General features: G+C 39.7%; 1 protein-coding gene and 1 non-coding gene across 2 annotated transcripts; both read right to left on the minus strand.

Annotated features, from left to right (window-relative positions):
• Nucleotides 1-479: 479 nt before the first annotated feature.
• On the minus strand, nt 480-79,433 carry LOC100437970 (putative uncharacterized protein encoded by LINC01387). The gene is made up of 6 exons (XM_002828053.5): nt 79,239-79,433; nt 77,046-77,133; nt 15,071-15,185; nt 2,267-2,323; nt 1,657-1,685; nt 480-598 (listed from the first exon to the last, which is right to left on the minus strand). Exons 1-6 carry the CDS (start codon nt 79,345-79,347, stop codon nt 589-591), a joined length of 408 nt encoding a protein of 135 aa, XP_002828099.4. The 5' UTR covers nt 79,348-79,433; the 3' UTR covers nt 480-588.
• A 56,269-nt stretch (nt 79,434-135,702) lies between these two features.
• Nucleotides 135,703-135,807, minus strand: LOC112130049 (U6 spliceosomal RNA). The gene has a single exon (XR_002912361.1). It is a non-coding gene; the product is annotated as a U6 spliceosomal RNA (small nuclear RNA).
• Between the last annotated feature and the right edge of the window lie 8,372 nt (nt 135,808-144,179).

Genomic DNA, 144,179 nt, shown 5'->3' on the forward strand with positions numbered 1-144,179 from the left:
TGCAGGGGGAAAAAGAACTAGCACAGCAGGCCCTTGACTGGAGGGTCAGGCAAATATGAGCAGTTGGAACTCATGACTGGGTTCCTCAAAAAAGCTCAAACCAAGGTGGGCGGATCATGAGGTCAGGAGATCGAGACCATCCTGGCTAACATGGTGAAACTCTGTCTCTACCAAAAATACAAAAAATTAGCAGGGCATGGTGGTACATGCCTGTAGCTACTTGGGAGGCTGTGGCAGGAGAATCGCTTGAACCCGGGAGGTGGAGGTTGCAGTGAGCCAAGATCGCGCCATTGCCCTCCAGCCTGGGCTACAGAGCCAGACTCCATCTGAAAAAACAAAACAAAACAAAACAAAACCCTGAAACCCTAGGAGGTCATCAAAGACTGATTAAAATAATTAAAATGTCAATGCCTCAGGCTGTGTGTATGGCTTAATGTATGTAAAAGAAAAAACTTAATTATTTAGAAAATCACTCTGCTCTCCACCACTGTTTTAGCTGAGGTTAAGTTCCATTCTGTTTCCACAGCAGAGCCTCTCCATTTGCAGGATCCACACGGACATCCAGCTGCCCCGTGCCTTGACCTTTACTTAGCGGCAGCTGCAAAGAAACAAGAATATTGCTAATAGTTGTATTCTGTTCCTCTCCAATAATAGAAATGGACTTTCCCCACCTCTTACTGGTTACATTTTTCATTAGGCAATTTCTGAGTTTTGAAATTAAGCATGTTTTACATAGCACAAGAACATCTTAAGTTCAGTCTACCTAACGTCTACTGTGGCTAATACTCTTATTGTATCTTCAACTCAATTATGGATAAGATACAGACCTTTGATGTCTACTGATGAGAACATGGTTTAAATTTCTTTTTACTTTCTATTCACCATTCCTTCACCACTTACTCACTCATTGTATCATTAATAAGCTGCTTGATGATTCTAACTGTAACAAAATGGTAGAGAACAAACTCTAAGTGGAAAATATCATAATAGAAGATTTTAGCGTTACATCAGATTGCAGTTAATTGAATCCATATGATGTTAAGCGTATTTCAGAACGGAATTATTTTACCACAGTTATAAATAGGGGCTGAATAGAGCTCAGACGAAGGAAGTGCAGGCTGCAGAGGCAAGTATACCAAGGTTCTGATCTCATTTTAAACATTTCAACTTCTCACAAGCTGTGTGGCCTATTGCAAATTACTTAACATCTGTATGCCTCAGTGTCTTCAAGTATATGTTGAGAATAGTCATACCTACCTAGAGATTAAATGAGATAGCATAGAAACTCTAAAGATTAGAGTTGATAAAAATGGAAAATGATGATAATTACTGAGAATGATTTTTTTTTCAGAAAAAAATGATCAGCTGTATATTTTTGATAAAATGTTTAGAGTACTCTTCCAAATCAAGGGATTTGGGCAGTGATGAGACTAGCCAAGTGAATGAAAGTCAAAAAGTAAGAAAACATATATAACAAAAGTATGTTGTAAAAATTGGTGCAACAAATCAGCACCCAGAGATCCACAGAAGGTAGAGATGAAGAATGAGACAAAAGGGATCTCAGGATCAGTCTGATAAACAGTAACAGGCAGCATGGAGAGATCAAAAGGAACAAGCCAGGAAGCTACAAATGACACTAACACCAAAACTCAGTACCTTAATTCCAAGGAAACGTTCCTCTTCACCTGCATGTGAACCGAGGAATATTATTATTAGCATCATCATCATCAACAGATAATATTTGCTAAACACTCAGTAAGTGCCAGGTACTAGTAAAACCCTTTGCATGTGTTATGTGTTTCTCTAACAACCTTATAAGGTTGCCACTAGACTTACCAGTCTTATCTGCAGATGAGGAGGCCCAGGTATAGAGCGTTTAAACAACTTACCCAGCATCAAACCTCTATGGCAGAGCCAGTGTTCTTGCCAGATTGGTCTGACATTAAACTCCAACCTCTTAACCAAAACAAACAAATAATGACAATGACAACACACAGAAAGACAGGATTTTTGGAGCTTCCAATGAGTGCACAGCAGACTGTAGCAATACTGGCCATTGCAGTACTAGGCCTGATATGCTGGAGTTGACTGGATCCAGTTCCCAACTCCATGTTCAGTGACTTTGCATTGGTAGCATAGCAGGAGTATTTACACTTTGGAAATTGGCAAATACCACAAATTGGGCTTTTTTGTTTTATCCTGGAGAGCTGGTTATTAAACACTCCCCAACACACACTGCCCGCAGATCTTTGGTGGTGATACTCACCAACAGTTTGAGGGTCTGGCCAATGAAATCACTTGGGTCCTGTTCATTGTCTCGCTTCTATTTTGGGGAAAGTAAACATCTCAAGCAATTAAATTCCACATGTTCATTTAGCCATTCTTTCTTTCCAACAGCTTGTTATTGATTAAAGATAAACTTATCTGAGCCAAAACTGAAGTGATATTTACAGTCTAGGAGCTAGGATGAATAATTCTGTTTTCAGGAAATACACCATTGATTTTCTGTACTATATGATACCACACTTCCTATGAGTTATTATGAATACTAAAAGAAATGTTTTTAAAACATGTGTACATGTTTTAAAATATGTACATGTGTAGGGTACATGTGTAGGATTGCTACATGAGTATGTTGGACCCAGGTTCTGAGCATAGTACCCAATAGGCAGTTTTTCAATCCATGCCTTCTTCCCTCCCCCTACTTTTGGGAGTTACAGTGTCTATTGTTCCCTTGTTTATGTCCACATGTGCTCAGTGTTTAGCTCCCTCTTATAAGTAAGAGCATTTGGTATTTGGTTTTCCATTTCTGCATTAATTCACTTAGGATTATGGCCTCCAGACCCATCCAGGTTGCTGCGAAGGACATGATTTCATTCTTTTTAATGGCTGCATAGTATTCCATGATGTATATGTACCACATTTTCTTTATCCAATCCACCATTAATGAGCACTTGGGTTGATTTCATGTTTTTGCTGTTGTGAGTATCACAGCGATTAACATACAAGTACATGCGTCTTTTTGGTGTAATGATCTACATGTACTCCTTTGAGTATATAACCAGTAATGGGATTGCTGGGTCAAATGGTAACTCCGTTTTAAGTTCTTTGGGAAATCTCCACACTACTTTCCATAGTGGCTGAACTAACTTACATTCTCACCAATAGTGTATAAGCCTTCCCTTTTCTCTGCAGTCTTGCCAGCATCTGTTGTTTTTTGTCTTTTTAATAATAGCCATTCTAACTGGTATGAGATGAAATCTCACTGTGGTTTTTATTTGCACTTCTCTGATTACTAGTGATGATGAGCATGTTTCATATATTTGTTGTTCACTAGCATGTCTTCTTTTGAGAAGTGTCTTTTCTTGTCTTTTGCCCACTTTTTAATGGAGTTATTTGTCTTTTGCTTGTTGATTTGTTTAAAGTTCTTATAGATTCTGGATATTAACCTTTGTCAGATGCATAGTTTGTGAATATTTTATCCCGTTCTATAGGTTGTCTGTTTACTCTGTTGATGGTTTATTTTGCTGTGCAGAAGCTCTTTAGTTTAATTAGGTCCCACTTGTCAAGTTTTGTTTTTGTAACAATCTTGTTTGGGCACTTGGCCATACATTCGTAACCAAGGCCAATGTTAACAAGGGTATTTCCTAGCTTTTCCTCTAGAATTTTTATAGTTTGAGGTCTTACATTTAATTTGAATCTTTGATCTATCTTTTTTTTTTTTTTTTTTGAGATGGAGTCTGTCTCTGTCGCCGAGGCTGGAGTGTAGTGGCGCAATCTTGGCTCACTGCAACCTCCTCTTCTCCTGGATTCAAGTGATTCTCCTGCCTCAGACTCCCGAGTAGCTGGGACTACAGGAGTGTGCCACCACACCAGGCTAATCTTTGTATTTTTAGTAGAGATGGGGTTTCACCATGTTGGCCAGGGTGGTCTCAATCTCTTGACCTTGTGATCCACCCACCTCGCCTCCCAAAGTGCTAGGATTACAGGTATGAGCCACCATGCTCAGCCTGATTAATCTTAGTTAATTTTTGTATATGGTAAAAAGTAAGGGTTTTGTTTCATTCTTCTGCATATGGCTGGCCAGTTATCACAGCACCATTTATTGAATAGGGTGTCCTTTTCCCATTGCTTGTTTTTGCTGGCCTTGTCAAAGGTCTGATGGTTGTAGGTGTGTGGCTTTATTTATGAGTTGCTTACTTTGTTCCATTGGTCCGTGTGTCTGTTTTTGTGCCAATACCATGATATTTTGGTCACTGAAGCCTTGAGTAAACTCAGGTAGTGTGATGCCTCCAGCTTTGGTCCTTTTGGTTAGGAGTGTTTTGGCTATTCAGGCTCTTCTTTGGTTCCATATGAATTTTAGAATAGATTTTTCTAATTCTGTGAAGAATAATGTTAGTAGTTTGATAGGAATAGCATTGAATCTGTACATTGCTGTGAGCAGTATGCCATTTTAAAGATATTGATTCTTCTAATCCATGAGCATGGGATATTTTTTCATATTTTTGTGTCATCTCTGATTTCTTTCTGCTGTGTTTTGTAGTTCTCCTTGTATAGATCTTTCACCTCCTTTGTTAGTTATATTCCTAGATATTTCATTTTCTCTGTGGCTATTATAAATGGGATCATGTTCTTCATTTGACTCAGCCTGGACATTTTGGTGTATAGAAATGCTACTGATATTTGTACATTGACTTTGTATCCTGAAACCTTGCTAATATCACTTATTGGTTCTAGTAGTCTTTTGATAGAGTCTTTAGGGTTTTCTAAGTATGGAACCATATCAGATAGTTTGATTTCTTTTGCTATTTGGACGCCTTTTCTTTCTTTCTCTTACCTGATTGCTCTGGCTGGGACTTCCAGTACAATGTTGAATAAGAGTGGGGAGAGTGGGCTCCTTGCCTTGCTCCATTTCTCAAGGGGAATGGTTCCAGCTTCTGCCTGTTCAGTATGATGTTGGCTGTGTGTTTGGCATAGATGACTGTTATTATTTTGAGGTACGTTCCTTCTCTAGCCAGTCTGTTGAGGGTTTTTATGATGAAGGGATATTGGATTTTATTGCAAGCTTTTTGTGCATCTATTGAGATGATCACATAGTTTTTGCTTTTAATTCTGTTATGTGGTGAATCATATTTATTGATTTGTGTATGTTGAACAAACCTTGCATCCCAGTAATAAAGCTACTTGATCATGGTGAATTAACTTTTTGATGTGCTACTGGATTCAATTTGCTAGCATTTTGTTGAGGACTTTTGCATCTATGTTCATCAGGGATGTTGGCCTGAAGTTTTTTTTCTTTGTCATGTCAGCCATATTTTGGCAGTAGGCTGATGCTGGCTCCATAAAAGAGTTAGAGAGGAGTCCCTCCTCCTTGATTTTTTGGAATAGTTTCAGGAGGATTGATACTAGTTCTTCTTTATATATTTGGTACTATTAGGCTGTGAATCTGACTGGTTCAGGGGTTTTTTTGGTTGGTAGGTTTTTTTAAGTTACTGACTCAATTTCAGAGCTCAATATTGATCTATTCAGTATTTCAGTCTCTTCCTGATTCAATCTTGGGAGATTGTGTGTTTCCAGGAATGTATCTATTTCCTCTAAATGTTCTAATGTGTGTGTATAGAGTTCATAGTATTCTCTGAGGATCTTTTGTATATCTGTAGAATCAGTTGTAATGTCATGTTTGTCATTTCTGATTGTACTTATTTGTATCTTATCTTTTTTCTTTGTTAACCTAGCTAACAGTCTATCAACCTTTTTTTTGTATAATCAACTTTGGCTTCATTGATCTTTTGTAGAAATTTTTGCATCTCAATTTTATTAAGTTCTCTAATTTTAGTTATTTATTTTCTTCTGCTAGCTTAGATGTTGGTTTATTCTTTTTGTTTCAATTCCTTCAGTTGCACAATTAGATTGTTACTTTGAGATCTTTCTAACCCTTTGATAAAGGTATTTGGGGCTATAAACTTTCCTCTTAACTCTTCTTTGGCTGCATCCTGGAGATTTTGGTAAGTTGTGTATCTATTTTCATTAATTTCAAATAACTTTTTGTTTCTGCCTTAATTTCAGTGTTCATCCAGGAATTATTCAGGAGCATGTTGTTTAATTTCCATGTATTTTTATAGTTTTGATAGATCTGCTTGATATCAACTTCTATTTTTATTGCACTGTGGTCTGAGAGTGTGCTTGGTATGATTTCAACTATTTTGAATGTATTGAAACTTGCTTTATGACTTAGCATGTGGTCAATCTTAGAATATGTTCTGTGTGCAGATAAGAAGAATGTATGTGGTTGTTGGGTGGAATGTTCTGTAGATCTCTATTAGGTCAAATTGTTCAAGTGTCAAGTTCAAGTCCCATTTTTTTTTGTTAGTTTTCTGCCTTGATGATCTGTCTAATGCTGCCAGTGGGGTGTTGAGGTCTCCCACTATTGTGTGGTTGTCTAAATCTTTTTGTAGGCTAAGAAGAATTTGTTTTATGAATCTGGGTGTTCCAATATTGGGTACATCTATATTTAGGATAGTTAAGGCTTCTTGTTGAATTGTGCCGTTTATCATTATGGAATGCCTTTCCTTGTCCTTCTTAATTTTTATTGTTTTAAAGTCTGTTTTATCTAATACAGGAATAGCAATGTCTGCTCTTTTTTTGTTTTCTGCTTGCATGACGAGTCTTTCCTCTTCCTTTTACTTTGAGCCTGTGGGTGCCATTACATGTGAGATGGATCTCTTAAAGACAACAGATGGTTGAGTCTTGTTTTCTTATCCAACCTGTCATACTTTGTCTTTTAAGTGAGGAATTTTGCCCATTTAGATTCAAGGTTAGTATTTATATCTGTGATTTTGGTCCTGTTGTTGTGTTGTTAGCTTGTTGTTATGTAGACTTGATCACATAGTTGCTTTGTAGTGCCTGTGGGCTGTGAGCTTAGGTGTGTTTTTGTGGTAGCAGGTATCATTTTTTTGGATTCCATGTTTAGTGCTTCCTTAAGGACCTCTTATAAGGCTGGTCTGGTTAAGATATGTTCCCTCAGCATTTGCTTGTCTGAGAAGAATTTTATTTCTCTTTCACTTATGAAGCTTAGTTTGGCAGAATATGGACTTCTTGGTTGAAATTTCTTTTCTTTAAGGATGCTGAAAATAGGCCCCCAATCTCTTCTTGCTTGTAAGGTTTCTGCTGAGAGGTCTGCTGCTAGCTTGATGAAATTCCCTCTGTATGTGACCCGACCCTTCTCTATAGCTTCCTTGAAGATTTTTTTCTTTTGCATTAGCCTTGGTGAATCTGATGACTATGTGCCTTGGGGATGGTCATCTTTTATTGTATCTAGCTGGGGTTCTCTGTATTTCTTGGATTTGCATATCAACCTCTCTAGTAAGACTAAGGAAATTTTCATGGACTATATCATAAGATATATTTTTCAAGTTGCCTATTGTCTTTCCTCTTTCAGCTATGCCAGTGAATCATAGGTTTGATCTTTTTACACAATCCCATATTTCTCAGGGGTTTTGTTCATTTTTCTTAATTCTTTTTTCTTTATTTTTGTCTGATTGAATTGATTCGAATAACTGGTTTTTGAGCTCTGAGATTCTTTCCTCTGCTTGTATATTCTTATATTAATACTTCTGATTGTGTTATAAAATTCTTATAGTGAGTTTTTCAGCTTTAGAAATTCAGATTGGTTCTTTCTCACAATGGCTATTTCATCTTTCAGCTTTTGGATTGTTTTAATGGGTTCTTTGGATTCCTTGAATTGGGTTTCAACTGTCTCCCGAATCTCAGTGAGTTTGCTTGCCATCCAGATTCTGACTTCTACATCTGTCATTTCAATCATTTCAGACTGGTTAAGAACCATTGCTGGGGAGCTAGTGGACTCACTTGAAGGCAAGGGGACTCTCTGGCTATTTGGGTTGCCAGAGTTCTTGTGCCAATTCTTTCTTATCTGGGGTGGGGGGTATTGGTGTTCCTTTAATTGTGGTGTAAGTTGAGTATAGTCTGTTGGCTTCATTTCTGGATGCTTTCAGAGGGTCATGGCTCTGTACAGGATCTTCATGTATGTGTGAATTCTTGCACTTGGTTTCATGGCTGTATATATTAGCAAGATAAATTTTTCATGTTGTAGTTTGGCCTGTGATCTAGTCGATGGAGCTTAAGAATAGTGGCCAGTAGCTAGGTTAATACCCAGCCATGCAGCTCTTTTGTCCTTTTCACGTTCACAGGTGTGCTCACCAGGTCCACTCCTGAGCCTTTAGGGAGCCCCTCTGATCCCTGACACTGTGCCTCTGTTTCTTTTGTTAGGTGTTCTGGGCCACAGGCCCCTCTTGGGCAGAGGCTGCAGCAGGGAGATATGCCACATTCTTTCTAGACCACCATGTGGAGACAGGCATGCCCTGCTCCTGCCCTGGCCCAGGAACCAATGCATCTCGCCCATCTCAGTGCTCTGAAGGTGGGGAGCTCCTCTCTCACTCAAGTGCCAGCCACAGATCTCCGCTTTGTACTCCCACGTTGCGTGTTGCAGCCCTGGAGGCACCAGGATGTCCTGTAGCTTGGGTTTGGGTTCTGGCTGCACTAGGGAATCTGATGTGCTCCTGGGCCACCAGGAAAATACTCCAGTGCAGCAACACAGGCAGAGCTGCAGGAGCTGCACTGTGCATCTGCTTCTGCAAGGTGGCTAGGTATGAACCTTGGGAGGGGCTGGCAGGCAGGTGGCCTTTCAGAGCAGATGTACCCCAGTCCCACAGGGAAGCTGGCCCCACTCTCTCCTGGCTCTGAGGTCAGCTGGGGTCCATGCCTCCCTGATGGGAGTGGGGAGCCCTGGGGGATAAGCATTTATGGCCACTTTCCCCTGGAGTTGCCCAATGTGCAAGAGCTTCTAGGCTCCATGCCACCCAAAGGGCTGTCTCTGCCTGCTTCCTGGGAGAAACCCCTGCCAGCTCACACATCCATGGGGGGTGCAGGGTCACCTGTAGCTAAGATCCCAAAGGTCTGTGATGAGAGTGAGTCATCCTTCAGTTCCCTCACTCCCCCCTTTCCCAGGATACATTTGGGGTAGGGAACTGGCCCTGGCATCCAGGTACCTTGTACAGAGATCCCAGCTTCCTTCCTTTTTAGCCTCACCTTCAGTGTTGCCTTCTCATCCACTCTCAACATCTTTCTCCAAAGATCTGCTCAAATTATGGTGGTTTACTCAATAATTTGGTCTCTCTCAGTGGGAGCAGCACTTCCTGGCTGCATCTAGTTGGCCATCTTGTCCCCAGTCCTCAGAAACGGTATTTTTTAAAACACCCATTGTTACAAAAACAATGCTGTTTTGAGTGAGTTCTGACTCCTCAGTTAGTATTGGGGGATTTCTTCACATACACTGAATGCCGCTCTAAACCAGGGACTCTGTCATTGGCTGGTAATAGAAAGTTCTTATTCTTAAAAATCTGATATTGCATTAGTAGGGAGACAGAAACATGAGCAACATTTATAATTCCTTGTGCTAAGTGCTGTAAGAGAGGTCTGTATGAGGGATTCTGGGAGACCAGAAGCCATGCACTAACTTGGGTGGGCAAGTCACTGGAAGATAGGAATCCAATGAAGAAAGGCACAGAGAAGGGAAAAAAGACAATGTGATTAAAGATAAACTAAGCATTGTGTTGCCTGTTAGAGGGCAGTCAGAGTTTCTACTGGAATGATAAATTAGGCCACATCAAGGAGAATCTGGACAACCAGAAAAGAAATGCCTCCTCCATCGCTGCCAATGGGAGATTGCTGTGGTGGTCATGTGCAAGGCCGACTAAAGGAGACAGAGCAGATGGAACGGGAGATACTCGGTCTCCAGAATCAATAATAAACGAAACTCAAGACTGGCAGGGAAGAGAGAATGGATTGGAGGGAGACTTAAGGGGTGTGAATAGGCAACCTTTGATGCCTGACTTGATGGGACGAGGGGATAAAGTAGGAGGTGTGGGTAGTAAAAGCCCAGGCTTCAGAACGCTTTCCTATTCCATAACTTCAGCAATACACCTGGAACTATGTCCTTCCACGTGAACAAGGACCAACATACCTATCCCACCAGTGATGTGGAGCATCAGATGGCAATAAGGATGACCTGTAATATGCTCCCATTCACTTGGCATTAGAGCATATGAACTTTCTCGCCCCTGGCACATTGCTTGGGACATAATATGCCCTCAATAAATCTTTGTTCAGAGAGGAAGAAAGGGGGAATGAGGATAGCTTGGAAGACAGAGTTTAAGTAAAAACATGCAGCTAAGTTCCTTAGCTTGTCAGAGGGCAAGCTGCATTTCTGAAAATATGGAGAGAATATTGACGTACTCCTGACATGTGGTTCTAAGTGGTGCTTTCTTCTATTTCAGCTGCTTTAGTTCTACACCAGGGAAGTTCAGAGAGGGTCATTCTATCACAGTGCTTTCCCCTGTAAAGGCTAACCTGTTTATAGTTGAGGGACAACAAAACACCTATTTTTAGAAGCAGCCAAATAATGGATCTTCTAACTACTAATGTGGAGATAAGCTTAGAAGTTTTAAACACAGTCTGTGGCTATAAAATTGCCCATGCATGATGGAACAGGGTAAGTGAAAGCCTCTATTCCCTCTAGACTCATCCTGCCATGAATTGTAGCCTTCTTATTCATGTGTTAAATGTTGATCTCAGAAAGCATAGAGCCATTTTGGCTGGGAGCTGCTATCATCTCTCTGCCACTCAGCCAGTCCATTTTTGTACCTGCATGCTCCTCGATACATATTAAATGATTTTTAGGAGGGGTAGAGGACAGATCAAAGCCTTAGGAAATGGAGGAAGGTAAAATAAAATTTATAATTCAGGGAAAGTATGTGTGGATGGTCTCTTCTTAAGATTGAAAAGCATACACATCTGGTTTAATCATTTCTAGCCAATTCTCCTTGTAGCCCCTGTGTTTGGAAGACCATCAAATACTCCTACTCTCTTAAAGGCAGAATGTTTAGCTTGAAAGTTTCAACAGACTCTGTTTGTTTCCTTCTCATCCTATCATAGCAGGCTTTTGTTTTTTAACTATATTGTTTAAGTATGAGAAAACAGACAAATAAAATAGTGGTTTTCCCAGTGCATTTCGAATGCATTTATCAGAACCCAGCAATAAGTCTTATTTTATTTGAAGTTATATCAACCAGTCATCAATCTTCCAAAGAAAAGTGTCTTGATGAGCAGAATGCTAAGTGGGCCCAAAGGTGAATGTTTGGCCATGGCCTTTTCTGTATTAACATCTTCCTCTTTGTCCATTCATAAAATGTAGATTTAATTGTCTTGAAAGGCTGTCGGGGTTTTAAAATTTTTCTTTGCATGGTGTTATACCAAGACTCGTTTATTCATGTCTTAAACCATGATGCAAGCTTCCTAGCAGTGAATAGCTCTAATTATGATCAGGTCCCTAGCCATTTCATGTTAAATAGCTTTGATAGTCCAACAGATTGGGAGGAAATTGTTCTTACAGTTGATTCGACCCCCTGTTTCTCTCCTCTTTCCCTGAGATTTATTCCCTGACAATTGAGGTGTTTCTGTCATTTATAATATATATTATTTTAGCCCTGATTTCAATTCAAACCTCTGAGGCTGCATAACTTGAGGTTAAACTGCAGATTTCCTTCCTGCTTAATACGGGAAACCAGGTTCAAAATATCTGGCCTTGGGACACTGAACCATCCTTTAAAAATAAACCACACAATTTTAAAATAAAAAACATACCTAGTTTCATATACCTAGAAAATTTCCACTTCAAACAGAAATCCTAAATGAAAACAATGGTCTTTATTTTATTTGAAAAGTAAAGTTCGAGTAAGTAATTATTATTCAATAATTTTGCCTTAGGTAATAGAATTTCAGGCAAGGTAAGTGATTGCATAAGTGGAAGGAAATACCTAAGTGGCTGAGAGTCTGAGTCTTGAGGGAAAATATTTGATACATCAACTAACTAGCTTTCCAAATGATTATTTCTAAAGAAAATGGGAAGCCAATCTATCCAGTGACATTCTGATCCAGTTCACTTCATCCCATTCACTGCAGCACACCTCCCTCTCCGACCCCCACACAGGCAGGATTAGAGAGCTATGTCTTCATGTTCGGTCAGCAGAAATGAACCTGAAAACAACCTGTGAGTTCTCATCTCCCTAGGGCTCCTGGGAAGCAGTCACCCCCTCTCTCCTTGGCATCAAATAGAGATAAAGAGTTTCAAGACTATTATTACAAAAGAATTTGTTTTTTAAGTTTATTTCTTCCCCTTACAGACACATTCTGCAGTGTGAGGACAATACAGGAGATTTTCTTGAAAGATTAAGCTTGGGAATTTAAACCATTTCAGAATTTACTTAAAGAGATAGGACTCAAGATAGAGATTTACTAATTCCATAGATAATCTGCAATGATTTTCCAAGAAAACCTTTCTTCTTCTTTCAAAGGAAATTAAATTGAAGCAGAATTATCTTTCACAAAGACTAGCTTGGGTAGATTCCCAGTTGCCTTGCCTAGGTAGTCTCCTTACTTGTCAAAATGCCCAGTCCCCTGCTCTCCTAGTCACTTGAGCCCCACCATCTCCTGCTCTTCCACTTGCAAATGTCTCACACTCTGCCTCAGTCTGTGGCGAAAAAATTACACACATCACGCCTGGCCAATAAAATGCATCGAGTTCTCTGGTTGACCTATAGCTTTTCATACATTCTTCATTGCTTGAAATCTGCTTTTTTTTCTTCTATCAGGGATGCAACCTACTCATAGAAATGTTTTGATAATCTCTAATGCATGTATATTTATGTATAAGCTATAAATATATATTACTCTCTGAATATATTGTGTGTATTTAAAAATATACACAAAAATGGAACTTTAAAAGTTGTTAGGCCTGGCGTGGTGGCTCACGCCTGTAATCCCAGCACTTTGGGAGGCCAAGGTGGGTGGATCACTTGAGGTCAGGAGTTCGAGACCAGCCTGGCCAACATGGTGAAACCCCGTCTCTACTAAAAATACAAAAATTAGCCAGGTGTGGTGTCAGGCACCTGTAATCCCAGCTACTTGGGAGGCTGAGTCAGGAGAATCGCTTGAACCTGGGAGGCAGGGGTTGCAGTGAGCCGAGATCATGCCACTGCACTCCATCCTGGGAGACAGAACAAGATCCATCTCAAAAAAAAAAAAGTTGTTAAATAAAATTTATGAAAGGTCATTGCTATGGTTTGAATGTGTCCCCTCTATTTCATGTGTAGGAAACTTATTCCCCAATGTGGTTGTATTGAAACATGGGGTCAGTTGCAGTGGTTCATGCCTATAATCCCAGCACTTTGGGAAGCTGAGGCAGGAGGATTGCTTGAGTCCAGGAGTTTGAGACCAGCCTGGGCAATGTGGCAAGACCTTATCTCTATGAAAAAAAAAGAAAAAAAAAGAAAAAAGAAAGAAACATGGGGCATGTAAGTGGTGATTGTATCATGAGAGCTCTTCCTTCAAGAAGGGATTAATTTATTCATGGATTAATGGGTTATCACAGGAAGAGAAGTGGTGGCTTTATAAGAAGGGGAAGGGAGACCTGAGCCAGCACATCACCATGCTCAGCTCCATGTCATGTGATACCCTGCACCACCTGGGGACTTTGCAAAGAGACCTTACCAGCAAGAAGACTGTCACTAGATGCAGCCTCTTGACCTTGAACTTCTCAGCCTCCATAACTGTAGGAAGTAAGTTCCTTTTTTTACATAAATTATCCAGTTTTCAGTATTGTGTTATAAGCAACAGAAAACAGCCTAATACAGCCATCGATCTGGACTGAGCTCCTGCATTAGAGCCCAACAAACTAGTCCAAAATGGACTCACTCATTTTATGATGGAGTCCCCTTTGCTTTAACTTATTCAAGAAAGGTAACCTGATGTTAACCATTCCGCTTTTTGTGCTTGCTGTTTCCTTGTTTCTGTTCAAACTACCTTACAAAAAATGACTGCTGTGCCACATGCAGCAAAGTGCCTGCCTATTCTGTAGACCAAATCCTGCCCAGTTCATGAATCACTGATAAAAGCCAATTTGATCTTTAAAACTCAGTTTGCTGAAATTTTTTTCTTTGATAAAGTATTAAAGTAACCGTAAATAGAAGTTCTAACATTTTCTTTCTTGCATTCCTGCTGGGATCTGGGCAGCTGACTTTGCAGGCCACTGAGTAGGACAGTGATCCCAGAGTTGTGGGATGACTGAGGTGATGCCGTTCAGGCTGGCAGACTGAGAGCAGGCAACAGTGCTCTTGAGACCTGGTTTGTGATTGGCTGCCTCCAAATTCATTCTGAGTCATTTTTGGCCATCTCAACTCCCACTAAGCTCAATAGTGTCATGCATCCAAATGACTAACAGTTGAGCTAATAATAAATCTATCTAATGGTGCGTGCCTCAGAATTGTTTCAACAAAATGAAAAAATTTTAGGGAATATGACAGTATTCAACTCTGTCTGCTAGAAACATACAGTTCTCCCTCTTTTTCTAAGATACATTGTAAAAATAGACCACTAGAACATGGGAGGGCTATTACCAGAAACTGCAAAACACACAATAAAACAAATATCCTGATGACATTGTAGCATGGATAAAGATTGTGGACTTGCAGAAATTTATTCACTTTAGATAAAACATTTAAAGAGACCTACTTTGTTTTCCTTAACATTATTTTAAAAATCATTAAAATGGTTTGGTTCTTTAACAACAACAAAAAACATGCAGAGCTTTGCTAGTAAAATGTTGAGTTTGTTTGTAGTTGGTTAGAAAAAAATACTATCCCAGATCTCTATTATCTTTATTATCTCTAAAATCATCATTGATCTCTAGGAGATGACAGCAGGCCAATGCTCGGAGAGAAGCCTCGCTTCAGGGAGAAATGTGGGGAAAACTGCTTGCTCCAGGGGAATGATCAAAGGAGAAGGACATTCATATGTCCTCTCGTTTGTTCGCCAGGTTTCTGTGGAATCCCTAAAATGTGTTAGGCATTTAGGGCGCAGAGCTGAGAGAGATGCCGTTCTTAATAAGTTCTCAGTGGACTTACAGGCTAGTGGGAGAGACAAGTAAACTAGCAATTACCTGGGAGAAGACCTCACCCGCAGGAACGCACAGGGGGCAGTGACATCCCAGCAGAGCAGCAAGGAGCAGATCACAGCATTTGGGAGGCCCTCCGTCTTGCTGGCTGGGTTGAATTCTAAGGAATATGATAAAGTTATGAAAAAGATAAATTAATAAACATTGACTTAGCAAGTACTGTGCATCACATACTCTGCTACAAATATAATGAATATAGTTTCATGATAGGAATATACTGATATTAGGGCAGACCTGAGATGCAGACTTCCAGAGTTCATACCCAGCTGCTCATTTAATTTTTTTTTTTTGCGACAGAATCTCACTCTGTTGCCCAACCTGGAGTGCAGTGGCATGATCTTGGCTCACTGTAACCTCTGTCTCCTGGGTTCAAGCAATTCTCCTGCCTCAGCCTCCCAATTAGCTGGGATTACAGGCACCCGCCACCACACCTGGCTAATTTTGTATTTTTAGTAGAGACAGGGTTTCACCATGTTGGTCAGGCTGGTCTCGAACTCCTGACCTCAGGTGATCCACCCGCCTCACCTTCCCAAAGTGTTGGGATTACAGGCATGAGCCACCACACCCGGCCCACATTTACTACTAATAGCTGAGTGTAGTTGGGTAAGTTAGCTCACTTCTCTAAATGTCAATTTTGCCACGTGTTGAATGGGATAATAACAGTATCCCATTTAGAGGTAAATAAGATAGCTATGAGGAAGGAACTAGACAACCTATGAGCAGCACTTGGGACTATGCCTAACATGGTAGATATTAGACATTATATATCTGTCAATCTAGTAACTCATGAGGTAGCTATTACTCTTATTGTTATTATTCTCTCATTTCAAAGACCAGGAAACTGAGGCCTAGGGAGCATTAGTAACTTGCAATGCTACTACTATGGAGTGGAATCCAGGCTGCCTGGGAACTTCCAGTCAGAGGCACTGGCCTAGGAAAGGGAACATAAACACACATTGATTTAGGGATGAAGGGAATAGGGGATGCTTCAAAATGAATGATTACCTTGATTATTTGAGGAACAGAAGGCTGAGTGTCAAAAAGTAGTAAATCAGAAATATTTTTCACTACGTGCATGTTAATAATAAGTTGTGTGAATAGATGATCTGCATGAATAGATGAGAAGCAATTATCCTGGAATTTTAGAACTATAGATGGGTTTCAGTATTTTCCACAATTCAACAATCAGAAGGAGAGAGAGAGAGTGAGAGAGGAGAGAGACTTAAGAATCAGATCACAAAACAAAACAAATCAACAGCTGTGCAGCGGAGAGAGGCCCAAATAAATTTGCAATATGTCAGCATAAAAAGCTAGCACACAGTATATGCTGAGGTATATCCATTTGTTTTTACCATTGGTTCCATATTTTGTTGACATTTGACATTCAGTTGTAAAGAGTGTACTACCTATTACTTTGCTTTGTCATACCAAAACATTTTTCTTTTCGATTTATACAATTTTGGTTCCCAGAATGTCTTCCTGTCCGATCCTAAAGCTCAAGTTTCTACACTTGTATGCCACACCCTAAGTTACAGTTCCAGCTCAGGACTGGTGATGGTGACCAGGAAGGTTACATGATCCAATAGCACTAGGGACCCATTTTCCTAGCTACCACCAACTAGGGTGAGCCGATCCACCCAGGTGCCTCTGAATGGAGCCTCGCTGTCTCTGCAAGGCTGCTCCCATTCTGCTGGGTGACTTCGCGCTGTGGACAGCCTCTTGCTTACTCTTTCAAGCTTACTCCTAGGTAATTTATTAAAGGAAAAAAAAGAGAAAAGTATCTGAAACACTAATATTAGTAGTTTTCTGTTTGAATCATAGAAACAACAACAAGGAATCATTACTTCGTTTCATGTATTTACTAACTCACATTTCCTACTAAGATTTAAGAGTGAGAAACATCAAGGTTTGACTAACAATGCTGAAGTTCGATGTCATCTGTGTGGCTCATGACTGTCTTTTTTTTTTTTTCTAACAAAGCAGACTTTGGGCATTGTTTTGATCCCATTAATGACCACCCAAGATAAGGAACTTTTCCATACAACTGGGATGCATTCCTTCTTCACTCAAGAGATTTTTAAACCCCAGAGAGGCTTTGAAAACAAATGCGTAGCTTCTAGGGATCCCAAGGTATAGTCACTAATGAATTATAAATAAATAGAAATTCTCTTTATAATTTTTACTATACAGATAAAATAGAATGGGTCTTTCTTGGACCTGTAATTGTAACAGCTCAGGTTTTGCCAGTGGTGTCTGTTAGATTTTGAAGGCCTTCAGCTAAAGTTTACTACATCATAAGAAATGCATGCATCATTTATTTCTATGAATGTTGTAAACGCAATCACTAAACACGACAATTAGTTGAGCAGAAAGTGCATGCAAGCTGACTGAAAGATAAGCTAATGAATAACTTTTCTCTTCAAATCGAGAACACATTTATGTGGCTTCAGATCTGAAAAAAATAAGTAAAATGTAAGATTATCTAAAATACTTTTGGTCAAACTGGAGCTCAAATGACCCTCAGTAGAAACAAATGTTTGCAAAAAATACCTCTGGATACCCAGTGTCTCACTGTGGTTTTTCTATGTTTGCCTTTCAGGGAGAAAGCATTGCTTAGTATGTAGTGTTCTCGTATTCCCTGGTGTGTAGTATACCCTTGAAGTCATGAGTTAAAACCTTTGGGAAAGTCACAAGACTAGAGAGACTGTCAATGACTTTGAACATTGCCTCTATAGCGTCTATAGCAACCAGAACAAATCTCCCGGTTGCAGGTAGTGCTGCTTCCGCTCCTTGCTCCTTCCCTCTCTTTCCCCTCCACCATCAAGCACACAGGCAGTGCTGTGTGCTCAGGAGCAACTAAGCATTTGCTCAGTGGCTTGTACTTTCCTTAAATTTTCTTAGATAAAGGAAGTAAAAATTACCTTGCTGCACCTAGAGCTCCAGCTGAGGTTCTGATCACTGTAGGTATTTGTCCAGCTTCACATGCAATAATATCAACATGGAGTGTAAGATTGCTGAGAGATTCTAAAGGAGAGATGCTTTAAACTCTTTGGGGAGCAAGAGAGACCTAAGTAAGAAAACAACCAAATATAGGCTAGGCGCGGTGGCTCACACCTGTAATCCCGGGACTTTGGGAGGCCGAGGTGGGCAAATCACCTGAGGTCAGGAGTTCAAGACCAGCCTGGCCAACATGGGGAAACTCTGTCTCTACTAAAATTACAAAATTAGCCAGGCATGGTGGCACAAGCCTGTAGTCCCAGCTACTTGGGAGGCTGAGGCAGGAGAATCAGTTAAACCCGGGAAGCGGAGGTTGTAGTGAGCCGAGATCACACCATTGCACTCCAGCCTGGGAAACAAGAGCAAAACTCTTGTCTCAAAAAAACTATTTATACAGTGTCTGCTCAATAAGCACTTTAAATGCGTTATTTTATATGATTCCCATAGCCTCCCTTCAGGTGATATTACCACCTATCTTGGGCAGCAGGCCAGTGATGAAAGCTAAATCTGCACAGGACTGAGTCTGGGGTATAACAATGTGAGCTTTCCAGCTGTCGTCTCTTTTCACATGGGTCATCCCTGGCGTGAGCTTGTCTCTCCAATTCCTTCACTTTGTTTGTTCCTCCAGTGTAGCTTCATCTCTACCTTCACTTTATTTATTTATTTATTTATTTATTGAGATGAGTTTTGCTCTTGTTACCCAGGCTGGAGTGCAATGGTGCAATCTTGGCTCACTGCAACATCTGTCTTCCGGGTTCAAGCGATTCTCCTGTCTCAGCCTCCCAAGTAGCTGGGATTACAGGCACCTGCCACCATGCCCAGCTAATTTTTGTATTTTTAGTAGAGATGGGGTTTCACCATGTTGACCAGGCTGGTCTCAAACTCCTGACCTCAAGTGACCTGCCCGCCTCGGCTTCCCGGAGTGCCAGGATTACAGACATGAGCCACTGTATCCGGCCTCTACCTTCATTTTAACCCTCTTTTGAGCCACTTTAACTCTCTGAGAATGCACATACATAGGTAACTCGTGGGCCAGACATGATAAAAATGACGAGACAGCTACTGTCTAGGGAGAAAGATGATGGGATGTGGAGAGAGAAGGGTGTTACATAAGACACTCTAATGAATAGGGAATCTGGCTTTTTGCACAGAATTCAAGACTTGTATTTGCTTTAGTCTTCAGAAGTTTGGGGGCTAATGTATGTGTCTGCAAGGTAACATTTACATTCTCCATAGACGTATGCTACACAACTGTCACCTAAGAGTTAATGCTGTCCAGAGCATCCCTGAAAGCACAGACTGATTCCAACCCTGAAGGAAGGCATTTATTTGGTAAAGGAGGGATTGGCATGAGGGGCAGAGGGAGTGGAAGAAGAAAGGAAGGGAAGTTGATACAAGATGCCTCTGGGGCTCGACCCTTGCACTTTCTGAGGAGCTTCTTGAGATGTGCTGAAGGACATGGGGGTGCATGGTCCTGTAGGTGTGAACTTCCCTACACTGCCTGGCAGGTTTCCTTAGGCATCCACAGTGAACCCTACGGCAGGGAGCCAGAAGCACAGGGAGCGGCCTGAAGCAAGGGGCTGGCAGGTGCCACCTGCTCAAAGCTGGTCAGTGCCTGTAGGAAGCCAGTCACTTCAACAGTGGCCACAGTGGGAATGACAGAGGGCCCAGAGGACTAGCAGGGGCACAGGGAGTGGCCAATAGGGGAGGAGGGTCTGCTGTCACAGCATAAGAATAAAAGTGTAATGCAGGGGAGCAGAGAGAGTTTAAGCCTAAAAGCCTAAACTCATTGATCTTTTTGTTCTCCCTACAATAAATTCCTCTGAAAAACCTTCACATCTATAAAATAGTCACAATGTTCTTAAGAGTTTATTGTGAAACACAAAAGACCAAGATTTCATGAATATCAGCGGGCATGTGGTAGTCTCCAGCATTCCTTCCATCCCTCACCCCTTGTGTAGGATGTGGGTTGTAGGAAACTGATCTCATCCTCCACTCCACAGGTGAAGCCCTGACTATTTTAACTCAATCAAGGTCATCCCAGCCTCCTTTTCACAAAGATTAATTTAAGGAATTCAGGTTGAAGCCTATCAGTACCTGTCATTCCCATGGTATATGGATTAGTACCAGAGGTTCCAGAAACCTCTTCCCCAGAATGTTGTATAGATGGATATAAGGCCTGGGACGACCATACTTACTTTTATCCCCTTGAGTGAAGCCAGCCTAGGACAACACCCACTAAACAGAAAATTGAGAGACAGTCCCTGGATAGAGCCAAACTTGAAGCCATCCCATCCTGGACTTCCAGCTGTGCAGATACTATTTCTTATCGTTTAAGCAACGGTGAATCAGATTTGCAGCCTAAAGTATCTTAACTGACATTTTGACAGTCTTTGCCTCCCCAACTTTTAATCAATGATTTAATTTCATGGAACATTTTGATTCCAGAGAAGGAAAAGTTGTCCCTTTCTTAGGCTGGGGCAGAATTCTTCCTTTGGGTTCACATATTGACTTGTTTGCAGATTGCGTTGGTTTGAGGTCAAGATGGAACTGTTTGGTGTTAGCCCTTCCAGAACTCTTTCAAATTGTCATTTTTTTCCTACTGAAACAGTTTGACCAACTAAGCTGCAATTTGCCTTGAAACTATATGTCACCCATAACCTGTACTGTTAGACTGTATTGATGGAAAAGATTTCAAGGCATTTTCCAAGGAGGAAAAAAAAGGCTCGGAACTCAATGTTATTTTTTTTTTAAGCCTCACTTATGTAATACAGTGTATACTCAATTGTTTCCTATTAAGGTAATTCCCATCACATTAATATTTCATATCCCAAGGATTTAGTTTGTTGGCCTTATTTTTTAGTAGTTACCTAGAGAAGTTGTCCTTAATTTATGGGGGGCTCTCAGGAATGCCTCCTTAGTGGAAAGAAGACCAACTGTATAGGCAGGTCCCTGGGGAGAGGCACAGCTTTCTCTATTGCAGAGGATTGTGTTGTAGAAGCTGTTCCTGTGTCATCGTGTCCCTGAGTGTGACTCATTCCTCACAGCCTTTGCAGCAAATCCATTAGAAGCCGAGCAAGGGACCATTTCTGTGTGACAGATACTAGGACAATGAAGCTGGTTCATGCTAAATGTCTATGGCAAGAGACATTCCAAATCTGTCAAATGTTTAGGCAAGATTGTCCACCTTCCTGCAACTGCAGATTAGGCTTTAATGGAACACGACATTTGACTTCACATCTCTGTATGATTATCTGTCAGGTAATTCAAGGTACCTTTAGTTCTTGACTCAGAAATCTCCTGCGTCAGGAGCTAACGAATGTCAGCTTACTGAAATTCACAAAAGGGGGTTCTAAATATTCACTTTCCATCAATTCATATTCAGTACTATTCAAATTTAAATCAATTTGTTCTAAGAGTTTAGAACTCTTTCAAGTTACAGTTTCTGGATCTAATTCTCTTATGGACTGCTGCATGTATAAATTTTTACTCTCACAAATACATATTCTATTATTTTAAAGGATACTGCATTTAATGCAAGTGTATGAGGCACCAAAGCTCTCCCATGTAGTCAAAAATTATAATTTCACTTTTTCCAGGGACTTGGAAAAAAAGGTGTAGTTTAGTATTGATCTAGCCATATAACAGAGATTCTAAAAGTTTAATTTTCAATGGACTTAGCGATATTATTATGCCAAAATAACTTAAGCAAGAATTCATAAGGGTTTTTTGAGGTGCCCAGCAAGCATGAAGTTTTAAAGAACATCTTATCTTGCCCATCTCTGGGACACAGGGAGCCAGTGGGTTTGAGTCAGAATTCTGGGTCCCAGCATGGGACCCCTGGTCATAGGTCACAGGGCAAGTCAGTCCTTTTCTCTGAGCCTTGGTTTCTTTTTGGAGACAATAATACCCTTAAGATTGTTGAAGGAATTAAATGAGGTAACAGTAGATGCTAATTTCATTTCTCATTTTTCATCCCTTAGAAACACTTCAAGAGAAAGAAATTGAGGTTTCCGATTTCAAGATTTCTTAAGTGTTCATACCATGCCTTACATGATGTTCTCCTGACAACTTGTGACTACAAACAGAGGATTACTGCGAATCATAAGCAAGCACGGGGACAGATTGATTTTGAGATATTTTCTAAGACAGTCAGTTGACTGCAGAAACATGCAGACTGGAGCTTGTGTTTTGCAAACAAGCATGCTAGAGACTAAACAAGACATGAAAGGTTTGCCTTTCTTGGTCTAGAACACATTTCTTTGAAAGATTTACCATCATAAAGACTTCTTTTTGAAAAGCTTTGTTGCAAACCAGCTTGTAAATTTAAAAATGCTCTGGAAAAAGTTGTTTGTCAATGCAAAAGTTCAACCAGGTTGCTTGGAATGATGACCAGATATGTCGCTAGAATTCTCTCTTCTATTTTCTTTCCTCTGTTTAGGCTCTGGCTCACGCCTTGGTTTTGGTTGACATGAGGTTCACCTTGAGGGGTTTTGAAGGGTTTTATCTGGAAAATACATGACATGAGCATGTCAGGAGAAGAATTCAAATCTTTCTTCTTAGGTAAAAGGGGTTAAAATACTCTTAATTAGTCATCTATCAGGGCATTGGGCTGTCAGTACAGACGAAAATTTTTTTTTTTTTTTTTTTTTGAGATGGAGTCTCGTTCTGTCACCCAGCCTGGAGTGCAGTGGCACGATCTTGGCTCACTGCAACCTCTGCCTCCTGGGTTCAAGCAATTGTCCCACCTCAGTCTCCTGAGCAGCTGGGATTACAGGTGTGCACCACCACGCCCAGCTAATTTTTGTCTTTTTAGTAGAAATGGGGTTTCACCCTGTTGGCCAGGCTGGTCTCGAACTCCTGACCTCAGGTGATCCACCCACCTCAGCCTCCCAAAATGCTGGGATTACAGGCGTGAGCCACCATGTCTGACCAACAATGTTTTAAGTAGTTAAGACTGCAGCATTTGGAACCAGGGGCAAATGTTTGAGTGGTCTTGAGCAAGTTACCTAAACTCTCAACAAAGTGGAGACTATACTATTATTACCTGATTCACCAAGCTGTTATGAAGACTAAGCAAAGAAAGGTACATGAAGTTCCTAACCCACATTGTCCAGAATATGCAAAGGCCTCAACACATGGATGAAAATATTGCCTGTCTGTCTGGGTGCCTTGGATGGATTTATTACAGCCAGGCTTGTATTACAGCTATAGAAAACTCCAAGCAGAGTTATTGATTGCTCTTGTAGTCAATACCTCATACCAACAAATACTTTGGAAACTTGTTGGAGAAATACTCTTTCTGGTAGTTCTGGGCTATGCTCAGGGATCATTTGGGAGTTCTAGAAGCTGGGAAGAATCTCTCAAAGCTAAAAGATTGAAAACAATATAGGAAAACACAGAGACGAATGGATGTGAGCTTTTTCCACGTGGGCGAAACAAGACAGTCATGACTAATGCTAGATTTACTCTTCCTTGGCTGAGAGCACGGTGTTTATTCAAAGTTGAATCTAGAGTGAAAGAGAATATACATGTATGCAAAACATCATAAGGGAGAGTTTTCTTAAACACATTGGCTCCTCATCTCAAATTCATTAGCACATATATGCCCACACAAGAACACACAAGAACTTTCTCCCCCAACCAATTACAAATATCAAAAAGGAGAAATGAAAACAGATTTTCTGTCTTACCAAAATATTTTTCTTATTACTTTCATTTCCTAGGTTATGGGTGTTAATAAATGCTAAAAGCATTTCTAAATCTAGAAATCCATCCCACAAGATGTTTTTCTAGAGTTCACAAAAATCACACAGTTCTAGAGACCAATGTATTCTAATGTTAATTTGTGAGTAAGGAAACTATGAACAACAGAGGTAGAGTTAATATGAGTAGAGAAAGGGTCTAACGCCAAGTGGCACAAATGCAATTAAATACTGGTTCACGTGACCCTCCCAATTCATAGCTTTACTTTTATCAACATCCCACCATTCATGAAACGTTTAGCGCACTAAATTCCTTTATTTTGTGAAAAAAATTATCATGGGAAATGACTGCTATATAGGGCAGTCAATTAAATTTGAGTGTCAAAAACTGACTTTCTTTAAACATAGCAAAACCCTCCAAAGGTAAGCAATCTAAAAGTATTTTTTTCTTGATCAGTAAGTCTAAACTCTGCTATTAACACCATCTATCAGGTTCTCATGATGACATTGCAAGCAATGCCAGAACTAGAGCCCAGGTGGCTATGACTCACCAACTGGGTATCACTGATAGAAAGAAAGAAATCTGAGGTTTCAAAATGGAATGAGAAAGGAAATGAAGGCCACTTTCCCCTTAATCCACAATGAATGAAGTATTGATACTGGGACTCACCTGGTGCAAGAGTGAAGAAACAGCTGGATTTTATTTGTTCCTTTTGCCTGCTCCTTAGAACAATGGAACCTGCACTAACCGGCTTCACAAAGAGGTTTGATTGATGGCAGCTTTTCAGATATCTCTGTGGCTTAGTCTTATCTTGTTTGGTATCTCTATTGTTTCTGAACTGTAAACACCAAAGGAAGGACCCATTCAAAATGCAAGTACTAGGCTTATTCACATGACTCAAGATACTCTTTTCCAAAGTTGAGTAATAGAATGTGTCATAAAGACATCAAAATCTGGTAGACCTGATTTTAAAATTTGATTCATGACTGTCTTGACTGTCTTGTTTCGCCCACGTGGAAGAAGCCCATACCCATTCTCCTCCATGTTTTCCTACATTGTTTTCAATTGTTTAGCTTTGGGGTGATTCTGCCCAGCTTTTAAGACCCCCAAGTGATCCCAGAGCATAGCCCAGAACTGCCAGAAAGAGTGGCTTCTGAAGTATTTGTCAGTAAGGGGTGTTGACTAGAAAAGCAATCAGGTAGGTATCAAAAAACTGCTTGGAATTTGCAATGCAAGCCTGACTTGAGTAAATCTATCTGAGATATCAAGACAGACAGGCAATATTTCCATCCATGCAGAGTCATAGACTGACATACATTGAGGCCTTTTCATATTCCAGCCATTGCATTAGGTACTTCATGTACATTTGCTTGCTTAGGAGAACTTTGAAATCTTAGGTCTCATTAAGAGTCTTTGATCATTTACCCACATGCATGCATACTCACACACAAACACACACAAAAGGCACTGGACTGGACTGCCTTTGAGTTGAATGCTGATCTCGAGATAACCCCTTGTCTGCATTTTTACCACCCAAATTTCAACTGGTTAAACTTTGTGTCTGTTTCACCTGCTAGAAAATTATTGAGCAATAATGATTTTAGATAACAATTTTAAAATAACCTGTATATCTCTAATTCCAAAAATTTAAAACTATTCATACCCATGGGGAAGATGTTTCCCTTACAATTATGTATTCTTTGTAACGTCACCGTTGTAGAACAAAATTCCTTTCTTTTCTTTTTTTTTGAGACAGAGTCTTGCTCTGTCACCCAGGATGGAGTGCAGTGGAGTGATCTCAGCTCACTGCAACCTTTGTCTCCTGGGTTCAAGTGATTCTCATGCCTCAGCCTCCCAAGTAGCTGGGATTACAGGATCGTGCCACCACACATGGCTAATTTTTGTATTTTTAGTAGAGAGAGGTTTTCACCATGTTGGCCAGGCTGATCTCAAACTCCTGGCCCCAAGCGACATCCCGCCTCGGCTTCCCAAAGTGTGGGGATTGCATGTGTGAGCCACCATGCCCAGCCCAAAATTTCTTTGTAGTGTCACCTTAAGTATCTCTATGGATGAAACAGAAACTTGCTCAATCTGTTACCTCATTTTTTGTCTGAAGTCTAGAATAATAAGATACCAGGTTTATGAAGCAATATATGAGTTGTTTGGAACACAATGAAACTCTGTTTATTGTATGCAACTTCAGATAAGCTAAACAAGGATTTAAGCTAATACTCCTTTTTGTTTGTATATTTGTTATCGCTAGGACTTCCTTTTTCAATTTAAAGATTGTGCTTATGTGGGAGATCCATTCTAACCAAGCAAAATGTCTAGCAGACTACAAAGCATTAAGCTTGCCTTGTCTGTTTACATAACTGAGTTGAGTATTGGTCTATTAAATCTTGCATAACATTATTTCGATTAAAAGTAACTGGTTCAACTTGTTGCATGACAAGAATGAAACTTGTAAATATAATGCATTTATTCATGAGAAATGTTCATGTTTCATGTAAAACTTTCTTTTAAAAAATAAAACTTTAAAATAGCTTAGTGCTGCTTTTACCTTAATATAATGAAGGAATAGTCTCCCCTGCAGCAGAGTTTGAAAATTAAACTACTCCCAGCATAAAAAAAGTCTGATTTGTTTATCAAACGGGACAAAGCTTATAACTGCAGGAGCTGGGGAGGTCTTATTTCCACACTTAGTTTTCGAATCACAAACAACCAGTAACTATGCTATCCCAGCACTTAGGGAGGCCAAGGCCGGTAGATCACTTGAAGTCAGGAGTTTGAGACCACCCTGGCCAACATGGTGAAACCCCATCTCTAGTAAAAATGCAAAAATTAGTCGGGCGTGGTGGCGCACGCCTGTAATCACAGCTACTTGGGAGGCTGAGGCATGAGAATCCCTTGAACCTGGGAGGTGGAATTTGCAGTGATCCCAGATCGTAACACTGCACTCCAGCCTGGGCAACTCTGTCTCAAAAAAAAAAAAAAAAGCTGATGACATCATTTAACAAAAGGTTGGGTTCCTTAATGTTACTGACATCACATCAGCCTGGTACTGACCTACTCTACCTGTATCTTATCTTTGCTCTTACTGTATATTATCCTTGCCCTTACTGGTCTATTCTTGTCAATTCCAAAGCGAGGAAGTTGTTTCGGTGTATTCATTACCACTTTCCCCCTCCAAATCTATACTTCAGAGGTTGTGCAAAGCTCCAAATTTTCCATTCCAACAAAGCTTATGGTCTTTTTGCCTCCCTCTGTAGGAAAGGAGGTTATTTTATTTTTCCTGGACACATTAAATGGTGTAACTTGCTTCCCACTGTTCCATTTACATAATCTATGAAACATTCAAAGTACCTGTATCTCAAGTGAAAACAGAAATTCAATTATACCAAAATTTCCATCAGGGCATTTTATAATAAGTTAAAGATTTTTCTATTACTTTTTACTTATTAGTATAATAGTGTGTTAGAAAAAGCAATTCGGTGAATATACTACAAAATTATCAAAATTTTAATGTTTAAAAAATATAATTTCTTTAATGTAACTATCAGAATTTGAGGTAACTATATTATTTTGTCAAGCTTATAGGTAATATTTGAATGGCTTATTTAAGCCTATGGATACCAAAAAATGGTGACTAAAAGCACACAAAATCTTGGGAAGCACTTTTTTCATATGACCTTTTGTTGCATATCATGATTTATAAGAGAACTGTCTTTGGTCACTTCCCTGGGAAACATTCTCTAAGATTTGTGCACTGAGATTGCACACTGGAAATTTCTTTCAGAGGCCCCTCTAAGTCAGTGCTGTGAGTGAAGGGAGTACATTTTAGCAGAGGAAGGAGCTGAACTGTGATGTCTGCACACACGCACACAAAACAAGGCAGAAAACTGAACCTCTCCCAAAGGAAGCTCTGGAGCTAACATCAGAACTGTCCTGCTTTGAAGCAAGGGCAGAAAATTCTGCACTCCCTCACTTCCCCCAACCCGCCCACAGCCGCAGACTCGTAGAAGGAGGCCATCCTTGGGCAAGGTAGCTTAAGATAATTCACGGAGAAGGACTCAGATGAGAATCTTTGACTGCCAATGCTTCCAGCAGCTGGGAAATGAGTGCCCCAGCTCTGAAGGTAACATCTGGATGGAGCATCCGAGTATCCACTCTAACATTCAAAGGATAACAAACTGGGTAGACAAGTGGTTTGGTTCATAAGCCCAGGGGATTCACTGCTCTGCATTAAATCCTTCTCTGCCTTCCTTCTGGGAACGATGAGATTGTCTCCATAGAGTCCATCAGCTATTTTAGCCACTTTTTTTTTTTTTTGAGACAGAGTCTCACTCTGTTGCCCAGGCTGGCGTGCAGTGGTGCCATCTTGGCTCCCTGCAGCCTCTGCCTTCTGGGTTCAGGTGATACTCCTGCCTCAGCCTCCCAAATAGCCGGGATTCCAAGTGCGCACCACCATGCTGGGCTAATATTTGTATTTTTCAATAGAGACAGGGTTTCACCACGTTGGCCAGGCTGGTCTCAAACTGCTGACCTCAAGTGATCTACCCACCTTAGCCTCCCAAAGTGCTGGTATTACAGGTGTGAGCAACCGCACTTGGCCTATTTTAGCTCCTTTTCTAATCTAGCCCCTCCTACTGTCATGAAATAGAACAAATGCAAACTAAGTTAGCAGGCTACATCCCGGGGAAGCTGGTAGAAGACATGAGACTACTGGGAGAGAGACAAAAGGATGGTTTAGTTTTCACAGCAATACAGTAGCTGGGACTTCTGCACTTCTGTTGGTTCCCTACTCCCCAGTTCCCACAGGACAATGCAAAGAGGGCCAGAAGACACAGCAGTCACAGCAGTCATGATGTGCAGACACAGCAGTCATGATGTGGTAGAGGAAACTTGAATGTAGCGAACTCGGACTTTTTAAACTAGGCACTAAGCATGCCTGCCCTTTGCTTCAGAGACAGTGCCATCTGTGTCTTCCAAGACTATTTGCTATATAGGCATTCTTGAAGATATAGCCCGGAACATAGTCGGCTAGTGCCTCTTTTAGCAAAATGGAGATATTTAGAAACACAAGAGACCCATGAAGAATTTCCACCAGCAGCTCCCGCCTCATCAGCTGCCACAGAGAGAGAGAGCTATACACAGTAGTGAGTTTAGTGAGCGCATGCGCTAAGGCCAGCTGCTCGAATTTCAGTACTGGTTCTATTACTCCAAAGAATGTGACTTGAGGCAAGTTCCTTAACCTCTGTAAGCCTTAGCTTACTCGTCTGTGAAATGGAAATAGTAATAGTACCTATGGCCTATGGGTAGTGTAAGCATACACCGAGATAAGCCACATGAAATGGCTGGCATGTGGTAATCAGTAATCAGGTGCCGAGTAAATGGTAATCCTGTTATTACAGTAGCCTGGACACAGACCAACTGCCTGGTTATTTTCCCCAAGCAGTATCAGAAACAGGAAAAAAGGTGTTTGAAGGCTTTAGTTAACAGAGAAGTGGCTGACCGCTCATAAGACTGTCTGCAGGCCCTCCTTCACCTTGTGTGTGTGTTTAAGTTCCTGCCCCTACACTCCACAGCCATGCGTTTTCACTCAGGTTTGGCCTCAGTAAGGCAGACAGCTGTTTGCGTTTCACATACTGTGACTCGAGTAGTTCCATAAGCCTCGGTGACCTGAAGTGTTCCTCTGGCAGCCAGCCGTAAATCTCTTGCTCAATCTCCTTTTAACTCCTCAAACTTAGAAGCCAAGCTGACATAATCCTTATCTGTGGGCTCAGCCCCACCGCAGCGGCCTGAGCTGATCCTACTCTTGCAAAGAAGAAACACAAAGATCTCTGGGTTTTATTTATTTATTTTTTTTGACAGGGTCTCACTCTGTTGCCCAGGCTAGAATGCAGTTGCACAGTCATGGCTTACTGCAGCCTCAAACTCCTGGGCTCAAGCAGTCCTCCCACCTCAGCCTCCTGAGTAGCTGGGACTACAGGTGTGTGCCAACACACCCAGCTAATTTTAAAAATTTTTGTAGAGACAGAGTCTGGCTATATTTCTCAGGCTCATCTTGAACTCCTGGCCTCAGGTAATCCTCCAGCCTCGGTCTCCCAAAATGCTAGGATTTACAAGCGTAAGTCACCACACCCGGCCTACTCATCAGTTTAAAGTGCCAAGTTTTTTCTCACTGAGGGAGCGTATCATCCTGTGGTAGCTGCCAGGGCCTGGAATTACATTTTAAGCCCAATTTGAATTGAATGGAAATGAGACCTAATCTACCACTCCAAGGCAGTCTCTTAAGGAACATATTTTAAAGAGGAGACACTTTTCTTTCAACATCATCACTTTCTCCAAACATGACAAAATCACATACCAAAACCAAATCTCGAGTTCAAGTTGTCTGTAGAGCTTTGTTGTGTTGTAGCAGGGATTTAGTAAATCTCACAGGCTTTGACAGGTGGTTAGGTAGTAAGATATCTTTCAGAAGGGATTTAGTTATTCCTTTTCTGTGAAGTCTGGTCTCTAAAATTTTTGCTACAAATACTCTGTCTCTCAGTTTTATAATGACATAAACGTATATCAGAAAATATCTAAAGCAGGCTGGGCACGGTGGCTTATGCCTGTAATCCCAGCACTTTGGGAGGTCAAGGCAGGTGGATCACCTGAGGTCAGGAGTTCGAGACCAGCCTGGTCAACATGGTGAAACCCCGTCTCTACTAAAAAAAAAAAAATTAGCTGGGCATGGTGGCGAGTGCCTGTAATCCCAGCTACTTGGGAGGCTGAGGCAGGAGAATTGCCTGAACCTGGGAGGCAGAGGTTGCAGTGAGCCAAGATCGCACCCTGCACTCCAGCCTGGGCAACAAGAGCGAAACTCTGTCTCAAAAAAAAAAAAGAGTTAATAGATAAATAGATGATAGAGATTTTGCTTTTTAAAACCTCTTCATCCACTGTAATAGCCTACATGGTTTGTTAAAGGGGTAAGTATTATCTTTTCATCTCAACCCACATTTCATTCTGAATATTAATGGTTATTCCTAGAATCCTCTTTTTCCCATCCCTGAAAAGCAAACATACTCATATTCTTTGTTTTGGCGAAGGTCTTTATTATAGCCATAAAGGATAATGGAGTTATCTAATTGCATCGTTTTTACTAACCAAAGTTATAAAGTTTTAATTCTACCTAGACATCGCCAGTCAGAGTATAATGTGTCTTCAACCTAAATTATCACAAAGTAGGTAAAAACTTGGCTTCATAATTCTCACGAAAATTTAGGTTATTGGTTTAATCCACCAAAAATAGCCTCTGAACTTACAAATTGAAGTATACTATACCTGTTTCCTTTCATGTTTTAGGTACTATGATAAGTTACCAGTAATTTAGAAAAGAATGAACAGAAAAGCCACAATCTCTTTCAAGTGCTTTTAATTATTTTCAAAATACAAATGTTAAATATTTTTTATTTTTAAGGTACTATTTAGTTTCGTTTTGTTACTTTTCCAAATTTTTTAAAAATTATTTTTTTATTTTGAGATAATTGTAGATTCACAGGCAATTATAATAAATAATACAGAGGTATCTCATGTACTTTTTAACCTAGTTTCTCCCAGTGATAATGTCTGGTAAAACTGTAGTACAATATCAGAGCCAGGAAATTGACACTAATGTAATCCACTGATCTTAGTCAGATTTCCCAGTTTTTCCTGTATTCCTTTGTGAGTATGTGTTTATTTCTATGCATAAATGTTCTATTTTTTTCTTCCATTAAGTTTTCAACCAAAAGAAAATCAGACCTCATTTGTGTTTCTGCTTCTGGAAATAGGAGATAGAGATTTTAGCCACAGAAATCAGAATCCACCCTGGAGTGTGCTGTTTTCCTGTGATAGCAAGAAAATGTTCCATTTGAAAACTGCTCCACAAAGAATCATCAGAAACCACAGAAAACAAATGATGGTGTTGGCGGCTTTTCTGTACAACTCGGTCTTTTATTTCAGAACTCTATATGCTAAAAGGGCAGGATTCTCTCTCGTCTCCTCCTTCCCTTTTTTTCTATTTGTTTTTAACAGACAAAGCAAAAACAGCCTTTGGAAAAATCACAACAAAAGTAGATCTATTCTTTGGAGAGTTATATGTGGATGATTAACTGAAGAGAAAACTGGTTAATGGCAAGTACTAAAAGATCTGATCTTTCTAATGAACACATCTAAAAAAAAACTTACAAAATAGAAGGTTGTTTATTCTTTAATGCAAACTTGAAAAACACAAAATTATAAAACCTCTTGGGGAATAAAAATAAAGAACTCATTCCCCATAAACAGTTGTAGTGCTTTCTTACATCTCCGAGAGTGTCCTTACCTCAACACGAATACACAGACAGCACACACATACACACAGACATGCACCCACATTCATATACACACATACATATCCACACACATACACACCCACATACACATACACGCACACACCAAGAGCTCAAATACAAAAGGCAAAATCAAACACCCCAGAGAGGGTAGTGATTTTGCCAAATTGCAGATACTGTAGCTCTTACAGTAAATGGGGGGAAAAAGGATTGTTGTTGGCAAAACATGGAGGACAGTGATTATTTTCTCAGGAAAAAAAGGTTAGATGTCATATTTTCCTCTGTTTTAACACAAATGACCGAACATTTAGAAAAACAAGATGCTTAAATCTTGTTAGGATAGAGTAATCTCATCTCATGTTAGCTTAAGAGTAAAACCCAAGTTCTGCTTACCCCAGAATTTTTTCCATAAGGGCACGTCATTATCACTTGATAGACTTTTCCCACCAGGCTCTTTTCTTTCCACGCTTTCTGAAGCAGATATGCTTGAGAGGAAAAAAATAAGCAGACATACTGAAAAAAGGAAAGGGTTGAGAGTGAAACACTCACATAAACCTGCCCATTTGAACTGTTTGTTCATCTTTGAATAATCTGAGAATTTATGCAGCATAGTCTACGAGTATTATCTACAGAAAGCAGACCACATGGGCTATCACAGACCTGCTCAATGATGGAGTTTCACCAGGGATCCAGGCGGAATACCCTCTCAAAGGGCCACCTCCTGATCTTTAGCTCTGTGAGCCTTTGCTGTTTCATGCTAGAGCTTTTAGTTGAAAGTAAAATGAAAGAAGTCCTCAGACTTCATGAATTCCAGGTGTCTGTGAAGTGGGACTGGCAACACTTTTTCCTCCCACCATAAAAAAGTTCTCTAGTCGGAGAAAGTATTCTGAAGCTTCTCTGCTCAGACCCTGGTGTTCTGAAACCCACTGAGAGGTTCACAGGATGGAAGCAAATGAGGTCAGTGGATTCTCTCTTTGCACTCAGAAAAGAACACCCTGCTGGGCGCTGGGTCACAAAAGGCGTGCTCTGAAGTGGCTCCACGCTGCCCTAGAGCATGGGTGGCAGAGATACTGCATCAGCAAAGAAATTGTGTGAAAATTGAAATTTGTCAGCAGGAAGTCATTCTGCATTAATAATGAAACAGATAAACCTTTAAAAACCATCCGTTCCTTTTAATTCAGAAGCACATGATACAGGCAGCAATTTATAAGCCAACCAAATCGTTTTGCAGTTAGGCAGACGTGAGGTCTTTCCTGATCGTTGCAAAGCCAAGCATAACCTGATGGTTGGTTGCCACATGGGAGGTGGGAGCCAGAGGCCCCGGCTTTCCTCTGGCCCTGGTGCAAACTCGCTGGCGGGTGAGATGGGTCTGTTTCTGATTAGCCCAGTTTACCTAGTTCCGAAGAGGACTCTGGCTCCTCCTAGATCTGGCAGCATAATTCATGAGACGTATGGATTTTGAACAGCACCCCAGAGCAGCACTCAGAAGAAAGGTCTCCAACATTGAAGTCTTCCTAAGGAGAAAATGGTGGAGACAAGCACCCCTTTCTCCACATACTGCACCTCCTTTGGATGATTCAGCTTCTGGTCTGAAAGACGTGGATTAGTGGCTCGTGTTTGAGTTAGAAAGTTCCTTAAGTCATTTGCATTCATTTACTGGGGCACTTAAGCCAAATTGATCTGACCAACACATCAAAGCTAGGGCCTCCTCAGTTCCGGAGACATACCAGCTGAAAATCATCAATCTTGTCAACTGTCGGGAGCCTTAGCTAGTGTTCAGAATCAGAGGCTAGGTTTACGCTTATCTCCGTCCCGCAGGCTGGACACACGCTCCCAGGATGCCAGGCCAGGAGCGGCATTCCAGGGCGGGGGCTGTTTAATGTCAGCAAGGGGTCAGGAGGGCAGGCCACTGCATTCTGACAGCTAAACCGCTGGTCTCTTCTGTCTTAGGATTTTCATTCATGTTCCTGAGCAATCGCGCCTCTAGGAAACTGGCAATCTCTCTTTGAAGCTGCGGCGGGCAAATGCCTGCGCACCTGCGTGTACACACACACACACACACACACACACTCCTACATGTATACATATGCGTTCAGAAAACTCTCTGCTAGTCTACAGTCTTCAAAGCTGATATCTGATCATTCATTGCAGGGGCTTGCTGATCACATTGTTGTTTCCTTGAAAATGTATTAAAAATGTACATTTTTTTCCACTGATTATTCTCAAATAAGCGTGTAATCTGCAAAAGTACTTAATGCTACAGGAAGCTTTATAAATGCTCAAACACGCTAATAAAAAATTCTGATTTCAGTGTTAAATAGAAAGTGTAGTATAGTGGTTAACTATTTAGGAACAAGAATTGGACACTGGGTTCAAAGCTAATTCTGCCATTTATTAGAGATAGAGATGTAATTTTGGCCAGCCTGCTTGTTATCAAGTTACCTTGTGCCTTGATTTTCTCATTTTTAGGAAGGGGCTAATATTAACAGTACTTACCTTATATGGCTATTATAATAAGAAGATTAAATGAGTTAATATAGACAAACAGCTTAGAACAGTGCCTGGCACATAGTAAGTAGCTAATGAATGCTGCTGTCCAGGCTATTACTATTATTATTATTGACTAATGTGCTCTACAAGCAGGCTCCTGCAGACACACTTAAGTAACAATTCACTGTTTTTTATTTATTTATTTATTGAGGTGGAGTTTAGCTCTTGTTGCCCAGGCTGGAGTGCAATGGTGCCATCTCAACTCACTGCAACTTTGTCCTCCCGAGTTCGAATGATTCTCCTGTCTCAGCCTCCTGAGTAGCTGGAATTATAGGTGCGTGCCACCGCGCCCAGCTAATTTTTTTGTATTTGTAGTAGAGACAGGATTTTGCCATGTTGGCCAGGCAGGTTTTGAACTCCTGACCTCAAATGATCCACTTACCTCGGCCTCCCAAAGTGCTGGGATTACAGGCGTGAGCCAGCGTGCCGGGGTCACAATTCACTGTTTATGTCATTACACTATTTTCAAACTATAATCGCATCCATTATCCTATTCAAATCCTTATCACAGCCCTCCAACGAGTGTGCTGATCATGGGATCTGCATCTACTCACTGCAGAAAATTAATCTCAGAGAGGGTAACTTATTTGTTCATGGACAGAAAGCAATTTTCTGAGTCATAACCTTTGGGCCAGCCCTCTTCCAATAACACTGAATTCTTCAACACCTGAATACTCTGCTGTTAAAGTAAATTATAATTTTAAATTTTATTTACTTTATAGTCTTCTGGGATGTCTTCTTGGTTCACAAAGGCAAATTATTACTATTTTTCATGTAAACCCGAAAAAGCTCCTAGAAGAATTTGTGCATCCACGTAGAGCCATGAGTTTCAAACAGTGGGCCACCATCCTTTAGTGGATAATGAAATCAATTTAGCATATTATAACCAGAATTTTTTTTAAAGAAAAATGAAATAAGATAGAAAAGAAAATATCAGAGTGTAATATTATTTTGTGAAGCTCCTATCTGAGTTAATTTTTCTTTGCATGTATGTATACTAGGTTGTAATTTAAAATGTGAATCATTTTTTAAAATGTATTCTTCCACACCCACTAGAATGGCTATAATTTTTTTAAAAAACAGAAAATAAGTGTTGGTGAGGTTGTGAAGAAACTGGAAATCCTTGTACATAGGTGGTGGGGATGTAAAATGGTGTGGCTGCTGTTGAAAACAGTCTGGCAGTTCCTCAAAAAGTTAAACATAGAATTATCACATGACCCTTCTGGGTATACACCCAAAAGAATTAAAAACAGGCATTCAAACAAATACTTGTACATAAAAGTTCACAATAGCCAAAAGTTGGAAACAAATCAAATGTTATCAACAGGGTAATGAATACACGAATATGGTGTATCCATTCAATGGAATAGCATTCAGCCATAATGTGGATGAACCTTGAAAACATTTTGCTGAGTGAAAGAAGCCAGACACAAAAACTCACATATCGTATGATTCCATTTATGTGAAACGTTTGGAATAGGGACATCAATAGAGACAGAAGGCAGATGAGTGGTTGTCAGGAGCTGGGGGGCTCAGGAAATGGGCAGTAATAGCTTACTAGGAATGAGGTGTCCTTCAAGGGTGATGAGAATGTTTTGTTAATAGAACTAGAGAGTTGGTGGTTGCACAACATTGTGAATGCACTAAATGCCACTGAATTATACACTTTACAATGGTTAATTTTATCTTACATGATCTTCACCTCAAATTTTAAAAATGAAAAAAATACCCACGAAATTTCCTCTTTTAGGTCATAGTCAAAAGAATTTGAAATCCATTGAAATGGAGGGTCATGTTCGGTCAGGTGGCCTGTCTTCTCAGCACAGAACTATGATGGTCTCCCTCAGTTTCCACCATGCAGGAGAGAGGAGAGCACCTTCCTTCTTCAGCTCCCATGCCTGCCCTGACTCTGCTTAAGGAAGGGGAGCTGGATTTTGATAAGAGCTGCCGCCTATCTTGGATTTTCTCCAGAGCTGCGAGGAATCATAGATTCCTCCCATCTTGAAAGAAACATGCAATGAGAGACAGCAGATGATCTAGAGACAGGGGTCTGGAACATAAAGTCAGACCTAGACTCAAACCCCAGTTCTACAACAGACTTAATCCATGACTTTGGGCAAATAATGTATCCCTCAGTTTCTTCGTGTGCTAACTTTGCATTGTTGTAACAAGAATTAAATGAAATACTGCATGTGAAGCTCACAGAGCATAATAGGTGCTCAACAAACAGCAGCTGCTACTATTATAATTAATATTATGCCAATATTTCAACAATTCTAAGCCTCAAATCTTTATATGTTTCAACATCTCCAAAGTCAGGATACATCATGTAACTGGAAACAATTCATAGTTCAATTGGTCTCATTTAAAAATCTTTCTTAGTGGTACATCTTACAATCAATAGCATTTTGGATTTGATTAAATACAGTATTTGGATAAAAGTGCTCTAGAATAGTGGGTCTCAACCCTATAAAACCAAAAGCTTCCTTTTAACTACAATTATTTTGCAATGCCTCTTTAGCAACCTGAAGTAAGATTTATAGTTAACATAACCAACCTAAACATATAGGTTAAAACCATCAATATACTACTCTGACGGTCATATACATGAAGAACAAAAAGTAATTTACACTAAAGAATTACACATGTCAATGTGTAAAAGCTTAGGCATAATCACACCAGAGGGTATAGTGAAGTAAGCAGATATTTTATGCATATGTAAAATCACTCCCAAAGTAAAAACTACAAAAATCAGGCTGAATCTGAGTATTGTATTGATGACTCATGAACTTAAACATGTGATTAACATTGATGATGTCATTTTCTGGAATAGCAAATAACTCCTGGTAAGTTCTGAATGAAACAATTTTCTCTGAAAAATTTTAGTGTATATTACACTATACAAAAAATACCTTGTGACTACACATAAAATAAAGTTCCAGGTTCAGATAATTAAATACAGATTTTTCACTTGCACATGAAGTTTTGGATCATATTCAAGAATTATGAGTACAGGCCAGGAGTGATTGTTTACATCTGTAATTTCAGCACTTTTGGAGGGAAAGGTGGGAGGATCGCTTGAGCCCAAGACATTGAGGCTGCAGTGAACAATGATTGCACCACTGCACTCCAGGCTGAGTGACAGAATGAAACCTTGTCTCTCAAAAAAAAAAAAAAAAATTCCTTGGTATGAGGGACTTTTCCATACATGGCCAAATGCCTACCATTCTGTCCCACAAATGCCAATTTACCCCCTAATTGTGGCAACTAAAAATGACCCCACCCATATTTCCAAAGCAGCTCCTAGGGTCAATATAGCTTCTGTTGAGAGCCACTGTTCTCAGACTGGTGCCCTGCCTAAATGGGACTCTGCAAGTCACAATGCAGAAAGCCAGATCCTTTAAATATGACAGGGCTTCTTCTGTGCTGCCTAGTGAATAAAAACTAAATTAAATTTGCTATGTATGAAATTGCGAGACCTTTCTAACCCTTCAACTTAACTCCCACGCACCCCATACATGCCTGAAGAGCAGAAAAATGAAGCTGTGAGTGGGGGAATTCAAAAGCTCCTGCCACTGTCCTACCCTCTTGGGGACTCCACAACCATACAGGTCACACTGGATAACAAAGCCTTCTTCATTTACTCCGTCACCTCATAAGGTTAAGGCATTGTGAAGATAAAATATGGTAGCCGTTGTTGAAACCATTAGAAAACTCTATCACAATCTATAAATGTTATCTAGTGTTTTTATCACTAGCCAAAAATGTGAGTGTGGAAAAAATTTTAAATAAAACAAAAGGTAGTATATGATACACCAAACTGATGTGATGGTCAGTGAACTCCTGTTAATATTGTTCTCACACCATTGCTGTGGTTCTTTAGGCAATATTTCCTTGGTTTGCTGAAAACCTTACAAAGTGGTGTGACCAACTTTGCCAATTAAGAAAATAACTCTGGCTTGTAAATTATCAAAGTGAAAGCTACGAAGATAAGTTGGGGACTAAGAAAACACTATCTCACAGAATCCTGGAAATAGCATATTTTTCACTCAATAAGGAAGAACATATGCCAGTGACTAGGATGCTAGAGAAAAGAATTTAGTAGTGTTTTTTTCAAATCCAGTAGTTCTTACTTTAAGTCTGCTAACTCTTCCTTAATCCTCAATAATATGGAGATCCAAGTAACCAGATGGCTTTTCTGTTTCTGTTGGTTTCATTCCTGCTGTTAATAAACATTTGTCTCATTAGAAAGAAAAGGTACGCTGCTTACAGGTGGCTACATGGATGGTCTTAAAAGGATTGATAGATTATTTTGCAAAAATCTGCACTAATCCTAAAATAATTAGTAACTACTAATACAACTGCCACAAAAATTAAGGGAAATTTTTTTGTTCAGAATTTGCCAACAGTGAAAATAAAGACTAAAGTAAGAGATAACTAAATTTTTTAATTCACACCTTTCTAAATATCAAAAGATACACCAGAGAGAGAGAGAGAGAGAGCAAATAAAATGTCAAGGACATATATTTATATTTGACATAAAAATAAAGCTGTGTAAACAGTGTTTTCTTATATTTAAAAAACAATGATAGAACAAACCAATACAAATAAAACAAAACAGTTGAAATGGTTACCTATAGGAGGAGAGAAGAAACGGTTGGAGGAGACAGAGATGAATACTAAATTTCTTTAATATGCTTTGGAATCATGCAGGTATTTTATATAGTATTATACTAAATTTAGCTCAATCAAAGGAAAAATGTAAATCCTCAAAGTAAATGATATAGTTTGGATGGTTTGTCCCCTCCAAATCTCATGTTGAAATGTGATCACTAATGTTGGAGCTGGGGCCTAGTGGGAGGTGTATTGGGTCATGGGGGTGGATCTCTCATGAATGGCTTCGTGCCATCCCCTTGGTGATAAGTGGGTTCTCCTGTTCTCACTCAGTTAGTTCACACAAGATCTGGTCATTTAAAAGTCTAGGACCTCTTCCTTTTCTCTCTCTTGCTTCCTCTTTTGCCATGTGATAAGTCAGCTCCCTCTTCACCGTCTGCCATGATTATAAGCTTGCTGAGGCCTCACCACAAGCAGATGCCAGCACCATACTTCCTGTGAAGCCTGCAGAACTGTGAGCCAAAACAAATCTCTTTTCTTTATAAAAGTATCCAGCCTCAGGTATTCCTTTATAACAATGCAAACATACTGACACAGAAAATTGGTACCAAGGAGTGGGGTGTTGCTATAAGATACCTGAAAATGTGGAGGCAGCTTGGAACTGGGTAACAGGCAGAGGTTGGAAGAGTTTGGAGGGCTCAGAAGAAGACAGGAAGATGAAAGAATGTTATCTTTTTAGAGACATGTTAAGTGGTGGTGACCAAAATGATGATAGTGATATGGACCGTGGAGGCCAGGCTGACAGGTCTCAGGTGAAAACAAGAAACTTATTGGGAACTGGAGCAAAGGTCACCCATGTTATGCCTTAGCAAATAATTTGGCTGCATTGTGTCCATGCCCTAGGGATCTGTGAAGTTCCAACTTACAAGTGATGACTTGGGGTACCTGACAGAAGAAATGTCTAAGCAGCAAAGCATTCAAGAGGTGATCTGGCTGCATCTAACAGCCTACCATCAAATATGGGGGCAAGGAATTGACTTAAATTTGGAACTTATATTTAAAAGGGAAGCAAAGTGTAAAAATTTAGAAAAGTCACAATCTGGCCACATGATAGAGAAGGAAACAGCATTTTCAGGGAAGGAATTCAAGCAGTCTGTGGAATAACCACTTGCTAGAGAGATCAGCATAACGAAAAGGGAGCCAAGTGCTAATATCCAAGACAATGGGGGAAAGCCTGGAAGGCATTTCAGAGACCTTAGAGACAGCCCTTCTCATCACAGGCCCAGAGACCTAAGAGGAAAGAATGGTTTCAGGGGCCAGGCCTGGTCCCGGCTGCTCTGCTCAGCCTGGAGACACTGTTCTCTGCATCCCAGCAGCTCTGCTTCCAGCCTTCGCTCAAGGACCCCAGATATAGCTTAAGCTGCTGCTTCAGAGGGCCTGAGCCATAAGAGTTGGCAGCTTCCATGTGGTGTCAAGTCTGCAGGCACACAGAATGCAAGCCTGAAGGAGGCTCGACAGCTTCCTTGTAGATTTCAGAGGATGCATCAGAAAGCCCAGGCAGAAGCCTGCACAAGGGCAGAAAGACTCTACTAGGGCAGTGCTGAGGGGAAATGTGAGGTTGGAGCTCCCACACAGAGTCCTCACCAGGCCACTGCCTAGTGGAGCTTTGCAGGGTGCCACTGCCTGCCAGTCCCAAGAATGGTAGAGCCACTGGTAGCTGGCACCCTGTACCTGAAAGGCTGTTGGCACTCAACCCCAGTCCACAAGAGCAGCCACAGGGGCACACTGCCCAAGGCCTTGAGAGCCCACTCCTTGAGCCAGTGTGCCCTGGATGAGGGACATGGAGTCACAGATTATTTTGTTTTTGGGTTTTTTTTTTCATATACATTTTCTTTTCTTTCTTTTTTTTTTTTCATAAAATCTTTCAGGGAAAAAGGATTATTTTGGAGCTTTAAAGTTTAATGTCTGCCCTGCTGGGTTTTGGACTTGTGTGGGTTTTGAACTTGCTCTTTTCTTTTGGCTGATTTCTCCCTTTTTGAATGGGAATGTTTACCCAGTGCCTTTACCACAACTGTATCTTGGAAATAACATGTTTTGATTTTACAGACTCATAGGTGAAAGGAACTTACCTTGAGTCTCAGGTAAGATTTTGGATTTTGGACTTTTAAGTTGATACTTGGAATGAGTTAAGACTTTGGGAGACTATTGGAAAGGGAATATTGTATTTTGTGATGTGAGGACATGAGACGTGGGGCGGGAGGCAGGAATGGAATTATATGGTTTGGGTGTGTGTCCTCTACAAATTTCATGTTGAAATGTGAACCCCAATGATGGAGGTGGAGCGTAGTGGATGGTATTGGATCACAGGGGCAGATCTGTCATGAATGCCTTAGTGCCATCCCCTTAGTGATGAATGATTTCATGCTCAGTTAGTTCATGCAAAAACTGCTGATTTAAAGAGCCTGGGACCTTCCCTTTCTCTCCCTTCCTCCCTGTCTTGCCATGTGATATGCTTGCTCTCCCTTTTCCTTTTGTCATGATTGGAAGTTTCCACCAGGATCAGATGCTGATGCTATGCTTCGGCCTGCAGAACCACAAGCCAAAATAAACGTCTTTTCTTTATCAATTACCCAGTTTCAGGGATTCTTTTACAGCAATGCAAATGGACTAATACAGTTATATATAATATTAAACAATGATCTAAGAATCTGGTTCATGGCATAACCAGACAGAAAACAATACTTAGTGATTTTTCTTTGAATAATTCTAGTATGCCATACTTTAAGTAAAATAAGAATAACTAATAATAATATAATAATTTAAAAACTTTTTCTAGTAATCATATTGTTGGTGGGATTGTTGGTGGTGTTGTTCTCTTATTGTATGTATAATGTGAGACAGGGTAAATTAGTAATTATATTTCTATTTTTGAATACTGAGATTTTTGGTGTGGGAGACAGCAGGTAAAAATATAGGATTGATTAATTGCTAAATTTAAAGTGGAAGTGTCAGTATGAACCCCTGATATATTGTATCTGTAAAAAAAATCATATTTCCCAGTTCTGCTTGCTGAAAGACTTAGAAACAATGATCAATCCAATAACAATGCACACTCATAGATCCCAGATTGTGTTCTCTAGGTATCACATCTAACTGAAAGGAGTCAGGACTTGGAACATCTTTTCTTTCCTTTCTTCTTCTTCTTTTTTTTTTTTTTTTGGTATGGAGTCTCGCTCTGTTGCCCAGGCTGGAGTGCAGTGGCACAATCTTGGCTCACTGCAACCTCTGCCTCCCAGGTTCAAGCGATTCTCCTGCCTCAGCCTCCCGAGTAGCTGGGACTACAGGCATGTGCCACTGTGCCTGGCTAATTTTTTGTATTTTTAGTAGAGACGGGGTTTCACTTATTAGCCAGGATGGTCTCAATCTCTTGACCTCATGATCTGCCCGCCTCAGCCTCCCAAAGTGTTGGGATTACAGGCGTGAGCCACTGTGCCTGGCCAGAACATTTTTTCAAACCAGATATCAAACAATCTATTGAATATTACTAGGATCATATTAAAAGGACTCAGTTTATAAATTAAATAAACTTTATGGGCTAACTATAGGACACTTTGAGCGTCAATAATTATAATGCACTGGATTAAAACATATCAAGTATGCTAAGTGTTTGGTTGTGTTTAAAGACATCAGGGAACCTGCTTATTTTGAAAACTAATAAAGGGAAAGAATCAAGAATTTATCCTGTCATTCCAATATCAGCTTTATCTCAAAGAATCAAATAGTTGTTGAGAGAAGTGTCTCTTTGTAGAACTATTCCACCTGACAAATAATGATGGAATGATAAAATATCATCATTTTGCAAACTCTAGTAGATTAATAAATCCAGGCAATAATCACCAATGTAGCTAACATCATATAGAGAGTCAACCAGATATTATTTATCTCCAGATGGATATATACAGTACTATCTATGAAGAATTCTTGGGGAGAAAACAAACTGAAATCTAATCAAGCTTTTAGATATTAAATACCATTTTACAGGAAGTACAAGACAGGGAGGAGCAGATCTGTTCAATGACACCATGGGTTGCAATTAGCAAATCCACATTGTGGGAAACTCTGCAGGACAAACAACCCAGTTTATGAGAGAAGGGGTGGAGTGTGAGAGCCTGTAAATAAAAGGAGACTTCAATGACTCATTCATCAGAGGCTATGTATGAACAATCAAACTATACAAGACATATATGTACAATGAGGGAGGTCTGAATACTGACAAGATGTTTGACAATATTGTGAAATTGCTCTTTGAGGGGTAGTTATTGATATTGTGCTTATGTTAAAAAGGGAAGTACTTGTTTTTTTTTTAAAACACACATAAGCACACATATGATGCACAAATATTTCTCTGATATTCACAGATGATATAATGTGATAGGATATCTGAAATTTGCTTCAAAATAATTCAGAGATGAGGCAAGTGGTGTGTTGGAGTATAGAGGAAACAAGACTGGCCATGAGTTGATAATTATTGAAGCTAGGGGATGAATACATATTGGTTTATTGTTTCAACTTTTGAACACATTTGGAATTTACCATAGTAAAATTTTTTTAATCGAAACCAAAATATTATACATAAAGCATTCCAAAAATAAGCTACCAATAATTGTTAACTAAATGATAACAGAGCCTAGAATAGTCATAGGATAATATGATGGATTTTCAGGATGGGAGTCTTGAAGTGATAAACCATATGGTGCACAAAATTTATGCTTCTAAGGAAGACAGTGAAATCTTTGTTTATGTTAACTGTGTGCCTTTTTGAAAAAGTCATTTAGAAAAATCCTCAGAAAGCAACTAGAGAATTGAATACGCCAAAATTTGTGACAAACTATGAAGCTGGACTTTTACCAAGTTACACATGCCTAAAGAAGATATACAATCTTCACTGTAGCCAAACTGACACTGGAAAATTAAGCTAGTCACTCAAATAGATAAAAAAAGTGACATCTCGTGTTACATCTGCACCATCAAACATTTTAAAAAATAGATACATTTATTTGTACAGTTTCCTTTTAAATTAATAGAGAAAACACAATGGAACTTAAATATGAACCCCTGACATAAATGTGTTCTAAGTCAAGAGAAGCTATTGCATTTCTGCAGATAAAAGGGAGTCATTGATTCACCCGGCCTCGGTCAGCCAGCCAATCTCTTGAAAAGTGGCCATTAGAAGTGCATGAAGCTTATAAAGCAAAATCTCTGAAACAGTCCTCTGCATCACTATTGAGATTTGGCAAACTAAACTTCTTTTAATAGTTCTTGCACATGCCTAAATAATTCCCCCAGGATATTAACTTACCTAGTTATGAGAAAGAAGAAAGAAGAGGATACCACAATTTACATTTATCCACAGAGTAACTTGGAAAACCATTAAGTGGTACCACGTGGGGATGATGACATGTCCACATGAAGTGGCCTTTATGCCTTTTCATTTGTAAGAGACAGAACCATGGAAAGCACACTGAATTGGCATTTGGATACTTGAGATAAGGCCAAGATTCTACTACTTATTAGCTGTGCAACCTTGAGCTGTTCTGACTTGCCTCATTTATAAACTTAGGACTCCAGTAGTGGAAGAACAGAGTAATAAAGAAGTCTTGTTATTTCTCTTTTAATGTTTGCCACAGGTTCTATGCCAGTGAGTTCAACCATGCTTGACTCAATTTTTCAGCAATAATAGGAAACACTTATTAAATGCCCATTAATTTCCAACTACTGTATATGCAAAGTACTAGGATGCAAAGATGAGTAAGAAGTACTTCTGGCCGGGCATGATGGCTCATGCCTGTAATCCCAACACTTTGGGAGGTTGAGGCAGGGGGATTGCTTGAGGACAGGAGTTCAAGGCCAGCCTGGGCAACATGGCCAGGCTCTGTCTGTACAAAAAATAAAAAAATAAGAAAAGGGATAATAATCCTTTCCTGAAACCCATTAGAGTTCACTAATGAGAATGGTAAAAATACAGAATGATTAAAGTGGTCTGATGTAGAAAGTGTTAGGACAGCACAGAAAGTCTCCTTGGAGTAGTGTTTATTTATATTGGGCCTTTGAGAATGAGTAGACTGTTAACCAGCAAAGAAGGCCAGAGAAGGATGAGGTGGGGAGAAAGGATATTCAAGGCAAAGGAAAGACTGAGAGACAGAGTTCAAGAAAATCTGAAGATGTTGAACGGATATCCCAAAGTGGCTTACAGATAGGGAGATAAGACTGAAAATAGGTAGGTTGAGAAGAAACTGCACAGAGCCAGGACCACCCTGCTGTGGAATTGGGCTTTGTCCTGTGGGCTCTTAGAGACCATCAGAAATTTTTCCACAAGAGAAGCCCATGATCAGTTTGTTGTTCCATTCAATTGACTGATTGATCAATTGATTGACCTTCATTGACTGATCATCTGCTCTTGCCAGCCGCTATACCAACATGACCCTATTTTTCCCATTCAGAAACAACATAGGCAGCTTTTCACAGAGCACTATGGGCATGGTTCCCCCATGCTACTAATTTTGATGAAATATAGCTGAAGGTGCTCTTAGTTTATGCAATTACTTTTTAGGATGGGTTTTTATTTTAGACCTTATGTGCACAAAATGCTAAGAAATCCTCCACCAGATTATACGTAGAAAGATTTGTTCATTGTATAATCCCTGCCTCCAGTTCTTTCAAACCATTAAGATTAATTTCATTTCTTGGGTAATATCCAATGTATTTGTTTTCTGAAAGAGTTCATGCAACTCCCAAATGTGTCTAACCTATTCCCTGAGAATACCTGGACTACCATCAAAGAATCTTTCTTATTTAGAGCTAAGAAAGCCTGCATGTTTCTAACATCTTTAAACACAGCACTTACTATGCAAGTCATCAGCTTCACAAAGATTACAAAGAAAAACAGGAGAAAGGTTGATTTCTGTCCCTGAGGGCTGACAGTCTAGGAGGAGAGGCTGCACAATCACAAATAAAATGATTGAAAACACTTTGCTAAAGATATTTTAAGAAGAAATTTGAAGGTGACATACTTGGAACAAACAAGTTCCCCGAAACAAGGTTTCAACATCGTTTTGGTGTTGTCTTTCTTAGAACATTGTGCCTCTGTCAATGCTTTTAAGATAAAACTTGCCTGGGAGAAAAATTTTAACTATGATTTTACTTGGTAAACGCTATTATTCTAAATTTGAGCTCATCATGCCTGCTCTAAGCCTTTTTCTTCATCAAGAGTTATGCTTGGGTACAGAAAATTACCTATTTTCCCCTGCTTTTTATGCAGTCATTTTGTCAGATGCAAGTTCTGAAAACAAAATCGTCTAGAGGGAGTAGTCAGCATAGCAGTTTACCCAGGATGATGAGAACGATGTGGAAATAAAAGGGGCAGCTCAATGTTCTCCCCACCCCTACTTGGGGCATTCATGCTCATAGGCATATAGGACCATGCATATGGGGCCATGGAGACATGGTTTATAAACAGATAGCTCCGGCCCACAATCCCTTACCTACAATCCCCAAATCTCCAAAATTCTAAGCACCAAGAATTTTTCTAACTCATTTGGTGACATTTGACCTGAACTGATATTTGGATATATTATGTATTCTATTTAGGATGAATATATTTTGCTACAGAAATATAAATGTGTCTTATAGAGTGCTGCCCCACACTCACTCAGCCCAAGTATATGATTTATGTTTTATTTTATTATTTGAAAATTTGAAAAATTCTGGATGATCTGGAAAATTCTGTACTAGCAGTCATTTGAAGCACCTTTTATATGCAAGGTGCTCTACACACAGCATCTCATTCCAAGGTACTCTACGCACAGCATCTCATTCCATTCTGACCCACAAAGGAGCTATTATTACTATTGCTGCATTAATGATAGGGAAACTGAGGCCTGGCAAAGTTAAGCAATTCATCCAAGATCCCATACCTAGCTAGTGAGGGAGCAAAGACCCAAACTCAGGCTGCTTGATTCCAAAGCTCAAGTTCATTTCACTCTATCTAGGGCTTGCTAGCTGCCTCCTGCTCATCATTTTCCTATCCACTGGCCCTGTCAAGCCACGGCCTCGATGGTGAGCAATGGTTTCTAGTAATCTTCAGGGCTACGTGGATGCTGAGGGGAAGAAAGGTGTTGAGCATCTATGAACAGACTATTTTGTTGCCCCTTTGAACTATTAGTGGGCATCTTCGTGCCAGACCTACATTTTTATGCCAATTCACTGCCATCTAGTGGTTATTTCAATAGCAGTTTTACGTAAAATGTTAGGATGACATAGCATCATTTCTAACAGGCTGGAGATTTGGTCCTTAGAGGTCGTAAAATAATAATAATAATAAAATAAATAAAAAGATGTGCAGGAAAAAGGAAACTAATCTAAGTAAACATTTATAAAATAAAGTACATTTTATTTTTCTATTCTTCTGGTAAGGGACTAGCAAGATGAATGGGTTTTGCTAAGGCTTTGTAAAAGCTCATCTTTACGAACTTAACTAAATAATCAGATTAAATCTCTACATAGGCTGCTTAGGAAAATAAAAGCTTTCTCTGAAAAGACTTCACCAGCCTTTCTTCAAAGATTGCCAGGGATTGTCTCTGCTCTAATTATAATATTTACAATGCAAATTGTTGGTTGCAATGTACGTTTTCTTCATGAAATTAAAAGTAGTCATTCATATCCTCATTTACATATGTTCCTCTCCAAGACAGATAAACTCTCATTCATCTTTGGTAACCATAATATGATTTATAAATTTGAAGTTCTGATAAAAGAAATCAAAATACGCACATCAAAAGAAAAGGTTTTTGGCATTGTAAGTACTTATTTAGTGTATTTCAGTTTAATAATATTTATTGAGCTTCTGGAAAGTCCCAAAAAAGATTCAAATATAGACTCAGCAGTTTCTTGGCCTAGTTGCTTAGAACCTAGAGGAGAAAGATTGGCAACACTACAGTTCAGGTGACACGCAGACTGCAATGCAAGGGAGTGTGTCCAGTATGTTTAGTCCAGTATAAAACAGGACTAAAATCCTGAAGACGCTCCCCAGCTTGCTGGTCTCAGATGTCAGAGACTGGGAGCTTCTTAACACCAAAACATCCTCTCAGATAAATTGGGATCAACTTTTAGTACCTATTAAGGGGCCAGTAAGAACATCCAAGTTGCTTTGAGATTTAAATGTTTTGGTGAGCAATGCATAGCCTTGTACTTGCAGCCCAATCCTGTTGGGAGGAATAGCATGTGAATAACACGTGAATGTCAGGATCCTGTGAGTCTTCTATTACACACTGCCTACAATTTAAACAGCAAGTCTTGTGAGGATGGAATACTAAAACACTAAATTGAAGCAGATCCTTAAAAAATTACTTTATTTTAACACTATGTAACTTAGGAAAAATAATGAAGCCAGTTATTTGCCTTAATTATAAGGATGTGATGAGGGGCCGCCATCAGCCAGGGGAGCCTAAGGTTTGGGGTTTTTTTTTTTTTTCTTTTGAGATGGAGTCTCGCTCTGTCTCCCAGACTGGAGTGCAGTGGAGTGACCTTGGCTCATGGCAACCTCTGCCTCCCGGGTTCAAGTGATTCTCCTGCCTCAGCCTCCTGAGTAGCTGGGATTACAGGCACCCGCCACCATGCCTGGCTAATTTTTATATTTTTAGTAGAGACGGAGTTTCACCATTTGGCCCGGCTTCCTCCAACTCCTGATCTTAAGTGATCCGCCCACCTCTGCCTCCCAAAGTGCTGAGATTGTGGGCGTGAGCCACTGCACCCAGCTTTTTTTTTCTTTTTCTTTCTTTTTTTGTTTTAATTAGAGCCCCTAAACTATTTTCTTTTTTGAAACTTCACAATGTTTATCACAACTTCGTAATAGCTGATGCCCTTGTCTCTGCTTTTTTTCCCCTGGGCATGCTTCCCTCATGCCTCTTGGTCTCTTAGTTCTGAATTGTGATAGTGTCTTGCTTTGGTTCAAACATGTATTTATGGGATCGCATTCACAGATTTCATTCCATCCAAACGTAGGTAAAAATGCAGGAGTAATGTCTTTCCTTATTTTTGCCTCTGGGTGTATGATGGCCCCAAAAGAACCAAGGGAACAAAGGGCAAGACTCAGTACAGAGCAGAAAACCCCGATAATTTGCAACAGGAAAGTGCCCCCCTGGAGGGGGCTCTGGAACCACCGCTCCAGGCAGTGTGTGAACAGCTCCAGGCTGGGAACAGATGGGAAGGCAGCCGTTGGTAGCAGCCTGTGTCAGACAAGGGACACCTCCAAGTACACAATTGCTCCACTCTTCGTGAAGACCGACTACATCCTGACTTACTCCTGAAACATCTAAACCCTCATTAGAGAAACAGGAAGTTCTCATGTAGCGAAGGCCAGCACACAATGCGGCCCTTTGTCTGCTTGGAAAATTAAAGTAATAAAATTATCCAAATCATTTCCACAGTTCCGAAGATTTGTATAAACTGCATCCGAGCCCTTTAAAAAGCAAGGCTTTGGATGAGGTTTAAAGCTTCGTGATGTATTTACTCATGACATGTACAGGAGGCAAATAGATACCTGCATAATTTTCAGGTGATCTAGCTTGTTTTAAGGAGACAGTTTGGAAAATCTAACGCAACAAATGTTAGGTGGGTCCTTTGGAAAATTTCCCTTCACATACCAATTGCTTGACTGGGGTTTCTTCGGGAGGCAGTCAGTAATCAATTTAGCATTGAGCTCTCAGAAAATGGCAAAAGTTCTAAAGAACTAGGGCATAAACCTACTCAGGATTCAGTGCAACTTCGTCAATTGTTTTTTATTAAAAATATTTTTTAAATGCCAGCACTCACCAACAGTGCAAAGAAAAAGTCATAAAAAATACACTCCCAACCTACAGTGTGTACAGGAAATGGTGAGATAAAAATCAATAAAAAAACAAAATCAGGTTTTGGCTTCCACGGAGTTCCACACACCAACAGTATTTGAAAATCTTTTAAAATGATGAAATCAGCAATGTCTGAGACATTCCTAAGAGTTCACTGGTTTATTGGAAACCTAGGAAAGCACATGAACAGCAGAGTACTTGTCACATGGAGAATGTAAGGGTCGAGGTAATGTTGTAAAATGTTAAGAACTTTTACAAACTTTTGTGGACATTTTAGAGAAATGGCAGAAACTAAGCCTTAGTGTTCTGCTTAGCTTTTCTTTCCTTCTTTTGTCCACCCTCTCCAGCCTTGGAGAAAAGCACTCTCTCTCTCTCTCACACACACACACACACACACTCTCTCTCTCTCTCCACGTGTGTAGGAAGTCTCATTTTGTATCTCCAGCCCACAAGTCTCTCCTCAGCTCATATTCAACCCTACCCCCCGCATCACCTCAAATCTTACACAATCAGAACAGACCAATCTACTTTTGTCACAGTCCTGCCCATTGTTAACAAATGACAACTTCATTCTTCTAACTGCTCAGGTGCAAAGCTTTGGAATCATCCTTCATTCCTTTCTTTCTCTCAAAACTCGTCAGCTCTGCCTTTAAAATCGATCCTGAATCTGGCCATTTACCACCTGTGTCACAGTCACCTGGCTCATTGCAATAGCCTTCCAACTGGTCACCCGCTTCCTCAGTTGTTGTCCTTTGATCTGTTTTCAAAACACCAGTTAGGACCAGGAGTGGTGACCCACACCTCTAATCCCAACACTTTGGAAGGCCAAGGCAGGAAGATCACTTGAGGTCAGTAGTTCAAGACCAGCTTGGGCAACGTTGCGAGACCCAGTCTCTGCAAAAAATAAAAAATAAACAATAAAAAAAAAAATTAGCCAGGTGTGGTGGCACCACCTGTGGTCTCAGCTACTTGGGAAGCTGAGGTGGGAGGATTGCTTGAGTCTGGGAGGTGGAGGCTGCAGTGAACTATGATGGCACCACTGCACTCCAGCCTGGGCAACAGAAGGAGAACCTGTCTCAGAAACTAAAACAAAAAAGCCACAAAAAAAGACACTGCCAGTTAGAGTGACTTGGTTTCGATGTTAAGACAGGTCATGTCAAGCTGTTGCCCCGAATCTTCCAATATTTCCCTTCCTGCTCAGTAAGAGCCAACTTCCTTGAAATAGCCCAAGGCCCTGTGCTATCACTGGGTTCCTGCTCCCTTGGTTCTCTGAACTCATCTCTCCCGCTTTCCTCCTCTCTCTTCTGGCTCTGGACACTCGGAACACACTAGGCTTGCTGTACTGGCTTTTCCGCCTGCCTGAGACCCACTTTGCTCCAGACAGCTCATTCCCTCCTCGCTCCTTTCTTTTGGTATCTATCTTCTCTCAAGGTGTCTAAGATGCAGAACCCACACTCTCAGCACTTTTTCATCCCCCTCCTTACTCTACTTTTCTTTGGAGCATCTACCATCATCGAATTTATTGCCTATTTTATTTAGGTATCTAACAGCTCACACTCTTAGAATGTAAACTTCCAGAAGTGGAGGGAATTTTTGTATTCCCAGTGCTCTATCACTGGTACCTAATAAGAGCTAAGAGGGATGAATCCAGGTTTATGAGGTGGGAAGCTTACATTTCCGAAGGATCTGCTAAAAGAAAAAGAGAACACAAATGTACAAATACAAAATTAGGTATAAAAGTGAATACTTACTTAGAATTAGAAATCACAATAATTTTTTTTAATTTTAAAAATTTTTCTTAGAGACAGGGTCTTGCTCTGTTGCCCAGGCTGGAGTGCAGTGGTGCCATCATAGCTCACTGTAACTTTGTGAACTCCTGGGCTCAAGTGATCCTCCTGCCTCAAGCCTCAAAGTATTGGGATTACAGGCAAGAGCCAGCATGCCCAGTCCAAATTATTATTATTATTATTATTTTTGAGACAGACTTTTGCTCTGTCACCCAGGCTGGAGTGCAGTGGTGTGATCTCAGTTCACTGCAACCTCCGCCTCCCAGATTCAAGCATTTCTCATACCTCAGCCTCCCGAGTAGCTGGGATTACAGGCACCCGCCACCACTCCTGGCTAATTTTTGTGTTTTTAGTATAGACTGGGTTATAGACATGAGCCACCTTGCCCAGCCCCAAATTATTTTTTAAATAGCCAATACTAACAAAAAAAATCACAAAGTCCAGAAAACAGACATAATATGTTTATTAATCAACTGCCTATTCATTTCTACAATACCTTTTCTCCACATTTTTGGCTATATCCTCTTTAATCACCTCTTTCTATGAATATAATTTTATATGTATTTTTCAGTACAAAGAATTAAAATGTAACTCAATCTTTCCTCTAGCATAGTTGAAAGTTTCAATTTGTTTTGTTTTGCTTTTTGGAATTGATTAATTCATTGCTTAGTTTGTATTAATAGCTCAGCTTTACAGTTTGTTACTGGTAATGTCACGTATGTCATTAGGATTGTTGTCTAATTCTGAAACATGATCACCAGGTTTCTTTCATGCAGAGCTATAGGAATTCAGGTCATTTCAAGTATTTTGTGCAGTGACCAGTCTTAAATACTATGAACTGATGACGTTCAGCAGTTTGTCATTGACCTCCTCATTGTAATGGCCCAATAGGAGTTTCATATTATCTTTGTCAATATCAGTATTTCATAAGGATAAAGCTTGCAGCTTCACACATAAACTCACTGTTTGTTAGGGCACAACTTTATGCCCTACAAAAATAGGAAATCTTTTACAACATATTTCATGTATTCTCATCAAAAAGAAAACATTGTTTTGTGCCTTTACAATTGTGTCTGTTGCATTTTTCAGTATATTCCTAACCAAAGTGAACTTCTGTTTTGACCAGGAGTCAATGAAAGCTGCATTTTTTACTTTCAGTTTTACATGACTGATGGTTGGAAGAACTCTCTAAAGGCTGCCCCTGGCTAGTTTCCCTTCTAGTATCCACATGCCTATGGTGTCAAGCACTGTCGTATTAGTCTGTTTTCACGCTGCTGATAAAGACAAACCTGATATTGGGTAATTTATAAAGAAAAAGAGGTTTAATGGACTCACAATTCCACGTGGCTGAGGAGGCCTCAGAATCATGATGGAAGTCAAAAGGCACGTCTTACATGGCAGCAGGCAAGAGAAAGAATGAGAATAAAGCAAAAGGGGAAACCCCTTATAAAACCATCAGATCTCATGAGACTTATTCGCTACTAGAACTGCATGGGGGACCCGCCCCCATGATTCAACTATCTCCCACCAGGTCCCTCCCACAAGATGTGGAAATTATGGGAGCTACAATTCACAGTGAGATTTGGGTGAGGACACAGCCAAACCATGTCAACTGTAGGACATGTTCACAGTCCACTATGACCTCTGGCCTTGCACTTTCATGGCAAAACCCTGGGTAGATTGATGCAGCAGGCAGTAGGAGTATTGCTGGAAACCTTCCTATCCCAGGGTGGTTAGTAATGGCCTGACCACCCACGGAAGTGACTAGGAACTACACACAGAAAACCCATGAAACCCAGGCTAAATGCGTCCTCAATCAGCTTTCCTTCAGCCAGAACCCCAGCAACACCTTCAGCCCTCCATTCCCAGGAAACACAAGGGAAAGTCTGAGAGGAAAGAGACAGTGGTCTTAACTGATTCTGGTGAAAAGGTCTTATTATTACAAGTTTCACAAAAACGTCTGACCAAATGAGTACATTGATAGAGCCTCTCCCAAGACTTTGGGAAAGGTCTGTGCAGGTGCAGAGCCTTGAAGACCATTTCCATTAGCTTCATAATAAGTTAATTTTGACACTCAATAATAAATATTTCTCGAATAAAGGAAGGAATATGCAGTGTCCAACACTCAAAACCAGATCTCCAAAATCCAAAGACCATGCTACTTCTGTAACACTGCTGGATGTAGTACAATCTTTTGTGACAGTGAAGTCAAGCTACTCACCCACGGAGCTGTTGGGAATGCTCTCAGTATCCCCATAGTTAAGGGGACAAATTTGTGAGGCATATTTTGTGGGGGAGAGGACAGCAAAGAAACACTGAAGAAATTGCAGGGATAGTATTTTAAAACTGGGAAACATTTTATTCATGCCCCTGGAACAGTCCTGGGGTCAGAGAGGCCAGGAGCTGAATGACTGCATGGCTTTCGGCAAGTTCCTTTACCTCTCGAAGCCTCAGATTCTCCATCTAAAAAAGGCTGGCCCATAGAAGGTAGTCAATAAATGGTAGCCACAGGCCGGGCGCGGTGGCTCATGCCCGTAATCCCAGCACATTGGGAGGCTGAGGAGAGAGGGTTGCTTGAGCCCAGGAGTTCGAGGCTGCAGAGAGCTGTGATCACACTGCTGCACTCCAGCCTCGGTGGTAGAGCAAGACCTTGTCTCTAAAAAAATTAAAAATACGTTGTAGCCACCATTGTTACTGTTGTTGCTATAAGGAAAAGCCTGCCTTGATACAAGAATTGATTATTCACCTCAACTTCCTCTGGCCTCACTTCTAGAATTTGCCATTTCTTCTTCTTTAACCCGTGCCCCAAAACAACCAAGATGGGGGTTGGGGTCAGGCATATGTGGCTGTCCCTTGTGCCTGGTACATCTGAGCCCCAAGAATAGGGCCCCTCACAAATCAGGAAATGTACCTTTAAATTATGTTTTTCACTATTTCTGCCTTCATGTTCCAGTGGTTGTTTTTGTCCACAGCTAAGAGCTTTTCCTGAAGCTAATCAAGCTCCTAACTGGCTGCCTTACTTAAGTTCTTTGTTGCCTTTTCCAGGAAGTTAGAGTGATACTAGAGAAGGAGGAAAAATATCTAAGCCAAAATGTTTTTCCTGCATACTATGTAAGGGAGAATTTCTAAACTGCCAGATTAACGAGTTTTCACTGGATGCAGCTCACTCAGTGGGCCTCTGGTTGACCAGTCCCTGCTGGCTACATTTTTAGCCTTAAATTTTGGAAAAGAAAATGAAATTGAAGTCTCTTGTGATCAAAAAAGATCTACAATTACTGACAAAATATTATAGCAATGAACAAAAAAATGTGCTCCCTGTTAGAGTCAATGATAATCTTTGTGAATTACACTTCATAGCTAAAGTCTATTTTAATTTAATGGCATTTGAAACTCTTTATTCATTTCTTCTCTGTGGTGGAAAAGTCTCCAGTTTATGTGGCTGGGGTGTTTTCAGTGGTCGCTGCAACGGGAAGGAAGGACTATTATGACCCTCTAGTGGTTAGATGTGGGAGCTTTCGTTGTAGCAATGACAGATGCGTCACTCGACTCTGCCATTATTACGCTGAAGCTTCTCCAGGCACAAATAGAACTCTTATTGTCATCAGATGCAAATTGCACACACAACCATTGAGAAAAAAATCTGGGGAGCCCTATCTTGGTGATATGAAGATTTAATAAAAATATACAGAAATTATTTGGAAAGCAAAAAGTGTGTACAAATAAAACTGTCTCTGAAATTTATATGAATTTTGAAGCAAATACAGACATCTATTCCAATTACTGTCACTTTTGTGGACCAGTAATTTTTAAAATAAAATGATCCTTTCCTTTGCAGCATTTGAGATCCACATATCAAATCTCTAATTTCGGTTTCTGATTTTATGCCCACTTGCTAGCCTTCAACAGCTCAGTGACCTGTCAGCATGGACAGTTGCCCATGTTCAGTCTCAAGGCAAGTGATTTTTTTCCAGGTGCATTTTTCTTTTTTCTTTTTTTTTGGTTTCTAGCCAATTTCATGATCAACTTTGGCCTTAATTATAGACTTTCTAAAATCATTGAGAAAGAGTTATGGCTCCCTTTTCCTGATGTAGCGCACAAATTAGTGAGGCAATAGTCTTGTCTAATCTTATATATATTTTTTTCTTTCCAGTAATATTGATTGCCCCATTTTTCTCCCTTCTTTCTGTGAAAACTCATGGGAGAGGGAAATGAGGGTGGCTTATTTGTTAAATGAACCCCGCAGCAGATGAAATTCATCTACACTTACTTCCAGAGGCTTTCCCTGCCAGGATTTAAGTCATTTTTTTAGAAACAAAGATCACAAGTGCCAATGATGCATTGAAGATAAAATGAGTCCCAAGACCAAAGACAACAACAATTACAGCGGGTGGCCTGCCACCGGATACTATTATTTATCCTGAAGGTTGACCTTAACTTCCAGCAGGAGGTTTTTAAAGGTGTTGCAAAATTAGAACATATTAATTATAACAGTCTATTCTTATAGCCTTTAGCACCTACACACTAGGCTCACCGTCTAAAAACTCATAAACCCACACCTTCCACCATAGCCTGAGACTATTTGAATAGTCATGGGTAAATAGATCATCCTCTATAGAATTTGCTTTCTTAGATAGGCTGTGGCTTGTGCCTCAAAGGACAAGACTAATGTTTAAAAGGAATATTTCTGAATTCCAAATATTTCTGTTAAAGGGATCAGTTGTCTCTTCCTATCTAAGCACAATTCCCATGTATGGTATGGTAAATGTTAACACCTTTAATATTTGTACTTTGCAATGACAAGAATAATCAATAATGTCATTTCTGGGGAGTTAGCCCATGGCTGAATGCTCTGGCCTGTCACAGAGCAAATACAAGATGCATAGTTAAATTTGAATTTTAATAAACAATGAATAATTTTTCTATATAAGTATAATATTTTGGACATGCTTCTACTAAAAATTTGTTCATTGTTTATCTGAAATTCAAATTTAACTAGGTGTCTTGCATTTTATTTGCAAATCTGGAAACTCTATTGCACTCTTTTGATCTAAAGTCTCAAAACATGTGCCATCAGCATTCAGAAAATATGTAACTATCCAATGTCAATACAGGAGAGTTGTATTCATCCGTTTTCATGCTGCTGATAAAGACATACCCGAGACTGGGCAATTTACAAAAGAAAGAGGTTTAATGGACTTACAGTTCCATGTAGGTGGGGAAGCCTCACAATCACAGTGGAAGGCAAGGAGGAACAAGTTACATCTTACATGAATGGCAGCAGGCAAAGAGAGAGGGCTCGTGCTGGGAAACTCCCATTTTTAAAACCATCAGATCTTGTGAGACTTATTTGCTATCAAGAGACAAGCATGAGAAAGACCCACCCTTATGATTCAGTTATCTCTCACTGGGTCCTCCCACAACACATGGGAATTATGGGAGCTACAAGATGAGATTTGGCTGGGGACACAGAGCCAAAACATATCAAGAGTCAAACTTAAATAGTGTTGACATATGGAAGGGGGATATTCTAGTCCAGTCCCAGATAGCATGTCATTTGAGCAGTTTCTGAAAGATCTAGGTCTTCAGCCAATATTATGTTCTCCCTTTGAATAGTGAGGATTGATCACCAAAAAGCCATTCACAATTGCTTTTATTCCTGCTTTCTTTTATTACAGGAGTTGGGAAGACAAAATGTTTACTTTTCCAGAATGCCAGTAGCAAGAGGTGACCACATGATCTGGTTCTAGTCAATGAAATGCAAGTTGGAGTCACTGGGTTATACTTCCAGGAAATCTTTTATGAAAAGGCCAGACCCCATTCACTTGTATCCTTTGGACTTTTTGCTACTGCCCCATTTTTTTCTGCTGGACATGAAATCATGCAATCATGAGGACATGACATTCAATCATGAGGCTACAAAACCTGAGATGAAAGTCTTTGCACTCCAGTAGGGAAGAAAGAAGGAAAGAGGCAGCCCTCCTAGAACTTTTTGTTACTGGAAATACATAAGCCTTTTACTTCTTGTGGGTTGAATGGTGACCCTCAAGAAGGTAAGTCCACATCCAGAACACTGGAACCTATGAATGTGACCTTATTTTTTTAAGGGTTTTTCGTGCAGATGTAATAAAGTTAGGAATTCAAGATGAGGTCATCCTGAATTTTCTAGGTGGGCCCTAAATACAATGACAAGTACCCTTATAAGAGACAGAAGAGGAGAAGGCACAAGTGATGCAGGATTTTTACTCCTTAGTTCAGCTAAATCTGGGTTCTTATCTCATAACCAGGAAAAATTAGGCATGTAGACACACTGAAAGGTGAAAAGGGCAGAATCTATTAAGCAAAAACAAAGCTCTCAGCAAAGACAGGGAGTCCTGCCAACAGGTTTCCACCTCTCTAATTGAATATCAGGGTCACCATACACAAGCTGAAGAGGCCAGGCTCTTCCCCGCATAAGGTGTGGATTCCTGGTAGTTCCACCCCATTCCCTCAGTGCACACGTGGGCATGCCCAGGCAAGCCATACGTAGTACTGGAAAGGCAACATTCAATTGGCTAAAAGGCATTATTCAGAAAGAATCAATGGGGAAAGGGCAGGCAAAATGGGGCAGACATTCTCCCTCTGGATCGCAGGTTTCATCTGGGACCAGCAGTCTGGTCTTTCAGCCTTCAGGCTGTTTTAGGCTTGAAAGTGGGATTTTCACCAGGACCCTTCCCTATCTGCCTAGGCATTTGTCTGCCTCCTGCCTCTATCACAAGGACAATAAAGACCAAGTGAAGACGAAGGTGGAGATTGGAGTGATCCAGCCACAAGCCAAGAAACACCCGAAGCCACCAGAAACGGAAAGAGGCAAGGAAGGATTCTCCTTTAGAGCCTTCAGAGGGAGCATGGCCCTGCAGACACATTGATTTCATATTTCTGGCCTCCAGAACTATAAGAGAATAAATTTCCGTTGTTTTAAGCCCTCAAATTTATGGTAAATTGTTATGGAAGCCCTGGGAAACTAATATACTTGCTTATGACATTTGTTTGTCATATCTTCTGCTATATGCTTCCAAACATAACTTGATACAATTGTCTTTATCATTTTTTCTTTTTTGTCTTTTTCTAAATTCAAATGATAAAAATATATCATGTACTAATAAGAAGAACTGGATGAGTCAAATAAAAAGAAGACACTATATAGTGCAATATTGTTTGTCCTTATGACGAAAATTCAGGTTGATATATTTTATAATTATATATTTTCCAATTCTCTCCTTCTCTACACCCCACCTACTCCATATAGGTACATGCATACATAGACTGCTAGACCACTATTAAAAATATGTACAAATTATTTAAAATATTTAATCTTTTATGAGCATACACAAAATAATGATTTTATAAAAATGTAAAACATTCCATTTTAAAATCACATTAAAAGAAATCCTGCCTTTAAAATGTAAATATCATCATTATAATTTTTTTTTTTTTTGAGACAGGGTCTCACTCTGTCACCCAGGCTGGAGTGCAGTGGTGCAATCTCAGCTCATTGCAGCCTCTACCTCCTGGGTTCAAGTGATTCTTGTGCCACAGCCTCCTGAGTAGCTGGAATTACAGGCATGCACAACCATGCCCAGTTAATTTTGTATTGTTAATAGAGACGGGGTTTACCATGTTGCCCAGACTGGTCTCAAACTCCTGAGGTCAAGTGATCCACCCACCTCAGCCTCCCATAGTGTTGGAATTAACAGGCGTGAGCCACTGCACCCAGACTAGAAAATAATTTTTAGTCTCATCAAATTTTCAGCAGTGTAGGTACTTCTAAAATGAATTTTAATTGCTAAAAGTGGAACCTATGTTAGATTTACATTAAGAGGTGAAAGGAAAGATAACTTCAGAATTTTAAGTTGAATTTTGTTTTTCTTGTTTTATAGAATTCTAGAAACTAATATTACTAAAAATAAAAAGACCATTGGAAGGCTGGGTGCAGTGGTTCACACCTGTAATCCTACTGCTTTGGGAGGCCAAGGTGGGAGGATTGCTTAAGGCCAGGAATTTGAGACCAGCCTGGGCAACATAGTGAGACCAGCCTGGGCAACATATTAAGACCCCATCTCTAAAAAATACATAAATAAAAACAATTACCTGGGCATGGTGGCAAGGACCTGTCGTCCTAGGTAATCTGGAGGCTGAGGCAGGAGGTTCTCTTGAGCTCAGGAGTTCAAGGTTACAGTGAGCAATGATCATGCCACTACTCCAGCTATGGTGACAGAACCAGATCCTGTCTCAAAAAAAAAAAAAAAAAATATTGCAACATAGAGTGCTTTAGAAGCTAAGGACAGTTAATCTTCAAGAGACTCATCTCACATTCAATGACACCCATAGGCTCAACGTAAAGGAATGGAGAAAGATCTATCAAGCAACAGAAAACAAAAAAGAGCAGGGCTGCTATTCTTACTTCAGACAAAACAGACTTTAAATCAACAACATTCAATAAGAACAAATAAGGACATTACATACTGATAAAGGGTTCAGTTTCACAGGGAGACTTAACTATCCTAAATATATATGCACTTAACACTGGAGTACTTAGATTCACAAAACAAGTTCTTAGAGACCTATGAAAAGACTTCTATAACCACACAATAATAATGCAAGACTTCAACACCCCACTGACAGTGTTAGACAGATCATTGAGGCAGAAAACTAGCAAAGATGTTTGACCTAAACTGGACACTTGACCAAATAGACCTAATATACATCTACAGAGTATTCCACCCAACAACATAATATACATTTTTCTCATCTGCATGTGGCATAGACTCTAAGATTGGCCTCATGCTCAGCCATAGAGTTATTCTCAACAAATTCAAAAAAACCAAAATTGTACCAACCACACTCTCAGACCATAGCACAATAAAAATAGAAATCAGTACCAAGAAGATCTCTAAAAACTATACAATTTCATGGAAATTAAGCAACCTGTCCCTGAATGACTTCTGGATAAATAATAAAATTGAGGCAGAAATAAAAAAATTATTTGAAATGAATGAAAAAAAAAACACTACAGCATACCAGAATCTCTGGGACACAGCTAAATCAGCATTAGAGGACAGTTTATAGTGCTTAATGCCTACATCAAGAAGTTAAAGTTCTCAAATTAACAACCTAACATCACATCTAGAGAAGCTAAAAAATACAAGACCAAACCAACCCCAAAGTTAGCAGAAGAAAAGCAATAACCAAAATCAGAGCTGAACTGAATGCAAATGAGACATAAAAATTCATACAAAAGATCAGTGAAACCAAAGGTTGGTTTTTTAGAATAAATAAGATTGATAGACTGCTAGCTTGATTAATAGAGAAAAAAAGAGAGAAGATCCAAATGGACTGAATCAGAAACGACAAAGGTGACATTGTCACCGACACCACAGAAGTACAAAAAATGCTCAGAGACTATTATGAACACCCCTATGCACCTCTATGCACAAACTAGAAAACCTACAAGAAATTGATAAATTCCTGGAAACATAAAACCTCTCAAGATTGAACCAGGAATAAGTTGAAATCCTGAACAGACCAATATTGAGCTCTGAAATGGAATCAGTAATAAAAAGCCTTCCAACCAGAAAGGGCCCTGGACCAGATGGATTCACAGCCAAATTCTACCAGACATATAAAAAGGAGCTAGTACCAATCCTACTAAAATTATTCCAAAAAAGCAAGGAGGAAGGACTTTTCCCTAACTCATTCTATAAGGCCAGCATCATTCTGATACCAAAACCTGGCAGAGACATAATGAATAAAGAAAACTTCAGGCCAATATCTCTGATGAACATAGATGCCAAAATCCTCTCCTGAATGCAGCAGCACATTAAAAAGTTAATCCACCATGATCAAGTAGGTTTTATTCCTGAGATGCAACGTTGATTCAACATATGCAAATCAATAACTTAATAAATGGAAAAGGCTTTCGATTAAAATTCAACATCTCTTCATGTTAAAAGCCCTAGTTCAAAACCCTAGTTTATTAAAAACAAGCTAGGCATTGAAGGAATACACCTCAAAATAATAAAAGCCATCTATGACAAACCAATAACCAACATCATACTGAATGGGCAAAAGCTGGCAGCGTTCCCCCTGAGAACTGGAACAAGACAAGGTTGTCCACTCTCACCACTCTTATTCAACACAGTACTAGAAGTCCTAGCCAGAGCAATCAGGCAAGAGAAAGAAATAAAAGACATCTAAATAGGAAGAGAAGAAGTCAAATTATCTCCCCTCACAGAGGATATGATTCTATACCAAAGACAACTAGGGACAGCAGTTTCAAGAAATGGATGTAAGTGTCTGTGTGTGTTGGGGGGACTATTGCTAATTAACCTAGACTAGTGGGTCTTAATCTTGACTACAAATGAGAATCAGTTGGGAAGCTTTACAAAATATGTGGGCCCCACCCAGAAAGATCCTGATTCCATCATTCTGGAGTGGACACCTCTCAGGGGTATTTGTAAAAGCTTCCAGGCAATTTTCACGCACAGCCAGGTCTAAGACTCACTGATCCAGATTGATGGTGTGGGAAGGTCCCCAGGCCTCGCTTTGAGGAAGGAATACTCACAAATACAGGGTAATGATAACAGCCCTGCCATTATTAAGGAGTCATGAGCTGTTTTAGTGTTTTTATGGTTTATTTGCTCCTCACAGCAATCATACCAGGTAGATACTGTCTTAATTTTACATATGAGAAAAGTGAAAACCAGGAATTGCAATAACTTGTTCAAAGTCACACTGCTAAAAGCAGTCAAGGCAGGTTTGAATAAAGCTTCACCTTCATCTGAAGGCTGCTCCTTCTCCATTACGTTTCCTTGTATGCCCACTATTGCTGGTATTGAGGAAAAGTTGTAAAATTTTAATTTGGGGATCACGGCTGACTCTATGAAATGTGGAGAGTTGGCTGCACACTGTAACAAATGAAAGAAATAAAATTCTCATTCCAATTGCAATTTTCATCTTCAAAAGCCAAACTGGCTGATCCTTATAAAGGTCTGTGAAGGCTTTGGAATGGGTGTGCTTGGCTAAGCTGAACTGAAGTCCCAGTTATTCAGTCAAGCACTTTGCCTTTGAAAGGTGTTCTCCTGAATGGGGCAATTAAGTTTTGCCTGTAAAATAGTGACCAGTGCAGACTGGTATTTTCCACTCCACAGGTCTGGTGTCCGCATCACGGTGGTTTTGACTTTATGTGTCCTTGTTCACTATCCAGTTCTTTGCAATAACTGGAAAGTTGTCACTTGGCCCCAATAAACTAAGATAATAGTTATCTCCATCCAGAATCCCTCCTATTCCTGCTTCCCTTCTTGCATTCCCATCTGCAAGGCTTGGCCTTCTCTCAGGTCATAGGCCTGTATGTGTAAGTAACAATTAGACTAGTGTCTCCCAAATTAACTTAGCTGATGACAGGTTGGTGCTCATGGAGCTTAATGAGTGCATTTGATGCCGACTTTGATCCTTTTGTTTTACTCAACCCAGTATCCGTAGGCTGGACTTCTTACTCCAGGTCATGTCAGAAATCTGTGGGTTTTGTCCCAAGTGCAACTGGGCAAGACAGGCCATTGTAAACACATCACTCCTTGGAAAATTAATTCAAGGTGTTCAACCAAGCGTGGCCCAGTGGCATCAGCTCAAGCCCTCTTTACACACGAGAAGGAAGTCCAATCTGCAATCTGGAAGTCCAAACCTAGGAGCCCTTCGAATATTTGCATTCTCACAGGAAGTAAAATTTTTGGTGCTTATTTGTATACTTGGTTTTCTGTTCTGAAGTAATGTCATCTTGATGTCTCAACCTGAGGAGGAATGAAATCAAAGATGATAGTGTTGGCCAGGCACGGCGGCTCACACCTGTAATCCCAGCACTTTGGGAGGCTGAGGTGGGTGGATCACCTGAGGATGGAAGTTCAAGACCAGCCTGTCCAACATGGTGAAAGCCTGTCTCTACTAAAAAATACAAAAATTAGCCAGGCCTGGTGGTGGGCTCCTATAATCCCAGCCGCTTGGGAGGCTGAGGCAGGGGGAATTGCTTGAAGCCAGGAGGCAGAGGTTGCAGTGAACCAAGATCGCACCATTGCATTCCAGCCTGAGCAACAGAGTGAGACGTCATCACACACACACAAAAGATTACAGTGTTGATGTAAATTTGAATAACCCAGTTTACTCAAGTTCAACATCTTTGCATTTCCGAATTCAATTCCATTTAAATAAGAATGTTTTATTTCTTGTCTAAGATAAGAATTTATGAAAATTACTTTTATAAGTAGCCACCTTACTGGATGGTTTGGGGCGAAGCAAAAACATAGCAAAAGGGTATTATCATTCTAAAAACACCTTCTTCTTTAAAGCTCATAGTAATTTTTATAATATGTATTCACATCACAGCCCATTTGAGATTTGTCAATATTCTTTTGTCTATAGAGATTCGGGGGCAGGGGGTGGGGAATAAAGAAAACCTAAGCTGAACAAGTTAAGTCAAATGTTACACTTTCATGAGGTAAGTAACGCATTTGTTCATTCATTCATTGTGTCATGTATTTAGTGAGTATTTGTTGAGTGCTAGGCTTCAATTATGAAATAATTTGGTTGGGGTGTGTGTGTGTATGTACATGACAAAGATATACTCTAAAAATGCTTTTAATTGTTAACGTATCTGTTATTTTATAGTTTTTATGCATGCATTATTCTTTATTGTTTTACCATCAGGAACAATTAATTTAACATTCTCACACATATAAAATCAAGAAAATCTCATTCCCTTAGGAAAAAAGCTTCACCCTACCACTCATCTTGAAATAGCAATTTAGTGTGTTAAAATGTCCAAGATTCATACTAGGGAGGCAAAAGCAAACACTAAAGCTGCACAAAACAAACACTATTATCAGGCAGATGAATATTTAATCAATTCTTATTTGTTTTCTTGGTCTTTTAGATGTGGCTAGTGCCTATGTATATGGCCGGCTTTGGACAAATGGAGTCAGTGGAGGCAGCGTTAGCACTTTAATCAGTTGAAAAGTCCTATTTGAACAATCCAGCTCCTGAGCTTCAGGCTGTCAGCATGGTCAGGCTGTAAAAGAAACCATTCTTGACTTTCCCAAGTGTCTGTAAAGCATCCTGCCCTGACTTTTCTGGGCAAAGGCTTCCTCCATGGTAAGAAAGACTATGCTAAGGAAGAGGAGGGAACTTAAATTAAGCAGCATGATGGGTACAGTGCTTTTTTCAGATCTCGAATTGTGAAATCAGTGTAGTATGGCATGACCAGCATAGAATGCAATAGAATAGAAGAGACTGAAAAACGATTGAAAGCATCAGAATGCATACCATGGCATGGCCAAAGGTATTGTTTCGGGAAAACTTTTTCCTTAATGTATAATCTCCTGTATCATCTGTTTCTCTCTCTACTGAATCTTCCCATTGTTATAAACATAAACATGCAATCTTTTTTTTTTTTTTTTTTGAGATGGAGTCTCGCTCTGTTGCCCAGGCTGGAGTGCAGTGACGCGATCTCGGCTCACTGCAACCTCTGTCTCCCACATTCAAGTGATTCTCCTGCCTCAACATCCCAAGTAGCTGGGACTGCAGGTGTGTGCCACCACACCCGGCTAGTTTTTGTATTTTTTGTAGAGACAAGGTTTCACCATGTTGGCCAGGCTGGTCTCAAACTCCTGACAGGTGATCCATCTGCTTTGGCCTCCCAAAGTGTTAGGATTACAGGCATGAGCCACCATACCTGGCAAACAATCATTTCATTTTAAAACAAAACAAAACCTTTCCTGATCCCACTAATCCCCCTAGTTACTGCTTCAATTCTTTCCTTCCTTTTGAAGCAAATTCCCTGAAAGTGGTATGACACTTTCTCATTTCTCTCCTTCCATTCTGTCTTAACTGTCTTTCCCTTAGGATTTCAAGCCCATTATTCCAGCAAAATTGCTATTGTCAAAGTCAGCAATGATGTCTACATTTCTAAATTCAAAATTCAGTGGTGAATTCTCAGCCCTCATCTTGCTTGGCTGATCAGCAGTACTGAGGATGATGGTTCACTCAGGATGAAGCACCTGCTCTCATCCCTTCCACTGTTCCCATGATGGTCCAAGTTGCCTTCTGTCTCCACTATATTATATTAACTGGTCTCCCTACTTGCATTCTCACCCACTACCCCCATTCCCTTCTATACTATATTCTCAACACAATGGTTAAAACACCTCATTCCTTTGATTAAAACCCTCTACTAAGGCCGGATGTGGTGGCTCACGCCTGTAATCCCAGTACTTTGGGAGGCCGAGGCAGGCAGATCACGAGGTCACGAGTTCAAGACCAGCCTGACCAACATGGTGAAACCCCGTCTCTCCTAAAAATACAAAAAAATTAGCCAGCGTGGTGCAGGCCTGTAATTCCAGCTACTCAGGAGGCTGAGGCAGGAGAATCGCTTGACCCCGGGAGGCGGAGGTTGCAGTGAGCCAAGATCTCACCACTGCACTCCAGCCTGGGTGACAGAGCAAGACTCCATCTCAAAATAAATAAATAAAACCCTCTACTAACTCCCATGTCATTCAGAGTTAAAGCCAGTATCTTTGCAGTAGCCTCCAAGGCCTTATACAACCTGCTCCCAACTCTGACCTCATTGACCACTCCTCTCATTCTATGCTACCATCTCTGACCACATTGACTTTCTCCCTGTTCCTCAAACCCACGAGGCATGCTCCCCTTGCAGAAGTTCTGCATTTTCTACTCCCATGCCTGGAAGCCTCTCCCCTAAACAGATGCCTGGCTCACTCCTTAATTTCTACCAGGTCTTGACTCAAATCCACCATCTCTGTGAGGCCCGCCCTGGAAACGCAATATCAACTTTAACACATGCAGTCATTTTACACTCCTCTTCCCTTAGCACTGTCAGACAAAATTTCAACAAATTTAGTTTAAGAATCACTAGGTAGCCATAGAAATGTATTTTTCAATGTAAGTTGTGGTCAAAAAGTCTCTGGTATAATAAAACACAGCTTGAGCTAAGAACCCAGATGAACCTGGGCTCACACGTGGCACTGAGCACGGTCCTTTGACTGGGTTCTCTGAGCTAATGCCCATGTAGCTCCCTTCCTCGAGCCAGAAAGGTCTCTTCTCCACCCCACACTTCTTAAATGACATAATCAAATTATTCCTTCAAAAGACAGATCATCCATAAAATACTATGTAGTCATTAAAAATCACGTTCTAGAAGAATATTTAATGTTACAAAGTGATAATCCTAGTACAGTACTAAGTAAAAAGTCAATTTATAGCTCCATTTATAAAAGCATGTATATTGTCCCACAGTTCTTGAGTAATAAATAGTACATAATAAATTTTTCTACATTAAATTATGATTAGCTTGCCAAGGTGAGAGAAAGTGGAATATCTGTCATGTTTTTGTGACTCCCTTTCCACTCCTATGTGGCCAGGACAGTGAACTCAGATGGCCTAAGAAAATGGCAGTTACTCAACAATCCTGCTCAGTGCTGAAAAGCCTCTCCTCTGGCCCCTTGTAGTTCATCAGAGCAAGAACTGGTGATGCTGACCATGTGCCCTCAGGGAGAGAATCCCTGGACCTCTGTGGTCAGTGCCAGGCTGCCAGAGATCTCCACACCAGCATCTCCCCACCAGGTGGTCTGTGGGTGAGGCCCAGATCTCCATCCCTCCTGGGACCACATACTCAGCCTCCTCTCTGGGTCCTGCTCCAACGACCTGGCTTAAAACCCTTCTGAGGTGAGATCAAAAGCTTACATACAGACTTCAGGCCCTCTCTCTCCACCATAATCCACTCATTTAAAGCAAGAGTCTATGGAGGAGTTTCAAGGCAACCCATTTCACACACCTGAAACCCCAAAAATGCTATTAACTGTTCCGATTCAAAGGAGCATGGAAGAAAGGCAGGGCTGTACTGTCTTCCAGTGGGAAGGGCAAGGAAAATAATGTGTTAAGCGTTTTGTTAATGAGAGTCTATATAGTTGGAAAACAGATTTATTTTGTAAGTAATACCTACAGTAATTGAGAGGGAGAGAGAGAAAATACATTCCTCACCTCTTACTTAGCTAGTGATGAGTTCTAATAATATAATTGTTTCTTCTCCCATTCATATTGTGTGTGGAAATAATAGTGGTGATTTTAGGTAGCATGAGTGACTCAAGGAAGAAAGGGACACGGCTGGGTAGGGAGCCTTCGAGGCTCAGTAGCTCCATGCTTCCTGCATCTATTATTAGAGTAGGTGGGACTGGCAGAGAACTTCTTCAGACATCTTTTCCACAACAAAAGAAGAAATGCTTTTCATAAGGAGAATCTATTGCAGCTAAAATGCAGAACTGAAAAAAATATCCAGGTGTGACATCAGCAAGATAGACTAGAAAGCTCCAGGCCCTCCTTCTCCCACAGAGACATGGAACTAATAGCAATGTATGGACTAGAATACCTCTGTGAGAACTCTAGAGACCAGTTGAGAAGCTACAGCACCCAGGCCAAGGTAAAACCAAGAAGACATTCCAGCAAATAGAAAAATGCATGGTATTTCATGTGTCCCCATCAGTGCCTCTCCCTCTACACAGCACAGCACAGGGCAACCAAGAGGAAAACCTCCATACTAAGGTTCCTCCCTCAGAATAAAAATAAAAGAGTAGACCATGTTTCTAACATTCTGGATTGTCTGGGGGCTGCCTGAGAAACTGGCTTCTGTCTCTCCTGACTTGGAGCACTAAAGGAACCAATGATAGAGTTGGAAGATGCTTGAAAAGAGGCAAGCTGTACATTAGAGCTGCAGTTCCACAGGTGGACAGCAGGGGGAGCAAGAGATCAAAAAAGATTTGAGAGGTCCTAGACACTCTAGTTGGGCTGATGGGTGAAAGTCTTCCCTGCATGAAGCCAGTATGCAAAGACTTGGAGATGTGATTGATTTTTCAAATGCCCAAATTTCAACAGAAGATTATAAGGCACAAAAATGCAAAAAGAAAACACAACCTAATCAACAAAACAAAATGAATCTCTAAAAACTGATCCCAAAGAACTGCAAATCTATGAACTGCTTGACAAAGAATTTAAAATAACAGTCATAAAGATGACCAATGAGCTTTAAAAAAGGAGAACTCATACAGACAATTAAAAAGAAATCAGGAAAACTATGCATGAGCAACATGAGAAAATCAACAAAGAGATGGAAACTATAAAACAAGAACCAACCAAATTTTTATTCTTCCTTTAAAAGACAGTTATTTGAAAAAAAAAAAAAAAACCAAAAATATCTGACTAAAAAATTCACTAAAGGGATTCAACGGTAGACTTGATCAGACAGAAGAAAAAAATCAGTGAATTTGAAGGCAGGTCATTTGAAATCATCCAGTCAGAGAAACAAAAAGAAAAAAGAATGAAGAAAAGTGACATAAGGGACACAATCAAGTGGGCCCAATGTATACATTATAGAAATCCAAGAAGAAGAGGAAGAGAGAGTGAAAGGAGCAGAGAACTTATTAAAGAAATAATGGTCCCAAACTTCCCAAATTTGAAGAAAGAAATAAATTCAAAAAGCTCTAACTAGCTTTGGGATAAACCTAAAAAAACCCACACTGAGATACATTATAGCCAAACTGTTAAAGTCAAAGACAAAGAGAGATTCCTGAAAGCAACAAGAGGAAGGCAACTTATCACATACAAAAGGAGTTCCCATAAGATTATCAGCAGATTTCCCAGCAGAAACTCTGTAGGCCAAAGGAAGTAGGATGATATATTCAAAGTGCTGGGGCCAGGGGGAACTTGTCAAACAACAATACTGCATCTGGCAAAATCATCCTTCAAAAATGAAAGACTTTCCCAGGTAAATAAAACCTAAAGTAGTTTATTACCACTAGACCTTCTCTACAAGAAACACTAACTAGAATCTTTCAAGTAGAAACAAAAGGATTTAGACAGCAACACAGAGTCATAAGAAACTACAAGGTTCTCAAGCAAAGGTAAAGACATGGACAAATATAATAACTTATATTATTGTTAATTTGGTGCACAGAATTTAAATGATGAAAATATTTTAAAAACTGTTGCATAAATATCTTTATGCAAAACAAATATCTGTGGCATCAATAATAATGGTGATTTTATAGTATGTGATTTAATACTTTATTAAGTGTTGTATAAAGATATTTATACACATACCGTAAAGCATATTGTATGCTTTGTAAAGCATATCACATACTGTAAAGCATGTATGTGATTGAAGTTAGGTTATTATCTGTTTAAAATAATATGCTGTTTTCTTTGTCTTTGTAGTCAGAAAAAATAAAATAAAATAGTGTGCTGTTAATAGCATTTTATAACATTTAATAAAATGCTGTAACTTTTTTGTTTTATTTAATTGCAATGGTAGCCACAAAAGATCTGTAAAATATGCACAAAATGAAATTAAAAGTAAGTCAAAGCATGCCATTACAAAAAAATTTAATGAAACACAAAGGAGGCAGTAAGAGAGGAAAGGAGGAACAGAAAAGCTACAAGACACACAGGAAAAAATGAACAAAATGGCAATAGTAAGTCCTTCCCTATCAGTAATTACTTTAATGTAAATGGACTAAACTCCCCAATCAAAAGATAAAGAGTCATCGAATGGATAAAAATCACAGGATCCAACCATATGCTATCTATAAGAGCCACTTACATCTAAAGATGACACAGGGTTGGAAGTGAAAGAATGGAAAAAGATATTCCATGCCAGTGGCAACCAAAAGAGAGCAGGAGTGGCCATACTAACATCAGACAAAATAGACTTTAACTCAAAAACAATTACAAGAGACAATGAAAGACACTATATAATGATAAAAGGGTCAATTCACTAAGAAGACGTAACAATTATAAATATCTGTGCACCAAATCAAAGCCACAAACATGTGAAAGGAATTTTGACAGAATCAAAGGGAGAAATAGAGAGCAACATAGTAGTAGGAGATTTCAGGACCTCCTCTTTCAGTAATGAATAGAACAACCAGACAGAAGATAAATAAGGAAATAAAGGACTTAAATAACCCTATAGACCAATTGGACCTGACAGACTTATGCAGAATATTTCACCCAGTAACAGCAGAATATACATTCTTCTCAAGTATACAGAAAACATTCTCCAAAATAGCCCACATGTCTTAACAAATTCAAGAAAGTTGACATTATATAAAATACCTTTTCTGAAACTACTTTTAACTTCATATGGAACCAAAAAAGAGTCCACATAGCTAAGACAATCCTCAGCAAAAAGAACAAAGCAGGAGGCATCACGCTACCTGACTTCAAACTATACTACAAGGCTACAGAAACCAAAACAGCATGGTACTGGTACCAAAACAGATATATAGACCAGTAGAACAGAACAAAGGCCTCAGAAATAACACCACACATCTACAACCATCTGATCTTTGACAAACCTGACACAAACAAGCAATGGGGAAAGGATTCCCTATTTAATAAATGGTGTTGGAAAAAACTGGCTAGCCATATGCAGAAAACTGAAACTGGATCCCTTCCTTACACCTTATACAAAAATGAACTCAAGATGGATTAAAGACTTAAACGTAAGACCTAAAGCCATACAAATCCTAGCAGAAAACCCAGGCAATACCATTCAGGGCATAGGCATGGGCAAACACTTAATGTCCAAAACACCAAAAGCAATGGCAACAAAAGCCAAAATTGACAAATGGGATCTAATTAAACTAAAGAGCTTCTGCACAGCAAAAGAAACTACCATCAGAGAGAACAGGCAACCTACAGAATGGGAGAAAATCTTTGCAATCTATCCATCTGACAAAGGGCTAATATCCAGATTCTACAAAGAACTTAAACAAATTTACAAGAAAAAAAAACCCCATCAAAAAGTGGGCAAAGAATATGAACAGACACTTCCCAAAAGAAGACGTTTATGCAGCCAACAAACATATGAAAAAATGCTCATCATCACTGGATATTAGAGAAATGCAAATCAAAACCACAATGAGATACCATCTTAACGCCATTTAGAATGGCGATCATTAAAAAGTCAGGAAACAACAGATGCTGGAGAGGATGTGGAGAAATAGGAATGCCTTTACACTGTTGGTGGGAGTATAAATTAGTTCAACCATTGTGGAAGACAGTGTGGCAATTCCTCAAGGATCTAGAACTAGAAATACCATTTGACCCAGCAATCCTGTTACTGGTTATATACCCAAAGCATTATAAATCATTCTACTATAAAGATATATGCATATGTGCATATGTATGTTTATTGAGGCACTATTCACAATAGTAAAGACTTGGACCCAACCCAAATGTCCATCAGTGATAGACTGGGTAAAGAAAATGTGGCACATATATGCCATAGATTACCATGCATCCATAAAAAAGGATGAAATCATGTCCTTTGCAGGGACATGGATGAAGCTGGAAACCATCATTCTCAGCAAACTAACACAAGAACAGAAAATCAAGCACTGCATGTTCTTACTGATAAGTGGGAGTTGAACAACGAGAACACATGGACACAGGGAGGGGATCATCATATACAGGGGCCTCTCGGGGGTGGGGGGCTAGGGGAGGGATAGCAATAGAAGTACCTAATGTAGGTGACGGGTTGATGGGTGCATCAAACCACCATAGCATGTGTATACCTATGTAACAAAATACATGTTCTGCACATGTACCCCAGAACTTAAAGTATAATAAAAAACAGAAAAGAAAAATATAAATCCAGGAAAAATTTTTAAAAAGTCTTTTCTGATGTCAATGGAATAAAACTAGAAATCGAAAGCAAAAAGAAAATTAGAAAAACCCTCAAATATGTGGAATTTTAAACATACTCTTAAACAACCAATAGTGCAAAAAAAAAGTAACAAGATAAATTAGCAAATACCTTGGGACAAATGAAAACAAAAACACAACACACCAAAACTTATGAAATACAGCAAAAGCAGTGCTAAGAGGGGCATTTATAGCTGTAAACACCTATATCAAAAAATTAAAAAGGTCTTAAATCAAACCTAACTTTACACTTCAAGAATCTAGAAAAAGAAGAACAAACTAAAACCAAAGCTAACAGAAAGAAGGAAATAATAAAGATGAAAGCAGAAGTAAATAAAATTGACAGTAGGAAAACAATTTAAAAATCAAACTAAAGTTGGTTTTTTGAAAAGATCAACAAAATTGACAAATCTTTAGCTAAATTGCGAGGGGAAGAAGAGAAAACTAAAATCAGAAATAAAATATTGGATATTACAGGGAAGGCTACCAACATAAGAAGGAATTACAAGAGAGTATTATGATCCATTGTGCATCAACAAATTGGCTAACCTATAAGAAATGAGTAAATTTCTAGAAACACAGAACCTACCAAGAGTGAATCAGGAAGAAACATAATCTGAACAAACTAATAACTAGGAAGCCCAGTTACAAACAAACAAACAAAAGCCCAGGACCAGAATACTTTGCAGAAAACTCCACTAAACATTTAAAATCAGGCTGTGCATGGTGGTTCACACCTATAATCTCAGCACTTTGGGAGGCTGAGGCGGGGAATTACTTGAGCCCAGGAGTTTGAGAACAGCCTGGGCAACATAGAGAGACCATATCTCTACAAAAAATTAAAAAGTAGCTGGGTGTGGCAGCACATGCCTGTGCTCCCAGCTCTGTGGGAGGGTGAGGTGGGAGGATCACTTAAACATGGGAGGTTGAGGCTGCAGTGAGCCATGATTGCACCACTGCATTTCAGCCTGGGTGGCAGAGTAAGACCTTATCTCGAAAAGTAAAAAATAAAAATAAAAGAAGAATTAACACCAATTCTCTGGAAACTCTTCTAAAATATTGAAAAGCAGGGACCTCTTTCAAGCTCATTCTACGAAGCCAGTGTTATCCTTATATCAAAGTCAGACAAAGACGTTACAAGAGAAGAAAACTACAGGCCAATATCTCTGATGAATATTGATGCAAAAATATTCCCAAAAAACTAGTAAATTCAATTCAAGAGCACACTCATGAAACACACACACACACAAACACACACACACACGACAAACTAGGACTAGAAGAAAACAACCTCAACGTGATAAAGCCCAAAGCTAACATCATACTTAAGTTATAAAACTGAAAGCATTTCCTCTAAGATTAGTAACAAAGATGCCCACTCTCACCACTCTTCTTCTCCTCCTCCTCCTCTTCCTTCTTCTTCTCCTTCTCTTCCTCTTCCTCCCTCCTCCTCTTCCTCCTCCTCCTCTTCCTCCTCTTTCTTCTTTTTTAAGACAGTATCTCACTCTGTTGTCCAGGCTGGGTTGCAATGGTTCAATCACAGTTCACTGTAATTGAGGTCCTGGGATCAAGTGATCCTTCTGCCTCAGCCTCTCAAATAGCTAGCTGCAGGTGCACATCATTGGGCCCAGTTATTTTTTTTTAAGGTAGAGATAGGGTCATGCCATGTTGCCCAGGCTGGTCTCAAACTCCTGACTTCAAGTGATCCTCAGCCTCCCAGAGCTCTGGGATTACAGGAGTGAGCCACGATGTCCAGCCACCCTTCCCACCACTTCTGTTCAACATAGTATCAGAAGTCCTAGATAGGGCATTAGGCAAGAAAAAGACATTAAAGTCATCCAAATTGAAACGAAGGAAGTAAAATAATCTCTGATGACATGTTCACAGATGACATGATCTCATATGTAGAAAACTCAAAAGATTTCACAAAAAACCTGTTAAAACTAATAAACGAATTCAGCAAAGTTGGAGAATACAAAAGCAGTACACAAAAATCAGATACATTTTTATACACTAGCAATGAACAATCTGAAAAGGAAATTAAGAAAACAATTCAATTTACTATAGCATCAAAAGGAATAAAATACTTAGGAATAAGCCTCACCAAGGAGATGAAAGACTCATACAGTAAAAACCATAAAACATTGCTGAAAGATAACAAAAATAAATGGACAGCATCTCATTCTCATGGACTGGAAGATTAACATTAGTTGTTAATATATTCATGCTATCCAAAATTATCTGTAAATTCAACACAATCCCTATCAAAATCTCCATGACACTTTTTGCAGAAATAGAAATTTTTATTCTAAAATTTTATGAAATCCCAAGGACCTCCAAATAGCCAAAAAAATTTCTGGAAAATAAGGAAGTTGGAAGAATCACATTTCCTGTTTCAAAACATATTACAAAGCCATAGTAACAGAAACAGTATGGTACCAGCACGAAGACAGATATGTAGACCAATAGAATAGAATAGAGAGCCCAGAAAATAAAACTCACGGATATGGTCAAATGATCCTTGATGAGAGTGTCAAGACAACTCAATGGAAAAAAAGCACTCTTCAACAAATGATATTGGGAAAACTAGACATATGCATGCAAAAGAATGAAGTTTGACCCTTATTTTATACCATATACAAAGATTAACAAAGTGCATTAAAGACTTATATATAAGACCCCAAACTGTGAAACTCCTAGAGTGAAATACAGGCAGAAAGCTTTCCTGCATTTTATTTGGCAATATTTTTTGGATATGACACAAAAACACAGGCAATGAAAGCAAAAATAGACACATGGAACTATATCAAACTTAAACATTTGTGTATCAAAGGATACAATCAACAGAGTGAAAGGCAACCTACAATTCTTTGCAAATCATAGAAAATATTTGCAAATCATACATTTGATGAGTGGTTAATAGGCACTATATATAAAGAATTCTTACAATTAAAAAAAACCCCACAATTAAAAAAACAGGCAAAGGACTTGAATAGTCATTTCTCCAAAGATGACATACAAATAGCCAACAAGCATATGAAAAGATATGCAACATCATTAATCATCAGAGAAATTTGAATCCAAACCGCCATGAGATACCACCTCACATCCATTAAGATGGCTATTCTAAAACACAGAAAGTCAGTGTTGGTGAGGATATGGAAAAATTGTAACCCTTGTGCATTGTTGGTGGGATTGCAAAATGGTGTGAATGCCATAGAAAATAGTATGGAAAATCCTCTAAAACTGAAAATAGAAATATCATATGATCCAGAAATCCCACTTTTGTGTATATATCCAAAAAATTGAAGATGGTGCTCAAAGAGATATTAGCATTCCTGTGATCATTGCAGCATTATTCACAACAGCCTAGAGGTGAAAACACCTAAATGTTCATTGACAGATAAATGGATAGTCAAACTGTGGTCTCTAGATTTGATGGAATATTATTCAGACATCAAAAGGAAGGAAGTTCTGACACATGTTACAACATGGACATGCTATAGCATGAATGAACCTCCTAGACATTACGCCAAGCAAAATAAGCCAGTCACAAAAAGACAAATGCAGTATGATTATACTTATATGAGGTAAATGCCTGGAAGCGTCAAATTCATGGGAAGTAGAATGGTGGTTCCAGGTACTGAGGGATGGGGAAATGGTGAGCTGCTGTTTAGTGGGTACAGAGTTTCAGTTTTGCATGAAGAAAGGTTCCGAAGGTCTGTTTTACAACAATGTAAATACACTTAACACTACTAAACTATCCACTTAAAAACAGTTAAGATGGTAAATTTAATGTTATGTATATTTTACCACAATAAAATATACAAAGTTCACTATGTATCTTTAAGAAATTAGTTGGTTGCAGTGGCACACACCTGTAATCTCAGCTACTGAGGTGGGAGGATCCCTTGAGCCCAGAAGTTCAAGACCAGCCTGAGCAACAGAGTTAAGACCCTGTCTAAAAAATAATGAATATCTTTTAAAAGCACATAGGGAATAGGGGCAGATGTTTTCTGAAACAACTATGTGCCCAACATTTCTTTATCAGCTACTAGTTGACTTACAACTGCCTTTCTTAGTTTCTCCATCTTTTGGGGTCACCGAGGAATCTATTACCAACTTCCACAATCCAGTTCACCGCCTTTAGCTACTTCATATTTTTGTGTCAATTTCTGGGAGAATATGATAAGGCATAATGCTAATTTCTGGATCTCTTGTGCACAAAGAAAAGAAAAGCAGATGTCACCTTGGAGGAATTGCAAGTAGCACCAGGGTCCACCTCACTTCAAGTGACTGTTTCCGCAGGGCCTCAGGGGACCTGGAGCTGCCAGAGTCTGGAGGAGCATAATAAGCGTTTCGGGAACAACCTTCCAGGTCTCAAAAGTGGGTGGCTGCCTGCAACCAATTGTCATTTTTCTCTGCAGTAACCATCTCTATAAAGCTGACTGCTGCTAATGGCTGCTTTAGGGAAGCCAACGCAAACACCAAGCCCCTTGCCAAACATATAAAACGGATCCCTTTATTTCTGCTGATCAGCCTGTAGACTTTTTCCTGGAGTGAGCAAGCTGGTGTACCTGGTGAAAACTGCTGTTTAATTCACTTTTTCTCCCCTGGGGAAGGATAGCTTAGCCAAAAAGGCCAAATTCTGAGAAGATTAAATTAGTTTGCATAAAAGCCAGTGAATTTCTGAGTAATTTGTTCAGGCACCCGTGTGTGCCACTTGGATTACTTTCTCCAATTATGCAGGGTAGTCTACAGGTCTTTAGGGGATTGGGTTTTAATACCCTCACTTTCCTAATGCTAGCATCCTAGGGTTTATGTGCCCCTCCAAAGGAAATGCTGCTTTAGCAGATTTGGGGATGAACTCATGCTGGTTGGAAAGTTTCAAGTGTTGAGTAAACTCTTCCATATTACGAAGGCATATATAACACTCCCTGTTTAGGATCGGATCACCACAGGTTTGCATGGCTGTCTGCTACTTTCAGACAATGCTTACAAAATATTTCCTTTTTCTAATTCTTTATCCCTATATTAATCGTATACCCCTCTTCACATTCAACTGCACTAAAAACAGACAAAAACAAAACATACAGTTGATCTCCCAGTGCCTGCCACTGCCCATCAGCTGCCTATAATTTCTCAGCTTCACAACTTGTTGTATTTCAGTTAGGACATATTAAAATCCAGAAACTAAGGTACAAGTTGCATTCTTATTCTACAGAGAAGAAGGGCACCCACTCCATCCCCGAGAGGTGTGTGGACTTTCCTGACCCATGCAGTCTCCCGTTCCCTGCAGACAGGGCCAGAACTGACTCCCCACCCCTCCACTGGCCGTACACATACGTACACACATATATACGTATATATGTGTAATATACACACACTATATATACACATATATATATATGTGTAATATACACACACTATATATATACACATATATACATATATATGTGTAATATACACACACTATATATATACACATATATACATGTGTGTTTACATGTGTGTGTGTGTATATATGTATTTACTTATTTATTTCCAAATATCCCTAGTACACTCTTGTGATTAGAAACCTCCTGCTCAGGGGGTGGAGTTCAGGGTGGGAGTTGGGTCTGGGTTTTAATCGGGAGCAAAATAAAGACTGGGTTTTAAATTTTAGGATAGAGCAAAGAGGAGAGTTTCAGGAGTGAGAGGTTGAGAGGTGTATCTCGGAGTTAGGTAAGTGTGGCGTGACAGGAGGGGAAGGGTGGAAGTTGCAAGACCTAAAAGGAATATGAAATCTGGGCCCACAGTGTGCTTAGGCTGGTCCTCAAGCTAGGATGATGAGCTACAAGATTCTTTTTCCCACCACTTTGCCCTTTTCCCACTCATCGCCCAGTTTCCCTCCACTTTACTCCCAGCAAAGGAAGAGGTGTTTACATTGAGAGAGTTGATTAAAACAAAACACATTCCTCTGTAGACTGCTGGGGACATACACTGCTGGAGGCTGTAGGTCAGAGGATGCAAACCCAGTTGCCTGTAGTCCAGGCGAGAAGCCTCGGTAAGGGAGGTACTGGGCCCCCATCCACTGTGGGAGGTGGAGAAGCATGTCCAGCTGGAGCTGGTGTGCCCTGCCTGATGTCATTCAATGAAGACAATTCTGTGTTATCAAAATATGTCTCCCAACTGCCCATCTTAAGACCCTGTTGGCCTTCATAACTCATTCCAAACAACCAGCAGGCAGCAGCAGCCCTGAGAATGGTTCTCCTTCCCATGAATGGAAATTCCTGTGCAACCTCACAGGTTGAATGCTGTAATCAATGTACAGGCACCTGGAACACTGCTCAGCACACTGTGGGTTCTCAGTGGAGGTTCAGATGAGACCTGAATGTCACCACCAAAGAGCTCTTCTGTGTGCTCCAGGTATAATCCCCATAAACATCTAAGCATAACTCACCCTGAACTTCGGTGTGAGAAACACGAATCTGTATTGATCCAAGGCTACTTAGATCCCATTGTGGCACCAGGTTTTCCAAGACCCCAAAGAAGGGAGGCACTGGCACCATGTCTGTACATCAGCGTGTGATGTCCACAATTTTTACAGGATGAGAGGGCACTGCTCATTCCCAGGAGCCAGAGAGCTTTGAAATACTCATCCTGGTAGCTGTTGGACCAGTCTGAAGTGAGTCCCAGTATTATCCCTGAGTTATCCATAGAAGGAAAGGGAAGAACCAAAGAAACAAAGTCTTCTCAGCGTATGTAAAATTTAACTAATTCATTCATGTATTCATCAACTTTGTTTGAACTCCTAAGTCCCAGGCATGGTCTAGGTGTGAGGTTCTGTATAAACACAAAACAAATAAAGATGAGTGAGGGGAAGAGAAGAGCCCGCAGGAAGCAGTCTCTTCAACTGGTCAATGACTTGCATTTTGTGCACAGCAGTCATATGGAGCCCTGCGGTGAGGGCCTTGCCTGCTCCCCCAACCCCTTACCTCCACACCACAAGGCTGCTTACCATGAACACCTGCGACTCTGCCTGAGGGACTATTTTCTTTTTCTGATGGCAGGAATACACTTAGCTCTTATCTCCCTTACAAAGCAAGCCAAAGTGCTGGGAAGATGAACTTCTAGAAGCAGCCCTCAAAAGCCGATAAACGGCTGGTGGATATATACCCCAAATGTCTCACCCCTCAATGAGATAACTCTGAGGCATGCTCTATGCTGCCTCCCAGTGGCTGGGGGACTTTACAGGCTTTATTTTCCCTTTCCTGTCTCGCTTTCCCACTCCCCTACCAGTGTTTCCTGGGTTCATCTCCCAAATAAACTATTTGTACGCAGATCCTTGTCTCAGGATCTGCCTCTGAGGGAACCCAAACCAAAGGACCATATTACTTAGATTTTTCTGGCTAGTGTTAGTTTTAAAAATTCCATCCCACACAACTATATGTCACATTTCAGGTTTAGAAAACCTGTTTGCCATGTATATAGGCCATAGAAAATATCTATGAAAGAATAATCGTTGTTTGGAATCAATAAAAGCCACCTTATCCCTGCACTGTGGCATGTGCCTCTATGGATAATAGAAATTAAAATATGATAGAGAAGGTTGTTTTAAGATTTTTTTTCGTAAGTAATTTTCTTTATATTTCAATTTCTAAAAATGGAGTCTGGCATTTTTTGCTCCATGCCTAGGATTGTAGGAAATTTTCTAGTATAAAGGTCAAGGCACACCTCTAGCCACGGTAAAGCGTGCTGGGTTAATAAGCCCCAGTGGGCTGGCTCGGATCAGCCCTCCCTCCTGTCTGCCTGCCCCATGCTCTCCTGATGGCCGCTGTCACCAAATACCATGTTACAGAGTCTCCTTGAAGGCAAAAGAAAAAAAAATCATCTTCGTTCCAGACAGCCTGGAAAAAAAAAATACACATAGGGAAACCAATATGGAAAAAAAGATAAACAGCAAGCTTCAGAATTTGTTTAGTGTCATGTTACTTGTCTCCCAAAAGTCTTGATTTTAGCCAGACTTCCCTCAGGCCAGTTTGAAATAAGGACATTTTGAACTGTTGAATCGTAGCCAAGCTGCATAAAAAGCCGGCTGATATGCTATTTCTGTGTTTTATGCAAAGGCTAGTGGGGGAAAAAACATTTTTCAAACAGGTCTAACCACAAAGAAGCCACAAAACTTTATGAAAATCTGCTGAAGACATTTGGCTAAGTGCCTTGTCCTATAAGAATTTTGTACATCAGAGAAGACACAATGGCAGAGATGAACACATATGCATACACCCCACACCCCAACTGGTTTAACATTTTCTCTGAGGCATATATCAACAAGCAGGACATTGCCTACTTATCTTACAAAAGATAGATTCATCTACAACAGCCACCTACTTGGCATCCCTAAATCTGCTGGAGCAGCCAAAACTGGCTTCCGCCTTCACAGGTGATTCTGAGAGCCTGTCTCCAGGGGTTACACTCGGAAGTGACACAGCAGACAGTTTTAAGAACAGTGACCTTGCAATCTCAGCCCCTGAGGAAAAGAAAAGAAAGATTACAGAGGAAAGACTAATGGCTTTTGTTAAAATACAATGACCATCGAACCCAAGATAGAACATGCTTAGAACGTGGAAAAGCAAAGGAGAAATGTCTTTACTAATTATGATGAGTCAAAACCACTGAAAAGATCCTAGACATTAGAAATTGTCAAATACATAGCACAGGAGTTTTATTTCATGTTGTTTTGAAATCATCATGTGCAGACTTCAGATAAACATTGTTGAAAACACTTTAATTTCTGAAACAAGTAAAAAATCAAAATAGAAGAAGTCGGGTGCGGTGGCTGACACCTGTAATCCCAGCACTTTGGGAGGCCGAGGTGGGTGGATCACGAAGTCAAGAGATCAAGACCACCCTGGCCAACATGGTGAAACCCCATCTCTACTAAAAACACAAAAAATTAGCCAGGCATGGTGGCAGGCGCCTGTAGTCCCAGCTACTAGGGAGGCTGAGGCAGGAGAATTGCTTGAACCTGGGTGGGAGTCGGAGGTTGCAGTGAGCTGAGATCACTCTACTGCACTCCAGCCTGGTGACAGAGTGAGACTCCGTCTCAAAAAAAAAAAAAAAAAAAAAAAGTCAAAATAGAAATATATTTTTTATGTATGTCGAAATCGGATTAAGGCCAGGTGCAGTGGCTCACGCCTGTAATCCCAGCAGTCTGGGAGGCTGAGGTGGGTGGATCAGCTGAGGTCAGGAGTTCTAGACCAGCCTGGCCAAAATGGTGAAACCCTGTCTCTATGAAAAAAAAAAATTAGCTGGGCATGGTGGCCGATGCCTGTAGTCCCAGCTACTTGCAAGGCTGAGGCAGGAGAATAGCTTAAAACTGAGAGGCGGAGGTTGCGGTGAACTGAGATTGCACCACTGCACTCCAGCCTGGGTGACAGAATGAGACTCTGTCTCCCCACTGCCAAAAAAAAAAATAAGGCCAGTTGTGGTGGCTCACGCCTGTAATCCCAGCACTTTGGGAGGTCAAGGCCTGTGGATCATCTGAGGTCGGGAGTTCAAGACTAACCTGGCCAACATGGTGAAACTCTGTCTCTATTAAAAATACAAAAATTAGCCAGGCATGGTGGTGCATGCCTATAGTCCCAGCTACTCAGGGGCAGGGTGCTGAGGCAGGAAAATGGATTGAACCCGGATAGCAGAGACTGCAGTGAGCTGAGATTGCGCCACTGACCTCCAGCCTGGGTGACAGAGCGAGACTCTGTCTCAAAAAAAAAAAAAAAAAAAAAAAAAAAATCAGGTTAAGACTCACATCACTGAGCCTCTTTCCAAAAGGTAAAATTCAATTCAATTAATTGAATTTAGTGAATAGTTACCCAAAACATACCAGGATCTGGATATTCTATGTAACCTCTCCGTTCCTCAGTTTCCTTGTCTATAAAATGGACATAGTCATAGTACCCACCTCCTAAGGTTGTTTATAAGTGAAAAACACTTAGAATAATGCCTGGCAAACAGTGAGAAAAATCTGGGTTAGCAATTGACAGCAGCAGCACCCACATCATCACCATTATTAGGGAACCGAGCACTGCTGGAGATAGAAAGTGGAGACAGGCACAGCCCTGCCTACATAGGGGTTGGCATTTATCAGGAGAAATACACTAAATACACAGATAACTATAACAAAAAGCCACACGTGGAAGGTTCCCTCGGTAGCAACCACAGCACACTCACATGTGGAACGGGCGCCCGTTCAATAAGACAGAATTATGTAAGGGATATTGCTCACCTGGAATCGCTCACTCTGGGTGTCAGAACTCTGACTCCAACAGTCAAAGGGCCCACCCAGTTCAGGTATCTAACACCATAAATGTTCTTTTGACTTGGGACTTCATGAAAATGAAAGAGTGGGTTGTTTTTGTTTAGATGTTTTGGTTTTTGAGATAGGGTCTCACTTTCATCTAGTCTGGAGTGCAGTGACATGATCTTGGCTTATTGCTGCCTCGAACTCCTGGGCTCAAGTGATCTTCCCACTTTAGCCTCCCGAGTAGCTGAGACTGACTGGAAAACAGGTTAGTTGTTCACTGCATTTAGAGTCCGATTAACAACAGTGAGGCCTGGTACAAGAAAAGTGAATTTATTTCCAAAGCTAGCTTGGGGGCAGGACACAAGTTACACTGTCTTAAATGTGCCACTTCGCCTTAGGAGCAAAAAGTGGACTCTTTTATAAGGTTAGATGGGAAGGGAGCTAGGGCAGGGCTCTACTGGACTGTTGAGTTAGAGCCTTCCTGGGCAGAAATAAGTTATAAAAGTGGTCAAGTGGGCATGCTTTTGACATGCCCTCCTGAGGCGACCTTCTGGAGGTCATGCTCTGATCTGCAAATTGACTGTCGGCTCCGGAGGAGAGATCCGTCTTGGGACACATAAATGAACTTGCCCTGTAGGGAATGTCTGGTGAGAGGGAGGTGAGAGGTTATTTTGCATTTTAAAAAGGGCTAAGTAGGAAGCAGGGGGAAAAGAGAAAGGAGAAAAGAAGAAAAAATAATTAAACTACCTCTTAGAAAAATGGATGTACTTGGTTACAGCACTACGGGTGCATGCCACCACACCTGGCTAATTTTCTAAATTTTTAAAGAGACAGGGTTTTGCTGTGTTGCCTAGGCTGGTCTTGAACTTCTAGTCTTGAGCGACCCTCCTGCCTTGGCTTCTCAAAGTGCTGTGATTATAGCCATGAGCCACCGCGCCCTTTGAAGGGTTTATTTGAATGAATAAACCTATGCCCTGTTACAAGAACATGTACCCTTATGCACAATGAGTAACAAAGGATGTACATGCTGGTGACCAGAACCCTTCCTAGGGGCGCTCATCATCACCTTGCCTCGTCTCCTGTGGTCTCCAGACACTGGAGTGTCTGCTTCTTACTTCAGGGCACTCAGAATGGACCACAGATAGTTTTCAGCTCATGCTTTTTAACCTAGAAATGGCTGCATAATGAACACTGCAGCTCTGTCTACTCTAAGCGCATGTTGAGATCCATCTGGCCGCCTGTCTGTCCCATCTGCAGGATGAGCAGTTGGCCTTCTTGATTACCGTGTTCTTGGCCACAGGAAATATATCACATGGGTTGTGATGGAAGATGGTACCAAAACTATAGGTTTCAAAGGTGAGAGAGACCACAGGTGCATAGGTTGGTAGATGCAGGTGGAGGTTGGAACATACGTCAGGAAAGGCGAGGAAGTAGCATTTGATAAGGTCTTGAAACGATTAATATGAAGATGGAGAAGAGGTGAACTGGGAAGGAGAGAAACATTCTAGACTCTGGCAGCTCCCAGAGAGCAGCCCCACTCTCTGCTACACACCTAGCACCTCGCACGGTGGCACATTGTAGGTGCTGGGTAAATACCGAATGAATGAATGAATGAATGAATGAGTCAAGGGAAGAGAACATGAAAGCTGCAATGGTGACCAATGATCAGGCAGAGTTTCACACATTTTAATTATTCTACTTTGACTCTAATGTGAAAGTCAAGTTGGATTGCAGGAGGAAATTTTAAGTTTTGCTTCATAGTGATACATCACAATAAGCAAAAATCACTTAGTATTTTTAATGTCTAGGCATCAATTTTAAATTCAACCAGAATCTCTTATTTCCTCCTCAATTTCTGTTCTTTATTTCCCCTCTTTTTCTGTTCTCCTCACCCCCACAGTGTTTCATTCTTAAAATTCCTACTACATATTGCTTCATTTACAAAGCACTAATACAAAATTTAAAACAGAATCTATGCAGCAATGTATCAATTGTCATAATTTTCTAACAGATGTGATGGACTGTTCCAGACAATGAGACAAAGATGACTCTTCCTTGCCCTTCAAATCACTGTCTTAAAGTCAGCCAAATGGAACGTGGCTCCTAGGATAGATGCTCTGCAAGGTTGGAAATCCTCTATTATGGTTACAAATCTGTGTGTCATAAATAATATTGCATTTACAGATAGGCTTGAAAAAGGTCAGTGCATTTTCTCTGCTCTTTTAAATCTGTTCTCTTTATTTATTAAAGTGTTTGGGTTACTGATTAGCTTTCTAACTTTATTGATGTCTTGTCTGCCTTGAAACCAAAACTGTACTTAGAAACAGTGAATGACTGACTTATTTTATTGCATATTTAAGTGCCTTTAAAAATCATTATGTTTGTGATTTTGATTACTGTCTTGGGGGAAAACATTTACCAGCCAAGGAAGGAGTCAAGAGACAGATCCTAACACTCAGGAAGAAGTGAAGTCTCATCGCAGGAAAATATTAGACAAAAATGTAATCTCATCCCTTAGAAAAACAATCCATTTTTTAAGGGCTCAGTGCTCTGAAAATTTATGTTACAGATTAATTAATAAGGAAAGTTGAAGTTTCCATATTTTTTTTTAAACCATGACAGTTTAATAGCATACTTTTTGAAAAAACTCCTTGAAAACAAAAAATGGTGGCTCTACCTAGAGCCCGATGGAGGTTTTGTCCTTTCCTGGGACCAGCTGACTCACCCAGCATCTGAGTCACTCAAATCCTCCCCACACCTCTCAACCCCCACCCTGCCCTGCCCTTGGAAGCAGAAAAGGTCAGTCACTTCAAGAGGTGGCTGGAGCGTCCTCCCTTTATGGGGAAGTCACCTGTGACAGAGCTGGGACTTGAAGCAGCTCTGCATTTCTCCAGGCCTGCCCAGCAGAGGTGTCGCTTGCTTACCTGCTTGTCTTCCTTCCTCCCTTCCTTCCTTCCTTTCTTCCTCCCTTCCTTCCTTCCTCCCTCCCTCCTCCCTCCCTCCTTCCTTCTTTTGTCCTTTCTTCCTTCCTTCCTCCCTCCCTCCCTTCCTTCTTTCCTTCCTTCTTCCCTCCCTCCTTCCTTCTTTTTTCCTCCTTTCCTTCCTCCCTCCCTCCCTTCCTCCCTCTCACTCTTCCTTCCTTCCTTCCTTTCTCCCTCCCTCCCTCCCTTCCCCCTCCCTTCCTAACTCACTCACTCCTTCCTTCTTCCTTCCTTCCTTCTTTCCTTCCTTCCTTCCTTTCTTCCCTCCTTCCTCCCTTTCCTCCTTCCTTCTATCCCTCACTCTCTCTCCTTCCTTCTTTCCTCTTTCTCTCCTTCCTTCTTTCCTTCCTTCTGAACCAGCCTTGTTGTCTGGGGTGACACCTGAGGTTTTTGGTCTCATAGCCATGGAGATCAAGGACATGGACACATACAAAGAGTGAGGTTTAGAGCAGAATTTTAGTAGGTGAAAGAAAGAGAATAGCTCTTTGTTACAGAGAGGGGTCCCAGAAAAAATGGTTTGTTGATGCGCAGTGAAATGCAAGGGTTTTTATAGATAAGCTAGTTGGGAGGTGGTATCTGATCTACACAGGGTGTAAAAAACCAGTTAGGACCAGGTGTGTCATATGTATAAGGTGTGAATTTCTGGCAGCCTCCACCCCAATCTTTTATTATGTAGGTGGGTAGTTACCCCATGTTGCTAAAAAAGAGGGGAGGTGGAGCCCCCATGGTGGACATGCCTGGTCCCAGGTAGCCCCTTCTCTCTGTGCCACTGCCAGCATCCCCTTGTGCAAGCTTCCAGCTTCCTTATCTATGTTTGCAGCTCAATATTTCAAGCAGCTCTTTGTTAGAAAAGAAGTGATTTTAAGGGCTGCTTTTTGTTAGAAGGCAAGTTATGCTGGGGACTCTTTTGTCCTCACTATCTGCCCAAATAATTTCTTTCTCTCTTCTGTATCACTTCCTTCCTTCCCTTCCCTCCCTCCCTCTCTTCCTTTCCTCCTCCCTTCTTCCCTCCTTTCCTTCCTTCCTTCCTTCCTTCTTTCCTTCCTTCCTTCCTCCATCCCTCCCTCCCCCCTCCCTTCCTCCTCCCTCCTTTCTCTCTGCCTCTCTCCTCCTCTCTTACTTCCCTCCTTTCCTTTCTTTATCCTCTCTCTCTCCCTTCTTTCTTCCTTCCTTTCAAATTCTCTTCAAAATTTTCTTCAATTTTATAAAACCTATTTTAATTACATAATTAATATAAAAAAATTCCCTGTAGAAAAGTAAAAAACAAAACTATATCCAAATGTTCCTTGAGCTCTGTCCACATTGCTAGTCTGTCTCCTTAGATGCAGTTACCATTTTCAGTGTGTGTAGAGCCTTTTACACTTTCTGCTATGCAATGACATATTTACAGATGTATGTGGTTTTGTCTGTGTGAACATGTTTACTTAACGAGTGTTATGGTGTGTGCAGTATTCTGCAATTTGCTTTTTAAAAATATTTTAATATTTTATTAAATCTCAAGTAGATATAAATTAATCTAATGTATGTAAGGTATACAGAATAATGCTACAATAGACACCTATGTATCCAAAACCCAGTTTAAGAAATAGAATATTCCTTTTGATTTGGAAGCTCTCTAGTTCCTTTCATCCCATCTGCTTCCTTCCTCTTTGATATGAATTTTGTGTTAATCATTTCTTTACCTTTCTTTATAGTTTTTCCTTATGCATTTCGTTCCTGAAGAATGTGTTATATAATTTTTCACATTTTTTGCACTTTACATAAATGGGATGAAATCTAGTATGTATTGGGTGTTTCTCATGGTTCTGCAGGCTGTACAGGAAGCATAGCAGCTTCTGATTCTGGGGAGGCCTCAGGAAACTTACAATCATGGCAGAAGGTGAAGGGGAAGCAGGCACATCTTACATGGCCAGAGCAGGAGGAAGAGAGAGAGGTGCCACATACTTTTAAACAACCAGATCTTGTGAGAACTCACTCTCCATCATGAAAACAGCACCGAAGTGACAATGCTAAAACATTCATGAAGGAACGACTCCCATCATCTAATCACTGCCCGCAAGGCCCCACCTCCAACACTGGGGATTACAATTGAACATGAGATTTGGGTGGGGACAAAGATCCAAACTATATCCGTGTGTGTTGCATGTGTAGCTGTGGTTTATTCATTTTCCCTGCTCTATGATAGCCCATTGTATGATTAGACCACTACTGAAGCATACATTCTATTATTGTCTATAATTTAGATTCCTTCCAATTATTTGCTATACATCTTCTTTTACAAATCCCTTAATGTATGTTTGCAAAGTTTATCTAGAACATATATGTAGGTCCTGCCTGGTCAATGAGTGTGCACATTTTCATCTTAACGGATTTGCTTGACAAAAAGGCAAACTAGGAAATATTTAAAGAGGTTTATTCGGAGCCAATATTGAGTGATCATGGCCCAGGGAACAGTCTCAAGAAGTCCTGAGAAAGTGTGCCTGAGGCAATCAGGTTACAGCTTGGTTTTATACATTTTTAAGGAGGCAGAAGTTATAGGCAAAGACATAAATCAAACATGTAACATATATATTGGTTCAGCCCAGAAAGAGAGGACATCTCAAGGGAAGTGGGGTTTATAGTTACAGGTTGCAGGTAGACTCAAAGATTTTCTGATTGGCAGTCGGTTGAAAGAGTTAAGCTAAAGGCCTGAAGTCAGAAGAACAAGCAAATGCTTGAGTCAAGATAAGGGGGATTATGGAAGCCATGGTTTTTGTTTTGCAGATAAAGCCTCCAGGTAGTAAGCTCCAGAGAAATAGATGGTAAATGTCCCATTTTGGACCTTAAAAGATGTCAGACTCTTAATTAATCTCTTCCAGATCCAGGAAAGGACTGGTTGCATTATTGGAGATTCTTTACAGACGCAAATTTACCCTATAAAAGATAGCTTTGCAGGGCCATTTTAAAATATGTGAAAAAAATGTATTTTGGGGTAAAATATTTTGATTTCCTTTAGGATCTGCTATGTGTCCTGTGATGTTATACAGAGTCAGGCTGAAATTTGGTATCTTATTGCCAAAGGGTCTGTTCTGTCAGTCTATGATCTCCATTTTAATGTGAACACTGGTCAGTTGTGCCTGAACTCCAAAAGGAGAGTGGTAAAATGAGATGTCTCCAATCTTCCTCCCCATCATGACCAGGAATTAAATTTTTCAGGTTCTCTGGGGTCCCCTTGCTCAAGAGGGGTTCCATTCAGTTGGCTGGGGAGTTAAGTGTTTAGTTTGGTTCAGAAGGTAATGCCAGGTTGTTTTCTGGAGTGGTTGATAGACACTCCTACAAACAGTGTATAGGGCTGTGGCTGCTCCACATCCTGCCCAATACTTGGACATTATCAGATTTCTTAATTTTGGCAATCAGGTGGCTGATTGAGGTGAAATGAGGTGAAATAGCACCTCATTGCTTAAATTTTTATTTCCCTGATTGTAAATGTGGTTGGTCATCATTTTCTTTTCTATAAAGGGTCTATTCAAGTTTCAAATCTATTTTTCTAGATGGTAATTTCTTTTTGCAGGGAGAGGGGATGATAAGATTTCTTTATTTAACCCTCATTGTTCATGTGTTGCAATCATCTTCCCAGAGTTTTAGCATATCTTTTTACTTTCTTTTGATGTCTTATAATGAACGGTTTTTAATTTTAATTTAGTCAAATGTACCAATATTTTCCATTTAAATCTATGACATTTTGTCTGTTTTTAAAAACTCTCTCTGGAAGATCTAGCCAGAGCAATCAGGCAAGAGAAAGAAATGAAGGGCAACCAAATTGGAAAAGAGGAAGTTAGACTATCTCTGTTTGGTGATGATATGATCATACCCCTAGACGACCCTAAAGACTCCTCCAAAAGACTCCTAGATTTGGTAAATGAATTCAGTAAAGTTTCAGGTAACAAAATCCATGTACACAGTAGCATTGTTATACACCAAAAACTATCAAGCTGAGAATTAAATCAAGAATTCCATCTCTTTTACAATAGCTGCAAAAAAAATTACCCAGGAATATACTTAACCAAGAAGGTGCCAGATCTCTACAAGGAAAACTACAAAACTCTGATGAAAGAAATCAGAGATGAAAGAAACAAATGGAAACACATCCTCTGCTCATGGATTGGAAGAAGCAATATCATAAAAATGACCACACTACCTAAAGCAATCTATAGTTTTTTTTTGTTTGTTTTTTGTTTTTTTTTTTTGAGACAGATCTCGCTCTGATGTCCAGGCTGGAGTGCAGTGGCATGATCTTGGCTCACTGCAGCCTCTGCCTCCCAGATTCAAGCAATTCTTCTGCCTCAGCCTCCCAAGTAGCTGGGACTACAGGCATGTGCCACCATGCCTGGCTAAGTTTTATATATTTTTAGTAGAGATGTGGTTTTGTCATTTTGGCCAGGCTGGTCTCAAACTCCTGGCCTCAAGCCATCCTCCCACCTCAGCCTCCCAAAGTGCTAGGATTACAGGCGTGAGCCACTGCTCCCGGCTGCAGTCTATAGATTTAATATAATTCTTACCAACATCATTTTTCAAAGAACTAGAAAAAACAATCCTAAAACTAATATGGGACCAAAAAAGAGCCTGAATCGCCACAGCAATCCTAAGCAAAAGTAAGAATTTGGAGGCGTTATATTATCTGCCTTCAAATTATACTACAAGGATACAGTTACCAAAACAACATGGTACTGTTATAAAAGTAGATACACAGACCAATGGAACAGAATAGAGAACCCAGAAATAAAATCAAATGCTTACAACCAACTGATCTTTGATAAAACATACAAAAACATAAACTGGGGAAAGGACATCGTATTTAATAAATGGTGCTAGAGAAATTGGATAGCCACTTGTAGAAGAATGAAATTGGATCCCTATCTTTTACCATATTCAAAAATTAACTGAAGTTGTATTAAATATTTAGATCTAATACCTGAAACCATAAAAATTCTAGAAGAAAATCTAGGAAAAACACTTTTGGACACTGGTCTACACAAATAATTTATGACTAAGACCTGAAAAACAAATATAATAAAACAAAAATAAATAAATAGGACCTAATTAAATTAATTACAGTTTCTGCACAGTGAAAGAAATACTCATCAGAGTGAAAAGACAATGCAGAGAATGGGAGAAAATGTTTGCAAATTACACATCTGATAAAGAACTGATATCCAGAATCTACAAGGGACTCAAACAAATCATCAAAAAAAAATTCCATTAAAAATGGGCAAATGACGTGAATAGACATTTCTTAAAAGAAGATATAATACAAATGGCCAAGAAACATGAAACAATGCTCAACATCACTTATCATCAGGGTGAATGCTAGTCATCACTAATCATTTAATTTGCATCATCTAAATACAAATTAAAACCACAATGAGATATCACTTTACCCAAGCCAGAATGACCATTACTAAAAGAGTCAACAAACAACAGATGTTGGCAGGGATGTGGTGAAATGGAAACATTTATACACTGCTGGTGGGAATGTAAATTATTACAACCTCTATGGAAAACAGTGTGGAAATTTCTCAAATACCATTTGACCCAGCAATCCCACTGCTGGGTATCTACCCAAAGAAAAAGTAATCACTGTATCAAAAAGACACCTGCACAAATATGTTTATCAAAGCACAATTCACAGTTGCAAATATATGGAATCAACCTAAATGCCAATCAACTGATGAATGGATAAAGACATATATACCGCAGAATACTACTCAGCCAAAAAAAAAAAAAAAAAGAATGAAATAATGTCTTTTGCAGCAACTTGGATGGAACGGGAGGCCATTATTCTAAGTGAAGTAACTCAGGAATCTAAAACCAAAAACTGCATTTTCTCACTTACAAGTGGGGAGCTAAGCTGTGGGTATGCAAAGGCACATAGGCTCAATGTATAATGGACATTGGAGACTCGGAAGGGATGAAGGTGGGAGGAGGATGAGGGATGAAAAACTACCTACTGGGTACAATGCACACTACCCAGGTGATAGGTGCACTAAAATCCCAGACTTCACCACTATACAATTCATCCAGGTAACCAAAAACCACTTGTACCCCTATAGCTACTGAAATAAAAAAATTTTTTTTAAAGAACTCTTTCCTTCCCCTGGGATTATAAAGAGAGTCTCCTTTGGTATTCTATAAATTTATGATTTTGCCTTTCACATTTAAGTTTTTAATCTTTTTTTGTCTGATGAAAAATAAGATTCCATTTTCACTGTTTCCATCTGGATAATCACTGGACACCACCACATTTGTTGAAAAGGCCACTCTTTCTCTGCTGACTTGCAAAGCCGGCTCTGTCATAACTCAAGTTTTCACACACATGTGGCTGTGTTCCTGGGCTTGATATTTTGTTCTATTTGATTATTTTTCCTGTGCAAATACTACTCAGTCTTAATTGCTACAGATATATATTAAGTCTTGATATTTAGTTGGCCAAATCCCCAATCTTGTTCTTCTCTCTTAGTAGTGTTTTGTAATTTTCCTTCTTCATTTTAGAATCACCTTACCAAGTTCTATCAAAAGGAAGCAAAGCCAAAAACTATTGTGACTTTTGCTGGAAAGCATTAAATCTGTAGATTATGCTGGGGGAGAACTGATATGCTTATGTTATTAAATATACCAGTTTATGCACATGACATATGCTTTCATTTATGTTGGTCTGCTTTAACATCTCTCCATCATGTTTTACACCATTTTCATAAAGTTCTTTCTCGTTTTTTGCTAGATTTATTTCTATATAGTTTGTATTTTAATAGTTTAAAAATGATATTTTATTATATGTTATATTTGTCACTGAGGTAGGAGGCGGAAATAGACTCTGGACCAAATTGAAGACTAGCTAAAATAAGTCTGGGGGCTGGGCGGTGGCTCACACCTGTAATCCCAGCACTTTGGGAGGCTGAGGCAGGCAGATCACTTGAAGTCAGGAGTTCGAGACCAGCCTGGCCAACATGGTGAAACCCCGTCTCTACAAAAATACAAAAATTAGCTGGGCATGATAGCAGGTGCCTGTAATCCCAGCTACTTGGGAGGCTGAGACAAGAGAATCACTTGAACCCAGGAGGCGGAGGTTGCAGTGAGCTGAGATTGCACCATTGCACTCCAGCCTGGGTGACAGAGCAAGACTCCATCTCAAAAATAATAATAATAATAAAATAATAAAAAAAAAACAAGTCTGGGGCAGAAGCACCTCCCTATAAGACACACCCACCAACGTACTGGATCAGCTTACCGTTGCCATGGCAACACCCAGAAGTTACTAATGCTTTCCATGGCAACTATTCGACAATCCAGAAGTTACCACCCTCATCCTAGAAATTTCTGCATAAACTGCCCCTTAATTTGCACAAAATTAAAAGTAGGTATAACTATGAGTGCAGAACTGTCACTGGTCGCACTATCTTTGGGGTGGCCCCACTCTGCAAGGAGCAGTACCTCTACTGCTGCTATATGCTGCTGTTTCAGTAAAAGTTGCTATTTAATACCACAGGCTCACCCCTGAATTCTCTCCCGGGCAAAGCCAAGAACCCTCCCTGGTGGAGCCTCAATTTTGGAGCTTGCATCATTACTAATGTACATCATCACTAATGTAATGTAAAACATATGGTTGGTTTTTATATTACTTTTAATAATATAAAATAATCCTGTTCTACTCTCTTATTAATAGTAAAAATATATCTGTGGATTCTTTGGAGTTCTCTATGTAGACAATAATATCATTTGCAAATAATGAGAATTTTGTTCTGTTTCACAATCCTTGTAAACTTTATTCTTCTGGACTCCCTATGTCAGCTAGGATGTCTAATACAATGTTGAATAAAATGGCGATAACAGGCTTTAACAGGCTTTAAGCAAAATGTGTTCATGGTAATGTTTCACATATCCTAAAAATAAAGAATTAAAATCAAAATGGCTGTGGGAGGACCTCAAATGCAATACAACAGACAGTTGAGCCTCATAGTAATACAAATGAAAAACATACCCATACTGAAGAAGGTGGGCTGGGGAGGGAAAAGAACTAACCTAGTAACTTTGGAAAATAGTAACTTGACTGTAAACTCTAAGACTAAAGATGCCACGCATTGCACACAGATCTTGCACTGAGATAGTACATTTGTTTTTCGCAGAGGTATAAGTTAGGACTCAAATTATTTTATGTGTACACAAAGATTGGGAACACAAGTAAATGTAATGTTTATTATGAGAGCTGGGTTTCTCATTGTCAGAGAAAGGAGTGACAAATACGGAAAGAGGGGAAAAGGCCAGAATGAACCCTGGGGTGCTGGATGAACTTGTGTTTTCTGGTATATACAAAGATAGACAGATATGGAAATATCCATGTACCCTTTACACATTTTCAACCCTTCTTTTTTGTCATATTAATACATTTTAAAAATATTCTATACCTAAGTATAATATCTGAAATCTTTGCAGATCAGATTGTGGGCATGATTTCCATGACTCTTCCCAATTTCTTTGTTTTCATGAGTGTGTGTGTGTGTGTGTGTATGTGTGTGTGTGCATGCACATAATGATTTTTAAATGTGAGCTCATATTTTTCAGACCTTTATCTGTGGAAGTTCTCAGAAGACTGGGTTAAAGCTGGACTCTTCTGGAGGGTTTATATTTGTATTTGCTGGTTGACTGGGTTCCTTCTCAATCCTGGATCACTTGAATTTAAGTCACTGGTTTGAGATTTGTTGAATCAACCCAGTAATATAAATTCAGACTCAAAACCTGTGGGGTCTAGTTTGTGGTTATGAATTACAGGAATGTAGCAAGGTTTGAGATGGGCATATTTCTTTACTGGGGTGGAAGGGGAGGATACATTTCTGGCTCACCTTCACATTGAAAATTTAGCCCTCTATGGTGCCAGATTTAGGCAGAGGTGAGGGTTGGTGTATTCTTATACTCCTCCATTTATCTTTCAGGATAAGTCCTGGGCTTTGATTTTTGTACTCATAAGCCTACACACACACACACACACACACACACACACTAACACACACACACACTAACACAGGCAAAAAAGGAAGAACACATGCCTTCAACACAAAAGCCAACCTGCTTGCTTTGCTTACCTCTCTGGTTTCCCACTTTCCTTTCATCTTTGGCTCAGGATTCCTTCACTCTTGCCAGCTCATCCACACAATTTAAAATACATATTTCTAAATACATATTTCTAAAATACATATTATGCAGAATGTGTAGTTGTTCTTGGCAGAAAGACTGACGCCATGCTGCCTCTAGCAATGCTAACAAAACCAAATATGTACTGAGGATTTAACTTATTCCTGGCCTGGGCTTCATGGATGATCTACTCCACAGCAACCCCGTGAGACAGGCAGGATTATTGTTGCTGTTTCACAACCAGTGAGATGGAGTAGGGGCCCCTCTTAGGGACCTGTGAATTACCTCTCCGGCAAGCATGGAAATAAAGGAAAATCCTGAGTTCCTTCAAGGAAAGTTCCAGGCACCTCGCTAGCCCTGAGAAGTAAATGAGCAACTTGATAAGCAAGAAAGTAATAGTAGCCTAAAACAAAAGTCAAGAAAGTTAGAATTGGAGGATGTTTGGTTCTCTATAGAAACTAAAGATAAAGTCTTAACATACGTTCTTGAGTTGTTTTTCAGAAACCCAGACCCCCACCAAATGGGTCTGCTAGCACAGAGACCCCAGATGGAGAACTGAGGACCCAACTCTGAGCACTGTTCTTTGTTCTAAATTTCTTCCTGGAGGGCCAGGAGGAGGTCACAGCCATGAGCCAAAGCCAACATTTGTTTTCTGCTGATTCCAAATTTTTAGACAAAGCTTTACTTTCTGAGCCAATCACAAGGCAGAAAATCTTTGAATCCATCTGGGACCTGTGGGCCCTCAGTTCAAGATGCCCCACCTTTTTAGGTCCAATTGTTACAGGTAGTTAGACAGGCATGAGCAGGGGCAGGAGAGGGCTCTCCTCCACCCACTAGGAATGTCGGGTGATGGTTCGGTAATGATCACATTGCCTCTCTAAAAGTGATAAATTGACAGCGGGTGCCAGGGAGAGACCGTTTTCTGATGGTCCACACTTGTACCACAGTGTTAATTGAATGCAAATGCCAGGGAGAAGCAGCTTCCCAGGCATGTGCATTAAGAGACAAAATGCCATAGTGTGACCTCCCAGGGGTACTCCACTGGCAAAAGGAAGAAAGCCTGAGGTGGGCATGCATACAACTTCCTAAACACACTGCGTGTACTCCCTTCTTAAGCGCAAGGAGGGCAGTGGGTATGCTGGCAGCCATCCTAAGGGAAGAATCATGGCAAAGGGGCCGGCCTATAAAGCCCTAGGATCAAGGTCAAACACTGCCCTTGTTCTTCAAGTAGCCCACTTAGATCTCTCCCAAGTGTACTTTCCTTTCTTTCTTTTTTTTTTTGATCAAATTAGAAATCCAAAGTTTATTAAAATAACATCAAAAAATAAATGGGTGCTGATTGGGTTTCACACCTCTACAAAACAGGCTCTGAATTAACTTCAACATCCATTGAAATGCATCAGTTGGCAAATTTCCATGTCCTTAATCAATACTGGGGCTCAAACTACAGTTCCACCTTAAGATACCATTGAATTTAAACATGGCACCCCCTCCCCCAGAATAAACTTATAGCGAATTCCTGAATAACAAACAGGTATGCCTCAACTTGCCTTTATTGGATTTCTTTCTAGTGAGAATTTTCACATGACTTTGAAAGTATTTGTTAAAATTGAAAAATGTCCTGTGTTTCCCACATTTGTAAGCTTTCTATCTAGCACATTCTTATTGCATGTTTTTGTAAGGAGGTGGGCAAGTTGAAAACTCCCACTTGCTTACTTTCAAGAAGTTTTCTGCCAGGGTGTATTTTTTCATGGCTTCTAAATGAACTGGGATGACTGAAGGCTTTTCCACATTCTTTACACTTATAGGGCTTCTCTCCAGTGTGCATTCTCATGTGTCCTTGAAAAGTTGTACAATAAATGAAAGCTTTGCCACACTGCTTGCATACATAGGGTTTCTCTCCAGTGTGGGTTCTTTCATGTATTCGAAAGGAATTGTGCCAAATGAAGGCTTTACCACATCGTTTACATACGTAGAGTTTCTCTCCACTATGACTTCTTTCATGTATTCTAAAGGAACTGGAACAACTGAAGACTTTACCACATTGTTTACATTCATACGGTTTCTCTCCAGTGTGAGTCCTTTCATGCATTCAAAAGGAACTAGAACAAACAAAGGCTTTACCACACTGTTTACGTTCATAGGGTTTCTCTCCAGTGTGAGTTCTTTCATGGATTTGAAATGAATTAAGACAATTGAATGCTTTCCCACATTTGTTACATTTATAAGGTGCATCTGCAGTATGCATTATCATGTGCATTTGAAAGCTTGCAAGAGAAAGGAAGGCTTTCTCACATTGTTCACATTTATAAGGTTTCTCTCCAGCGTGAATACTCATGAGTCCTTCTAATGTAGTTCGATAAATGAAGGCTTTCCCACATTCCTTACATTCATAGGGTTTCTCTCCAGTGTGAGTTCTTTCATGTACTCGAAAGGAACCCAGCCAACTGAAGGCTTTACCACATTGTTTACATTCATATGGTTTTTCTCTAGTGTGAATTCGTTCATGTACTAGAATAAAGCTAGATGATGTGATTCTTGGATGTATCAAAGCCAAGAGCTTTCTCTATTCACAATTATCTTCTAAATAGAACCTACATCAGCACAGGGAGAGAGCTTAAAGATGAGTTAAAATCCTGGCTAAGTACCTCTGAGTGATTTCTTATTGGGTATTAGTGCATCAAAACAAGAATTATTTGACCAGATGGAAAAGCAAGGCACTCCCTGAATAAGTAACAAGAAGCAAACATCTCACCTTAGAAGGAGACCAAAGTCCCCTCACAGCTGCCATTGTGAACAGCCTTTAGAGGACTATCCTGCCAAATAGGGAAAATGTCTGCTCACTTATGACCCTGGCAAAGTGGAAGATTCAACTTCAAAATTGTCCATTTTTGAGATTGTTTGTCCAGTTACGTTTCAATAGAATGCTCAGCATAAATATTTGTGTTTCATCATATTCAGGACATTACTCTTCTTTAAAAATTAACTTATCACTTTAAAAACAATCCTGGAAAACAAAACAAAAATAAACAAATATATCCTTGAGAATTGTATAAACTATCAGGAGTAAATAACCCTTTCAGCACACACACTAAATTGAACACTGTGACAGGCTTAGCCCGCAGTTATCTTTGTTTCAGGCTACTCTCCATAGAGCCTTATTGTAAGAACAAACACTTCAAGCAAAACATAGCACATTGGCTCTGTTTGCTATTCCTGATGGCATTGTGAGTCCAGCTACGATCTGACAAATTTTTACACTTCATGAATAGATTCCCTGGTAAAACTCCTAGGATTTAAAGTGTCAAAAGCTTCATTGGGATAAAGCTGTTCTTAACTTATCAGAACTGTGTCATGGGGTAAAATGGGTCTTATTTTTTGGCAGTGATTTATATTTAGTAGAAATTGTACTTACCACACACACTTTGGTAGTTCAGTGTACATTTCTATGAGTGTAATCTTTATAACATAGCCATCACATATTGGGATGAATATGTTTTAACGCAAGGATAAAACAGTATTTTTACTTCCATCTCTCCCCTATTTTATTTCATGTCACTGTAACAGTCAACACAACAGAGACTTACTTTCTCATGAAGAAAAGTAATTCATCCATGGAACTTGTCAGGGGATATAAGAAGCACATATGCGACTGTACCTACTCACGTGTGAAGTTAGAAAGTGACTGATACCTCTAAGTACATATATCCTCAAGCCTGCGTTTTCCCGCATTACTTGCATTTGAGTGGAAAGTGGCCACTTAGAAGACCTTTAACTATAGCTAAAGAGCTAGTTCCCGACCAGGCACAGTGGCTCACGCCTATAATCCTAACACTTTGGGAGGCCAAGGCGGGCGGATTGCCTGAGCTCAGGAGTCCAAGACCACCCTAGGCAACATGGTAAAACTGCATCTCTACTAAAATACAAAAAAATTAGCCGAGTGTGGTGGTGCACGCCTGTAATCCCAGCTATGTGGGAGGCTGAGGCAGGAGAACTGCTAGAACCTGGGAGACGGAGGTTGCAGTGAGCCAAGATCACGCCACTGCACTCCAGCCTGGGCAACAGAGTGAAACTCTGTCTCTAAAATAAATAAATAAATAAATAAATATAAATAAATGAATAAAGAGCTAGTTCCTTTTACAAAGATGTGGAGCACTAGCATTTTGAAGATAGTAAGCCTTAAGATTTTTGACTTAAAGGCTTATCTCATTAACAAGCCAAATGAAATTTAGTTTCAAAGTCATCTGGAACCATTTGAATGATTTAACCCCACATGTTTATCTGCTGTGTGTGCTATATTTTTGGTTATTACATGATATGATGGAGTCACCTGAAATCCTTTTGGGAATAAATCAGAGTATACATCTGCACACACACAAGTTACATGGCATGGTGGCATCTCAATCCAGAAAGGAAAGAGACTTGATGAAGTGCAACTAAGGAAATATTTTTTCCAATCAGATCTCTTAAATTTTGATAAGAGAAATTTTTGAGCCAGGCACAATGGCTCATGCCTGTAATCTCAGTGCTCTGGGAGGCCTAGGCTAGACGATCCCTTGATGTCAGGAGATCCAGGCTAAAGTGAGCCGTGATCGCGCCACTACACTCCAGCCTGGGTGACACAGCAAGACCCTGTCTCCAAAGAAGAAGAAAAAGAAGAAATTGTTTTGATTTTTTTGTTGTTGTTGTTGTTATTGGTACATAGATGTCATTTTTCTTTAAATCTTTAAGGACTTTGGTCTTTTTAAAAGAAGTATGCAAAATAATAGTACCTTTAAGAAAACAAAAAGATAGTATGCAAAATCTGGGTAGCAATATGTGCTGTCTTTGATTCATAAAGAGGTTGGCCCTGGACCATCAATAAGATAAATACCATCAATTTCTTTGCCAGGAACAGCGAGGACTGTGCTCTGATGAGCCCCATTCCCCTAACTCCTGTTGTGACCAGTAGCACTAGTTTTTCAGGTGGTCAGCTGAAATTTGGGGCTTTCAGCCACTGCCATATGGGTTGATGTTTTTTTTAGGGGATAATTCTTTTTTTTTTTTTTGATGGAGTCTCCCTCTGTCACCCAGGCTGGAGTGCAGTGACGCGATCTTGGCTCACTGCAATCTCCACCTCCTGGGTTCAAGTGATTCTCCTGCCTCAGCCTCCTGAGCAGCTGGGATTACAGGTGTGTGCCACCATGCCTGGCTAATTTTTGTATTTTTAGTAGAGACAGGATTTCACCATGTTGGTCAGGCTGGTCTCAAACTCCTGACCTTGTGATCCACCCACCTCAGCCTCCCAAAGTGCTGGGACAGGCGTGAGCCACCACGCCTGGCCTTAAAGCTATAATTCTAATAAAATTAATCATTTTGATACCAAAAGAGATTATTTGTTTTCAACTAGAAAAATATTTTAAAAATATAGATTATATCCCAACTTATAACCTGAACACTGACCCACTAACTTATAACTGTATGACTTAAAAAAAAAGAAAGAAGAAGGAGGAACAGGAAGGGGAAGAGGAAGAGAAAAAGGAGACTGAATGCTGAACACAAATTTACTCTTGTGAAAAGCAATGTGTATGTGTAAAAGATATTGATGCCATAGAGTTGTAGCAGAGACCCCTAGTTGCCCATAATGCATCAGTTGTCTCTTCCTCTCTCTTGTCAGTGGGTCCCAATTTACAGTTGTCATCTAACTATGAGACTATTTGTCCAATCTTCCTTTGCAACAAGAAGATATAAGTAGATGTTTCTTGATGTCCAGGAAGGTCTGCCTCCTGCACATACTGGAACCAGGATTTCTGATGTTGCTTTGTCCAAATCCCTGATGTCACGGAGCTGCCAATCCAGCTTTGGGGCTGCTTGTTTGCAGACTTCTTTTACATGAGAAAGAAATAAAATTTCCTCTTATTTAAATTGCTATTTGAGAGATTTCTCTTATTTGTAGCAAAATCAAATCCTAACAGTTAAAGCTGCTTAGCACTGTAACTATCATAAAATACTTTCACATTTATTATTTCTTTATACATTAAAAGTAAACCTATGATATGGGTAGAAGAGATATTATTATCTCCATTTTATGGATGAGGAAATGGAGGCTTGGAAAACATAAGTATCGTGTCCAAGGTCAGAAGGCTCATTAGGACAGAAGCAAGTTGAGAATTCATGCCTTCTGTCCATAATCTCACTTTCTGCTATTTCGTCAATTCTCTCTGGTCTGCTGGAATTGGCTGACTAGCATCTTCATTATACAAGAAGTGATTAATATCTATTGACCATTTACTATGTGCTAGACATTACTGTAGGTTATTTAGTTGTGTTAATTCAATTAAGATTCACAGTTTCAGGAAGTGAATACTATTAATTACCTCCATTTTATAAGTGGGGGAACTGAAACTAGGTGGGGGAACTGAAAGAGGTGAAATATCTTGAGGTTGACTCAATGATCAATGGCAAGGCTTTGGCCTGAAATCAGGCCGATTGATTTCAGAATTGGAGAGCTTCACCTGAGTCCTCTAAGCAGATGACAGAAAATGCAGCATGGCTGATGAACAGTGGAATTCTCCAGGAGAAAAACTAAACACATACAGTATTATAATCCAAAGTATTGAGAGTATGCATTTGAGAGAACTTCCTTACAGTCAGTGCCAAGAACAAGTATAATTCAGGTATTTTGTAATATTACGTTAATCATTCAGCTGCTTGGTATGAGAGAAAAGTAGGGCTCTAAGTTCAATTATCTCCTCTTCCTCCCCCAATTATATGATGTTTTGACCTTTTTGAGTTAATGAAGTTTTTTAGGTCAAGTAGGTGGTAACCTAGACTATTTGGAGAATAGGAAGATATTTGTGATTCTGAGTTATCCATCCAGAAAAGATCAAATTTTAAAAGTTTAACATTAAATTTAATATATATGTGTATGTATTGTATCTAGACAATGCCTGGCACGTAGTCGGTACCCTATAAAAATGGTAACGATTCTCTAAATTGGTCTCTGGATGTTGTACTGTGTGCCATCCATCTCTTTGATTAATTGTGTGATTGCTTAGGCTTCATTCCTCCTTCTTCTGAAAATATCACCACACCAAACCTGGGTCCACCCAGCCCATGCGGCAAAGACAAGCACTGATTATATCAGGACAGCAGTGAGACAAAGCGAGGGAAACTATTATTATCTTTTGCTTATTAGGTTGCTCATATACTTCTCAGGGCTAGCTAGGTGCCTGGAACTTTCCTTGAAGGAACTCAGGATTTTCCTTTATTTCCATGCTTGTGGATGGGGGTGCAGAGGAGGCCCCAGGGGTTCCTGCTCTGTCTCAGTAACAGCAGTTCAATTTTCTATTGAAATCCATTCCTCCTCTTAGTCAATGTGATTCTTCTTCTAGAATTGAACAGGCAGGACTTTTTCAGAGATGAATATATGACCAACAGTTAGTCACCAAGAATTACAGTGAGTGGTTGAAGGATGGGCAGTTAGACCACAGATATTTAGGCCTGTGTAAATACACAGTGACAGGAGCTACAAGGGATTTGGAGGATGGAACTCATTCTCTTGATAAAAGCAAAGTGAGGGTATTTCAATGGGACTGAACATCATGCAGAAATAACGCTGCCATTAAACATTCAACTTCTAGCAATTTGTGTTGGCCTCCCAGTCATTTAAGATTTTCTATAACATGAGTTGTCATAAAGTTTACACATATGATGGACTCATTTTTTCCTTATTTACATTGGGAAAGGTCTTTCTCACTGGAGATAAAGAAATTTTCTCATGTGTCAACAAGAAGTGTGAAACTCTGTAAAATATTTGAAGAGATTTATTCTGAGCCAAATGTAAGTGACCAGTGGATTGTGGCACAGCCTCAGGAGGTCCTGAGAACATGTGCTCAAGGTGGCTAGGCTGCAACTTGGTTTTATTTATTTTAGGGAGGCATAAGACACCAACCAATACATGTAAGAAGTACATTGGTTCAGTCTAGAAAAGGGTGAGAACTTGAAGCAGGGGCTTCCAGGTCATAGATAGATTCAAAGGTTTTCTGATTGGCAATTGGTTGAAAGAGTTAAGTTATAGTCTAAAGACCTAACATCAATAGAAGGGAATATCTGGGTTAAGATAAAGGGTTGTGGAGACCAGGGTTCCCATTATGCAGAGGAAGCCTCCAGGTAGCAGGCTTCAGAGAGAATAGAGTGTAAATGTGTCTTATCAGAGATGATTCTCTCCTGGATCAGGAAAAAGACCTGGAAAGGAACTGAGATTCTCTACAGAATGCAGATTTTCCCCACAAGAGATAGCTTTGCAGGGCCATTTCAAAATATGTCAAAGAAATACACTTTGATTTTTTTCAGGGCCTGCTATCTGTTATGTGATGCCATCCTAGAGTCAGGCTGGAATTTGGTGTCCTATTGCTACAAAGAGTCTGCTTTGTCAGTCTTAAGACCTATTTTAATGTTAATGCTGGTCAGCTGGGCCTGAATTCCAAAAGGGAGGGGGGTATAATGAGGCATGTCTGACACCCACTTCCCAACATGGCCTGAACTAGTTTTTCAGGTTAACTTTGGAATGCCCTTGGCCAAGAGGAGAGGTCCATTCAGATGGCTGGGGGTCTTAGAATTTTATTTTTGATTTACACATATCGTCTCTAGAATACCATCCAGGGGAAAAACCTGCATTGACAATGTTGTCTTCATATGTTGGCTATTGGCTTCGGGCTTACTTTCTGCAATAGGCTAGAATTGATCACCAGCAGGACTGAATCCTAATTCTGTTATGAGAATGACATAAAGCTAAATCTACATTCAGAAAGCCTTGCTAAAAAGGTTGTTTGCTTGCTTTCACAGGATGAGATCTAGGCCGCTCAGAACACTCTTGGGGGGAATTTTATGCCAGGACTATCTGAAAATTTGCAATTTCAGCAGGCTTTGTAATGTTTACCATCCTAATAACTAGACCCCAGCCTGGTATGAGGCATGGTATAGCTGTTGAACAAATGTCGGGGAGGGAGGGAGGAATGAAGAGAACAAGCAAATACCTGACCTGGTTGACATTTCCGATACATACATAATCATGGTCACATCCTAGAGAGATGAGAGTGAGGGGAAAAAGTTGAGAACCACTGCCTTAAACTTCATTATTTGTAATCTCTCTATGCACCCTACTGAAACACAATGATTTGTGTGCTAAATTTCTCTGCTTTAGTACGACGTTTCCTTGGTTCTATGGTAGGATTGGTTGCAAGGTGAATTGCAGCTGTTGCTAAGGAGATACTCAGGAGTCCTCGAGGTCCAGGCTTCAATAGATGATAGCAAGTGAGTTCTCCTGAAAGCTGAGGGCTAAAGCAAGGCAGGAATGCAAATTCTCCTTGGGGAAAGAGGGGGGCGGGACTACGTTTAGCATAGAGATTGCCTAATAGTGGTGACCAGCTTCACCTGGGAGAGTGGGAGTCTAGAAAAAGCAGAGTACTAAGAAAGCAGCAATGCATATTAAAGCTGGGTTTTCAGATTAGCTCAGGGGTAGTCATTTAAAAAATAAAAGGAGAGAGAGGGGCACTGATCTTTTAATCAAGAAAGCAACCCCCCTCCCCAAGTAGCAGATAGACAAGGAAGGTTCCAAGGGTTTGCATACAGTGTGAAATCACAGAGCCTAGAGCCGTACATAAGCCTAGGGGTTGTTGCTAAGGCCTGAGAGATGTTGCTAAGGATTTCTCTTTTTGAAGCCACAGAGGACGAAAAAGAGGAATCATGATACTGAAAGATTAGTGAGATGGGTACCAGATTCTGACTTAGACCAGAGATTCTTAAGTGGAAATGTATGCATCTCCAGGAGGGAGAATCAAAAAGTTTCAGATCCTGTAGCTCATAGAGTGACTTAAAAATCCTTCAATAATTTCCTATTGCTTTAAAAGTAAAATCCAAACTCTTTATCACGACCTCCAGGGCTGAGCATGAGCTGGCTCTAAACCTCTTCCCAGCCTCATCTCTCACCTACAGCCTGAATGAAATGAGGCTCACTGTCCATCTTCTGCCTGGCAATTCTGACGAAACCCCACCCATCCCTCCTTCAAAACTCCTGACTCTTGCTGTGCCATTTCACTCTCACCCTTGGGTCTGGGCTTGTCACTTCTCCCAGGGGATTTCTCTAAACCCTCCTCAAGGTGGCCTCCCTAACTACCTACTTTCTTATCACCCAGCAGTTGTTACACCTGTAATTATTTGGTTTATTCATTGGTCTATCTTTCCGCATTAGAATATTTATTCATTCCAATAGTTATTCATTCAAACTATTTGTATTGAGCCTACCATGTGCCTAGAACAGTATTTACTTAGGATTTATCAGTGAACAAAACAAAGTTTCTCATACTCAGGGACCTTACCTGAGAGACAGGAGAAATGTATAATAAATAAGTAACACACCTAATATGTCCGATGGTGACATTTTCTATGGAAAATGTGAAGCGGGGAAGGTCAGTACAGAGGGCTGGGGGTGGGAGGAGTTGCAATTTGATCAGATTTTGTAACATTTACCACTCTAACAACCAGAGCCCAGCCTGGTGTAAGGCATGGTGTAGCTGTTGCACAAATGTGGGGGAGGGAAGGAGGAAGGAAAAGCAAATTCCCAACCTAGGGATATTTCCACCACATACGTGATCACAGTCACATCCTAGAGGGATGTGGGTGAGGGGAAAAAGTTGAGAGCCACTGCCTTAAATTTCATTGTTTGTAGGCTGGGCACAGTGGCTAATACCTGTAATCCCAGCACTTTGGGAGGCCAAGGAGGGCAGAACACTGGAGGTTACACCAGCTGGCCAACATGGTGAAACCCTGTCTCTACTAAAAATACAAAAATTAGCTAGGCGTAGTGGCGGGCACCTGCCATCCCAGCTACTTGGGAGGCTGAGGCAGGAGAATCACTTGAAGCCGGGAGGCAGAGGTTGCAGTGGGTTGAGATTGTGCCATTGCACTCCAGCCTGGGCGACAAGAGCAAAACTCCATCTAAATAAATAAATACATACATACATAAACAAACAAACAAACAAACTTCATTGTTTGTAAACTTACTTCTATGCACCCTACTGAAATACAATGATTTGTGTGCTAAAGTTTCTCTGCTTTTTATGAGATTTCCTTGGTTATATGCTAGGATTGCTTCCAAGACTCACCAGACAATATGATAGTAAATATTCACATCAAATCTAGGCTGCATTCTGATTTAAGGCATATTAAAATGGAGGAAAATGTTGATCTTCTAATCAAGAAACAATTTTAATTATAGGTAATCAATGGAGAAACCATGATTTTCATTTGGATTTCAGCCAAAGCACTTGCCTTGTAATTCAGCCCCTCAGAAACTCTTGCTGCCTTGCAGGCAGTAAATAGTCCATAGAGGAAAAAGTGCTCATGGAGGGAGAGGCAGGCTTGGATGCTCTACGTGGAAACTCCAGAGGGCTAGCAGCAGAGGTTGAAGAGTTCCAAGGTGCTGCTAAGACCGCCTAAGATGCTACATAGGAACCCCACTACTGCAACAAATTTTTCTTGTAGCGGGGAGTTTTAGACATTAATCTCTGAAGAGAAAATTGTACAAGGAGGAATGTCCATTATCGAGAAATTCCAGTGTATTTTGCATTTAAAATGTCCTGTTCCTATTTAAAACTAGTGGATCATCTCCAGAAATGTGTGTGATAAATGAGCCAACAATGACTCTCCCTCCCTGCCAAATGCCACACTAACAATGAAGCCATTGATTTGCTCCTAGAAAAAGTCTGCTTTGTTCACCTGGACAAGAAACAAACTGACTACAAAATGTATTTTTACATGACAATGTTGAAAAATCCAGTGATTATTGCTCAGGGTCAAAACTTGTTATAACAAGCTCTGAGAGAATGCTGTCAGGGTTTGTGTGTCCTACAATTTGGTTGTACGGAATATTGCTTTTAATATGCCATTGCTTTTGGCCTGGGAATCTTTCGCTGTAATGGAATTCAGCTTGTACTTCCTTTAGACTTCTTAATTATTCATGCAAAATAGAGAAGGCTATTAATTATTCAATTAATCCCCCTCTGTGGGAAACTGCTATTTGGATTCTTATTATGCATTTTAGCTACCTAGTTAGACGTAATTAGCCAAATAAATGATAACTTTCTGTTTCCTGGGAACATTTTATGCATAGTCTTAGTCTCAAGAATGGATTTCTAAATATACTATTATTTACAACAAAATTGCTAAAGTCAGAGTCTAGTAGTGCACTGATAATAAAAAGTGAGTGTGAGGGGGGATACTCTTTTATAGACTATAAACGCTGAAAAGTCACCTACCTTTATTTATTCCCAGGCTTAGCCAAGCTTCCACATTTTTCCACCTACCCAATCAATCAATAATGCTACAATAATTTAGGAGGTGGTTATAAATCATCTGTAACATGTCCAAACTTTTTATTCCCGAGTAAATACTTGAACTGGGCTCCTGTTGCATGCCATTTCACAGTGCTCAAGTTCTGCCTCTCTGAGGGCTCTGACAGCTTCTCGCAGGTGCAATCTCACATCTGTGCACGCCTCTTCTTTCTTGCCTTTGGGCGTGATGGAGGCTGCCATGCAGGAGGCACCTTGGAGCACATTCTGGTATTTGCACCTACATGATCATAATGTGGGGTCCAGCCTCCAATTCCCTGGAGAAGACAGTTCTGAGACATATTTCAAATGGCTCTTCAGAAGATCCAGGCTGGACAGAGCATTAACTGCCTGCCACGGCACCCCATTGGACAACACCTTCTTAATGCAGCTTTCCCTCTTTCCCTGTTCTATGCTTCTGTCCCACAATCCTGCCCCTTCAAATAAACAGTCCATTTGTAAGCCTTCATCTCAGGCTCCGCTTCGTGGAGGAACCCGACTGCACACCACTATTTGGTTTATGTCTTTCTGACCAAACAAATGTATCATTTTCCTTTCAAAGTCAAAACAGATACAATCAGAATAGAAAACCACTAAGCTAACAAACAGCCTCAGCAAAGTGCTAAGAGTGACTTCAAGAATCAGAAAAGAGGCCGGGCATGGTGGTTCACGCCTGTAATCCCAGCACTGCGGGAGGCCGACGCGGGCAGATCACGAGGTCGGGAGATCGAGACCATCCTGGCCAACATGATGAAACCCTGTCTCTTCCAAAAATACAAAAATTAGCTGGGCATGGTGGCAGGCGCCTGTAATCCCAGCTATTCAGGAGGCTGAGGCAGGAGAATTGCTTGAACCCGGAAGTCGGAGGTTGCAGTGAGCTGAGATCGCTCCACTGCACTCCAACCTGGTGTCAGAGCGAGACCCCGTCTCAAAAAAAAAAAAAAAAGAAAAAGAAAAAAATCAGAAAAGACGGACCACAGGTGAAGTCCTGGTCCTTTCTTCATCTGGTGAATATGATTGTGCATTTGCCAATCCCAGGCTGTCTGCCAGGGCAGGTACATGGAGAATGTGAGCTGCTGCAGCCCTGCCACCCTCTCCCAGGCATCTCCACACAGCCAGTAAGTACAGGACGGGTTGGAGTCTCACTTATAGGGCATGTGATTCTGTACCTTGTTACCGTTATTGGATCATACACTCACAACAAAATAATAATTCTCTTCTTATAGTACTTAGAGCAATCATAGTGTTTCTTCTGTGTGAGGTCCTGCCTGGCAGAGTCGCCTACGCCAGACGGTGGCGAGTAAACCTTCAGGCCTCATGTTCCTCCCAGCTTTCTTCACCAGCAAGAGTTATTTTGGCCAACCAGCCATCATTGGTCCCTGCCAGGTGGTCTGTAAGGCGGTCCTTGGGTGGGGCTGGGCAGACCCGGCAGGACCTCCTTGCAGGCCCTTCCCTCGTGAGCCAGCAGATGGTGCTGAGGCAGCACAGGACCCAGGGCTGGGGCGGCCACGCACTTCCCAGGGAGCGAGGGTGAAATGCGATTCCTCCTTAGACGCTAACAGGGAGTGAATTGTGTAATCCTTAGTATTTCACACTTAAAATCTCCAGGGAATTTGTAAATTTCCAGTATTATTCATCCCAAAAGTTCAAAACCATTTCAAGGTTCTTGGATAACCTATGAAGCCAGAGACCTTGTCTTGTTTACCTTTGTATGCCTGAGACCTAGCATGAGGCCTGGCACTTAGTAGGAGCTCTAGAAATGCTTCTGAAATGAACGAAGCATCCGCATAGATTCAGAAGGGCAAAAGTGGCTTGTTCAAAGCCACAGCCGCAGCCTTTAACCTGCCCTGGACTTAAACCCAGAACTTCCAAAGTCCTGTCTCCTGCTGTACCCTATCTGCCTGCAGTTTTCAGAAGAGCTGAATTATTGTCTTTATTATAGTTTATGAACATTTTTAAAGTTTTTCCAATATATGAATTTAACATATAAACCAGTGAGAAATTTGGATTCCATGTACAGAGAAATTCACTTTACAGGGATGTCTGTTTATTAATACATACGTGCCATATTTAATTGAAAGGGACAACTTCACATTAAGATTCAAAAACTTCAATGTCCTTCTATTTAAATCTTCAGTATGGTATCATTATACACAGGAAGAGAATTGCCTGATGGTAAAACTTCACTTCTCCAACAGCAGTGAAGATACAATAAGCCAATTCCATTTTTGTAGACCTCAATGTATTTTTAGAAAATGTTAACCATTTTGAATAGGTAGCTTTCTTAAATGTGGCATGTATTTTTCATCAAGAAAAACGTGGAATAGAATTAAACTGATTCTTTATGGCTGAGCATCCCCTCTGTGCAGTGACACCTTTGGGGCTACAGAGGTCATGTTTGACACCCTGTTTGCTCTACCCTATTGTCTCAATCCTGTTTTGATAAATAAACAACTCTGGGCTGCCTTATTGTTTCTGTTGCTTGTTTCTGCTTGTGTAGGTTTCTTTTTCTTCTCTTCAGCATCACACTGTCTGCTCTTCTCCCCACTGTCTCTTTTTCATGTCCCTATGTCCAGTGCCCTTCACTGACAGTCAACCAAAGCCACACATAGCAAACCACTCCTAATCCACTGTGGTTTGTTTAGAAGATGCAAATATTGGTAAAACTGGAAGAAAAGTAACACCTAAAACTGAGTGTCTTGCATTAGAACACAGTGCGAGAAATGTTGATAGGATTGTTAGCATGCCATACGTGATCTTTGAGACTTGGACTCTGATTACCTATTTTTGGAGCTCACAAGCTTTTTATTATATTTCTTTTTTTTGGTAGGAGGGTAGGATGGGGAGGGGGAAGGGTTAGGGGTCAAGAAGGGAGACTGAGGCTAACTGTGCTTTATGTAGTGAGAATGCTGATGAACAACTTCCAGCTCTGTGAGGTTTTCATTTTTCTTGTTTATTGTGATTGATGAGCTTTACTTGTCCATTTACCTGGTTTTTTAAAGTTTCATGTAAATATTTTTATTTTCATTTTATTACTTTTAAAAATAAATTTTATTGTGTATATTTGAGGTTCACAATTGGATATGGGATACATATAAATAGTAAATTGGTTACTAGAGAGAAACAAATTAACATAACTATCATCTCACATAGTCACAGTATTTGTGTGCCAAGAGCAGCTAAAATCTACTTATTTAACGAAACTCTCTAATACAAGGTACTTTTATTACCTATAGTCCTCATGTTACACATTAGATCTCTACTCTTGTCCATCCCACATATCTGCTATTTTGTATCCTTTGACCTACATCTCCCAATTTCCTCCCACTGGTTACCACTGTTTTGTTCTCTATCTCTGCATATTTGACCTTTCTGTTTTCTTAGATTCCACATATAAGTGAGATCATGCAATATTTTTCTTTCTCTGTCTGGCTTATTTCACTTCGCATAATATCCTCCAGGTTCAACCATGTTGTGGCAAATGGCAGGATCTCCTTCTTTCTAAGGCTGAATTATTCTGTTGTGCGTGTGTTGGAATATCACACAGTTTCGTTATTCATTCATCCGTTGATAGTTAGGTTGTTTTCATGTCTTGACTATTGTGAATAATGCTGCAGTGAACATAAGAGTGCAGATATCTCTACTAGTGGGTGATTTAATCTCCTTTTAGTATAGGATTACTAGGTCATATGGTAGTTCTATTTTTAATTTCTTTAGAAACCTCCATACTGTTTTCCACAGTGGCTGCAGCAATCTACATTCCCACTAACAATGCATAAGTGTTCACTTTTCTCCAGCCCTCCCAACACTCTTGCCATTTGTTACCTCTTGTCTTTTTGATAATAGCCATCCTAAAGGGTGTGGGGTGGTATCTCATAGTGGTTTTAATTTGCATTTTTTTCTTGTTTTATTTATTTATTTATTTATTTTGTTTGTTTGTTTTTCTGAGACAGGGTCTCACTCTGTTGCCCAGGGTGGAGTGCAGTGGTGTGATCATAGCTCACTGCAAACTCCTAGGCTCAAGCAATCCTGTTCTATCCTGCTATATTGCCCAGGCTGATCTCGAACTCCTTGGCTCAAGTGATCCTCCTGTCTCAGCCTCCTCAGTGGCATGCGCCACTGTCAGGGCACCATTTCTGAATCAGGTTATTTGTTTTCTACTATTGAGTTTGATTTCTGATTGATTTTGGATATGAGCCCCTTATCAGATGCATGGAGTCCAAATATATTCTATCATCCCATAGATTGTCTCTTCACCCTGTTGATTGTTTCCTTTGCTGTACAGAAGTTTTTTAAATTTTGATGACATCCCATTTATTCATTTTTGCTTTTGTAGCCTGAGCTTTTGGTGTGTTGTCAAAACAACAACAACAAACAAAACCTTTGCCAATGCCAATATCAAGGAGCTTTTCCCCTATGTTCTCTTCTAGGAAATTTGTGGTTTCTGGTCCTATATTTAGGGTTTTTTTAAAATTAACTTTGAGTTGATTTTTTTATGTAGTATAAGATAAGGGTCCAATTTCATTCTTTTGCATGTAAAAATCCAGTTTTTCCAGCACCACTCATTTATTTTTTAATTTTTAATTTTTTAACTTTTATTTTAGGTTCAGGAATACATGTGCATGTTTGTTACATAGGTAAATTGCATGTCACAGGGGTTTGGTGTAAAATTACTTTGCTACACAAGTAGTAAGCATAGTACCTGATAGATAATTTTTTGATCCTCCCCCTCCTACCTCTTTCCACCCTAAAGTAGCCCTTTGTGTCTGTTGTTCCATTCTTTGTGTCCATGTGTACTCAATGTTTAGCTCCAACTTATAAGTGAGAACATGTAGTATTCACTTTGCTATTCCTGTGTTAGTTCACTAAGGATAATGGCCTCCAGCTCCATTCATGTTGCTGCAAAAAACATAATTTCATCTTTTTTATGGCTGTGTAGTAGCCCATGGTATATATGTACCACATTTTCTTTATCCTACTATTGATGGGCTTTTAGGCTGATTCCATGTCTTTGCTATTGTGAATAGCCTAGTATCTTCATTTATTGAAGAGACTATCCTTTTCCTATTGCGTCCTCATTTAGCTGACTTTTAACTTTAGTAAGCTCTTGCCTAAATATTTTTGAAGTTCAACACACCAGTGGTAAAGACAGTTTAAACAAGAGTAATGGACTGTGTGTTTTAAGGACTTAAGGAAAATAAAATCTCACAATTTTTAAATAAAAGAAGCCATGCCATAAATACTTGCCACGGTCCTGGAGAAAAGCCAGTATCGGGGTAGCTATCACTGGAAACTGTAATTTTAGAAAAGGGGCTGAGAATCAAGGGTGATGGTAGAGGACAGGATGTTCTAAACGTGCGCATACTTTCAGGAATGATGAGCAAATGTATGGCCAGACTCCAGACACCGTTTTTTTTCTGAGCAGGACTTCTATTTGTTTGAAGACCTATTTGGCTGTTCTGTAATTACTAGCCTTTTTATCTTAATTTTGGAACCACACTAGTCTTTCTTTTTATGGGACATGTCACATCCCTGGCTTAATTGCAAAAATTTCCATTTTAAAAAGCCCTATTGTTAACAATATTATTCAGCCAAACATGCTAAACTGAATATTGTGTATACTGCTCTCAATTTTAAAATCTCCAGGGTATATAAAAATCTTTAAGAAAACATAATTTCAATGTGATGCACTTAGCTTCTCTGGTTTTAAGTTCTCTGGTCTTCCTCCAGCATCTTCTTTGGCTCTTTGTGGGGTTGGCATCTTAGAGCTTCTTCCTCTCCCTGCCCCAAAAGCAGAGGCTCTCTAAGGCCCGGCCTCTGGATCTCTGCCGTTTCCACCCACAGGCTCTTTGGAAGCATGCTTTCGTGCTCTCGACTCCACCAAGGGTGCGTGCACGAAACTCCCAAGTGAACGTTGAGTGCCAGCCATTGTCTCTCAACATCCCTTCAAGGTCAGTTCTCCCAGCATCCCAGCCACCCAGCCTCAACATCTGGAATAACTGTTGACTCTGTTAACTTTTTCCATAGACTTGGCATGTCAGTTTAAAAACTCACACCAATTTTCTGTTCAAAACATCTCTAAATCTCATCCCTTTTTTTCCTTCTCTGCTACGCCCACAACCATCTCCGCCCAACCCTATAAGTTTCTGGATAATTGTGCCTGACTTCTAAATGGTTTCTCTGACTTTAGTTTTCTCCTCCTTTAGTCCCACCTGCGTACAACCAGTAGACTAATTTTAAAAATATACTACTTTAATTATATTACTTCCCTACTTCAAAATCCCCATTGGTTCCTTTTTCACTTCCAGCCATGAATATAAATTCCTCGGCCTGCCCTGCCAGGCTGTCGTTATTAGCCGGGTATAGGCTCCAGGGTCAGCAGACGCAGTTTCGTATCCAGCTCTAGCACTTACTATGTGTAAAATAGGGATAATCGTACTTGCCTCAGAGGATTTTGTGAAAATTAAATACCATTTGCAATGTCAAGAACAGAACCTGGAAGATGATAAATGCAAAAGAAACACAAGCCATTTCCCACTCAACTTATTTCTTGATGAGATTGACAACAGTTGCTTTACTGACACTGGAGCAAACTAGGCACTTGTGAAATGTTCTTGGTGAGTGGAGATATGAGCTAGGAATATTGTTCTAAGGGAGTGTTGAGATGGCACAGTTTCAGAGATGATGAGTTCTGCATTAAGACAGTGGCCAAGGATAGCAGAGATGGCAGGGAATGGGGAGGTCACTGGTGAGGATGACTGCGATCTAGGATGACAAGACTGCTATCCCTCTAACCCAGGGCTCAGCGTGCACATTACTAATGGCAGGTAGACCAGATGTCATGAGCCTTTTGAAATAATGCAATGTGAGTTCTGCACCATTGCCAATCAACTATTCCAGCCCCAGGTCCTTAAGTTGGATCTGTTAAACCTTTAGCTATAATGTCCAGTTTATAGGAAACACAGATGTGGCAACCACACAATGCACAGCACAAATGTGCTGGTTGCGTAGAGTGAGGTTTACCAAGGCCTCTGGATCCGCACCTGCATGGCTGGCTGCTCCCCAGTCAGTAACTGGTTATGCCTGGGCATCTAGTGCAGACCCATTCCTGTCAAATGTGCAGTTCCTCTGGGTGGAGCTTTCTTAGAAATGCACTGCAGTCTGTGATTGCCCTTCATAATGCCTTCCTCCTCCTTCTCTCTTATGGGTTCTGACAGCTCACCACACCACCTTTCCCTGCTCTTTCTCATTTATGAGTCAAAGGCATTTCCCTCCATAAATATTCTATGCGTCTAATCCCATCTTGTTGCCTACTTCTTAGAGGACTAGAACTAACACAAATGGTACCACGAGCTGTCCAAGAAAACAGACCACAATGATTCCGCTGAGATGTTGGAAATATCAAATAAAAAAAATTGTTTGAAAGAAAATAGACCACATGATGGGATTTGAGAACTGGCTCATTTACCTCTCTGTAAGCAAAGAATGCCATTCTGAGTGTTATGTGAGACAGAGGAGATTGTCTCTGGCCCGAAGAGTGGCCCAATTGCTAAGGATTTTACTGGTTATACCTGGGAAAAGTTCCAGAAAGGAGAACACTTTTGCAGGTGAAATTCTTTGGGCATTTGAAAGGCATGGGGGGGGCGGTTTATGAAGATGGCAGAGTTGGCTGGCTACTGCTGAGTTGTATTGCTGTCCTGTGGAGGGACAGTGAGAGACCAAGAGCCATTAGCAAGCTAAGTGTGAGAGGCAGAGCTCTCTTTTGTAGCTTACAAAGATGCCCTTATCTCCTGCAGCACAGGAGTGGACACAGCTGTGCAACAGATGCGGGCCCTGATTTAGAGTCACAGAACTCCAGAGATGCTTATATGCTCAGCCAGTCTGTTCTGCTGAGGGCAGAGCCAATAGTACACTGGACCTAGCTCTCTTTTAGCTCACAAGAGCCAATTAATCATTAGTGCCTCTTCAGAACTCCTCATTCAATGACATTATAATTGATAGCTTGAAGTCAGCTGTGGTGTGATATTTGCACCGTAGAAATCAGCAAATACTGTATGATTCATATGATTCAGAGGTTTTCTTCATCCCTCTTTTTGAAGAGCTGCTTGTTAAACACTTAGAAGCATACCACTGGCTGGGGCCTTGGCTGGGAAATCCTGGGATCCTGCAACATGGGATGAGGATGTGTAGGCATAAAGTCCAGAAAATGTGGGTTCTGTAGACCTGCTTGCACTGTCAGACCTGCTAAGATTGCCCACCCTCCCTAGGAAGAGGGTGGGAAGAGCTGGGGCTTCCTCATGCTTAAATGTGCTGCAGAGGCTTCTCTGCAAAGCCATGGATGCTGCTTCCACCTCCTCTCCTGGCTGCCAAGCCAATAAGGGTAGGGGTTAAATCTCAGCATAACCTAGCTGGGGATGCAACTGGCTCTAATAAGGCAAGAAAGCCAATGTGCATGGAAGGAGCTGCAAACATCACCTACATGCCCTAACAGGGGCCAGAGGGCACCCCTGGTATTACATTTTGAGAGTGCTTGATCAAGGGACATAGAACATAAAACTGGATAAGCAAAAATATATTGGTCTGGGGGACGTTTTCTTGGAATACAGGATTTAACACCCTGGCAAGAATCTCAGGGAGGGTTACCAGATAAAATTAAAATGATTCATGTGGTATTGGGGGAGACATTTATGCTAAAAGGTATCTGTTGCTTATCTGAAATTTTAATTGAACTGGGCATCCTGCACTTTTATTTGCTAGATCTGGCAACACTAATCTTAAGAGATAGGCAAACTTGCCTCTAAGGGGGTTCTTTGAAGCCCAGAGAAAGTGATGGCCAACACTAAGTGGAGGGGAATTGTCTGGGGTGTCCTGCCAGAAGGCATAAGAAAACACAAAGAGGCCGACACAAGCGGGCATGCTGGAACACATCATGTAAAGCCAGAAGACCCCCCAGAGGATGATGTTCCATAAGAGGGCCTCAAGGACACCCCATCCATTAAGGCCATGGGCCTTGGTGAGAGGGGCAACAGCATCGCTAGGAAGTTCAGTGGCAGCTCCTCTACAGGCTAGGATAGTGGTGGGAGAGGCGAGCAGAGAGCTGAGCTCATTAACATCCATGTGTATGATGGAGCCCTAAAGCAGCAAAGGCTGGGTCGTGGCCTTGTAGCCATAGGCTGCAAGTTCCCTAATAACCAATGAGAAACTGCGAAGGGAAATTCTGGTGGTGTTCCCATAAGACAACACGGAGGCCAGGCACAGTGGCTCATGCCTATAATCCCAGCACTTCGGGAGGCTGAGGTGGGAGGATTTCTTGAGCCCAGAAGTTCAAGAACAGCCTGGGTGACATAGTGAGACCTCATCTCTACAAAATATCAAAAAATTAGCTGGTGTGGTGGTGCACACCTGTAGTCTTGGCTACTTGGGAGGCTGAGACAGGAGGACCACTTGAGCCCAGGAGATTGAGGCTGCAACAGGAGGACCACTTGAGCCCAGGAGATTGAGGCTGCAGCAGCCTGGGTGACAGAGCGAGATCCTGTCTCAAAAAGACAAAAGACAGCAAGGAAACCCAGAATTTCCACTTTCATTTATTCTCATAAATGTGGTCACAGAGATACGAACAAGGGTAATCATGGCAGCATTTTTTCTAACAGTAGAACAATGGAAAAGGCCTAAAGATCTTGGACTAGTTAAGTAAATTGTACCTTCAATCCTAGAATGGACCGATGATGGTTGAGAAGATATTCACAATGGAGTGTTAAGTGAAAATCACAGGTAGTGAGACAGTGTTAAATGTGTGTATTCACTTTGAGATAATTTATCAAGCTGATTTGCGCACTTTTCTTATATGTATATTATACTTTTTAAAAAGTTTGTTGATAAACTGAAAATATGGAAGCATGCCCTCATTTTATGAAAGCAAGTATGCATATGAGCATGCACAGGTGTGTGAATCATTACATAGTCACAGGTATGTTTGTATTTGTCCTCATGTGTATGTATTTGTGTAAAGATGTAAATATCAGCCTGTGTGTGTGTATGTACACATGTGCCCAGATGTTCATGTACCTCTGCCACGTACATGCACATATATGTGCAGGTAGCTGAGCGAACACTCCACTCCATCCCTCTCTTCCTCCCATGACTTTCCCGTGCCTTCTGGAACTCCCACTCAGGAATCAACATGTGAAAGCGTGAAGGGTGGTTGAGGGGCTGAATTGTGGGGTGAAAAAGATATTTACTTCCAAATGTATTCTTGATTTGAGTTTCTGGCCACTTTTTTCCCTTTTCCATTTACAAATTAAATTTTATAAACCTAAAAAAATAGAATAGAGAGCTGTGGTCAGGATGTGGCATTGGAGGATAAAGAGAAGCACAGATTCTCCCTCCCAACCTTGATAAATAGAGTTTGAACGTAGAAGTGGCTTCTGCTTGAGACGACTGAAGAGGGTCACTGCCTGCAGGGGTTAGACGGGTTTCAATTCAGGCAAAGTGGTAGAGGGAATGTTCAGAAAAGGGTTGGAGGAATTTGCTGATCCCTGAGTGGGAGTCCCAGAAAGCACAGGAAAGTCATGATGGGGAGAGGGGAATGGAGTGGAGTGTTCATTCACCAGGAAGGATATGCAGAGTAGCTTAGGGATGAGAATGCCGAGAAAGCAGACGACTGTGAGGAGTAAGCTTGCAGATTGAAAGAATCTGAATGAGGGTGTTTAATTGTGATAGCTACTTGAAGGAGGGTTTAGAAATGAGACCCAATTAGGAAGGGTCCCTGTGTACACTGCTGCCACCTAGAGCAAGCATGTGGCTGCCTTTGACAGCAGTGAGCAAACAAGCATGAGGTCAAGTCCTTCTTTGGGGTGTGTGGCTGATGCGTTGGGGCTGGCCATGGAATGGCAGTGACCTATGCAAGTCCATTGAGTCTGTTTGTTGGATCAACATGCCACCTAATCATGGGGTTACCCTTCTTCATGACCTCACGCTTGCTTTGCTCTAGGGATGGGATGAAGGGTGGGGTAGGATGTGATCTCCATGCTCTAGTGGGCATAGAATGGTAGATTAGAACACAGAAGTTAGGCAATAAGATGGCCTTGTAATGAAGAGGACCCCAAAGGTCATAGAGGAACTGTGAAGTCTAGATCACACATTTTGGGCCCTGGTAAGAGCTTTGGCTCTTACTCTGTGAGTGACATGAACTGATGTATTTTTAAAGGATTATTCTAAGCCCATTGAACAGCAACTCTCCATTTCTCTCTCTCTACCAGCCTCTGGCAATCACTATTCTGTGAGTCTATAAATTTGGCTATTTTCAATACCTTATCTAAGTGGTATTATGTAGTATTTGTCTTACTGTGACTGGCTTCTTTTACTTAGCATAATGCCCTGAAGTTTCATCCATGTTGTCACATATTGTAGGATTTCCTTCTTTTTTAAGTCTGAATAATATTCCATTTTATGTATATACCATATTTCCTTATCCATTCATCCACAGATGGACATTTCAATTGTTTCCACATACTGGCTACTGTGAATAGTGCTGCAATGTATATGGGAATGCTAACATCTCTTTGAGATCCTGATTTCAATTCTTTTGGATAAATACCCAGAAGTGGGATTACTGGATCTTATGGTAGTATGGTAGTTTAATTTTGAGAAATTGCCATACTGTTTTCTGCGACAGTTACGCTATTTTGCATTCCAACCAACAGTGTACAAAGTTTCCCTTTTCTCTACATCCTTGAAAACACAGATCTGCTATAAAACATTGTCCCTATAATTACCAGCTCTCTAATGTACACTTAAAAATTTGCTGGGAGGCCGAGGCAGGCGGATCACGAGGTTAGGAGATCGAGACCATCCTGGCTAATGCAATGAAACCCTGTCTCTGCTAAAAATACAAAAATTAGCCAGGCGTGGTGGCCAGCGCCTGTAGTCCCAGCTACTCGGGAGGCTGAGGCAGGAGAATGGCGTGAACCCGGGAGGCGAAGCTTGCAGTGAGCCAAGATTGCACCACTGCACTCCAGCCTGGGTGACACAGTGAGACTCTGTCTCAAAAAATAAAAATAAAAATAAAAATAAAAAAATAAAAAATAAAAATAAATTGTTAAAAGATTAGATCTCATGTTGTGTTCTTACCAAAATAAACTTTTTTTAAACAAAATCAATCATTCTAGTTATTATATTGGGAATACACAAAGAAGGAGGTAAAGAAGAAAAAAGACCATTTAGAAATATATTCAAAGGTTTTCAAAAAAGATGATTGGCTTTGACCAGGGTGATGGGAGTTCAGATGGTGTTAAGTGTTAGGATTCTGGAGACATTATGTAGATACAGACAATTGGATTTCACGACAGACCGTGACTTAAGATAGTTTGCGTGAGTGACTGCAAGGGGGGAGTTGCCATCAACAGATGGGATCATCAACAAAGATAGGGAAGGCGCTGGAGCAACAGGTTTGGAGAGAGATCAGGAGTTCCATGTAGAACAAGACAAGTTTGAGAAGTCAATAGACCTTTCAAGTGTCAGGGAGAGTTCAGGTTTGAGTTCTAACTCTAAGATACACATTGTGAGTTATTGGCATGAGTGGTACTTAAAGCGATGTGAGTTAATGGAATTCCAAAAGAGTTATTATAGATAGAGAAGAGGATCAAGTAATGAGTCTTGGATGGGGTGATCAACTGTACTGGTTTGCTTGTGATGGAGGGATTTCTGGGACATAGGACTTTAAGTTTAAAACTGGGAAAGTCCTAAACAGACTGGTCACTCTAGTTCTAGAGTACTTCAGTTGATTAGAGATCCCTCACCTGCAGCAGATATTGAGCTGGAAAGGGCAATTGGAGACAGCTACTTTGGATTTCTGGAACGTGATTGAACACATACCAACTAGGGGAGTGCTTGATAAAGGGAGAGGCAACTGATTATTTTTAAGTGAGCAGTGTGCATGAACCAGAGATGGTGCCAAATTCCTTAGCCCTGTTGTGAATGTGAGTTAGGAGCGTGTGTTTCTGGAGTGGCTATCTGGACCCAGAGTGGGAAGCAGGTAACTTGTCCTCCGAAAATATGAGGTTGTGCTTTTGGATTGGTTTGGTAGTGCCTTTAGAGACCAGTGCAAATGCTTGCCTTGATTTTGGCACTCTTGCAGCAGCAACTTCCTCCAGCAGCATCTGTCAGGAAAGTTAAAGAGACAAGACAATTTTTTCTGGAGCCAGACATTCAGGGAAATCTTTAGTTGACCAAAGAGATAAAGGAACACAAATGTCAGTGTTCACACACAATGAGAAATGCTTTGCAAAAATAGTTTGAAAAAGTCACAAATGAATGGTTCCAGCCCTCAACTAGCAAAAATCAGCAATCTGTGAGGAGTGGGAAAATCAAATTTCCAGAGTTACCATATTTTAATACTCCAGAAGTGCAGTCTCAACAAAAAATCAGAAAACATACCAAGAAACAGGAAATTATAGCCCATCCAGAGGAAAAAACAATTTGACAGAAGTTATTTCTAAAGAATATTAGATATTGGAATAACTAGTTAAATATATCAAGCCAACTGTCTTAAATATGCTCAAAGAGCTAAGAAAAAAAAAAACCATGGACAAAGAAGAAAGGAAATCAGAAAGCAATGTATGAACAAAAAGGGTCTGTCAATAAAGAGATACAAATTGTAAAAAGGTACCCAAATAGAAATTGTAGGGGTAAAAAGTACAATAACTGAAATTAGAATTTTACTAGAGACATTCAATAGCAACATGAACAGTCAGAAGAAACAATAAAAAAAAAGAAGATAAAAAAATTAAAATTATCCAACCTAAGTAATGAAAAAAATGAAGAAAAATGAATGTACCCTAATGAAATTGACGGAGGCAATCAAGCATAATAACATATGGACCATAGAAGTCCAAGTGGAAGAAGAGAAAACAATGCAAAAAAAACTTTTTGAAGAAACAATGGCTTAAAATTTCTCAAATCCACTGAAGATGAAAATATACAAACCAAGAATCCAAGTAGGATAAACTCAAAGAAATCCAAACCCAGAAACATAATAGTCAAATTGTCAAAATCCAAAAGTAAAGATAGAATTTCGAAAGCAGAAAGAAGTGACTCATTATATACCAGATGTCCTCAATGCAATTAACAGCTGGTTTTCATCAGAAATCATGAAGTCTAGAAGGCACTGAGATAACAAAGTCTTAAAAGAAAAGACAAAACTGTCAACCAAGAATTCTATATCAAGCAAAACTATAACTCAAGGATGAAGGAAAACTTAAGACATTCCCAGATTTAAAAAAAAATGCTGAGGGAGTTTATTACCAGAAGACCTACCATACAAGAAATGTTAAAGGGAGCCCTTCAGGCTGAAATAAAAAGACACTAGGTAGTAACATGAAGCCATAAGAAACAATGAAGAACACTGGTAAAGGTAACCATATATATAAGTAGAAAAGCCAATATTAACATAATTTTGGTTTGAAACCCCTCCTTTTTTTCTATACGATTTAAAAGGTAAAGGCATAAAGCGATAATTATAAATTGAAGTTAACGGGCAAAAAATATAAAAAGATGTATTCTGCAGCAATAATAATATAAATGGGTAGGAACAAAGATGTATGGAAATAGGGTATTTGTATACTACTGAAATTAAGTTGGTGTCATTTAAATTAGGTTGTTATAAGTTTAAGGTATTTATTGTAATACTAAGGCTACCACTAAGAACATAAATCTTTAAGGGAATCAAAGGGATATACTACAAATGTTAAACTAAGTGTTAAAAAGGAAGTAATTCATGAATTGAGGGACAAAAACATAAATAGACATACAGAAAAGAAGAAGCTAAATGGAAGAAGTAAATCCTTTCTTATCAATAATTACTTAAATGTAAATGGATTAAATTGTCTAATCAAATGGCAGAAATTGGAAGATTGGACAAATAACACATAATCAATTTATGTTGTCTGAAAGAGACTCACTGAAGATACAAAACACAAAGAGTTTAAAAGTGAAAAGATGGAAAAAGATAATCTCTGCAAATTGTAAACAAAAGACAAGTGAGTCAGTCAAAATAAACTTAAAAAAGTTTACAAGAGACAAAGAAGGACATTACATTTTGATAAAAGTCTCAAGCCAGCAAGAAAATATAATAATAAACATATATACATTTAACAACACAGCCCCCAAATATAGCAAGCTACGATAATTGTTGGAGGTTTAATAGTTGAAGGTTAATAATCAGAACTAGACAGAATATTTACAAAAAATTAGAGAACTTGAACAAGACTGTAAAACAATTAGAACTAACAAACATACTGAACACTCCACCAAAACCAGTAGAATACACATTCTTCACTAATGTACATGGAACATTTCCCAGAATGAACCATAGGTAAGCCCACATAATAAGTCTCAAGACATATTAAAATATTTTTGAAACAATACTAAATATCTTCTTTAACACAATGCAATGAGCTAAAAATCAGTAACGGAAGGCTGGAAGATTTACAAATATATGGAAATTAAATAACACAATTTTAAACAACCAATAGGTCAGAGAAAAAGTCACAAAGGAAATTGTAAAATACCCTGAGAAACATAAAAGCAAATGTCATTATTTATGGGATGCAGTGAAAGCAGTGCTCAGAGAAAAATTCATAGCTGTAAATGTCTACATTAAAAAAGAAGAAAAATACCAAACAACCTAATTATTTCAAAAGGAAGTAGAAAAAGAAGAGCAAACTAAACTCATTTCTAGCAGAAGGAAAGAAATAAAAAAAATTAGTGTGTAGCTAAATAAAATATCCAATATAAAAACAATAGAGAAAATTAATAAAACTTAAAGCTTTTCTTTGAAGATACCAATAAAAACAGACAAAATTTCTGCTGGATTGACTAAGAAAACAGAGAGAAGATTCCTATTACTCAAATTAGACATAAATATGGCGACATTACTACCAATTTTACAGAAACAAATGGCTTGAAAGAGAATACTAAGAACAATTGCATGATAACAAGTTGGATAATCTAGATAAAATGGATAAACTCCTAGACACACACAAACTAGCAAACTAACTTAAGAAGAAATAGAAAATCTGAACAGATCTATAACTATTAAGGAGATTGAATAAGTAGTCAAAAACCTCCAAACAAAGAAATGCCCACAACAAGATAGTTTCACCAAGGAATTCTACCGTTTAAAGAAGAGATGGCCGGGTGCAGTGGCTCACGCCTGTAATTGCAGCACTTTGGGAAGCCGAGGCTAGTGGATTATCTGAGCTCAGGAGTTTGAGATTAGCCTGGCCAACATGGTGAAACCCCTTGTCTAGTAAAAATACAAAAATTAGCTGGACGTGTCAGTGCACACCTGAAATCCCAGCTACTTGGGAGGCTGAGGTGGAGAATCACTTGAACCCAGGAGGCAGAGTCTCCAGTGAGCTGAGATCGCACCACTGCACTTCAGCCTGGGTGACAGAGCAAGAATCCTCTCAAAAAAAAAAAAAAAAAAAAAGAGAATCAGAAGAAGGAGAAACATTCCTCTCAAACTTTTCCAAAAAATAGAAAAAAACCCTCTTCTTAATTCATTTTTGAGTCAAGAATTACCTTCACATCAAGGGCAAAGACACCACCAACCACCAAAAACCAAAAAATGGCTGGGCATGGTAACTCATGCCTGTAATCCCAGCACTTTGCAGGGCTGAAATTGAAGGACTGCTTGAGCCCAAGGAGTTCAAGACCAGCCTGGGCAACAGAGCAAGACCCTGTCTCTACAAAAAAAATAAAAACTTACCTGGGAATGGTGGCACACACCTATATTCCAGCTACTTGGGAGGCTGAGGTGGAAGGGTCACTTGAGCCCAGAAGTTTGAGGCTTCTGTGAGCTATGATCATATCAATGCACTCCAGCCTGGGTAACAGAGTGAGAACTAGTCTCTAAAAAACTACAGATCAATATTTCTTATGAATATAGACATTATCAATAAAGTACTAGCAACCTGAATTCAGCAGTACATTAAAAGGATTGTATATAATGGCCAAGCGTATTTAGTCTCAGAATGAAAGAATTGTTCAAGATAAAATCAATCAATGCAACATAGCATGTTAAGGAAAAAAACCATAATAATATCAATAGGTACAAAAAAATTGGACAAAATGTGACACCCTTTCATGATAAAAACAGTAAACTAGGAATCGAAAGGAATTTCGTCAATATCATGTGTAAATCTCACAGCTAATGGTGAGCAAATTCAATGGTGAGTGAATGAAAATGGGTTGGGGGCATCCGTGTCAGAAAGGAAGAAGTAAAATATGTATCTTTACAGATGATATGAAGTAAAAAAAAACCCAAAAAACAAAAAAAAACCCCAAAAAAAACTATTAGAGTTAAATGAACTCAGCAAAGTTACAGGGTACAGAATCAATACTCAAAAATCTGTTGTATTTCTATACACTAGCAATTACCAATTTTAAAAGGAAATTAAGAAAACCATTTCACTTACAATAAACATCAAAAAGAATAAAAAACCTGGGGGTAATTTTAACCAAGAGACAGATAAAAACATTAAAAACACTTTTGTGGGCCAGGCGCGGTGGCTCATGCCTGTAATCCCAGCACTTTCGGAGGCTGAGACGGGCGGGTCGTGAGGTCAGGGGATCGAGACCATCCTGGCTAACATGGTGAAACCCCGTCTCTAGTAAAAATACAAAAAAATTAGCACGGCGTGGTGGCGGGCGCCTGTAGTCCCAGCTACTCAGGAGGCTGAGGCAGGAGAATGATGTGAACTCGGGAGGCAGAGCTTGCAGTGAGCCGAGATCAGGCCATTGCACTCCAGCCTGGGCTACAGAGCGAGACTCTGTCTCAAAAAAAAAAACCAAAAAAACACCAAAAAACACAAAACACAACACACACACACACACACACACACGTGTGTTAAAAACACTGAAAACACTGCTGATTGGCCAGGAACGGTGGCTCATGCCTGTAATCCCAGCACTTTGGAAGGCCGAGGAGGGTGAATCACCTGAGGTCAGGAGTTCAAGACCAGCCTGGCCAACATGGCAAAATCCTTCTCTAATAAAAATACAAAAATTATCTGGGCATAGTGGTGTGTGCCTGTAGTCCTAGCTACTCGGAGGCTGAGGCAGGAGAATCACTTGAACCTGGAAGGCAGAGGTTGCAGTGAGCCCAGATCATGCCACTGAACTCCATCTTGGGTGACAGAGCAAGACTCTGTTTCAAAAACCAAACCAAACCAAAACAAAACCACTGCTGATAGAAATTAAAGAAGAGTTAAATGAACAGAAAGAAATCCTATATTCATGGATTAGAAGACCAATCCATGATCAATAAGCACATGAAATGATGCTCAGCATCATTAGTGATCAAGATGATGTAAATCCAAACCGCAGGAGATACCACATCATACTCATAATGATGACTTTTTTTTTTAATAGGAAATAACAAATGTTAGCCAGCATATAGAGAGATGGGAAGCCTCATGCATTATTGGTGGAAATACAATATGGTGCAGTGCTATGAAAAACAATCCGTTTGTTCCTCAAAAAGTTAAACATGGAATTATTATATAATCTGCAATTCCAGTTCTATGAAAATACGTTAAAAATGGAAAACATGGACTTGAACAGATATTGCACAACACATATAAGTTAATCATGGTATTATCATATAATCCAGCAATTCCACTCCTAGGTAAATACATAAAAGAATTAAAGACTGTACTTGAACAGATATTGCACACCACATAGCAGCATTATTTACAATACCTAAAAGGTGGAAGCAATAAAAGCCTATTGGTGAATGAATGAATATACAAAGTCTGGTATGTACATATAATGGAATATTATTCAATCACAAAAAGGAATGAGGTTCTGATACATACTATGACATGGATGAACTTTGAAAATACAATGCCATGTGTGGTTCCACTTATATGAGGAGTCTAGAATATGTAAATTCATAGAGATAGAAAGTAGAATAGAGGTTACTAGGGGCTGTTTGGAGAGAGGATTGGAGAGATATTGTTAACTGGATACATACTTTGAGATTATGAAAAAGTTTGAAAATAATAGTGATAATTACACAACATTAGGAATGTACTTAATGTCACTGAATTGTAAACATAAAATAATCAAAATAATAAATTTTATTTTGTGTATATTTTACCACAATTAAAAAGTTACCAAACAAACAGCTACACCCCACAGCCAGCAGTAAAAACAAACCCTGAAGAGCTAAAGCATAAGATTTCCAGAGTTATTACATTATAATATTCAGAATAGCCAATTTTCTGTAAAAATTATGAAGCATGCAAAGGAACAAGAAAATATGGCCCTTTCACTGAAGAAATTTGCAGAAATTTTACATGAAGAAGCACAGATGTTGGATTCACTAGCCAAAGACAAATCAACTGTCTTACATATGCTCAAGGAGCTAAAGGGGAACAGAAGAGTTATTCATGAGCAAATAGTGAAAATTAATGAGGAGAAAGAAGTTACAAACAAGAGCTAAACAGAAATTCTCAGCCAGAAAAGTACAATAACTGAAATAAAGATTCACTAAAGGCTTTCAATGGAAAATATAAGCAGAAGAAATAAAGAATCAGAGAACTTGAAGATAGGCTAATTGAAACTTACGCAGCCTGAGGTACAGAAAGGAGAAAGAATAAAGAAAAATGAATGAAGACTAAGAGGTCTGTGGAACACAATCAAGCATGCCAATATACTCACAATTCCAGAATTAAAGGAGAGAAAGGAGCAGAAAGAATATTTGTAGATGTACTGGCAGCTAAATCTTATGAAAGAAAGAAAACTACACATGTCCCAAATCTTATGAAAAAAATGAAACTACACATTCAAGAAACTCGATGAAATTCAAGAATTAAAAAAACACAGAGATCCTTGACAAGATACATCACAACCAAATTACTAGAAGACAAAAATAAAGAGACAATCTTGAAAGCAGCGGGAGAGAAGTGACTCCTCATGTACAAGTGATCCTTAACAAGGAAAATAGCCAATTTCTCATCAGAATCCATGGAGACCAGACACAAATGGGGTGACATTTTTGAAGTCAAGGAAAACAAAATGTCAGTGAAGAATTCCATATCCAGCAAAGCTTTGATTCAAATACGGAAAAAATCAGACTTTTCCAGATAAATAAAATCTGAGGGAATTAATTGCTAATATACTTTCACTACAAGAAATTCTACAGGAAACCCTTTAGGCTGAAATGAAAGGACACTAGACAGTAACCCAAAGGCATATGAGAAAATGAAAAACCTCCATAAAGGAACTACATAGGCAAATATAAAAGTCAGTAATATTGTATTTTTGTTTTGTGACTGCATTTTAAAATTTCCTCTGTGATTTAAAAATAGTGCATGAAATAATAATTACAAATCCATGTTTATGGGCACACAATATATAAGGATGTAATTTGTGACAATAACAACATAAATGGGAATGGAGCTTAATAGGAGTAGACTTTTTATATGCCATTGAAGCTAAGATGGTATAAATTCAAATTATATTGTTATAACTTGCTAATGTAAATTAAAATACTAGAGAAACCACTAAGAAAATATCTAAAATTTATATGCAAAATTAAATAAGAATGGTATACTACAAAAAAGAAATTAAACACAGAAAAAGCAACAATGGAGGAAATTCGTAATAAGAAGGTATAAGCCATAGAAAACAAATCATAAAATGGCAGAAGTAAGTGCTTTCTTATCTATAATTACTATGAAAGTAAATAAATCAAGCATTACAATCAAAAGGCAAGTATTAGCAGAATGGGTTTTAAAAACTGTAGTTTAATTACATGTTATCTACGAGAAATTCACATCAGATGCAAATAAACAAATAGGTTAAAAGTGAAAGGGTAGAAAAAAGATATTTCATACAAACATTAAATGACAGCTGGGATGGCTATGATAATATATAATATAGGGTTTAAGTAAAATAGCTGTTAAAAGTGACAGAGAAGAACGCTAATATTGGTAAAGGGTCCTTTCATCAAGAAGATATAACAATTGTAAACATATATGTAACACAGAAAAGAGTCTAAAAAAGACACTGGCAGAATTGAGGGGGAAGTAGACAGTTTCACAATAATACTTGGAGACCTCAATATCTCACTTTCAATGGTAAATAGAACATATAGACAGAAGATATATGAGAAAATAGAGAACATGGAACAACACTATAACTATCTCAGCCTCGTATATAGAACACTCCATGCAACAGCAAACTACACATTCCTTTCAAATGCACATGGAACATTCCCCGGGATAGACTACAAGAAGGCCAAAAACTCAGTCATAATAAATTTTTTAAAATTGGAATTATACACAATTTCCCTCCAAAAACAATGGAATGAGCCAGATCACTGCTAGAAATAAAACTGGAAAATTCACAAATACAGGCATGCCTCAGAGATACTGGGGACTCTGTTCCAGACCACCACAATAAAGTGAGTCACATAAGTTTTTTGGTCTCCCAGTGCATATAAAAGTCATGTTTGTATTATACTGTAGACTATTACGTGTACAGTAGCATTATGTCTTTTAAAAAGTACATGTTTTAATTTAAAAGTACTTTGTTGCTAAAAATGTTAATGATCATCTGAGCCTTCAGCAAGTCATAATCTCTTTGCCTGTGGAAGGTCTTGCCTTGATGTTGGTGGCTGCTGACTGATCAAGTTGGTGGTTGCTAAAGGCTAGGGTGGCTATGGCAATTTCTTAAAATAAAAAATAATGAAGTTTACTGCATCAATTGGCTCTTCCCTTCATGAAAGATTTCTCTGTAGCATGTGATGCTGTTTAATAGCATTTTACCCACAGTAGGACTTCTTTCAAAATTGGAACAAGTCCTCTCAAACCCTACCAGTGCTTTATTAACTAAGTTTATGAAATGTTCTAAATCCTTTGTTGCTGTTTCAATAGCGTTCACAGAATCTTCATCAGGAGTAGATTCCATCTTAAGAAACCACTTTCTTTGCTCATCCATGAGAAGAAGATTCTCATCCATTTAAGTTTTCCCATGATATTTCAGCAATTCAGTGACATCTTCAGGCTCCACTTCTAATTCTAGCTCCCTTGTTATTTACACCACATCTGCAACTGCTTCTTCCACTGAAGTCTCGAACCCCTCAAAGTAATTCATTAGGGTTGTAATAAACTTCTTTCAGACTCCTGTTAGTGTTAATATTTTGACCTCTTTCATGAATGTTCTTAATGGCATCTAGGATGATAAATTCTTCCAGAAGATTTTCAATTTACTTTGCCCAGATCCATCAGAGGAATCACTACTCATGGCAGCTATTGCCTTACAAAACATGCTTCTTAAATAATAAAACTTGAAGGTTGAACTTACTCCTTGATCGATGGACTTCAGATTGGATGTATATTAGCAGACATGAAAACAGTGTTAATCTCCTTGTACATCTCATCAGAGTTCTTGGGTGATCAGGTATATTGTCAATGAGCAGCAATATTTTAAAATAATTTTATTTTTCTGAGAAGTAGTTCTCAACAATGAGAGTAAAATATTCAGTAAACCATGTTATAAACAGATGTGCTATCATTCATGCTTGCTGTTTCATTTATAGAACACAAAGTAGATTTGGCGTAATTCTTAAGGGTCTTAGGATTTTGGAAATGGCAAATGAACAATGACATCGACTTAAAGTCATCAGCTACCATTAGACCGTAACAAGATATTCAGCCTATGCTTTGAAGCTTTGAAGCCAGGCATTGATTTCTCCTCTCTAGCTGTGAAAGTCCTAGATGCCATCTTCTTTCAACAGAAGGCTATTTTTTCTACACTGAAAACCTGTGATTCAGAGTAGCCACTTTCATCAGTGATTTCAACTAGATCTTCTGTACAACTTGCTGCTGTTTCTCCATCAGCACTTCCTGCTTCACCTTGTACTTTTGGGTTATGGAAATGGATTCTTCCCTTAACCCTCGTGAATCAACCTCTGCCAGCTCCACACTTTTCTTCTGCAGCATCCTTACCTCTCTCAGCCTTCATCGAATTGACTCATTAGGGCCTTGCTCTGGATTAAGCTTTGACTTAAGGGAATATTGTGGCTGATTTGATCTTCTATTTAGATCACTAAAACTTTCTTCATATCAGCAGTAAGGCTGTTTTGCTTTCTTACCATTTGTGTGTTCACTGAAGTAGCACTTTTAATATCCTTCAATAACTTTTTCTTTACATTCACAACTTGGCTAACTGGCCCAAGAGGCCTAGTTTTTGACCTGTTTCAGCTTTTGACATGCCTTCTTCATTAAGCTTTATTATTTGTAGCTTTTGATTTAAATTGAGAAACATATGACTCTTCTTTTCACTTGAATACATAGAGGTCATTGCAGTGGTATTCATTGGCCTGATTGCAATATTATTGTGTCTCAAGAAATAGGGCAGCCAAGGAGAAGAAGAGAGATGGGGGAATGGCTGGTTGGTGGAACAGTCAGAGTGCACACATTTACTAATCAGGTTTGTCATTTTGTAAGGGCATGGTTTAAGGCACCCCAAAACAATTACAATAGTAACATCAGAGATCACTGATTACATATATTATGATAATAATGAAAAAGTTTGAAATATTCCAAGAATTACCAAAGTGAAACACAGAGACAGGAAGTAAGCACATGATCTTGGAAAAATGGTGCCTGTAGACTTGCTCAATAGAGGGTTGCCACAAACCTTCAACTTGTAAAAAAACAAAAAAAATGCAATATCTGTGAAGCATGATAAAGCAAAGAGCAATAAAACAAGAACATATGCATGTATGTGGAGGGTTTTTGAACACTGGGTCGAAGACGAAATCACAAGGGAAATTACCAAATACCTTAAGATGAATGAAAATAAAAGCACACTGTACTAAAGCTTATGTGATAGAGTGAAAATTGTCCGGGGAGAGAAATTTATAGCTGTAAATGCCTATGTTATAAAGAAGAAAGATCTCAAATCAAGAAATTCACTTACCCTTGAAGAACTAAAAAAGAAGAGAAAAGTAAATTCAAAGCCAGTAAAAGAATAATAAAGATTAGAGTGGAGTTAATATAAATAGGGAAGAGAAAATCAGTAGAAAAAATCAACAAAAACAAAAGTTCATTTTTTGAATATGTAAAAAAATTGACAAACTTCTTAGCTAGACTAAGAAAAAAGAGAGAGAATACTTAAATAGCAAAAATGGAATTGAATTGGAGACTTTGTTACCAACCTTCAGCAACACAAATAATTATAAGAGAATATTATGAACAATTGTGGTCCAACAAGTTTAATAACCTACATGAAGTAGACAAACCCCTAGGAACATAAAAACTACCAAACTGACTCAAGAAGAAATAGAAAATCTGAAAAGACCTATAATGAATAAGGAGATTGAATCAATAATCAAAAGCTTTCCAACAAAAGGAGCTTAGAACCAGATGGCTTCACCAGTGAATTTTACCTAACATTTAAAGAAAAATTTAAACGAATCCTTTTCAAACTCTTCCGGAATATAGAATAAGAGGGAATACTTCCTAACTCATTTTAGGAGGCCAGTATTATCCTCACGTCACAAGCAGACAAAGGCACTGCAAGAAAAAAAAATTTAAGCCAATATCCATTATTATTATGTATGCAAAAATCCTCAACAAAATACTAGCAAGCTAAATTCAATAAAATATTAATGGGATTATATACCATGAATAAGTGGGAGTTATACCCAGAATGGATTTATACTCAATAGGCAAACATGGTTTAACATAAGAAAAATAGTAATATAACATACCATATTAATAGAATAAAGGAGAAAACACATAATAATCTCAATGATACAGAAAAAGTATTTGTCAAGTTCGCCATCCTTTCATGATTAAAAACACTCAGGAAAATAAGAATAGAAGGGAACATCCTCAAAATGCTAAAAGGCACTTATGGAATCCCCATAGCTTACTGATGGTACTCAAAGGTGAAAAGTTGAAAACTTTTCTCCTAAGATCAGGAACAAGAAATATATTCTCGCTTTCACCACTACTTTCAGCATTATACCAAAGTTCTAGCCAGGGCACTTAGGCAAAGTAAAGAAGTAAAATTCTTCCAAAGTAGAAGAAAGAAGTAAAACTATCCCTATTTGCAGATGACATGATCCCATATATAGAAAACCTCAAAAACACACACAGCAAAGAACTACTAAAGCTATTAAACAAATTCAGCAAAGTTGGAGGGCACAAGAGCAACATGCAAAAATCAGTTGTATTTCTTTTTGCCAGCAATGAACAATCTGAAAAAGTAAATTAAGAAAATTTAACTAAAGAGGCAAAAGATTCATACAGCAAAAACTGAAAAATATTGCTGAAAGAAATTAATCACCTAAATAAATGAAAAGATATCTCTTTTGATAGATAGTGAGACATTATTAAGATGCCCATACAATCCAAAGCAATCTATAGATTCAATGGAATCTCTATTTAAGTTCCAATGAATTTCTTTCCAGAAATGCAAAAGCCAATTTTCAAATTCATATAAAATTGAAGAGGTTCTAAATTGCCAAAATAATCTAGAAAAAAGGAGAACAAATTTAGGGGACTTACACTTCCTGGTTTCAAAACTACAAATCTACAGTAATCAAAACAGTGTGGTATTGGCATAAAAAGAGACATATAAGCCAATGGGCTAGAATAGAGAGTCCAGATATAAACCTTCACATATATGGTCAATTGATTTTCAACAAGCATGCCAAGAACATCCAATGGGGAAAGAGTAATCTCTTTAACAGATGGTGCTGGGATGACTGGACGTGCACATACAGAAGAATGAAGTTTGACCCTTATCTGACACCATATACAAAAATTAACTAAAAATTGGTCAATGACCTAAAACTGTGAAACTCTTAGAAAAAATACAGTGACATTGAATTTGGAAATTTGGAAATGAGTTCTGGATATGAAACCAAAAACATGGGCAACAAAAATAAATAAATTGGACATGATCAAAATGTTAAAAATCTTTGTACATTAAAGGACATTATCAAGAAAATGAAAATGAAAAATGACCTACAGAATGAGATAAAGTATTTGTAAATTACATTCCAGATAAGGGTTTAATATCTAGAATATATAAATAATTCTTATACCTCAACATCAACAACAAAAAACCCAACTCAATTAAAAAGTCAGCTAAGGAGTTGAATAGAAACTTCTCTAAATAAGATGTACAAATGCTCAACAAGCATATGAAAAGAACCTCAACATCACTGGTCTTTAGGTAAATGCAAACCCAAACCATAATGAGATATTGTGTCACACCCTGTAGGAAGGCTATAATGAAAAATTTTTTTTAAGGGAAAATAACAAGTGTTGGCCAAAATGTGGAGAAATTGCAACCTACTCATACTATTGTTGGAAATATAAAATGGTCCAGCCACTGTGGAAAACAGTTTGGCAGTTCCTCAAAAAGTTAAACAGAATTACCATATGACTTAGTAATTATATTCCCAGATACATACTCATACTGGAAACAGAAGTTTAAATGAATTCCTATACATGAATGTTCATAGCAGCATCATTCACAATAGCCAAAAGGTGAAAATAACCCAGTGTCCATCAATGGATGAACATATAAAGAACATGTGATAGGCCAGGCGTGCTGGCTCATGCCTATAATCCCAGCACTTTGGGAGGCCAGGCAGGAGGATCACTTAAGACCAGGAGTTCACGACCAGACTAGTCAACATAGTGGGACCCCATCTCTACAAAAAATAAAATAAGAAATAATTAGCCAGGTGTGATGGTGCATGCCCATAGACCCAGCTACTAGAAAGGCTGAGGCAGGAGGATCACTTGAGCTCAGGAGGTGGAGGCTGCAGTGAGCTGTGATCACACCACTGCACTCCAGCCTGGGTGATGGAGGGAGACCCTGTCTTAAAAAAAACGAAAAACAAAAGCACTTAATATATCTATACAGTGGCATGTTATTCAGCTATAAAAAGGAAAACAAATACTAATAACATGCTACAATGTAGATGTATTTTGAAAACATGCTAGATGAAAGAAGCATCCACAGGCGGCCACATATTGCATAATTTCATTTATATGAAATATTCAGGATAGGTAAGTTCACTGAGACAGAAAGCTGATTAGTGGTTATTAGAGGCTGGGAGGTTGGGAAAATGGGAAGGACCTCTTCAACGAGCATGGAGTTTTATTTTTTGGTAATGAAAGTGTTTTTGGAACTAGATAGAGGTGGAGGTAGCACAACATTGAAAATTTACTAAATGCTACTGAATGACCCACTTTAAAATGATTAATTTTATGTTACATGGAATTTTACTCGTATAAAAATAAAGAACAATGAGAGAATAGGACAAGAGAGACTGGAGGCAGTGAATTCAGACAGTTTTTAAAGAAGTTTTGCTGTAGATGGGAGTGGAGAAATGAAGCTGTAGCTGGTAGAAGGGAAGTAAATAGTAGGTTTTGTTTTATTTTCAGATGGGAGAAAAAATATTTAAAATGACTCTTTGCTCACGAGAATTATGTATAAGAAAGCTAATGACAAAGCGGGGGGAGGAAAGAATCGCTGGGAAGACATCCTTGAGTAAATGAGAGGGGGTGGTGCCTGTTCCAATATTTACCCTTCACAATATCTGAAAGGGAATTACAAAGTGAGACAACCTTGGGCAAGCAAAAAGATTAACCAAGCTTAACCTGCACTGTATAACAAACCCAAAGAGATAAATACCATGAAGTACATAAAATGTGTGAGTATAGCACTGTTGTTCTGATGTTACTTGTTCCTGCTGCCTTGAGCACTGCTAAACTCTCAGTCCAATGCAGGTGGGGAAACAGCTAAAAAGGACCTTTGTTTCCTTTTCCTGGTTCCACAGTTTATAGGTCTACTTGTTGATCTCACACTGGTTGACATCTACCTCATGTTAGTCCACAACTGGACAGTTACTATCTTTCTTCTTTTAAATTTTTATTTGGTGTACAAAGAGTTAGCATGGTTGCTTTCACTGGGTGGATGCCTTGGATAATCCATTCAAAGAAGATTACTTAGTCCAACTTAATGAAACCCACATCCTTTGTACACTGATGGAGATACTGGCCACACATAAAAATAGGAACACTCAAAAATGTGCATGTCATCCTTGCATAGGGACCATACTAATCTTCTCTGAATAGTTCCAGTTTTACTATATGTATGGCCAAAGCCAGCACTGGTTACCATCTCTTAGTACAAACTGTGTTCTGTGTCTTATTTGAATTATTTAAATTTAAGTCTTCAAAGTTCAGATGCCTTTAGTCCCAGCTATATAGAATTTATTGTGGAATTCCCATTACTATTGTTTTTCAGTTCTTGTAGCATTTTACACATCATGTTATATGTACAGTTCTAGAGATGAGACTTTTTCTGAATATGAATACCCTCTGCAGATGCCTTTTGCAAAACACTGCTGTCACTGAATTATTTCCACAGAATGTTTCCTCAGCCACATTGGGAAGTTGTGTGTATGTCTGTGGGGCGAGGGTGGGGTACAGTTCTCATCCTCTCTGAGGTTACCAGTGTGTCTCCCTCCAGGTTCAGTGCCATCTTGAAGATTCCCCCTGCCTTCAGTGTCTCAGATGTTCTTTCACTGTGTCTGTTTCCTATATCTCTCTAACACATGCCTCTTGACTATGAAAATTAAGTTAGAAAATTCTCTATTCAGAGTTTCATGAGAATTTACTGGGTTTACGCCTTTACATGGGGGTTTTACCTGCAGACTTGCAGAAGAGCTTGTCCTGGGACAGACCACTCCTCATCATTTTCTAGGGATGATTTTGAGCACGATCTCTCCTCAGGAGCCAAAAGGTGCCTAGTTACTGCCTTCTTAGACATTGAGAGGCATTGGAATTTAATCAGCAATGAATGATTCCAAACTACTTACTGCGATGATGCCCACTGAAAACCACAATTATTATCTCTATGAAGTAATTTTTTTCTCCATTGTATATGTTATCGACTGGGTGGGTGCAATGACTCACGCCTGTAATACCAGCACTTTGGGAGCCTGAGGTGGGTGGATCACTTGAGCCCTGCAGCTGAAGACCAGCCTGGTCAAAATGGTGAAACTCCATCTCTACAAAAAATACAAAAATTAGCTGGGCATAGCGGCATGTGCCTGTGGTCTCAGCTACCCAGGAGGCTGAGATGGGAGGATCGCTTGAGTCCAGCAGGTTGAGGCTTCAGTGAGCCATGATTGCACAACTGCACTCCTGCCTGGGCAACAGGGTGAGACCCTGTCTCAAAAAAATTACAATTAAAATTAATAAAAGTATATGTTATCGACATGGCAATAGAAGGTAACACAGAAAGTTTTTTTTTTAATTGAAGAAGGGATACATCTTCACACAGAGAAAAAACTAAAATTGGAATACATATATTTTTCCCCATTTTTCTTCTTTATTTTTTTAAAAATAAAGGCAGGGTCTCACTATGTTGCCCAGGCTAGAACTCCTGGGTTGAAGCTACCCCCCAACCCTGACCTCCCAAAATGTTGGGATTACAGGTGTGAGTCACCACGCCAGCTCTGGAATACATTCAATAATTTAGTATATTTCTGGAATTCAGTCTTTTTCGTTGTATGGAAGCAAAAATATCTTATGTTCCTAAGTTTAACACAGGTGAGATAGTGACCAAATTCTAATAAAAATCTGAATATCTTTCCTCTAATTAGTTGTGTCATTAAAATTTTGCTCGGAATCAAACGAAATTTTCTTTTTAGTCTTTACGTGGCTCATAAGAAAATTCCCTGGGATTCAATAAGAGTATGGAGATTAGTTCTGATTATACACTGAAGATCCTATACGAGATTTAATCACAAAACTAATTAGAAAGATAATTAACAAATCATTATTAACCCCACATGAAAGACAACTGAAAATAACTCTTGCTTTCCATTGTGACTGAAGTCTAGAGTTTCCTAGTCATTGGTTAGTTTTTCTAATCTGATTGCAGAAACCAAAGATAAATGCAAAAATTGAATGTTAATTCAGTATTCAAAGAGGATATTGTTTTAGGACAAATACAACTGTGAGTCAACAGTCTAGTGATTTGTGATCATTCACATTTAATATTAAATATTCATGTTAAAATTCTGCAGGTTTTATTTAGAGGTAGGCTGAATAACTCCACTTCATTCAATTATTTTTCTCATATGACAGAGAAAAGAATCTAAATCTATTACAAAGTTACAAGCCCAAAGCCCTACCCAATGAATTAGGAGCTAAGGTACACCAGTCATGGCATTGAGCTTGTCTTAGTCCCATTAAGTGGTTGTCCCTGGATGGGCATATGCGGAGCACGCTGATGGATCTTCAGGGTTCACAAAATGGGCTCTGAAACATTTCATTTTAACTTGATCATCCTCCACTTTTTTTATTTTTTGGAATTCCCATTGTATTAAAAAAATTTTAATTGGCATAATAATTGCACATACTAACGGGAGACACAGTGATGTTGCAATACATGAAATGTATAGTGGTCAGAAAAAGTAATTAGCATATCCATAGTCTCAAACATTTATCTTCCTTAGGATACATTCAGTTATCCTCCTTCTAGCTATTTTACATTATTGTTAACTATAGTTATCCTACAGTGTTTAATTCCTATTTTTGACCTTAGTTTATCTTCTATTCTCTTTTCTGCATAACCAAAACAGCTTGATAGGCTAATTTTCTACCTTTCCAGATCTTGACCTTCGGTTTGTTTTAGTTGGAATACAAGTCTGCTGTAACAAAAGCCAAAACAACAGTGGCTTCAACAAGATAGGGCTGTATTTCTACTTTACATAACACTGTGAGTGTGAACAGCCCAGAGCTGATACTGTGCCTCGGTGGCATTGAGGACCTAGACTGCTTGCTGTAATCTTGTTCTCAACACATGGCTTCCATCTTGTGTTCTGCTAGCTCCTGCTTCTGTCTACTTTCCTGCCTGTGGGGAGGGGGAACACCTCTCCCTTTTAGACACACAACTCAGAAGTTGCACACGTCACATGAACACATGTTTTGTTGGCTGGAATTTAGTTGCAAGGCCACATAGAGTGGCAAGGCCACTAGGAAATGGAGTTTTTGACTGGGTAGCCATGGGCTTGTCTTAAGTTGGGGGTACAAGAAAAAAGAGAGAATGGACAAAGGGAAACACTGGCAGTCTCAGCTACAGATTCTGTTTCCTGGTTTATTAGCAAATATCCCTTGAGAGTGGTGTCTCCATGATCGAACATTTCCATGTTAAGTGGCTGTTTGAGCCCAGCTCTGGGGATTTCATGCACCCGGATATGGCCTTCACATATAGGCTGTGGCAGGTCTAGCCAGGCCCAACAGGTATAGTCTGGACACAGAATTTAGTAGTGGATCTCTGATATAAAGGCATGGTCTAATCATGCAGAATATCCTGACATCTTCACTGACATTTTGATCTTGGACATTTAGATATTGCTTCAGGATAAATGTGTGATAGTTTGCTCGTGAGGACGCAGCGAAGCAAACATCTTTTGGCAAGCCTGCTTTGCCGGAGAGTTACATCATGAGCTCTTGGGGGCCAAGAGAACAGAGAAAGGAATGGAGACCCCACAAAGTGGGCTCGATGGAGATTGTTTAGGTCACTGAACGGAAATGTACAAACGGTTGTCCAGGAACCGAGTGCTTCAGGGGCTTCCTGCCACTTGGAGTGTGCTGAGAGCAGGTGGGCAGCTGCCAGTTTAATTTTTGGTTGAGTGGGAACATTTGGGGCTTTGGAAAGGTTACAAAGTCCTTTCATGAGGGCTCTGAGGTCATCTCATTCCAAAAGTGCTTGGTCTTTGCTAAGCAGTAAATCTTGAACAGTTCCCGAAAATGTAGGAATGACAAGCCATGGACCTTTTAATAAAATTAAACATAGCTATCATATAAACTTTTATTCCAATTCCATAATCACTAAGTTTTAATTAAAGTTTAATTAGGCTTTCTAGGGTCTTTCTTGGGAACCATGGTGTGGCTGATATTTTCCTTCTCAGGAATGAAAAAGGAGGCTGGCTGGAAATAGGCCCCAAAGCTTTTATTATGGAACTAACCATAAAGCTAAGTAAGAGTCCTCATTTAACTAAAGCCCTCCAGAGTGTACCATACTTACCAAGAATTCCTCCAAGGAACTTGGTGACCAGACTCCAAGTCCACCCTCACTTGCACAAAGACTGAGGGTCTTTTTCTTCAGGAGTTACTAGTAACCATCTTCAACTACATTGCCTGATCTAAACACAAAAGTTTCTTAAAGCAACCACCTGGTAAATAATTTTAATTAATTTATTTTTTGTTAGAGGCAGGGTCTCCCTCTGTCACCCAGGCTGGAGTGCAGTGGTGCAATCATAGCTCACTGCAGCCTCAAACTCCTGGGCTTAAGTGATTCTCCCACCTCAGCCTCCTGTAGTTAGGACTACAGGCCAGTGCCAGCACACCCAGTGAATTTTTTTTTTTCTTTGTAGAGACAGTGTCTCCCCATCTTTCCCAGGTTGGTCTCAAACTCCTGGGCTCAAGTGATCCTCCTGTATTGGCCTCCCAACGTGCTGGGATTACAGGTGTAAGCCACCATGCCTGGTCTAATTTTAATTTTTAATAACTCAATTTAAAATATAATAGGCCAGGCTGGGCACAGTGGCTCATGCCTATAATCCTGGCGCTATGGGGATCCAAGGCAGGAGAATTGCTTGAGGCCAAGAGTTCTAGACCAGCCTGAGCAATGTAGTAAGACCTTGTCTCTCCAAAAAAAAAAAAAAAAAAAACTATCTGTCTCTCTAGAGAGATATATAGATATATATAGATATATAGAGAGACATATATAAAATGTATACACACACACACACCTATAGAGTAGTCCAAAAAATGTGTGTGAATGCTAAGAGTGAGTTTTTTAAAAAGAATAGATTCAGCAGCTGTGATAAAACTAAAACAGAAAATTCACTGAGCATTAGTAATTAAAGAAGCATACTTTTAGGACCATTTAGATTAAATGTTAATTAATCTTACTCATTTAAGTTTGGGAATAGCTGGAGGTATTCAATTTGGAATCAGAAAGGATTGTATGATCTATTTTTAAAAATGGTAATTAAAAAGTGAAGATAAAAGTGTGGTCACAAGAAACAGATGACAGTTACAGTTAAGAACATTTAACTTGATTTAAAACAATGAAACTAAAAGAGGCCTAATGAAAGTAGATTGTGTGTGGGTTTTTTTTTGCCATCAACCTGCATGATGAGCCTGTCTGTTCCTTGCTCTGTGCTTTTTTCCCTAGAAAACAGTTTGAGGAATGAGCTAGGTAGGCATGAGAACAATAACTCTCCTAAAATATAAATTCATTTTAATAAAGGCAACAAGTCAAGCTATAAAAGGTCTGGAAAATATTAGAAAAATAATTACCCATAATATCATCCCCATAGCACAGTTAATGTTTTATTTTTGGTGGTTTTCTTTTTAAACTGTGCATGTTTTGTTACACTCGTTCTTTCAATACGCTGGTGAACAAGACTGAAAATATCCCTGCCCTCATGGTGCTTGCATTGGTAAAGAAAGACCGTGAACAAATGAGTCAATTATGTACTATGTTTGAGCTGATAAGTGCAAGAGAGAAAACAAAACAGGCACAGGGAGATGGGTCGGTGAGGTGCTTTGTAATTTTAATAGAATGGTGCCAGGATACAATAGAAACTGAGAAGTGACTTTTGAGCAGAGGCAGGAAGCGGGTGGGCATTCGCTGTGACAACACCTGCGGAAAGATCCAAACAGGAGAATTTGAGATGGCCAAGGCCCTGCTGGGGAGCTTCCCTGGCAAGTCTCAGAGACCCCAGTAACACATGGGCCCCATCCCGTAGTGATGGAGTGGGCTGGATGGTAACCTGCCTCTGCAGCCAGGCTGCCTCAGTAACCCACAGGTATGGTGTTCACTTACATTGCTTCATTCTTCTAATCTTTCTACTACTCCGTGTTTTCCCAGCTTTTCACTTAGGCCTCAAGGATTTTCATGTTTTTTTTTTTTTTTTTTCGAGACAGGGTCTTGCTCTGTTGTCTAGGCTGTAGTGCAGCGGTGCAATCAGAGCTCACTACAGCCTTGAACTCCTAGGCTCGAGTGATCCTCCTGCCTCAGCCTACCTAGCAGCTGGGACCCTAGGTACATGCCACTGTGCCCAGCTAAGCCACAACAATTTTTAAGATTGTGTATCCAGGAATACTGTCTATTATTATATGTCTACTATTTATTATTAAGAATAAAAACTTGTTTTAATTACAATTTTTTTAAAAATTGGCTATTGCCAATATACATGAACACTATTCATTTTAGTATATTTACGTTGTATGTAATTATTTCCTTGAATTTTTAGAAGTCTTGTAATTTTTCAGTTGATTGTTTTACTACTTCTAGGCTTAAAATTATGCCATCTAGAAGAATCAATAATTTTATTATTTTCTTTACATATGCACCTAATGTGTGTTTCATGCTTTCTTGTAATTGTCAAAAACTACCTAAAATATTAAATAACTATCATGGTATTGGGCTCCTTTATTTTATTCTGGATTTTCATGAGATTGTTTCTAGTGGTTTGCCATTCAATTTTTTTCATTATCTGTATAGATTATTATTTTTAAAGTTTCATTTATTGATATGATGTACCAAGATGTAAGCATCTCCTAAAGCTGAACAATTGTCCTTGATACAATGTTTGGTCATGAAGGGAACAGATGATAGTTACAGTGTTGGGCTGCATTCACTGCTATCATGAAGGATGTTCACATCTATAGTAATGCTGTAGTTTTCTTTGGGAAGCAGGAATTTGAACAGCATATTAAATAAGTAGGATTTTTTTTTATAGGACCACAAACTGGTCAATATAAGACAGAAACAGCACAAGTAAAGGACATATCCATTGTGTTGAAGCAAGAACCATCTGATTCAGGGCGGCCCCCTGAGAGGGGCGGGAGAAGGGCAAGCCATGGGTTCTTCCCTAGCGGCAGCATGGGGCTGTCAGATTGCAGGCATATGACCCTTCCACACTCTGCTGAAGCAGGACATAGAAGGACGGCGGAGTAGAATGGAGCAAATCCCGCTCTCTTGCTCGCAGAGCCAGAGTACTGGAGCTACTCCACAATCAGTTTGGGGTTTTTGATAAAAGATCATTTCAGTTTCTGCTGCCTCTGGTGCTCACTGGCATAATTAATTATTGTCTGGCATAGACAGACAATAATCAGCTTGGGAACGTTTAACTTTGGAGGGCTGTGCTCTGAGCACATGGAAATATATGTCACCTATACAAGGTGTCATCACCTGTAGGCCCTGCAGACAGACGCTGGACTTTGAGTTACTTTTTTTCTAGCAACAATTGTAGAGTTTCCTAGAATTGCTTAGAAAATGTGCCCTGGGGAGAGCAGGAGGAAAGCCTTCTCCAAGGAAGTCTCTCCAGGGAGACACTTAGTTTGTTCTATGGTCATTTAATAGTCTTTAAAAAGTTGCTTGCTGACAGAAAGATGGTGAGAAGGTAAATTGGATTAATCCATCTAATGAATATTTATGGAACAGGAACCAGGCACCATACCAGACTTGGAGAACGAAGTCTGGATGTAGTTAATGAGGCAGGTGGGAATTTAAGGTCTCCACTCGTCTTGTGCCCTTCCCCTACTTACTTTCTCTTTCTTCCCTACTGCAGGCTGCCTGTGACTCACCGTATTTTAAGTTTCTTTTGAGTACACTGAGCCTGATATGTAATAGTAGTAATAATGGTAACAACAGTAACAACAATAACAACAGAACTAATAACAAACATTTATTGAACCTATACTTTGTCCTGGCCATTGTTCTAAATGCTCCACATGTATGAACTCACGGACCCTCCCAGCCACCCACAGGGGACACTGCATGATTATTACATAATATTAAGTTCACAGGGATGGGAAGTATCAGAGCCAGGATTCCAACTTGACCTCAGTTTTTCTAGCAAATAGTTTCTGAGCCTAGCTCCCAGCAATGTGCTGTGGGTACCTGCAAGGATGTTTCAGGAAGGAATGCAAAGCAAGTGTTAATTTAGTGAGACAATTAAAGTTCTGTTTTCACTCTAGTCTCTACCTTTTCTTAAAAAAGTTTTAATTTCCTTAAATCTATGGGGTCCAAGGGCAATATTGTTACCTGCATTGATTGTGTAGTGGTCAAGCCTGGGCTTTTTGGGCATCCATCACAAGACTAACATACATTTTACCCATTAAGTAATTTCTCATCATAGTCCCAACTCCCACCCTGGTCTCTACATTTAGAAAGTAACATACAAAATTTGGCTGAAACTAGAGAAAACAATAACAGCCCAAAATTACAAACTAATGAAAAACAGGGTTTGTGAAAAATAATATTATTAAGAGTTTGGATTGTTTGATTCATGGAAAAGCAGGCACAGGGATGATTCAAGTACACAAATAACTCTCTTACAGGGTTCTGACAAGTGATTAGCCATTGCTACGGAAGGCATAGTAGAAGGCTGAGCCGTCTTTAAATAGAAACAGTAGCTAAGCTATAAGGTAGCACTTACTGACAGTTAC

Source organism: Pongo abelii, chromosome 17 (genome assembly GCF_028885655.2).
Source record: "Pongo abelii isolate AG06213 chromosome 17, NHGRI_mPonAbe1-v2.0_pri, whole genome shotgun sequence".
In the NCBI taxonomy this organism is placed as follows: domain Eukaryota; kingdom Metazoa; phylum Chordata; class Mammalia; order Primates; family Hominidae; genus Pongo; species Pongo abelii.

Excerpts from the sequence above, each read along its gene's own strand:
- LOC100437970 (XM_002828053.5), bottom strand. The coding sequence starts at position 79,347 with ATGGTGCCAGTGCCTCCCTTCTTTGGGGTCTTGGAAAACCTGGTGCCA. Across the intron at positions 77,134-79,238 it reads TTCTCACACCGAAGTTCAGG|ACTCTGGCAGCTCCAGGTCC; the intron begins GTGAGTTATGCT and ends ATGCTCCTCCAG. Across the intron at positions 1,686-2,266 it reads GCCAGACCCTCAAACTGTTG|GTGAAGAGGAACGTTTCCTT; the intron begins GTGAGTATCACC and ends GTTCACATGCAG.